The 144,179-nt window shown below is 34.0% G+C and overlaps 1 protein-coding gene across 3 annotated transcripts; it reads left to right on the top strand.

The window, feature by feature from the left end:
* Positions 1-33,857: 33,857 nt before the first annotated feature.
* On the top strand, positions 33,858-131,503 carry Hcrtr2 (hypocretin receptor 2). 3 transcript variants are annotated; one of them, XM_040282829.2, is made up of 9 exons: positions 33,858-34,431; positions 95,322-95,500; positions 100,688-100,931; positions 107,390-107,505; positions 122,088-122,308; positions 124,415-124,536; positions 125,912-126,137; positions 127,990-128,122; positions 128,223-131,503. In XM_040282829.2, exons 1-8 carry the CDS (start codon positions 34,209-34,211, stop codon positions 128,108-128,110), a joined length of 1,452 nt encoding a protein of 483 aa, XP_040138763.1. In that variant the 5' UTR covers positions 33,858-34,208; the 3' UTR covers positions 128,111-128,122; positions 128,223-131,503. The 3 variants fall into 3 exon arrangements, with proteins under 3 accessions (XP_040138763.1, XP_005318602.1, XP_040138762.1); XM_005318545.4 differs by lacking the exon at positions 127,990-128,122; XM_040282828.2 differs by having other exon boundaries at positions 127,990-131,503.
* Positions 131,504-144,179: the final 12,676 nt, after the last annotated feature.

Raw genomic sequence — 144,179 nt, 5'->3', positions numbered from 1 at the left:
TATTCTATTAACAGTTGTCATGGATTACTATGTGAAGAATTCTGAATGTGGTGCTAAGGATGCAAAGAGAAATTAGGCTTTCCCACTTCCACAAAGCTCATAAATGAAACAAGCAATTACAAAAAAGAAGATGTGGCAGGCATGATAATCAAATATTATAATCAAGTTATGAATCTTGGGAGCATAAAGAAAAGAATAATGCCTTAAATCTCTACTCTCAGAAAGATTTTATGTAGACTAGATAAATAACACAACTCACCCATGTGATAGCGGCCAATTTAAAATACATTTAGATCTCTTTTTAATTAATATAATTAACAATCTGAATAATATCTTTGTTTCAGAGAATTTTTTAGCAAAGATATATAAAAGTTAATGACTATAGTGAGGAAGCCTGTTACTATATACATGCATATATATTCATATTTAATTTAATAACAAATAATCATAATAAAAGATCGATCCTGAATGTCTTTATTAAATGCACATATTCTAAATGAAAAAGTGTAAACTAGGTATGGCAAGTAGATTTTAGACTGAACTGACTCCTAAAGACTATCAGAAGTGCAATAGTGATAAAGATTCTAACGATGTCTTAACAAAGTGGAAAAAAATGTCGATATTGATTATTATATGTGCTTTGGCCACAAGAGAGGAGAATATTGACACCCTGTGTTTCCCATCATTGGAATAGGTTGACAGCATAGATATTAAATGATTAGCCTCAAGAACAGGGAAATAGAAGGCTATAGAACATTAAAATTGAATGTTGTTGGCTGAAATAAAAATATGAACAAGTATTTAAAAATGGGCTAGTCCAGTAGGACACCCTTCTTTCAGACTAGAGACAGTTTTTAGGCTTAAAGTAAGAAAGAAATCATTAAGGGTCAATGGAAATGGACCATGGTGCCCTGCTACAGAACAGCTCTATCATTTACCTCTCATTTATATTCATCCTGCAGATGGTAAAGGGAAACATAAAAACAAAATATTTGGAAGTGTTATTGCTTTCTGTTAGGTTGGGATTGATTTCCATGAGTCATTCTTTGGAAGCTGGGGGAGCAAGCAAATAACTTTTTACCTGGATACCTCAAATGCATGATGACCAGAGCTTTTAAGTTACAGGAGACTTTTTAATAAATAATAGGGGACAAAATAATGTTTCATGCAGTTATATTCACACAATCCTTTAAAAACTGGCATATGTAATATTCACAGGTTAACAGACTTGAAATACTGAGTTTCACTGAGAAACAATAGTTTTTGTTTGATAGAATATCAATCTAGACTTAATTACTGATGGACGTAACACATCCATGTTGAATATAAAATCCAATTAATGTCAGTAGGTTTAATGGTAGTACTTTTTTAGAGTCATTCCCCCCGCCCCTTGGCATAATCAATCCAGCTTGACATTGCTGTCTCTTTGCTCCTACATTTTCCATCCCTTCTTTTCTCATGCCTTTTTATGCATACAGAATTGAAGCTGTCAGGCATATTTCTCCCACTTGTTTTCTTTCCATAAGAGTGTGTGTATGTGTGTGTGTGTGTGTGTGTACCTGCATGTATACAGACACAGTGTAAGTTTCTTATAAAATTCAGAAAGCAGATGCATTGAGTTAGAAATAACAAATGCCCAAAGTAAAATTATGATATTCATTTCAAAGCTTTCCTCAATTACAGGATAGTGATCTGAGATTCAGGAATGAATTATTGGATCTGAATTCATGGCTAACATCCATTTTCATGCTAGTATGAATATCTATTGGTGATGATGAGTCATTATATCTTCTAACAAAGAAGGGATATCTATCTGTCAATTCTTTGAAACTCAAACCTGGCTTATTGTATTACAAATAAAACTACCACTTGGCTACTTCAAATATTTCCTTCCTAAATACTATAATAATTTTAGTGGGAGAAGTGGACCCAAATAGCTGTTTTCCCCTTTTAAAAGTCTACTTAATTTTATTCCCTTACCACAGACATAGCAGAAAAGTCAGTGTTTCCTTTATTCAGCAAACAAGAAAATTTCTAGTTTAGTTAATTGGCCTAAGGTCTCTGAGTAAATGTGATTGTTCAAATGAAAATCAAACCCCCTTGAGAATAGGTAATTTCTTACTTTCTTATTTCTTTGATCCTATCACTTTTTATCAATTCCTTATTTCTCTATCAAAATTACAAGAGAAAAAACTATTTTATATTGATAGGTATTCAATGAATTTCACAAGTTGGACAGCAGATATTTTAGAGTAAGATTGATTATACTGCTATTTTTTTTTCTTTTTTTAAATACCCATCCTGTCCTTGTCAGTTCTGTGCAATATTAAGAAACATCATAGCAAGTATTTTATTTATTTTTTTGAGGTTATTGTGAATGGGAGTAGTTTTTCTAATTTCTCTTCCAGAGGATTCATCACTGATATATAGAAATGCATTTGATTTATGTGTGTTGATTTTATATCTTGATACTTTGTGGAATTCACTAATTATAGAAGTTTCCTGGTGGAATTTTTTGGATTCTTTAAGTATAGAATCATGACATTAGAAAATAGTGATAGTTTGTGCTCTTCTTTTCCTATCCATATCTCTTTAATTTTTTTTTTCATCTAATTGTTCTGGTTAGAGTTTCAAGAAGTAGTTGAATAGAAGTAGTGAAAGAGGGCATCCCTGTCTTGTTCCAGTTTTTAAAGGGAATGCTTTCATTTTATCTCCATTTACAATGATGTTGGCCTTGGGTTTAGCAGAGATAGCATTTACAAAGTTGAGGTATGTTCCTACTTTCCCCAGAACAGTAAAGAAGACCTTAGAAAATGGAAAGAACTCCCATGCTCTTGGATAGGTAAAATTAATATTAATATTAAAACATCAATATTAATATATTATTATAATATCAATATAATAATATAAAATTAATATTAATATTAAAATTAATGGCCATACTACCTAAAGTGCTACACAGATGTAATGCAATGCTAGTTAAAATCGCAATGTTATTCTTTATAGAAATAGAAAAAGCAATCATGAAATTCATTTGTAAGAGACCCAGAATACCAAAGCAATCCTTAGCAAGAAGAGTGAAGCAGGAGGTATCACCATAACAGACCTTAAACTATACTACAGAGCTATAGTAACCAAAATGGCATTTTGTTGGCACCAAATTAGACATGTAGACCAAGGATACAGAATAGAAGACACAGAGAAAAACCCACATAAATACAGTTATCTTATAATAAACAAGGGTGCCTAAAACATACAATGGAGAAAAGATAGTCTCTTCAAAAAATGGTGCTGGGAAAACTGGAAATCCATGTGCAACACAATGAAAATAAACCCCCATTGTTCACCATGCACAAAACTCAACACAAAGTGAATCAAGAATGTAGGAATTAGTCTAGAGACCCTGAACCTAATAGAGGAAAAAATAGGCCCAAATCTTCATCATGTCAGATTAGGCTCCAACTTCCTTAACAAGACTTCTAAAGCACAAGACATAAAATCAAGAATTAATAAATGGGATGAATTAAAACTAAAAAGCTCCTTCTCAGCAAAAGAAACAATCAATGAGGTGAACAAGGAGCCTACATTTTGCAAGCAAATTTTTGCCACACAGAAGACAGATAAAGCACTAATCTCCAGGATATATAAAGAATTCAGAAAACTATCACCTCAAAACAACCAACCCAATCAATAATGGCTATGAAGCTGAACAGACACTTCTCAGAATATATACATTTGATCAACAAATATATGAAAAAAATGTTCAACTTCTCTGGTAATTAGAGAAATGCAAATCAAAACTATTCTAAGATTTTATCTCACACCAATCAGAATGGCAGTTATCAAGAATACAGACAAAAATAAATGTTGTCGAGGATGTGGGGAGAAAAGGCACACTCATAAATTGCTGGTGAGACTGCAAATTAGTGCAACCACTATGGAAAGCAGAATAGAGATTCCTTAGAGAATTTGGAATGGAACCACCATTTGACCCTGCTATCCCATTCCTCAGTCTATACCCACAGGACTTAAAATCAGCATACTATAGTAATGCAGCCACATCAATGTTCATAGCAGTTCAATTCACAATAGCCAAATTATGGAAGCAACCTAAATGCCCTTCAATAGATGAATGGATAAAGAAACTGTGGTACATATACATAATGGAATATTAATTAGTATTAAAAGAGAATATAATTATGGCATCTTCAGGTAAATGGATGGTGTCGGAGAATATCATGCTAAGTGAAGTAAGCTAATCCCCCAAAACCAAAGGCAAAATGTTCTCTTTGATAAGTGGATGCTGATCCATAACAGGGAAGGAGGAGACATAGAAAAAATGGTGGAACTTTGAATAGGCAAAGAGGAGGGAGGGTACGGAGGGTGCATGGGGGCAGGAAAAATGGTAGAATGAGATGGACATCATTACATATTGTTTGATGCTACATCGTGTACAACCATATAAATGTAAAGTTGTGCTGCAATTGTGTATAATGAATCAAGATGCCTTCTGCTGTCATATATTCCTAATTAAAATATATTAATAATTTTAAAAACCACCATACCAGAAGTGGGGCTTTCCATATGTAGAAAGTATGTGTTTACAAAATGTATTTAAATCTCTTTGAAGACATTTGCATATTTTGTATTTTAATTAATTTGACAACCAATCTATATATCTCTAGTAGCCACTAATTATCCTGTGGATCATAATTCCACATCCACACAATTTTCTTTCCTCACCTAATTGGAGCCAAATTCACTGCTATCTTCAATGAGGGATGTAAAGGTTCATCAATGTCAGAAATATAACTTATTTTTAATTTTCTGGTCATCACAATATACTTCCTGTAACTAAGAAAGGTAATAGATTGAAATTATATTTTCTCCATCTCATGATAACTTTTTGATTGAAAATGATACCATGTGCCTTTTTGCCCATATACGAGAAATAAGAGAATTGTAAGTTATACCGTGACACACATTTCAGTTTCTGGATATAAATGCATGTATTATGACATTTTAATTCAATTCACATAGTTTTCTGACAAAGTTTATCCAGCAAAACTTAACCAGATTTTACATACATTTTTATAAAAGTTAGGATACTGCATTTTCAATGAAATATCAGTAGGACTTTGACAAACAATCTTATGTTCGTCATTGTTTTATAAAAATCTTTTACATACTTTTCCAGTTGCACTGAGTTGTAAATGACCCAAATTGTATGTTAAGGTATACAATGTGATAATTTGAAGTATATGTACACTGTGAAATGATTATCAGGATAAAATTAACACATCACCTTACATAGTCACCATTTTTGTGTATGGGAAGAGCAATAACACAACAAATTTATTTATTCTCAGCAAATTTCACAAAACAGAATGAAGTATTATTATTAACTCTAGTCATTATTTTGTATATTCAATCCTCAGAACTAATTTGTCTTATAACTGAAAGTTTGATTCTTTTGATCAATATCTCCATCCCCTGCAATCCTCCCCGATCTAGACCCTAATAACCAATGTCTATGGATTCAATATTTTTAACTTCCAAAACATAAATGAAGTCATACAGTATTTGTATTTCTATGTCTAGCTTATTTGACTTAGAATAATGTGTGCTAGCTTCCACCAGCTATTGCAAAGGGCATATTTTTTCTTCTTTATGACTAATAGTCTATTGGGTGTGTATGTGTGTGGGGGGAGTTGTCATAGTTCAGATATGAGTTATTACCCAAAAGCCCATGTTTAAGACAATGTAAGAATGTTCAGAGGTGAAATGTTTAGATTATGAGAGTCATAACCTAATGAATGGATGAATCCATTGATATAGATTAATTGGTGGTAACTAGAGGCATAAGTGAGCCTCACTGGTAGGAAAGAATGTGAAGAATATTCCCAAAGCAATAAGACAGTAGGAAGATGAGGGATTTGTGAAATGGCCACAGAGAAGGAATAGAGAAAACTACTAAGAAAAATTGATTAGTTTTGGTCACTGGTTGAGTTTGAAAGATGGATGCATGCAGGAATAAAAATGGCACTGAGGTCTTATACTGCAATGGCCAAAAAAAAACACTTAAGTGTTTTGTCAAAAATACTAAGAGATAAGATTTTGATTTTAGTTTAGTCATAAAACACATTTTTTCTTCTAAATGCGGTCTTCACAAAACACACACACACACACACACACACACACACACACAAATCTGGGCCCCAAAGCAATAAAGTCTTATAGATCTCTAATCAGTAATAAAGTTAAGATCTTTACTCAGCTGCTATCACTTCAACATGTTTATGATACCAGTTCAACCACTCATTTCTCTTTCCTCCCACCAAATCCTCCATTTTTTAGAGCACCAGTTCCTTCAGCTTCGTTATAATAGCTTGGAGTTTGATTAAAAGAAGAAAATACTAAGTCTAACAGTGCTTAATATATGTAAGTCCGTTGGAACATTTTATATGTTTGAAAGCCTTTATTTTCTAAAAAAACTGTTTATTTGCTATTATTGTACCTACTTGTAGAAAGAAAACAGGCATAGAGAAATTTGATGCTCAAGGTAATTCAGTAAGCGGTGATGCAGGAATTCATTTGGCCTTGAACAGTCCACATTTAACCACTGTTTTGAGTGTCTCTCTAATGACTGCACTGTTTCTTCTTCAGTGGGGAGAGAATTTGCCTGTCAGCTTAAGGAATCACATCACATCCCCTGCCTCTCTGGGTTGGAAGAAGATAAGACATGTTTACTTACCAAGGCCCTAAAAGGTAGGATGTTAATTATATGTCTCTTTCCTTCTTAGTTGTGCTGATTCAATTAACAATGGATACCCAATGATTGCCCCAGCTTTGCTGGCCTTTTTTGCTCTGCTGAACTGGGGAATCCAGACCAAGAGTCCCAGAAGTAATAGAAAGGATGTCGTGCTCTCTTAACACATAGTTAACTTTGTTCTTCACACTATACAGAAACAAATATAAGAAACGTCTTGATTCTCTGAGGCTCAAAGCCAGTAAGAGGAAAAATACATTGGTTAATTTGAAACAGCTGGTTGTCATGGAACCGAACTTGACTCTGGAAAGCCTGATCTAAGAAATCTTGAATTTAATTACTAGATCCACAGTATCATCATAATAATGGGTCAAAACAAATGAACTAAGAACAAAATTCTGTACGCTCACGCACTCTAACTTTAGTATTAATATCTATTTAGTCTGTGGAGATAGAATTTAAGACATTGGGAAGAGAAATTCACTCAATCAGGAAGTCATAATTACAAAGAAATAAAAAAATATGTCACCACCTTAACAGATATAAATTGCAAGGTAATTCAGCTTACACTATGTAATTTGATTTTTATAATCACTTTTTTGAAAACATAGGGATTATTTTAATCACCTCTATTCTAGAAAGGAAGAAATAAAACTCACCAAATAAGTGACTTAAGTTGATGAACCTATTAAGTTGCAAATTATCCATATTTTCTAAACTTAATTCTTGTGTCCCTTAGGATTTCTAATTGGCATTGGCAGCAACAAAATAACTCCCAAATCTCAGTAGTTTATGCCAATAAAGCTCCTTTCTGATTCATGCTTTCAGGGCTGGCAGGATGTCCGACTCCACATGGGGACCCTATCTGATGAATCTTTTTTCTCTTGCAGATACACCATCTGGAAGGTGATGTTTCCTCAGTTGCTGAGTCAGGGGACGAGAGCACCAAAGGGTCTCATTCCAGTAATTGAATGCTTCATCATTTCTGCTCACAAACCATTAGCCAGAGATAGTCACATAGTGGAAAATCTCACCCTTCTTTGAGCCCAGAATGAGAAGAAAATTGGATGTGGGTAATCAGTAGGTGAGTTTTCAGTCATTATGACCATGGATGACTAATAATCAAAGGTATACAAATGAGCCCTAAAAACATTAAGTAATTCTCCACAGCTTGGCTTTCTGAAATTAATTTCTGTTCTGATTACAGAAATGACAGAAGGAATAATAAAAATAAAAATCCTTTAGATTAAATCCAAAACCCATCAAGCCACATTTAAAGTGCCAATGGCCTGAAAGGCAGTCAACAAAACCCTTCCTTATACCCTGGAAATGTCAGCCTATATTGCTGAGATGACTAAAAGGTCTTCTTTAGAGACTGAGCTTTTAGGTGCATCAGAGAGAAGAACTGATGTCCTTGATATGCGAACAGAGAGAAGGAATAAACATAGCAGCAAATTTGCTTATTAATTAACTAATTAAGTATCTACTCTAAGAGTAAGGCATTAAAAAATCCCAAGATTTATCATGATATTTTGGACAGGTAGAAGAATGATTTTTAAAAGATTTTTTTAAAAAATATTTTGTAATTAGAAGTTGTCGACAAGGATAAGAGGGATTATCATTCAGTATTGCCCTGAATTCAGGAAACTGGACAGAGTAGCTAGTTAAATGGCCTTAACAATTTTATATCTTGGAAATCAATGAGACAGAATAATTTAATGGGAAAAGGCTGAGCTACAGAGTCAAGTGTCCTTGATCTGGATCTTGATAAGCCTCAGGCAGATTAACTATGAAACAACACAAATATTAACACATGTTTTAGTGGGTAATCATGAAGAACCAATGGGACAGTTTTTAGTGAAATCATGAAGAACCAATGGGATAGTTTTTAGTGAAAGCACTCTTTAAATAGTAAAGAACCAATATTAAAAAAATAGGGGTTATCATAAATTTTTTGGATTGATACAAAGGAAAAGATGGACCAAATCCTATAACCTATAAGAACCAGGGTATTACCATTAGAAATGTGATCAGATGAACTTCTACTCTTAAGTTTCTTCATTTCCTGTGTCTTTTTGATAGCTTTTATTTTAAATGTGTTATATTCCATTTTTCCTTCCTTGATACAGGTACAAGAAACTTAAAAAGTTATTTTATGTCTAGGAGTTAATCACACTTAGAATTATTTTTCCTAAATGTATTTTCCATGATCAGTGAAAATACCATGTATGAAGAAAAAAAAAGGAAACAAAAAAGATGTTTTAGGTTTTCAATCATGCTGAAAAGGTGGAATGATATATATATATATTTTGGTCCTGAAAGATTTGTCTGTAAACATATTCCAAATGATCCATATGATGCTAATTCATCCATTTTAAGGAAGAAGTAATTTGTGTATCCACCTCCAGCATGTGACATGAGCTCCTTTGTATAAAAGGCTGTGCTTTTGTGAGATTCTATAATTTTAACTGCTAAATTGAACTTGGTCAAATAACTTGTTAAAATAAATGAAGACTAATAGTTGTTGAATTTGTACCTGTATTAGATACGTGGCAAGGGTTGCAAAATAGCATGCTTATGCTACCTGGTATGGAGCTGGACTTTCAGTTGAATTTATTCAGTGGGTTGAGAAACAGGTGTTGAAAAACTCTGTGGGGAGGCAGGGGATGTATCATGGCTGCTTTACGTGAACTAACTCCTTCTGGAATAAAGCTTTCATCTTTTAATTACAGTTAGAGCCAAAATTTTAAGATGAGCCTATGAAAACCACAAATTTAGAAATTTCCTGAAAAGTCAGTGCTTGCAAAAGCAAGCAGTTACTCTCATCTCCACTTAAGAATATTCCCATAAGGATAGACTCACATGAAGAAAAAAAAAAAAAGAAAAGAAAAGAAACCAAAACACCTTACTCTTTTTTTCTTCTCAACTGGACTCATCCACTTATTTGTTTATGCAGCATATATTTGTTGAGAACTACCTTTGCTAGGCATTTTTCTAGGAGCCAGGCATAGGGTAGGGTAAGAAGACAGAATGTATGAGTTCGAAAGATTCTTTACATAACGAGGGTCTCACTGAGTATTTGATAGCAAGCAGAGACCTATCTCAATCAGCCTTACAGAATTAGAAGCACGTATTTGGTGATACAGATTGCATTTGCATCTGGAGGAAGAATTTTCCAGTGACAAACCCAAATGCCCAAGGTAAGAATGTTCTTGGTATGTGTGAGAAAGACGCAAATGTGGCTACCTTGGGATGAGAACATGAAACAAAGAGCCTGGAAGGTAGCTCTTGGAGGGCTTCGTAGGTCAGAATGAGAATTATGGATTCGCTTTTGGGATGGTAGCCATTGGAGATTTTGGAATTAGGGGAAAGAAACAGAGCTGAGCATTGTCCCCACTGAATGCTGGAGACTACAAAGAATTAGTAGGCAAGCAGAGGCCAATTATAAGGTAAGTGCAACAAGTTAGAAGCCCTCCTCCATGCACTAAAGACATTCTATGATTGTTATTTAAGGGGAAAATTAATATCCTAAATGAACTAAAGACTGGAGCTTAAGAAGCCCCATTTTATTTGACTGAACTTTGTGACTAAGTTTGGTTGTTTACTGCTTCTCCAAGAAGTTGATAAATTTCATAATCGTTAAAAATCTCAGTTTTACTTGTCAGTGCAATCCTGACACCTGTTCTTTCCTTCCACGTGTAATGGTGATGGGATCAAAGCTAGAAGGATTACACATCATAATGTGCAATAAAAGTACTGCGTAAACCATAAGCTTCAAATCATCGTGCTGTCCAAATGGGAGGCATGATTATGCCTGATTATTGCTGATCTGGTTTACAGCAAAAAGCTATTTTCTTTAGATTGGTCAAAAAAGAACCAAGCAACATTCCAAACCACAAGAAATCATTCCTGGTACTCCAAGTAAAGCAGGTAGAATCTGAAGATAAATCATTTATTCTTTAGAAAGGGATTTTTGCCTTAAAATTCAGGAAGCATAAAATTGACCAATTTGAAATACTTACAGATGTTGGAGTAACTTTTAAAAAATGTCTCCATAAAATGTCACTGTTATAGTTATGAAAGTAAGCCATAGTGATTTGTTTGACTTCATTGAAGATTACAGTCATATCTCAGGACGTTGACACACCTGTCTATGCCTGGTTACCTTGATCTCCTGTTGGGACAAACCAAAAAGTGAAATAAAATGGTGCTTCTGATTTTGTAGAATTTAATCTAATCCTATCTGAGTGAATAGAAAATCCAACAGGGTACCTCCACTGATGTTCCCAACTTTACTTCTCACTGTTCAGTCTTTTCTTTTCCCCCCTCTCGTTATATTGAAAACACAACAGCCTGTGGTTGACATGACTGGTTAGGGAGATCCAAACTGCTTTTGAAGAGCTTTATCCCATTAAGGGTCCTCTGCTTTGTCATTAACTATTTTTTCCTTAGTTCTCCAAGCTCCTTACTTAGTTGTTGTCAAGGTTTCTTGAAGGTTAGTGCACAACATTTCTTCTTAAGAGCAGATAGAGGTGAGGAAGGCAGGAAAGAGAAAACAACTTTTAAAATTTTTCCCTTTGCTTGATACAGTGGAAGGCACCTACAGTTCCAGCTATTCTGGAAACTAAGGCAGAATGATCCTTGAGCCCAGGATTTTGAGACCAGCATGAACAAGGTAGCAAGGACCTTATTTAAAAAAAAAAAAAAAAAGTTGCTCATCAGATATTTTTGGCTAAATTTTTTAAAAAAACATTATTTATAATCCCAGAATTTATAGATATTTAAATTTTATAAAATTCTTTTAAATATTTATCTTTCAAAACATAGACATACACATACATATACACACTGTGAAAGATCTCCCATTATTTTGTGATGCAGAAACAGAGATGTACAAAGGAAATTTGTTGACATTGAAATAACTTTTCAACTTTAATTTTATTTTCTTCTACAGATTCATAACTGCCTAGGAAAGTTTGTTAGACAGTCTTGTGAATGTATATTCATAAGTTATTTAATATTTTATATACAGGCATATCTTCCTATAAGGAGATTAGGAACTTAGTGGAATGGGGAATTTTAGAAGGTAGCTGTGCCTAGGTTGGAATTCCTGCTCTTTCACCTAATAACTTTTCAATAAGTGCCATTTATCCAAAAATATGTATTGATCACATATCAGGTGACAGATGCTGTGCTAGAAACTTGTACCAGCAATAGCTAAGATTCTCATTTTCTATATGAGAGAACCAGAAAAGAGAAGAAAATGACCTAATTTTATAGAGGAGTCAGAAGGAGAAGGAGGTCCTAAATCCCACTTAAATACTCTCTCCATTGTCATGCTGTGCTCCTATGCCTAATGCATGCACTGTTTTTTATTGGTTTTAAGAACACTACTTTTACAAAATATTATTTATGTTGAGAAACTTTTAATTTCTTTAAAGGAAGTTGTATCTCAAATGGATAAAACTGGTCATAGAAGCTTTGAATCTAGCTGTTGGATGTTTAAGGATCCATAATATCAATTCCCAAAGAAGCATAGTGAACAAATAACCATGGGAAGACAAAATAGGTAGAAAATAACAAATTTTTTAATGAATAACATATTAGTTATGACTCAATTTGCATGAACACATTCAGAATATTGTAACTATGAGATGTTCACAAAGAAATTGATACTAAAGAGAATAAAGGCTACTAAAGTTCATGTAAAATACATGTAAGATTTTTTCCTAATGTAAAGGACACAGAACACCAAGAAATGGAGATTATACTCTAAAATTTATGTCAGTGAAATATTTCACATTAAAATCATAAAAGAAAGGACAGAAAAATCCAATATGGTTAATCAGATAGTAAAATCAAGATATGATAGATGTCTAAAGAGTACATAAAGTAAATTTAATATTGAGATTTATCTTCACATAAATTTAAACAATTTAATAAAGAAAATTAACTAAAGAGTCCTTAACACAAATGACGGCATTTCATAGAGTGCATTTCAATTGAACATTTCATATTTTAAAGTTATGTTAATAGCATGTCTAGTTTCCTTGGATACACACCTGTGTGTTAAGTACTTTTAAACATTAATATGTAAGTACATATAAGTAGTTTACAGAAAATGTTATTTTTCTGTTTTTATAGCATAGTTATACAATTACTTGATTTAATATTTTTAAAACAAAGTATTAGAGATAAAATGCACAACCAAGATATAATAATAATTTAATATTTTCCAGCTGTGTGTATGTTACTAGGTCCATAATTCCGAGTTATTCACAGTATTTCTATTGAAGGAAACGTCTACAACTCAAGTCCATTAAATGTGGTCAACAGATAGAATGAATACCTTGGGGCAAGGAGATGATATTTTTGAAATGCATGTACGTCTATTTACATCACATTTCAAAATTTAGGGATGATAAACAGATGGATAAACAGATGGACAGAGGTAGATTGTGATTGATAGAATGGCTCTTACAGTATACATAAATATTATTTGTAAAAATGACTATTTCTAGATAATTAAAAGCAGTTTTAAACTATTGGACAAATTATGACAATTATAAATATACAGATATTTTTAAGCTACTATAATGTCAGTTTCCAATATTTATAAGCTATCACATTGTTAAATATTATTCTAAGTACCTTGAAAGGTCAGTCCTCAAATTCTCTTGACTTTTTACGTATGTTCTAGATATTTGGCTTTTTAATTTGGAGACTCTGTCACCCTTATTTACAATGTTTTCTAATATTTTTCCCCTAGACATCAGAATAAAATGCTTTCTTCCAATTATTTCAGTATAATGGACCCCACACCCACTATTTGGGTCTTGCTATGAAAAATTTTCATTCCAAATATCTCTCCTTTTCTTGAGGGAGGGCAGAGCAGGAGGTCAAACCTTGCACATCACAAACAAGCATCTGCCACTGAGTTATGTCCCCATCTATTTTTAAGGCAAGTTTAAAAAAATAGTAGTTCTGAAGGAGAGTTTTCCTAAGACCAGAAACTTGCTGACTTACTTAGAAAATGCTTCCTATTTCTTTTTTTAAGTGGTGTCTTATTGGAATTGTGGGTGTGACCCATATAACCTTATAGGATCTAAGCCAAATTAAAAAATGTATTATAATAATAGTTAACATTTGTTTAGAGTTGTTCTTTGGGCCAACTGTTTCCAAACCTTTGACCTTTAGCATTTCATTTAATTCACACAATAATTCTATGGCAAGGGAATAACATTGAGCTTCATTTAATACATGGTGAAACAAGATATACAGGAGAAAATTACCATGTTCAGGATCACTTATGTTCTGTGAGATGACAAAGAATCCAAGTAGCCTAGTGCCAGGATCTTCTTGCCTAAAAGTCACACTCCAATTGTTTAGCAATAAGGATTAAAGCCAAGTTTTAAGATGCATCGAGATAGTCATTATCAGCTTTTTTCCTCATATCTAGGTTTTTGTATTGGTTTTAAGTAATCCTCAGACCATTCACAAAGCAATTAAGTTTGCATATTAGTCATGTGTTACATTTGAGAAAACTGAACCACAACGGACATTTACAGGCACACATTTTATATCAGTTCTCTTACAAAAACAGGCATAAATCACCACACTTTCTTGTCCTGCTTACACCCCACCACAGTTCTTTCTCAAAGTCATTTGCAGAATTATCATCCATGTACCTTTAAAACATTACTGGTCTACAGGATTTAAACTGAAAAATCTTTCTCCAACAATTTCCAAGTGACGTGGATCACTTAGCCTCAACAACAACCTGTATCCTTTCGTGACTTCAAATTTTTTTTTTGTCCAGACTGTGCTTATCTTGTCTGGATTAGAATATATCATTGTCTCTTTAAAAGCTATGCTACAGTCTTCCACAGGGATAGAATGACAGAATTATACTTACCAGTGTTCTTCATATTGCCTTTTCTCCCTCTATCTTGGCCTCACCCTAGCATATTACCACAAAGAAAACTATCTGTATACTTTGTTGTCTCATTCTCCTGTGCCTGATATTTTTCAAGTCATCAAGCCCTATAGACTTTTTCTCCTTGTATTACTGATGTACTTTACCTTCTTGTATTCTGAAATGTAGACTATTGCTACAGATCCTTAATTGGTCTTTTTTTTTTTGTTTTTACATTTTCTTTCAACCTATTCTTTGTTCTACTTCAATATCAGCTGCCCCCTTCTGAAGCAATCAAACAAGCAGTAAACAAACAAAAATGATTTTCCTGATGTTGCTTATATGTCACCGTCTAACAACTCCGCACACCCATGGAAAATGCTGTGGTTTTCTGATGTGGCATATAAAGTTATCTCATAATAATTGTGACCAAACTTTTTTCTCACCTCCTTTATCCTTTTCCTCCCGTAACTACAGTAACCTTCTTTCTCTTGCAATGCCATAATGACACCACACATCTTTTTTGTTGTTGTTTGTTGTTTGCTGAGGACCAAATCTAGTGCCTCAAAAAGTGCTCTATCACTGAGCTTATTATATCCTCAACTTATTTTTTATTTTATTAAAAACTTCTCCCTAATCTCTCAAAACACTCTTTTCATTTACTTAAAACAGAATCATCCTCTATTTTCACTCATCATATAAATCATAAACTCTTCACAGAAGAGTGGCCAGTACTAGGAAAATTATTCACTCTTTTTTTTTTTTTGTCTCATAGCATTTTGTTTTGTATCTACAATTGCTATTAGAAATTCCTAATTAATTAATTAATTAATTTGTACTGGGGATTAAACTCAGAGGCACTGAACCATTGAGCCACATCCCCAGCTCTATTTTGTATTTGATTTAGAGACAGGGTCTCTCTGAGTTGCTTAGGGCTTCGCTAAGTTGCTGAGGCTGGTTTTGAATCCATGATCCTCCTGCCTCAGCCTCCCAAGCCTCCCTACTGGGATTACAGGCATGCACTACTGCACTCTGCTCCAATTTTACTTTTAATTATTTATTTTTCCAACCCTTTATTCAAATTGAACAAGGTATGATATGAGTTGTACAGACTTTGTAAAACCTTCCTCTGTGAAACTGTTTTGTACATAGTAGATATGCAGCAAATATTACCACAGTCATAAATGGTCAAATAGTGGAGAATAGTTATTTGAATGCAATTGGCATATGCTCAATGGTGATCTAGTTTGAATTCCATAAAACCTGAATAAAGTACATTGGCACTAATGCAAAAGTAATAATCTATTCATATGATAGCATTGTTATAAAATTCTTATTACTGTACTGAAAAAGACTTGTGAACATTAATTTTCACAGTACTGATCTATAACAAAACTGACATTTCAAGGTCAAAAATGCTAATTGAGTCTTGGGAAATGCAAGATGCTTTACTGGAATGAAGCTAGAATAATTAACATTGCAGATAAAATACCTTATGTTTGATTAATAAAATCAGAAATCAGTTTAAGGCAAAGGTTAGTGGAAAACACAAAAGCTTTTCTTTTCTCTTTAAGATTACTGTTAAGCCACATTTGATGCCAATAGATTTGCCAAAACTAGTTTCTATATATTATTCTGTTTAGGGGTTTTGTTTAACTTCTCTTTCAGTTGTCAAAGTTTTTAGAACTTCATCATGAATATGAATCTGTTGGGAATCTTGCTAATAATATAGACTCAGATTTAGTAGTTCTGGGTTAGGCCACTGTTTCTGCATTTTTAGTTGCTCCCTGATGAATCCTGTGCTTTTGGTCTGTGCACCACACATTGAATAAAGTGGGTTCAGAGCAATTATTCCTAATTCTGCTGAGTATTATAATAACTAGGGAATCTTTAAACAGACACTAATTTTACTGGCTCACACAGCCACACATTCTGATTTAACTGGTGTGGGATGTTGCTTGAGCATTAGCATTTTTTAAAACTCCCAGATGTTTCTAGTGTACAGAAAACTTAGGAAACTAATTGTTTAGGGGATACTTAAAACTAATATATTACAAACTGTTAATATTTTATTGTGTGCACTTTCCTAGCATTTGGGAAGTTCCAGATTTAATACCCATCACTGAAACAAGGATAAGAAAAAAATATTTTATTTTGCTGATTTTCATTAGTTATATATAAATCAATAAAATATATTCTTATTAGTTACATCTGCAGTTAATCTGTGAATCAGTATTTGTGTAAAAGTATAGAATGTGAGGTTATTGATAAAATGTCACCAAAATCCATATATAATAGATAAAAATAAATATATACTATATTCTGATTTTCTTTTAGTGAATATATAGGGGGAATAAATGCCAGCAAAACAGAGGCTTAGTAAGACTCCCATAAGTTTGCATATACATACATACACTTACATATTTATTAACATATATATATATATATTATATATAATATATATGTATACATGTATCAAGTAATGTGTTAAGTGCTTTACATATAAATTAATAAAATCTTATGATATAGGTACTATTATTATCCCCATTTTTGAGATTGAAACAGGGACACAGATAAGTTATTTACTTTTCCTGGGTGACATAATTAGCTAGAAGCAAAACTAAGATTTTTTAAACCAGGAGTCTTTCAGAGTAAATAGTCTCTATATTATGCTATTTTTTAATAATTCATTTTGAGACTCTGTCTAGTAAGTTTGATACTTTCTCATTTTAACAAAACATCTCTCTGAAATTAGTGCCTAAAAATGATGATACACATTTATGTTGCAATAAGAAAAGAGCTGATTGTATTTTGCATGACTTTGTACCTGATCTGGTGGTAATCAGTTGAGCTTCTGGCAAAGGTGTTTGACTAAAACTATGAGGGTGCTAGAATGAATCTATAGGTCATGAGAATGGCATTGTTAGACATCTTTGTTAGACAGCATTCACTTTTTAATGGAAATAAATCATTAATGTTTCCAACAGTGAGATAACCACAGTTTATAGTATTTTTATTTAAAGTAGCAAAATCCTCTAATATTATAGAACTGATTTAAAATGGCAGCAAATGGTTTGATGTGTAGCTCAGTGGTAGATTGATTACCTAGAATTTACCAGACCCTGAGTTTAATCCCCCACACCACATAAATTTAGCAACAAAAGACAAAATTAACTTAAAATATGAAGGTACTCAAAAGAAAAATCTTTGTTTGGTCGTTTTAATGATTAGTCTTCTTTTATATTTATCCATCTATCAATAATCATTAATTTTGTGAGGAATGCAAAACAAATCACTTTTAAACATAAATACTGACTGAAAGAATCCTGGGAGGCCTGTTCTGGTGAACCATGAAAAATATTCTTAATTTCTGTCTTTCAAAACATTAAATGAAAGCAACCACTGAAGATCATAGAAATTTGCCATATCTTCAACTTCTATAGCACCTGTCTTCAGGAGAAATCATTCTTCCTATACTATTTATTTAAGGCTCTGAAATATCAGTTGTTAATTGACAATTATAGAGGTGGGCATTCTTTGCTTTTCCATGAATTCACTGTCAGGAAGTTTCAGCCTCCCCTGTCCTTCATTCTCTTCTATGATTGCTTACTTCCAACTTGAATGTAATGTTTATTCCAGAAGCAAGTGGCCAGTATAATCTATAGGTTGCTGGTAAAACCACTCTGGGATATCATAAAAAGACAATCCCCTCCTCTTATGAAACTTTATGAATTCTCCTTAATTTATGACACAAAAATCCTGTATCTCTGAGAGGCTTCTAATTGCATGTCTACAGGCTGAAAATATGAAATTATGTTTTGAGCAACTAATAAAAACCTTTAAAAATAAATAAATACATAAATAATTTTTCAAAAAAAAGTTTTTGGATATATTTCAAATAGAACATGCATTTGTTTATTTGAACATTTCAATGGGGATAGATTCCACTGCATTGCATTAAATGCCTGAACACATGTGAGAACTACCAAAGTTTAAGAACCACCACTTAGAGGAATAACTGAATTGCAATGCAATTTTACAAAGTACTTAAATGGTAAGAAAGTAAAATGCTGGTAGATACATTTCTTTTCCCTGCTATTTTATCCTTTAATTGCAAATCTAGATATTTTCATGAAGTAGGGAAAGTTAATATCTTTCAATGAAAAGACTTGCATGGATACATATAACCTTAGGTCAATTGTCTGGTTGATTACTCTAGTGTGATCATAGCCAGAGGACCTCATAGGAAATTTCACTATCAAATCTTTCATTTATTGTCATTTTTTAGGTTTGTAATTCTTCTAAAATTATTATTTGTTTTATTTCAAACAAACACAATCTTCTTTTGTGAGAAAAGTTTTATTTTAATGCTACTTCTTCAAAATTTGTTAGCTCATAATTGTTACTGTATTTAAAAGAAATCAGCAATGCTTGTAATATTTTGGACCAGGATGAACTCCCAACAGACTTTAATATTACACAGCAGGAATTTTCTCTGCGACAGTGCAGATGTGACCACTCATTTTCAAGATCTTATCACAAGTGCAAGTGGACAGAATTATGGGTAAATTGTGAGATGAGCAAACCGCTATTATAATTAAGTTAGCTGTGCTTTCTGTTCTCTTCGTTCTATCAAGCATGAATACAAGAAAGGCCAACTGAGGATATATCAAAACATCTTGGCAAAGGCAAACAGGTTATCATCTAAAAAAACCCAGCAAATTAAAAGTTAAATGTAAGCTTTTTAATGCAGGATTTAAATAGTGTGACAAGTAACATTTATATCCTATACTAACATTCTGAAATCAGTGTTTCAACTATATAAAATTTTTAGATGTATTCCAATAATAAATTATGAATTTAAACATATTTAAGGGGGAATATACCTATCTCCAATTTCTACTTATTCTTAATTCTATCTACATAAAATTTAGAGTCCTATTTTCAGAAACTGTTTAGAATATGTTATTTAAACAAGACAGATGTGTTTGACTTTCAGAACTTCTGATTGGAAATCATTTAGAATATCTGATAAGGTTAAACAACATCAATGTTGCACTTAACTAAACTTAAAATTTGATTAACTTTAAAAAACTGTACATATATAAGGTATTTTACTTGATGAATTTGAATTTAAATATATATCTATTAAACCAACACCACAATCAATGCCATAAGCATATCCATCAACTCCAAAACTTTCCACCTGATCTCTTTATCATTATGATCATTATTCTATGTGGTAAGAACATTTCCAAAAGAGCTACCTTCTTGGCAAAATTTTAAGTATACAATACAATATTGTTTATTTTTTATCAGTGCATTATAATTATTCATATTGGTGGGATTAATTTTGTCATGTATACACAACACATTTCCCAGTATTGTTAATTGTAGGTATTATGCTATAAAGTATATCTTCAGAACTTTTTCTAACTAAAACTTTGTGCCCTTTAACTACACCTCCCATGTTTATCTCCCCCACAACCCAAACTCTCAGCTTCTAGCATCCACAATTCTTTTCTTTGCTTATGAGTCTTCCTCTTTTTGAGTTGCTCATATTAATGCTATTATGTGGTATTTGTCCTTCTGTCTTTTCTGTCTTTCCAACTTATTTCACTTAGCATACTCCAGACTCATTCAGATCCATTCATTATAGCAAATGGCAGCATTTTTGTTTTAAGGCTGAATAATATTCCATTGTATTTACATACCACATTTTCTTTATCTATTCATCTGATGATGGACATCTAGGTTCCTTCAATATCTTGGTTATTGTGAATAATGCTGCAATGAACATAGACTGCAGATGTCTCTGCAAGATCCTCATTGGAATTCCTTTGGATATATAGCCATAATTAGAATTGCTGGATCATAGTTTTATTTCAAATTTTTAATAGTATGGGAGAATTTATACTATTTTCCATAGTATAAATTGTATAATAATAATCACACTGGTTTATATTTCAAAAGATAGTGTACAAAATATTTCTTTTCTCGACAGTCTCACCAACATTTGTTATCTTCTGGGTTTTTATTTGTCAGGTTTTTTGTTTGTTTTTGGTTTTGTTTAGAATAGCTGTCTTAACTGTATGAGGTGATATTTTATTGTGGTTTTGATTTGCATTTTCCTAGTTATTAGTGATATTGAACATCATTTCATATACTTGTTTGTCATTTGGTATCTTCTTGGAAAATTGTGTATTTAGGTCTTTTGTTCATTTTTAAATTAAACTTGTTTTGGGGGGAAGAAAGTTGGAATATTGCCATATATACTTTGAATAATAATTCCTTATCTAAAGTATGGTGTCTCAGTAAGCATTTGTTGTTATAACAAAATACAATAGACTGGATGGATTATAATCAACAGAGATGTGTCTTTCACAGTTCTGGCAGGAAACTTGGCATTAGAATGCCAATATAGGCAATTCTGATGAAGATACTTTTCTGGGTCATATCTTCACATTAAGGAAAGAGTTGGTAAGATAACTCTTTGTGGTCCCTTTCTAAACAAACTAATCAAATTCATGAGGACATCATCCATAAGACCTATTACTTCCAAACGGCCTGTTTTCAATACTATTACTTTAAAGTACAGCATTTTAACAAATTAATTTTGAAGACACATAAATATTTAAATATGGCTTGAAAATATTTTCTTGTATTTCATAGGTTAGTTTTTCATTTTCTTGATTTTTTTCTTTGCTGTTTAGAGTTTTTGTTTTTTGGTGATACTGAAGATTGAATCCAGGGCCTCCTGAATGTTAAGCAAGCACTGTTTCAATAAGCCAGATTCCCAGCCTAATCTTACTTATCTGCTTTTACTCTTGTTACCTGTGCTTTTGGTCTTACATTCCAGAAATCATCTCCAAAGTCAATGCTAAGGTTTTTCTCTGTTTTCTTCTAGAAATTTTATGGTTTCCTATCTTAGACTTAAGTCTGATCCATTTTGAGCTGAATTTTGTGTATGGTTTAAGATTAGGATATAATTTAATTCTTTGCACTTGGAAATCCTGTTTTTCTGACAGTATTTGTCAAAGGGATTCGCATTTCCCCTTGTCTAGTTTTTGCACCCCAGTTAAGGATCAGTTGACTACAAATGCACAAATTTATGTTTGGATTGTCTGTGTTGTCCCGTTGGTGCTTAACTGAAGTGCCATACTGTTTTGATAGTATACCTTTGTATATATTTAAAGTCAAGAACTATGATGCTTCCAGCTTTATTCTTCCAACTCAAAATTTGCTTTAGTTTTTGAGTATCCATTCTAATGGGCTCTAGTGGCTCAATACTAGGAAAGTAAAAAGAAAAATAAATGAACTAAGGCCAAGTTAGCAAGAAAAAAGGTAATAGTAAACATTAAAGAAAAATTTAATGGTATAGAGAACAAAAAAGAAACACTAGAAATATTACAAAGATGAAAGGTTTTTTTTTTTTTGAAATGATAAAATTAACAAACCTATAGCTTGACTAAGAAAAAGAGAAAAGACTAAAATAAATAAAGCCAGGAAAAGAACTCATTGAAATGGATGCGACAAAATTTTAAAAAAAAAATCATAAAATTACTAAAATGAACAATTATATACCAAAAATTAAACAACCTAGAAGTGGGCCAATTCAAAATATTTTAAACATGCTAAATTGAAACAAGAAGAAACATAAATCTTGAAGAAATCAGGAATAAGTAAGGAAATAGAATTAATAACCCCCAAAAAAAATCCCAACAGAGAAAACCCAGTGCAATATGGCTTCGTGGGTTTACTCTACCAAATATTTGAAAAATTAACAACCTTTCTTAAAATTTCAACAGTAGAAGAGGGAACACTTTCAAAGTCATTTTAAAAGGCTAGCATTACCCTGATATTAAAAGAAAAGACACTAGTAGAAAAGAAAACTACAAACCAATACATCTAATGAGTATACATGTAAAAATCCACAATAAGATACTAGCAAATTGGATTCAACAGCACATTTCAAGAATCATATCCAAGATGAAATAGAATTCATCCCTGAGGTGCAAAGAAAGCTCACCATATCAAAATCAATGTGGCACCATATATCAGAAGAGCAAAGAAAAAAAAAAACATTTGATTATCTCAACAAACACATAAAAATATTTGACAACAGTCAATATCATTTCAGGATATAAACTCTGAAAATTTAAGCCTAGAAGGAATTTACTTCAATGCCCTTAAATACACATATTTAAAGTCCACAGCTAAAATCACTCTCAATGGGGAAAAACTGAGGTTTTTCTCTAAGGTCAATAACAATCTTGACATGTCTATCCAATAGTGTATCTGAAGTGCTAGACAGAGCAATTAGGCAAGAGGAAAAAAAAAAGTTAGCCAAATTGGAAAAGAAGAAATAAAACAACCTGTTTACAGATGATAATATCTTATACATAGAAAACTAAAGTCTCCACAAAAAATTGATACAATTAAAAAATAAATTCAATAAACTTGCAGGATACAAAATCAACATGCAGAAATTAGTTGCATTCCTATATAATAAAAACAAACTGAAAAGATAATTAAGAAAACAATCTCATTTACAATAACATCAAAAATAATAAAATCTTTTCTTAAACAAGAATAGACTTTAGCAGAGTATGAAAGACTTGCATACTGATGAAAGAAATTAAAGACACACATAAACAGAAAGACATCCAAGTTCACAGATTGGAAGAACTAATATTGTTAAAATGTGTATACTTCCAAAAAAAAGTCTTCTTATTCAATTTAATTTCTATCAAAATACCAATAATTTTCATGCAAAAAAAAAGGATTTTTACAGAAATAGAAAACACAATCCTAACACTGTATGTTTAAACCAATTAAACCAATCCATGGTTTTACAGTCAGATTATAATGGGTTTCCTTTTATGTTTCTGAATTTGCCTGTAAGATCAAAAGTTGGTCCCTAATTGTGCTTTAAGTATCAACTACCAAAAGCAATTAATGAGTTCTTAGCTATTTACAAGAGCTAAATGTATTTAAGTAATACTTTGTGCTAGCACAGAAAATAGCCAAGGATTTCTAAATCAGCCCCCAATTCATATTCTTACTAGCAATCTAAACAATCAGATAAACTTTGTTTCTGTCTCTCAGGGAAGACATTCAGCCATTACTCATAAATGTTTTTTATAAGTGCATGGTGCTTTATTCCAGAAACAACACTTGTCTGGATTGCCAAGGCCTGGGTGCTATTCATTGAAGAGGTATGCGGGGGTGGTGGTTAGACATTGTCAACATGCACACTGTTGATTCACTCAGGCATTAAAGGAAAAAAAGTTTTTTAAAGAAGTTAATTTCCAAGGTGATAGAAAAAAAGATATATTGATTCATTCTTATTTTAATTTAAACGCATTGATTATATCAGGAAATGTGGATGATTTCTGAAAAATATATGAACAAAGTTTGACTCATCTACATAAATATGTGAGGAATTCCTGGATATGAGTGAAAAAAATGACTAATTTTGTGAGTATTACTATGTCATATAATTAACTGGTTCTTTGAAACTTCCAAGTTGTGTAACCTGGGAAAAGTCACCCAAATTTCACTTGCCATCTTCACTTGGAAAATGCAGGATGATATCAGCACTTTCATTATAGTGCTGTGGACATAAAATAAGTTCATAGGTATCAAGTGCTTGAGCCCTGTGCGCTCAGTATATATAGTATTGAAAATATCAATTATATCATTAAATTTGCATTATTACAAGTGTTATTGTAACACAACTGGAATGGTTGTGACTAATTTCATAGATGCTATAATGGGGAACAAGAAAAATCAAGTATAATAATTTGAGTCAAGGGACAGCTGTTTCTTCTCGTTGTTATTTGCTGCTCTTAGTACTTCCCCCCACACCAATCCTTCTCATAATTTGATATAAATACTGCAATTTAAAGTTGATGAAGCATACATGATAACATTATCTAATCATTAACACAATTTTATGGAGATATTAATCCAGAAATGAAGAATATAAAGTTCTAACTTATTAAGTGACTGTTCCTTACTAAAATATCTAGTGAATAGTAAACTGTAATCAATGCCAGAGAGTCCTTTTATGAAGCTAGTGTTACCCTGATGCCAAAACCAAACAAAGGTATTATAAGAAAGGCAAACTACTGACCAATATCTCTTATGAATATAGATGCAAAATGAATGAAAAAATTACTAGTAAACTGAAGCTATCAGTATACTAAAAAGATTATACAGCAAGGACAAATGGAATTTGTCTCAGGAAGACAAGACTGGTTAAAGTTAAAAAAAAAAAAAAAAAAAAAAAAAAAAAAAAAAAAAAACTAATGTAGTATACCAAAATAAAGGGAGAGAAAAGCACCCAAGATTATTCCATAGAGAAAAATATTGACCAAGTTTAATATCTTTTTACAATAAAAACATTACACAAACCAGGAATAGAAAGAAATTTTCTTGATGTGACAAAGGACATTTACAAAAATCCCATAGCTAACATCATACTTCATGGTGAAAGACTGAAAGCTTTCCCCTAAGGTCAGGACAAGATAAGCAGGCCCACAAATAGCACTCAACACTACACAGGAGTTCAAGCCAATTAGGCATGATAAAGTAGTTAAAAAGGTATCCAGATGAGAAAGGAAGAAGTAAAATTACCTCTGGCAGAGGCCATATTACATTTAAAAAACTAAAGATCACACACACACACACAAACTATTGGAGTTGATAAATGAGTTCTGCACAGTTACACGATGTAAGATCAATACACAAAGACACTTGCATTTCTATATATTAGCAATGAACAATCTGAAAATAAAAATAGCAAAATAACAACATTTAAATAGTATGACAGAATAAAATGATTAATAATTCATTTAATCAAAATTTACACCTGTAGACTCTGAAAAATATATTGTTGAAATTCCCCGAATAAATCAAAAGCTTTCTTATGTTTGTGAATTAAAATATTTAATGTTGTTAAGATAGAAATATGCTGCACGTTGATCTACAAATTCAAAACAATCCTTACAAAGTCTAGAGCTGCCTTTTTTGCAGATATGGACAAACTGATCCTAGAATTCATATGGAATTGAAAGGAATTCTGAATAGCTAAAAAATCTTAAAAAGGAAAACTGAATTTGCAGACATTTGTACTGATCATAAAACATGCAACAAAGACACAATAATTAAAAACATTGTGGTACTGTTATAAAGACAGACAAGGGTCCACAGAATAGAATTTGAAAAGGACAGAAATAAACCCATACATCTTCAGTTAATTCATTTTCAACAGGGGTGCCAAAATCATTAATGGGAAATGCAGAGTTTTTTCCATAAATGGTGTTTGAACATCTTGACAAGGAAGTCAATGAATTTGAAACTCTTTCTCACACCGTATGCAAATATTAACCCAAAATAAGTTAAATACCTAAAGAGTTGAAGCTATAAACTTTTGGAAAGAAACAGACATACATCTTTGTGACTTTATATTAAGTGGGAATTTATTAAAGATGACACCAAAACAAAAAGCAATAGATAACACGTGGAGATATGGACCTCATAAAAATGAAAAACTGATTTATCCCAGAGGATGTTATAAAGGGTGTGAAAATATAACCCATAGAATGGTAGAAAATATTTGAAAATTATTTGTTTGATAAGGAGGGCCAAGTGTTCAGATTATAGAAGAACTCTTAGAACTCAACAATAAAAAGGAAGATGAATAATCTGATTTTTTAAAACAAGTAAGGAATTTGAATAGTTATTTCTCCAACATGGATACACAAATGATAAATAAGCCCATGAAAAGATACAGTATCTTTAGTCAGTAGGGAAGTGAAAATTAAAATCTCAACAAAACACTCCTTCACACTCACTAGGATAATTATAATAAAAGTGGAAAATAACAAGTTTTGAAAGAATGTAGAGAAATTGAAATCCTCATACATTGCTTGTAAAAAAGCATATAACTAAACTACTACAAAGAGCAGTTAATTGAACATAGTTAAACATAGTTATTCCCTGACATAGTAAATCCAATCCTAGATACATTTGCAAGCAAATTGAAAACATAGGTTTGCATAAAACTTGAATATGGATATTCATGTCAATATTATGTATACTAGACAAAAGAGGAAATATCTAAAAAGTTTGTTGAGCTATGAAAAAAGTGTGCTATACCAATGTGATGGAATATTATTCAGCCACAAAACTGAAATATTGATACAAACTAAAACACGGATGAATCCTGAAAATGCTGTGCTAAGAGAAAGACACCTGGCACAAAACCCACCATTGGCTGTATTCCTATTTATAAAAATTCCTCAGAGTAGTTAAGTCCATAGAAGCAGAATGAGAGGAGAAGGGAAAGAGGAGTTATGGGGTTTCTGGAACTAGATAGGTCCGACAGTGGCACAATGTTGTGAATACATACAAACTGTTAAATTATACCCTTCAAAATGTACAAAAGTATACCTTATGTGAATGTTACCTAAACTAGAAAATAAAAAATAAAACAAACATAATCAACAACAGAGGTTCCCAGACAGCATGTGGTCCACAATGCTTCCAAATGCAATTCAATTATTTCATTTGTTTCTGAGTAACAACGTGTCACCTTGATTTTAATATTAGAATTCAATACATGATTCATCTTCACTATAACTATTTGGAATACCCAGCATGTATACTTGTTAAAATAGAATTAAGGTGAATTTCATGGACACAATAAAATGGATTATTTTTAATATGAAAAATTGGAGCATGTGCCTTAATGTTTACCTGCTGAACCTGCTGCTTACCTAACAAGGCCAAATATTATTATTTTTAAGCAAGAGAAGGTCAAGAGAAGGTCAGAGACATGACAAGAAAAAACAATATATATTGAAAGAACATAGAAGTATTTCAAGGTGCAAGTCTCTGGCAGACTCTCCTGGGTCCCAGGGATGGTGCTTGGAAATGCAGGGCTCCTGCTCACAGTCCCACCATCACAGGAGCCCCACCTTCAGATTCCAGAGGTAGCAGGGGTGCTTATTGAAGGGTGCTTCAAATGACTCCCTGGAGGAAGTCTGCACTCCAGGAATGCTTTAAAACACACTCTGTTTCTACTTGCTATTACAATTTTTAAATAATAATAATGTCATTAAAATGAACATTTGTCACAGTGAATAGGAAGAACAAACTTTAAATTACTCCAAGAGAAAAGGAATTAATAGAGTAGCATTTAGAAGAGAAAGATGGCTAAGTCCTTTCAAGGCAGAAAATTCAACAACAGGCAGCAATACAGCAATTTCCTTGGCTTTATGTAAACCAAGGTTACACATTTGTAATGTTTTACAAAATATTTCCCTTTTGAAAAAGGGATTCCTCCCTTCAGTTTAAAGCCTGGTCAAAAAGAAGTGACTGAACAATCGCTTCCTGGAAAGTGCAGTTCTGAATTTGAGGATATAAAGATGAATGAGACAGCATTTAAGACCTTCAGTATATAATGCCCTGAAAAATAAACATTCATACACAAGTGAACATAGAAGAAGATTGATTTGCTTTAGGGGAGACATCATCTTAAAGAGAGTAACAATTTCCCCTACAATTCCATACTCCAATACTAAAGTATAGGGGTATTTAAAATATAAAATGCATGTAATTTTATAAATGTGTTTGGTAAGCATAAAAATCTTTCATTATTATTATTGTTGTTATTATTATATTGGAAATAGTACTTATACTGAAAACCTTTTGGTTCTTTACTGTGGAAACTGAACAGGGTAATGGCAAAAACTGATTTCTGAAATTGGACCTTAACAAGTTTTTCTCAAAAACTCTGCAACTTTCTATTTGTGTGACTTTAAGCAAGTAATTTAATTTCTCTGTGTCTCAAAGTCTTCATCTGCAAACTTGGAATAAAAATTCATAAGATCTACCTCCTGGAGTTATGAAGGTCAATTGAGTTAATAGATGTATTGTCCTTGGCATGGAACTTGGCCTATACAGTGACTTGATGAACATTCACTCTTCTTGTTGTTACAAACAACTCACTTTTTCCCATTTGGCACCCACAACCTCCTTGCATCCCTTCCATAATCTGGTTACCACTACCCATTCTCATTTTGACAATATCATTCAGGTAGCCTTCTCCATCCCACAATGGAAGTATAGATGTCTCTTCCATTTGCATTTTCAGAATTTTTAAGGTGTACTTCTAAGGATATTAGTTTTACTGAATGAAGTTATTTTCCTGTTCCTCTATGCTTTTCATACAATAAAGACTGAAAAACAGGAACAGTGTCTGTATGCTCAACATACAAAGATAGTGGGATATTCATCAATCATGAGGGGAAATCATCAGGCCTGATAATGCAGAATCAGGATGTAGGAAAGAGAAGAGGGAAAATTGCTTGAGATGAGACATAATTAAAAGAGTGTGGGGGAGGAATGACAGACGGAAATGTTTTGTAGCAATTTGCAACAAGTGGCTTTGATGGTTTAAGGCCTAGTCTTTTAAGGCATGCCTTAGTGTGATTCTCCTTGGGATCAGGAGTCTGCTTCTCCCTCTACATTGCTTTCTAGACCTGCTGTAATTTAGGATTTTTTTTCAGAATGATTTAGCTCAAGGTCATCCTGTAAGAAAATGTGGTGTTGGAAGCCTAGAGATGTCAGATAACTTCCTGTGAGAGGAATACAGTTATTTGGGAACACACACTGCCAGTATAGTCGTTACCAAGAGTGCTCAGGCTTGGTTTTGTTTTCATTGCAACAGGGAACAAGGAAGGAAAGTGACTTCTTTCAATTTCCAGGAAGTGAACCTTTGGACACATCTCTGCTCCTTTCCTCAGAGTATAGACTCACAGAAGTAGAGAATAGAGGAATGATTTCCAGAGACTAGAGAGGGCAGAGGGCAGGAGAGGACAAGGAGAGATTGATTAAAAAGTTCCTGTGAGATAAGAGATAGGAGGAATGATTTCCAGGCTTCAAAGCACAGCACAGTGGCCATAGCTCACCAGAATCATTGTACATTTCAAAATAGCTAGAAAATGGGCGGGGTGGGGGCTGTGGCTCAGAGGTAGAGAGCTTGCCCAGCACATGTGAGGCACTGGGTTTATCCTCAGCACCACATAAAATTAATTAATTAATTAGGCATTAAAAAAAAACCCTAGGTTAAAAAAATAGCTAGAAAAGAAGATTCCAAATTCTCTTGCCACAAAGATATGATGAATATTTGAGATGATGAATTTGCTCCTGATTCTGATGTGATCGTTAGATTTATATACATTTATCAAAACTTCACAGTATAATTCATGAATAGGAAAAATTTCCTTGTGTCAATTAAAAATTAAAACTGCAGTCATAAAAATTACAAAGAGAAAACAGAAACAAGCTTCAAGCTTCCTATTACCATGAGGTCAGTCTTCCTTAAGGAAGTATTAATAAGACTCCTGTCTTCTGAAGGATGTCTGTCCAGACCCTTAGACTTGTGACTAAGACCCAACTGCACCCTATCCCCATAATCACAGCCATTCTTCTGACAGTAGGATCATTCTACTAGGTTCTCAGTGGTTATCTCACCTCAGTATTGATATAATGCACTCTCCATGCTTCTGCTAGAGATTGTTCTAAAACTTGACTTTGCTTCACTGCACCTTGCATGTTTTTGCTCCATGTTTTCTCCTGCTGCCAAGTCTTCACAAAGTGCAGTTGCCTCTGATTGAATGCTTCCACTCCTTAACCACTCAGGAACCTCCTCCTTCTCCCTGAGGAGTCAGCCTGAGCAACACTCCTTGTTCATTCTGGATTTCTCCACACTGAATAAGAACTCATTCATGATTTCATTACACTTTGTGCATCTCTCAACCCTAAAGATTTGGATTTATTGGAAAATCATAACATCTCCAATTTACCAGAGGACTAAATTATCATCGAGGCTATACTTATTGATCTTTATGTCCCCAGTTCTTACCTAAACTCCTGGGTATACAGTAGACACTCAGAAATGTTTATTGAAATTGATCTAGAAAGTTATAAGAGATCCTCAAAAAGAATGATATTTCACCAGGAATACGAAAATAAAGTCTGGCATGGTATATGTTACCTGAGATCTCTGAACAACCTAACTACAACCCCTAAGAAAAGAAATTTGGATTTTGGTTGTTTATTCATTCTTCCTTTTTCCCCCTTTTTTATTTTGTTTTTCACTTCACACATGCACCCTCATTTTTAATATATTCAGGTTAGTAGGAGAAATAAAAGTTAGAGGATTTTTTCCCCAGTACTTGAAATTGAACTTTATCACTGACTGATTTTTATTTTGTTTTTAATTTTTAATTTTGTGGCAGGGTCTTCTTTAATTGCCCAAGCTGGCCTTAAACTGTGATCCTCCTGCCTCAGACTCCCGAGTAGCTGGGATTAATGACATGCATCACTGTGCCTGACAGTCACAGGAAACAAGCTATGTAGTTCAACCAAATCATTCAGAATATTTAAGCTACGTAAACAAAAAAGTATTAACATAGAAACTTATCATGTGTAGAAATAATGTTCATAAAACATGAATGTTAAAGCATTATTGATTAAATATTTCAGATTACTTTCTATGTACAAAGAACTGTTTTAAAAATATCTATTCATTTATTTGTCATAACAACTTTAAGAGGAGATCATGGAGCAAATTTAAGTCTCTCTTTAGTGTTTTGGGATAGTGGGTTGACTTCTTTTCCTTATATAATGCAGAAAGATTTTGAGTTAATAATACCTAATAACAACAAATTATTTTAAAATATTTTGAAAGATTAAAGTATTTAAGAAAGAAGCCATTAGTGAAGAGTATTGTAGTATTTATCATCTCTATTGTGCTTACAAAAAGAAAGGGAATAATTGAATATTTGGGAGGAATTTTGTCTGACATTGAAGTATCAACATTAAGTAGAGTACCTGATTAATCATGGATAGATACTGTAATATTTTGTAGGCTCAAGATAAATCCAAGTTTGTCACAACATAAAGCAGATATCAGAATAAAATCTTGAAAATATTCTTATTTCTCCTCATTTGTAACTTTAATAAACAGTGATGATTAATTGCAGTAGGAGATTTCAAAAGAGAAGATTAAACTCTAGATAAGTTGAAATGTCAAAAGTGAAAGCTAATGCCACTGACTACTCAGAAAATAGCAGACTGGGTTCACATGTGGATCATTAATGACAAAAAAATCTGCAGACATTAATGAATACAGATCTAAACTAAAGCTACAACAAGCTTTCCAATTTTTAAAGAAGTCATGAAGTGGAAAATACAAGTATTCAAAAGTCGGAAGAAGACATCATACCACAGCAGAAAACTATCACGATTTTATCAGTGAACAACACGTCTGGAGGAATGGCTAATATCTCTGATAATGACATTAGCATCTAAGAAAGATCTGTTTAAACCTCAGATTAACAAAACCAAATTAATATATGCATATATCAATTGAGTTTTCTGCTTATATGTCACCTCTCCATAGAGGCCTTTTGACGACTCATTTCTAATGTAACCTTTGGGATTCTCCATTTTCCATTACTTCATCCTGTTTGGTTTTCATCATAGCATTTATCCCATCCTACTATTTTCTTTATATATATTTATTGGTTGATTTGTTTCTTCACTAGTTTCACAGCACAATAAAAAACATGCAAATAGCAACCTATTTGATTTATATCACTGAGTGGGATAAAATCATTCGGTGAAAAATAAATGTCCATTTATGCCTTTCTCTTTAAAAATAAATTTAAACAGTACAGATTGAAAAAAAGCAGTATTTCATGTAAAATATAATATATGTACATTATTTAATCACTGGGTCAGAATTTGCTGCTGGTCAATCACTTGATCTTTAGTAAATCACTTAATTTTTTTCAGAAACAGTTTCCTCATTTGTCAAGTACTCCTAATCATAGTCCAACCTCTCAAGAATTTTAAAATAATTTATAGGAAAGAATTTTTAACTATAAGGTACAAAACAAATACGAAAAATTATGACAGATGGTAGAACCAGGGCCAGTTGACCAAAACCTCAGTGTAAACTGTTAGTGTCTCATGATAACTTTAAAAAATAGATACAATGTTGCATCCAAAGAAAAGAATACTTTTTGTACTGGTTGGACTCAAACCAGGTTATTATATTTCCTCCCAGTTGCATATTTTACAAGATACTGGCAATTTTGTACAAGTAGACCAACTACTTCTACAAGTGTGGAAACAGTGAAATTTGAAAAACAGTGAAGAAAATTGAGGGGGCTATGATCATAAGGAACATGGAAAGGAAAGTAGAGGCTGTGATGCTTATTTTGAAAATGTGAATAATTTTAATTAAAAGATTTATTATGTATAGTACCAAGATGCAAATGAGGAGTTGGAGGGAAATTAAAAAGTCAAATAGAGGTTTGACTCTTTTAAGGTCTTACTTGGTGAATGTAAGGAACAGCCTACTAACTAGCGATTTTATAGTGGTGGAGGTAAAGAAATGGGTAATCACACCCAAGGTAAGAAGGGTACTTATCAGCAATGTTTGTATTGGTCATCCTACTGAGACTCTCTTTAATATCCTTTAGTATTGTTACAGTTGTCTGTTGACAACATAAACTATGGTCACATTTATGAAACTTGATATCCTTCAAGGATTCCCTGTTGTATTTTATAGGAAACTTGCTGTTGCCAATACAGATTCCTGCTAAATATGCCCTTCAATTAAAAAAAAAAAATGGTCTCTCTCATCCTCCAGTCTTGAGGAGGAGGGAGATGCCTTAAAGACTCAGCTAGTGCCAATTTGGCAAATGATAAGTGTTAAAATATGTTTTTATGAAATGTTAAAATATTTGCCTTAAATGACTTTTGAATTGTGGGGCTTGAGGACCACAGTGGCTCCTCCTCATTACTTTTATGTTTGCATTACAAAGACAAATCTATCAACACCTCCTGTATTAAACTTGTGATGACCTTTTCCTCCTGTCCCTATACCTACATCTCTATTTGGAGAAAAATGCATGTAAAGAGAGAGAGAGAGAGAGAGAGAGAGAGAGAGAGAGAGAGAGAGAGAGAGAGAGAGAGAGAGAGAGAGAGAGAAGGGTAGAAAACAAGGACATTTAACCCACAGAGAAGCAGGTTAAAATTTCATTACTTTTTTTTTTTTTTTTTCCTATTTCAGCTCAAAGCAGGAGGAGGCTGGAGGCTGAGGACTCAGTGCTGGAATGAGGAGTAATTGAGCTTGTGCTGAGCTGGAGGTAGCTTTCTCCTCCCGGTGTCATTGCTGCAGCCTCCACTCCCGGGTCCCTAGTTCCTCAGCTGCCTCTCTTCCTGGTGTAAAATCGCCTACAAAGACAGCAAAGCCGCCGCAGAAGTTGCCCGGCGTAAGACTACGGAGGTATTGGCTCAGTAACTTTTCACGTCATTTTCTGCTCTGGATCCCCTTCTCGCCTCTCCACGCAGCTTTTCCCACCGCAAATCACCAGTGCTCATGGGGCAGGCGAAGAGGAGCTTGCAGCACTGAGCTGAACCGGACTCGAGCCCGTGATGTCCGGCACCAAATTGGAGGACTCCCTCCCTCGTCGCAACTGGTCATCTGCTTCGGAACTGAATGAAACTCAAGAGCCGTTTTTAAATCCCACCGACTATGACGACGAGGAATTCCTGCGGTACCTGTGGAGGGAATACCTACACCCGAAAGAATATGAGTGGGTCCTGATCGCCGGGTACATCATCGTGTTTGTGGTGGCTCTCATTGGGAACGTCCTGGGTGAGTCTCCTCCCGGGCAGACCTCCAAAGGGCTGTCACCTCCCCCCCCTGCCCCAGGCTGCAAAGACTCTGAAGACCCCTCCCTTCCCTTGGGATGCAAACAAAGAGGTTGCTGCTCTCCGTGAGGTTTTTGATACAAAGAAAAAAAAAATTTAAAAGTTTTCTGATTTTACTAATCAGGACTAAGGGTGATTATTTCTTTTTCTGCAAGGGGAGAAAAGAAACCGTGGATTGTTTTTGTTTTTATTTTTGTTTTCCTCTGAGCATCTAGGTTACAAATACAGGGAGAGGGACAGCGACAGGCATCTCCAGGTAGATTTTGTGGAGTGTAAGGGAATCAGTCATGCTTTTGTGTAACCTGGCTAGGTGTTTTAGGAGCTTTGGGGGCAGATAGAGCTTGCAGAATGCAATGCTTGCGACCCTAGGGAGTAAGCTCTCTTTGGTTGTTGAAGTCACAAAGCATTTTGTGAGCTAGGTAGCATGCCCTCTGGCAAGGAGGCTTAGGCTCCCATCAAGAAATGGTAATGAAAGTGCAGAGAGCAGAGACAGAAGCAAAGCAGGGAAGCACACTCATTCTCCAAAACTGAATTAAACAGGAATCATGCAGGGAGCAAGGAGGAGCATCCAAGAAAAGTACCACGGAGACCTTAATCGTTCATCCATCCATTCACTCATTCATTCATTCATCCATTCAACCAATATGTTGTGTTTTTTTCCTCTCCAGAGGGCGCTTGTTGCCATGTTCATGAAAATATTTGTACGAACTGATTTTTTTTTTTCAAAGATGATGCTAAGCTTAATACTAGACTCCCCCTACTTGTCCCTAGGTAGGTTTGTATGCAAGCACAAATTTTCTTGCTCCCCCCATCACCCTCCCCACTATAATTTATGAGGGATGTGGAGGGGGGTTAGGTGACCTTATGAGGCTGTGGTTATGCAGTTTGTTAGGGCAGGAGGGGAATCTACTTCAAGAAAAGGAGCTTTGAAAGGGAAGGGCGATTTAAAATAAATTGTGAATGGAAGGAGCATGCACTTTAATGAATGGAGGTGGGAGGCTAGGAGGCATTTCAAATGCAGAGGGCAGTGTGGAGGAAGTCTGGGCTGAAAAATCACAGGAGGAGGTGGGGGAGGCTAGGACAAGATACTCTTGATTTTCAGTTATAAAAAGGGGAGAAGGTGAGTGAGGTGAGACGGGGATGGGAGGCTTGGAAGTTAAAAGCAAAAGATCTGTGGCAGCAACAGAGGAAGATAAGGAACTTATCAGGCTTTGAGCACTCACCTGATTTTTACCTTTTCTCCCAAGTGTGTTAGTATGAATAGGAAGCATCCAAAATAGTCTCTCACCAATTCAGCAGGCAGAGTAGCTGACAGTTTGAGACTGAGAAGGATTCTCTGGAGAGTTAGTAGGATATTATTTGATGAGATAAGAACACTCTGAGAACTTTAGTTTGCTCTTTCTTTATAATTTTTGGACAGTTTTGCTTTTGCGATTTTTGTTAAAGGTAAAATAAAGGGGATCATCTTGGGATTCAGACAAAGTGGATAAAAGTATAAATATGCATAGTTAAGGATCTTTTTATAAGGATTTCTTTAATAAAAATGCCTTTATTGCTTTTCTTCTTGTGATCCATCATTAGATTAAAACTATTAATACACATGGCTACCAGCATAGCAACATTTTACTGCATTATGCCAACACTTACTGAAAGGTAGGTAATAAAAAATGAACATATATTGAGTACCTACTGTGTGCCAGAGCCATTCAATTATGCTGTCACTTAAAATGCAAAATAGCCCACATTAGAGGGAAAAACAAGACTTAGAGGTATTAAGTGACTTATTAAAGGTCATGATTGATATTCAGTTCCATTTCTTCTGACCTCAGATTCAGAATTCTCCATTGTTATTCCATGATAGATCTAGAAAGCATATAGAGAATGGATTCTGTATTCCTGATTGTCTGCAAGCCGATTGGATGGGTTTCTTCTTGCCTTCATCTATGTCCTCAGCCAATAAAGTACCACAAGAGGTTAATGGCACTGTCATTCCCTCCACCAAAAACCTGTCTAGGAGGAATGTGATTTCTGTGCAGTACAAAATGACATTTTTTTCCCTGCAGGAATAACTACAAACCATAACTATTTTCCTTACTTATTTTTATTTCAGGCTTAATCTTTGTGATAAAATGAACTCTGCTTTGATGCTATTTCATTTTTTTTTCATTGCACATATGTTGTATTACATGGTCTTCATATCCTAATTGCATAGTTTAGGGATATATGTTTACTAGCCTGAGGAATTTTAATTTCTAAAAGGAAACACCTCTACAGTAAAAGCTACCTGTTTCATAACATCAAGGAAAAGAGCACTGTCCACAGCCCCAAGTGCTGAAAGCCAATTTCATTCAGCTTAAAAAGAAATATTTACTCAAAGCACTTTGCTCTGAAAATACTGACAGCTATTTTCCTCAGGATTGAGTAACGCTGAAACCCTCTGCAGCTGAACTGAAACTCATTCCTTACTGACATATCCCTGAAAGTTGATGAGGTTCAGGTTTGACATTTACACAAATGAGCAGTGTCATTACTCACAGTCAACTTCTTGCTCTTTGATGTCACTGTCAAATATACAAAATGGATTAGATTTAGAAATGCCTTTTTGCCCCTCTGACATAACTAATTTTACAGAGAATACCAGGACAAGAAGTCACATTATTCGTGCAAGATAAAGAGACAATGGGTGGTATGAAGGTGAAATAACAGTGTAGGCAGCAGATGTAAACACTGACCCATTGGGTCCACTCACTATTTGAGCTTTCATGTAACTGCTTGGAAAATATCAATCTTGTTGAACTTACACATATAATGCCACCAGTTAGAAGTCATTTCTCCCACAGTGCCCTTTGGTGAAATGACGTAACAAGATACTCTGTGCAGAATAATGAAGTCTTGGTCACCACCCTCCCTACCACCACCACCACCACCAACACACACACACACACACACACACACACACACACACACACACACACACACAGTCTCTCTCTATCCTTATGTCTACTCTTCATTATCAGATGCTAATTCCAGAGATAGAAAGCTGTTTCTGGAAAAAATGACCAAGTCATTTTATTTACAGAAACAAATTACTGTAAATAGAATGGCATGAAAATTTGTATTTAGGAAAAAGCCATATGTGTGTCTAATTGCAGATTTTTAGGAAGGAGCATAGGTAAAAGCTCTTTGGGGAAGGAGTATTTTTCTGTTAACTGCAAACTGATGACGCATAACCTATTCATAAATTTATCTGGTATGATGATCAAGTACATATACCCAATTATTTAATCAATATATTTGGGGCATTGTTATTTATTTATTTATTTATTTATTTATTTATTTTAGTTTTGTTTTGATTTTTTTGAGGGAGGGACTTGCTGAGCTGCTTAGGTCCTTGCTAAGTTGCTGAGATTGGTTTCAAATTGCTTTCCTCCTGCCTTAGCCTCTCAAGCTGCTGGGATTATAGGTATGGGCCACTGTGCCCAGCTCAATGTTTGGTTTTTAAGATTAATGTGTATGTGAGTGAGGACTCCTGGGGAAACTTGAAGAAATATATTTGATATAAATTTTACCTCTAATTCCTTGAATGGAAATGAGGAGGATAGGGAAAGAGAAAGAGAGAAGAAAGGTTTCTAGTCATTTCAAACATGAAACACCTAGAGAAAATAATCAATATACTGCCTCTCTTTTGTATTCAGATATCCTAACATCCACGTGGTATGCTTCTATATTAGTTATTACTGTCTCCTATATGAAAAATGATAAAAAAAATTCAAGAAATATAGACATTAGTCCAGTGATGTGTTTCTTGTTTCTTGTGTGACCATTAGCAAGTTTTAAATTGTTCAGGTCTATTTTTTTCTAATTAAAAATTAAAATTGATAATGCTTGCCTTATAGAAATTATATCAGAATATAATGTATAGATATCCTCTGTGGATGTATATAGAGGAATACACACACACACACATACACACGTGCACGCACACACACACGCACACACACACTTTCTTTGAAATATAGTAAACACTTGATTTATGTCAATCTCTATCCCTTTTTTCCCACTACCGTAATCTCTCCTCAGTGTGGATTGTAGCCATCTTCTGCCTCTATGGCCAATCTGAATCTCTGCAGCTCTTTATGGCCTCTGCCCTCACCTTTTTCTCAATAATGTAAGTAAGCTGGAGTTGGCGCACTACTCTTCTTTTCCTTCCTAGCTCCATCCATCCACCCTTCTCTTACTGACTGCTCAATATTCCCTTCTGTCTCTCTCTCTCTCTCTGAAGGTCATTCCTAATGACTGGATTATTTTTCTTTTTCTCTCAGTTTAAGTTGCCAGCACCGGGTATCTTTCACTTAAAGTTCATTTGTTGCTGTTGTTGCTATCATTTTATCTATCACTACCAATGTTTTAAATAACATATATACAATATGTTGATTTAATTCAGTTTAAGTACATTGTAAGTTAAAGAATTTATCAGGTAAAAGTTAGGATAATTTGTATATGTGGGGGGTGGGAATCTGTAATAGTGCTGTTTTCTACAGAATTTCTACAGAGTCAGGTTTATGCCCTGAAAGGGGAAGTAGCAGAGGTGACCACTGGCACTCCTAAACCTAGGAGACAGTGCTCTTCTGCTTCTCTTCCTATCCAGTTCAGCAGCATGGATGTCTGTAAACCCATCCTTTCCTACACAAAAAGAAGAGGAGGATGAGGTACACTACTCAAGTTTGCCAAGAATCAGTAGAAATCAGGAATCATGAAGGTAAACGGTGATATAAGCCATTACATTCTAAACCTGTTGTGTGTTTTTAGTAATAGATTTTCAAAAAATGCTTATCTAAATAAGAGTTGAACCAACTCATACATCTGCGTTTTTGCTAAAACCATAGCCATTTAGTTTTAATTGGTAAAAATACATTATGTCTGACTTGAATAGAATCTCAATGATAACTTTTCAAATGGCTGCTTCATAGATAACAGCGACATTTATCATGAGCAGATAATAATGAGAGTAACATGGTACTGATAATTTGAATGTAACAGATTCATTGCATATTTGAAAGTGAAATAATGAAATGAAAAGCATTGTTAAAGGAGGAAAAATATGAAAATCAAATTCATGTGTAATTCTTTAGTTTCTGAAATTTTGTTCTCATTTTAGTAGGGCGCACATACTACATTGCATCATGTATCTGTATGAGTTTTCATTATTTTGTATTTTAATTATATTTGAAAAATCTCATGTGCTGTGGCTATGTTATTATTCCAAAGTTTCTGAATTCTCATCGAACTACTCAAATTTTAGAAATATCCATTGTTGATATTAGTTCACTAGTGAAAGAAGCTCCCTCCACCTTCCTTCCTGTGGAATCTTGATGTTTCCCACACTGAGGGATGCTCTCTTTGTTGATTAATGGCTCACTGGCATCATTCAGGCAGTGACAAGTGAGAGGTAAAACTGAGGGTGTTCAAATCCACTTTTTCTTCTCACTGCAAAAGAAAATAAAGAACTCAATAGAGTTCCATATGTCAAGTCCTATATGCCAGACTTCACTTATATGTGTTTAGTTGGTGCTTCACAGCAAACTTACTGTGAGATTACTAACTTTGTCTTATCAGTGAAAAAAAATGAAATGCAAAGAATAATTTTAACGTATTCCCAAGATCAGTCAGATAGTAAGTAGCAGCACTAAGATTCAAACACCCATTTATCAGATTCCATGTTCCATGCTTGCTTTATTACTTCATTCTTCCTCTTTCTCCAGCTTCTAACCCTAAGTGGAGGCACACAGGAGAAAGGATGGAGAAAGTAACGCTCTGATGTGCCCTCTAGACGATTTACAGTTTTTCTGGCATGTTGCCCTGCTGTTTTTCTGGTAGACTACAGTTCAGCTCTGAGGATGAGCTCATTTGATAAGCTAATCAAGGTCATTCTAGGGTTATTGTACAAGAGAAAAATCTAAGGTAAAATAGTTGCTGCCAAAAATGCTTTTGCTTTTCTGGGGGTGGGGGTGACTCACTGGAAAAAAAAGAAAGACAGCTGTGGCCAGGAATTATTTTGTTATCAAAAGTGCTTTTGTTAGACATAAATGAAGACAAAGACCTAAGCACTTACAACCTCACATAATCTATAGATCTTTTTTTCTTGTGTTTAAAAAAATTATTAAATTGTCTTTAAAAATATTTGCTTAAATAAATCATAAGTTTATATTCCTTTTGTTAAATAGGTCAATCTTTATATCACATAATAGTGTTCCTAGACCAGAATGTTTTTTACATATGTACAAAGAGGTGTCACGTATTACACCATACATGGAAATAAACTTAAGACACTGACTGTAGAAAATCTGAGATGCAATGGAATGAAATGCATGATGTCTATGGACAGTCCATCAAATAGCTGACTATGATGACTATATTTGTTCACTTTGTCTTTGTTCTCAAGGACAGGTGATTTTTTTTTAACCAAATAGATGTGTAGGATAGATATTAAAATTACATTAAATCAGTTGCCAGTGGAATTGTTTTCTCATAAAACTCCCAAAAATGCTTAAAATAAGTGACTACTTTATTTCTAAAATATATTCCTAATATATATTAGAAATTATTATCACTGTGTTTTTACTAGTAATTTACTTTCAACATTGGAAACATAGAAACAATGCTTAATATTTCTATAGTATTCTAACCTTCAGGTGATATTGTTGTGGGTTTTTTTTGGGGGGGTCTCAATTGTTCCTCATAATGACCTTATGAGGTGGACATTTTTATATATATTTATTTTTTAGTTGTAGTTGGACACAATAATTTTATTTTATTTATTTATTACTATATAGTGCTGATGGAGCCCAGGGTCTCTCATATGTGCTAGGCGAGTGCTCTATTACTGAGCCACAACCTCAGGCAATGAAGCTGACATTCTATGAAAACTCAAGTAGTTGAAGTGATTTAAAGTCACAATGAGTGAAAAGCATGAATACACAGAAATGTCAGGTGTTTAGTGTGGGAAATCTTGCTGATTTTCTTGTATTTCAAGAGCACAGGAAAAAGGGAATATAATGACCTTTGTCTGGCCTTCAGTTAGTCCATCTTTGCTACTTAATTTTATTAGTATTCAGGGAATGATTCACATTAATCAAAGTCACTAACTTGTCAAAATAAAATAAACTAATGATGCGAATAATTTAATTTATGGTAAGAAGTAACTTATAATCCCAGGTTTCTCAATGTCCTTTTAGCCATCAGTCTTTTTCTGTACAGAAGCTGTATATCTCCCAGATTCAATGGCAGTTAGGTTGACATGACATGATTGGATTTGACCAAATGATTATCAGCATGAAGGACACATGTGTCACATGTCATATGTGTCACAGATATATGAAGACTATTGGTCTGAAGAGCTAGGCTGTTCCATTGTAGCATTAACCCTGAATTGTCATCAGCTTAATACCACAGAGGTTTATTGCTTGCTCATTTAACATTCAGTGTGAGCTGGAGTCTGTTTCACCTAATAATGCATGTGGAGCATTCTGCATGTTTTATGTACCTCTTCACCACATGAACTCTGGTAACCAGCTTCCAAGAAAACTTTTAGTGATACCCCTTGAAGGCTTTCTGATATTCATACCATTGTTTGTTGCCTTTCCATATTATGTCAGAATTGGTCTAGGTGACAACAGCGTACAGAAAATGTAAGAGGATTTCTTTTCCAAGAATACATTATAAAAGATCATAACATCTGGCTTTAGTGTCCACTCTTCGTCTTGCTCTTAAATATATTCCTCTAAACAAGGTATTGAACTCTTCAGCCAAAGTCATAGAGGTGATGCAGTCTGTTAACAACTTCATGTGTGAGTTTACAAGCAAATTCCACAGTTCAGGTTGAGTCTTGAGATGACTACAAGAGCACTCCCAACCTCATTAATCCCTAGATTGAGAGCAACTTAATGACAGACTGTGAGTCAAAGCATCCAGCTAAGCTTCTCGTAGTTTCTTGACCATTCTCTCAGTGCATTTTTTTGTTGTTTTAAGCTGTTAAATTTTGGAATAAGTTGATGTACAGATTCTAACGTTGTCATTGCAGAGGAGTGAACTGGAATACGTATTGGCTCTTAACTACTTTTTTCCAAAATATAATGTGTCAGTAATGCTCATTAAAAAAAACAAAACAGATGTCAGTCATGCTCATTTCATTTGGCCAAACTCAATCATATTATATCAACCTAACTGGAAGGGAAGCTGGAGGATGTGCAATCTCTGCCACAGAAATCAAAAGAGTTACAAGTATCCTTAATTTTCATAAACTCAGAACAAGGAATCAAGGAATTCCATACCTTATGGTATACCACTAAGATAAACTGATGGATACATCATTCACATTTTGGATCTCTGAAAATAGAAATAACTGATAACATTGAGGGATTTTGTCCTTTTAGCCATCAGTCTTTTTCTGTACAGAAGCTACATATCTCTTAGATTCCTTTGCAGTAAGGTTGATATGACATGATTGGATTTGGCTAGATGATTATCAGTATGACTGACACATAGGTCACATGACCTACATGTCACTGACACATGAAGACCATTGGTCTGAAGAGCCAGGCTGCACCATAGTAGCATTAACCCTGAATTGTCATCAGCCAATTGTGCCAATTACTGTGCTGATCTGAGAATGCTAGATAATAGAATCCAAGGGACCTGCTGTCCAGTTGAAGAGACAATCATGTAAACAGATAATCTCAATATAATGTGTCCCTTGCTGTGATAGAGGGGGGCACAAAATGTAGTGGAAGATATAAGGACACTTAGCTCCATCTGGGGGATTAGAGAATACAGGAAGAAATGACACCTAAACTGAGTTTTAATGGATGCATTCAAATTCCCCAAGTGAAGAAAATTGAGTAAGGATGTTCTAAGCAGAGGAAACAACATGAGCAAAATCAAAAAGGCATGAAATTGCAGGAACTATAAAGAGAATATTAAACAATTGGGTAACTCCAGTGTGAGTAGAGAAGAGGAAAGTCTGGAGATAAGTTTGGACCATGAATAGCCTTGTGTACCATGCTCAAAATAGAGACTTGGACACTGGCTTAAGAGGAAGCCATTAAAGGATTTTAAAGAAAGTGACTTCATTAGTTTGCATTTCCCATGAGAGCTTTCTGAAGAAGATATAGAGAATAAATCCAAATAAAGACAAGTGAAAGTTTTCATACTGAGATTTGTGTCTTATTTTGGCTCCTCTAATTAATCAAGAGAGCTTTAATGACAAAGAAAAAAAAAACACCTGACAGTAGTGGTCATAATATAAATTCCCTAGATAATTATTTCTGGGAGGCCTTCTACATGATTCATAAGGAATAAAGAGAAGAAAAGAGATAGAAAATGGGGAAAGAATAAGAAATACAGAAGGAAAGAAAAAAATGTAAATTTGAAAAGTAATTTATCTATGAAATAATTATCTATAATTTATTTTTTTAATATATGCTTATGAATCTTACATGGCATAGCTTTATTAATACTTTTCAATATTTTATATAGGTTCTCACTAACACATTTTGTAATAACTCTTTGGGTTATTGTGTGTTACTATACTCTTAGCAATTCCTTATTTTGGCCTTTAATTCAAGTTTGGGCCTCACACTGAAAGCTAAAAGATTAAAATATTGAAATCAAATCAATATTTTTTCACACTTTTTTACCAATTAAATTTCAGGGTTTTTTTTCTTCATTACCTACAACTTTCTAGGGGCTGTGGATATGGTTACTTGTAGACTGCTTACTAAGTTTGGGCAACTCCCTGGTTTTGATTCCCAGCACCACAAGAAAAATTTTCATTTGAAAATTGATTTTAATTGATACTTATACCATTTAAATTATAATTTTTTAATTTTTTTATTTTTTTATTGGTTGTTCATAACATTACAAAGCTCTTCACATATCATATTTCATACATTAGATTGAAGTGGGTTATGAACTCCCAATTTTTACCCAAAATGCAGATTGCAGAATCACGTCGGTTACACATCCAAAATTTAAATAATGCTCTATTAGTAACTGTTGTATTCTGCTACCTTTTCTATCACCTACTATCCCCCCTCCCCTTCCCTCACATCGTCTCTCTCTACCCCATCTGCTGTAATTCATTTCTCTCCTTGCCACAGTCTGGCTGGGCACAGAATTATAATTAAAGATGTTTCATTGATCCCAATCAATTCTTAAGGAATTTCAGTGAATTCCTTAAGAATTGGCATGAGAACATGCTTCAAAAGTTTTAAAGATACTTTAAAAACTTTCATTTGCTATTCCTCATTCACAATGAGAAGACAATAGTGATTAAAAGCTGTAGTATCCTTTTCTAGATTCTCAATGGTCTTTTATCCCTACTTAATGACTTTAAAATGAAATTTACAAAGCACATGGTTTGTAACCATGTGAGTACTTGAGCTTACTATATTACTACAAATGAGGTCAGTAAAAACACTGGCAATAATAGTTTATTTCATCAATTTGGAAAGAATTTGATGAGTCATCCACTTTGGTGGACAACTAAAATGCTTACAAATACCATTTTGAAGGAAATCCATCTTTCTGGAAAAGGAAAGATTGTGCTAATCTTTCTGGAACAGGAGTAAAGATGTAGGGCTAAGTGCTTATGCAAGCATATTATTATTATGCGAGACTGAGTCAACTTTTCATTATGAAAAAATAGCTAAAAATATAATAGTTTCAATTATAGTATTTTATACAAAAGTTATCAATGGTGGAAAACCTGGAAGCAAATGTATTTACAAATTTTATAAGCCAATATAGAAAAACATCTTAATGATTAGAATAATTATGTGCATGGGCTTGATTTATTCTTTGGACACAGGAAAGCCTAGAAAGTCATTGTTCTTTGAAGTTATTGGAAAGGATTTTGGTGACTCAGAGATTCCTGAAATATTACTAGATTACTTTACATTACCTTTAGTTTATAAATTTATGTGTTTTTTTCCCCAAGGCATAGTAAAATTTGTGACTGGTCACTGACAGGAAACCAAACCATTTTAGAGAAAAGGGGAAATTAAAAATTTAAGAATTTAAAAATGCAAACACAAAAAATATGTTCACACATCTTACACATAAATACAAATTTGGGAGATTTAATAATATGAATAATATGATTAGTAGGCTCTATTTTTTTAATGCAGGATTAAGAAGCTATTTTTCGAGTATTAAATATGCCAAAAACTGGACTTACATCCTTGATCTTCCCAAAATCAAAGGGAACTATCCACTGTGTAAATGAACTATAGACTTTAGGATAATAGAAAAGTTAAATACACTGGAGATGAATAAGTCCTTGAAGTAACATCCAAAGAAGGAGCATCCCCTGAGTGATTAGTCATTGTAACATCATTTCTTCTCCTCAACAGACTCCATATATTTGTGCTTTAGGGTCTTCTCAGCTGCTACCCACTCTGATGCTCCCATGCTGCCTTCCGTTAATGTGTTACATTTTCACAGAAAGTCTCTGAGACTTCAAAGTCTGCATTGCTACTCCTTCCTGTACAAGAAGAGTGGAAGACACCCCTCACCTATTTTTTTCATCAAAGGACTTATTACTTTTTAAAATTATATTGTTGTTTTGTTTGTTCTTTTTTTTTGCCATCTCCCTTAAGTAAAGGGTATGTTCCTTAAAAGTGGTTTCTTTAATTTCCTCATTTGCAGATATATCCTCAGGGCCTAGAACAGTGCCAGGAATTCAGAATGTTTTAAAACTACCAAATTAATGGCTATACTTCCACTAGGAGAAATATCTTCGATGTAAATATATTTTTAAAATTAGGTATTGTGAGCTTTAAGATTCTGTATACATATTTAAAATAAAATTTCAACGATTTGCATTTATTTGTGATTATTTTGGTTTATATCTTTATTTTTATTTATTTATTTATTGGTCCTGTAGATTGACTTTAGGGACTTATACATATTAGGCCCATGCTCTCTCACTGAGCTATATTTGAGACCCATTTTGGTCTGTTTTTTAAGGACCATGTATGTTAAAATAAGAGTTTTAAGTTATTAAAATAATGATTGTGAGATATGACTTCCAAAATTCCTCAACAGTTCTGTGATCTCTTTGACATTACTTAGTGACTTCAGCACGAAACTACTTGCTTTTCATGGAAAGCAAATCTGATTTATAAACTGTAATAGTATTGCTTTTTGTTTTTTCAAGGAAAGTACACCAAGAGCCTTCCAAATAATGTACTGTATTTCTACAATAATGGAGAAGAACATGTAATGTGTAAAAACTTCTACTTTAACTGTTTGTTTCAAAATAATCCCCAGCCACTTTCATAAAAGTCTAAGGAAACACTTGACCATTAATGTCCTAAATGAGGTAAGAGCTGTGACCAAGTGTCACCACAATTTTATGTGATTCTATGTATTTTTTCAGTAAAAAGAGTTGCATGGGGATCAGGAATGCCCCAAAAGGCTCAGATTAAGGATTCCTCTGTGATTTTCTTACTTTACCAGTGATTTATACAAATTGTTTGACTCTGGCTCTGGACTGTGTAGACAATTGAAAAAAAATAAGTCTGGGAATATAATATAGTTCAGTGTTAGAGCACTTGCCTAGCATGGACAAGGTCCTACATTTTTCTTTTTTGATCCCCAGCACTGTTGAGAAAAATAAATAAAAGAATCATACTTCAGGCAGAGTTCAAGAGCAATGTTGATCAAAGCAATGTTGATCAATGTTGATCAATTTCTTAATAGTGAATAAAGAAAACAATAACCCTCTGACTGGCTCTCAGTTTCCTGAAATATTAATCAAATTATAAATTTTTAAAAATCCAAAGAAGAGAAGGGTGGCATTGAGAATTTTGGCAGACCTTGGAACAATCAAACTAACTTTATCAGTATTTGTTGTTACTGTAAGTGAATGAATTGCAGTAGAATTTACAGAATAAACACATCAACAAAAGTCTTCATCATAGACTGTATTAGTTAATTCTATAATCACAACTGTGATAGTGCTATTATTTACTCCTTTTCCCAGGTAGTGAAATTTTATATTAATTAGAGAGCTGCTATTGTGTTGGCTGTCTGTATAGCTTTATATGTATCAGTTGGCATTATTATTCTTTTATTATTATTATTATTGAATTATAGATATACATGGAAGGTAGGTCCATTTTGAAAAGATAAGACATGGAATTTGATTTCAATCCTGGTTACCTACCCTTTTCCACCACCCTTCCTCCTCTTATTATCCTTCCTCTACTAATCTTCCTTTTGCTCTTCTATTTATTTTTCATTGATACTGTGTATATATACATAAAAGTTAAATTTATAAATGCATGTAACATAATTTTGTTAAATTCATAAAATATTTCCTCCTCTTTCCCATCCCTCCTTTTTCTACCTCAATCTTCAGATTCTACTCCAATAATTTTCCCTATATCTTTATAATATCTGATCCACCAATCTTTTTTCTTTTATTTTGAGCTAACTTACACATTTGAAAGAAAACATTCAATCCTTGATTTTCTGCACCTGGTTTATTTCACTTCCCATGATATTCTCAATTTCCATTCATTAACAAGCAAAAGCTATTATTTCACTTTTCTTTATGGCTGAGCAAAACTCCATTGTGTACATTGTGTATATATACCATATTTTCTTGATCCATTCATCTTTTGGTGGGAAACTGAGCTGATTCCATAATTTTGCTATTGTGAATTGTGCTGCTAGAAACAATGAAAAGGCTGTATCACTATAGTATGCTGAATTTCCTCCATTTGGATAAATATCAGAATGAGATAGCTGGGTCATAGAGTTGTTCCTTTTTTTTTTTTTTTTTTTTTAGGAATCTACATACTGCTTTCCAGAGTGATTGTACTAAATTGCAGTCCCATCAAAATTGTATGAATGTACCTTTTACCCACATCCTTGCCAACATGTATTCTTTGTGTTCTTGAAAATTGCCATTCTGACCAGAATGAGATGAAATCTTAGTGTAGTTTTGAATTCCATTTCCTTGATGGTGAGAGATGTTGAACATTTTTCATATATTTATGAGCCGTTTATGTTTATTCTTGGGAGAAATATCTGCTTAGTTCTTTTGCCCACTTAACTTATTGGGTAATTTACTTTTTGGTGTTTTCAAGTTCTTTATGTATTCTGGACATTAATCCCCTGTCAGAGTAGCAGCTGACAGAGATTTCTCTCCCATTCTTAGGCTCTCTCTCCATGTTCTTAATCATTCCCTTTCCTGTGCTGAAGCTTTTTAATTTGCTGGCATTTCACTTCATTAATTCCTGGTATTATTTCTTCAACTTCTGGGGTCTCATTGAGGAAGTTGTTACAGGAGTAATGGAGGGGTAACATTTTGTTTTCTTCTAGTAGTTACTACAATTTCTAATTCCTAAGTATTTGGTTCATTTTGCTTTGGCTTTTGTGAAGGGTGAGAGAGAGGGATCTAGTTTCATTCTTCTACATAGAGACATTCATTTTTCTCAGCACCTTTTGTTAAAAAGACTATCTTTTCTCCAACATATATTTTTGGCACTTCTGTCACATAACAAATGGCTATAAGTATGTGAGTTTGTCTCTGTGTGAACTGTTCTATTCTTTGGGCTTCAAGACTATTTTGATGTCAATGCCATGCTGTTTGGGTTACAATAGATATATTGTGTAATTTGAGATGAGATATTGTGATGACTCTAGCATTGCTTTTCTTGCTCAGGAATGCTTTGGCTATTCTAGGTCATTTTGTTGTTATTGTTGTTGTTGTTGTTCTTAGATATACATGAAAGTAGAGTGTATTTTGACATATTTATATGGAGTATAACTTATTCTAATTAGAATCCCATTCTTATGGTTGTACATGATATGGAGTTTCACTTATATGAACATAACAAAGTTATGTCTGACTCATCTCACTTTTTTTTATTCCTATCTGATCTTCCTTCCCTTCATTCTCCATTGTTTAATCCACTGAACTTCTCTCTTCCCCTCCCCTCCCTTGTTGTGTGTTAGCATCCATATATCAGAACATTTGACCTTTGGTTTGGGAGGATTGGCTTATTTTGTTTATAATTAGAGTCTCCAGATCCATGCATTAACTGGAAAAAGTTGTAAAGTCATTGTTTTTTGTAGTTGAGTAATATTCCATTGTGTGTATATATCACAATTTCTTTATTCACTCATCTGTTGAAGAGCACCTAGTTTGGTTCCATAGCTTAGCTATTATGAATTGAGCTGCTATAAATATTGATGGGTCTGTGTCACTGTAGTATGTTGATTTTTAAGTCCTTTAAGAATATACTGAGGAGTGGGATAAGTGGGTCAAATGGTGATTCCTCTCCAAGTTTTCTGAGGAACCTTCATACTGCTTCCAGAGTGATTGTGCCAATTTACAGTCCCACAGCAATACATGGGTATACTTTTCCCCTACATCTTCCACATTTATTATTACTTGTATTCTTGATAATTGCTATTCTGACTGTAATGATAGGGAACCTCAGTGTAGTTTTAATTTGCATTTCTCTAGTTGCTAGAGATGTTGAAATTTTTTCATATATTTGTTGACCATTTGTATTTCTTCTTCTGTGAAGTACCTGTTCAGTTCTTTTGCCCACTTATAAAAGCTATATGTATTGAGCCCAAGGCTAACATCATTCTAAATGGAGAAAAATTGAAAGTGTTCCCTCTAAAAACTGGAACAAGACAGGGCTGCCCTCTTTCACCACTCCTTTTCAAATTAGTCCTCAAAAAAAACCCTAGTCAGAGTAATCAGACAGAAAAAAAATTCAAATACAAAAGAAGAGCTCAAACTATTCCTATTTGCTGACAACATGATTTATATTTAGAAGACCCCCAAAAAGATCCACCAGAAAACTTCTAGAACTCATAAATGAATTGAGCAGAATATCAGGATATACAGTAAACACTGATAAATCAATTGTATTCCTATACATTCATGATTAATCAGCTGAAAGAGAAATTAGGAAAACTATCTCATTCACAATAGCCTAAAAAATAAATAAATAAAATATTTGGGAATCAACCTAACAAAAGAGGTCAGAAACCTCTACAATGGTAACTACAGAACTGTAAAGAAAGTAATTGAAAAAGACCTTAGAAGATGGAAAGATCTCCCATGTTCTTGAATAGGCAGAATAAATATTGTCAATAAATATTGGCCATACTACCAAAATATTGTCAATAAATATTGGCCACACTACCAAAAATGCTGTACAAACCTAATGCAATTCCTATAGAATCCCAATAATGCTATTCATAGAAATTTTTAAAAAGCAGTCATGAAATTCATTTGAAAAAGCAAAATGCCCAAAATAGCCAAAGCAATCCTCAGCAAGAAAAGTGAAGCAGTAGGCATCACAATACAAGACTTTAAATAATACTACATATCTATAGTATTCAAAACAGCATGGTATTGAAAGAAAAACAGACATGAAGATCAATGGTACAGAATAAAAGATATATATATATATATATATATATATATATATATATATAGAGAGAGAGAGAGAGAGAGAGAGAGAGAGAGATCTTATACTAGACAAAGCTGCCATAAATATCTATTATTATTCTAATAAATGGTGCTGGGAAAATTGGAAATCTGTATGTAGTAGAATGAAATTTAACCCCTATCTGCACAAAACTCAAAAGGGATTAAGAACCTAGACATTAGATCTGAGACCCTGCACCTATTAAAAGGAAATGTAGGCCCAACTTTTATCATATCAGCTTGAGAACCAACTTCCTCATAATACTTCTAAAGTGCAAGAAGTAAAATCAAGAATCAGTAAATGGAATGGTATCAAACTAAAAAGCTTCTTCACAGCAAAGGAAACAATCAAGAATGTGAAGAGAGGGGGAAAAAATCTTTGCCACCTACTTCTCAACTAGAACATTTATCTCTAGGATATACAAAGGACTCAAAAAACTTAACACCCCACCCCCCCAAAAAAACTCAAACAAATAATACAATCAATAAATGAGAAAAGGAACTGAGCAGGCACTTCACAGAAGAAGAAATACTCTAGGTCTTTTATTCTTTCAAGTGAATTTAAGGACTGTTTTTTTCTAGTTCTGCGAAGAGTATCATTGATATTTTGATGGGAATTGCATTGAATGAATATATTGCTTTTGGTAGTATGACCATTTTGACAATATTAATTCTGCCTATCCAAGAACATGGGGTCTTTCCAATTTTTAGTGTCATCTTCAATTTCTTTCTTCAGTGTTCTATAATTTTCATTTTAGAGATCTTTCACCTCCTTAGTTAGATTAATTCCCAAATACTTTAATTTTTTGAGGTTATTATTAAAGAAATGGTTTGCCTCATTTCTTTCTCAGCAGATTTGCTGTTGGAGTTTAGGAAAGCTATTGATTTATGAGTGTTGATCTTGTATCCTGCTACTTTGCTGAAATCATTTATCAGCTTTCGAAATCTTCTGGTAGAGTTTTTTGCATCTTCTAGTTTTGGATCATGTCATCAGCAAGCAGATATTGTTTGACTTATTCTTTTCCTATTTGTATTCCTTTAATTTTCTTCTCTTGCCTGACTGCTCTGACCAGATTTTTAATAATGAATACAAGTAGTAATAATGGACATCTTTATCTTATTCCTGATTTTAAAAAAAATCTTTCAGTTTTTCTCCATTTAGTATAATGTTGGCTTTGGGTTTGTCATATAAAACTTTTATAATTTTGAATTGAGTTCTTTTTAACACTAGTTTCTCCAATATTTTTAACATGAATGGCTGCTGGATTATATCAAAGGCCTTTTCTGCATCTATTAAGATGATGATATGATTTTTGTTCTTAATTATATTCAAGTGGTGAATTACATTTATTGATTTGCTTATGCTTAACTAACTTTGTATCCCTTGGATGAAACCAATTTGATCATGCGGTACTATCTTCTTGAGGTGTTTTTGAATGTGGTTTGCTAATTTATTACGGCTTTTTACATCTATGTTCATTAGGGATATTGGTGTGTTGTTCTCTTTCCTTGAGGCATCTTTTTTTGTCATTTTGGAGTCAGGGTTATACTGAACTCATAGAATGTATTTAAGAGTGTCTTCTCTCTTTCAATTTCATAAAATAATTTGAGAAAGACTGGTGCTAATTCTTCTATAAGTGTCTGGCAGAACTGAGCTGAAAATCCATCTAATCCTGAGCTTTTCTTTGTTGGAAGACTTTTAATTGCTGTTTCAAATTCGTTATTTGATATTGGTCTGCTTATATTTTCTATATATCATCCTGGTTTATTTTGGACAGGTCATCTGTATATATAAATTTATCAATGTCTTCTAGATTTTCTAATTTATAGAAGTATAAACTTTCAAAATAGTTTCTAATGATCCTCTGAATTTTAGAAGTCTCTGTAGCAATACCTCCTTTTTCATCTCTAATTTTTTATATTTATGTTCTCACTCTCTCTCTCTCTCTCTCTCTCTCTCTCTCTCTCTCTCTCTCTCTCACACACACACACACACACACACACACACACACACACACAAACACACCCTCTCTCTCCCTCCCCCACTTTGGTTAGTTTGACTGAGGGTTTATCTATCTTATTTATCTTTTCAAAGAACCAAATCTTTGTTGCATTGATCCTGTGTATTGTATTTTTATGCTTAATTTCTTAAATTCAACTCTGATCTTAACTGTCTCTCATCTTATACTAATTTTGGAATTAGTTTGTTGTTCCTTTTCTATAGCCTTGAGGTGGATCAAAAGCTTATTTATTTATCAGTTTTACCATTTTTAAACAGTGGAAAATTTAATGCTCTGTTTCCCATTTCCATTCTTCTTTTGATGGTATATCTATGCTAGTCTGTATAACGAGTTAAAAATATAATCTGGGAAATTGTAGGAAAACACAAATTCTCCTGCATATTTTCCAATAAACTCAACTGAAAGTCACTTGAGTTCCCTGATTAATCACCACTGCCTCAGTGATCTATGTATCTCATTGCAGGTAGCTGGTCACAGGTATTAGAAGCAGTGAAGAGTGAGGAATTCAAGAGCAAGGGTCAAGTCAAGCACAGATGTTTTTCATTTTGTAAATAGGACTTAATAATATGGCTCTGATTGCTTAGTTACCTTCAGTAACAATGGATCTATGTGAAAATTGTGGTTTGAAGGTATGCAAACTCCTCTTTCTCATATAAATGGAGGCAAAAGCAACAGAATCACAGAGGGCTCAGTTTTGCTATAACAGTAAAAGAAATGAGGAGAAATAAAACATCTTGATCCAACACATTGACTTTCTTGGGCTTATCCAATTTGGAGCCATTTCCTTTTCTTATTTCATTCAGCAAATATTTATTGAACACCCACAACATGTAATCTGTTCTATTGCATTCTGTGGAGGAAATACAGAAGTGAATGAGATATGGTCCTTACCTACAAGGAATTTCTAATCTTGTGAGGGTGACTAACATGTGAACAATAGGCAATAGGTATAGAGGTATTGAAGAGGCATATGTTAAGTACTAGAACATCAAATTATGAGCTAGATCTGACATGGGGTAAGAAGTATTCCTTCATTGAGGAAGTAACATTTGAGGTTGCATTTGCTGACATGTGAATATAATTTTGAAAAGTTCCAGAGAGTGAAAATAGTTTCCACCAAAGATGATGAAGTATCATATTTATGATAGCTTGAAAATATAGAAATAGTTGTCTATATACCATACCAAAATAATTTCTCTGGAAATTTCAGTAAAACATAGGCTTTTATGTTTATTTTAAGATAGAAATGTAAAGTTCCCATTTTCATTCCAATAAGATTTTCTGAGGAATTTCAAGAAAGAGCAACTTAAGCTTCTTCTGGGGTTTGCATCCCTTCTACAGTCTCCTAATTATGTGGGTGTCTGGCCCAGTCATCTCTGTTGTGTTGTTTTATGGTGAATTGAAATTAACAAAATTTAAAATTTCTGGAGTTGTTTCTAAATAACTTTATTCTAATCTTTCAGAGCTTTCTAAGGAAGACTAGTCTGGGGCAATTAATGGTGGGAATGGGTTGAAGGTATGAGACCAAACACTTAAAAATACAGAAGTTCATTGAGACTCTTCAGGACAGTGATTGATAGGTAAAGTCAGTGATAGAATTGAATATGGGTAAAAATTAAACAAATAGGATGGAAACTCTGGAAATGGAGGTTGGCAATGCCACAGAGGTGGGAAATTAAAAGGAACAAATAGCACCTGATGGTCCATAGAAGTTTTGAGCCAAAGAAATGACAATGATTTCTTATTTGTCTTTTTCTTAACATTGACAGGGAATATGAAAAGAAAATCAAGTATAGTAGAGGCATCACAATGAATTTAGCAAAGACGGGTTGAACTGGAATGACTGCAGGAATATTCCTGTCCAACAGGAAATGGGGCTTGCTCCCCACATCCCTCCCCCATGCCATTCAAAGTTAATTTGCTTCTCTAAGATGTTTGTTTTTTTTCCCTCTGTGATTATACATGTACACTTTATTATTGTATTAGGCAAAAAATATGTTTTATTATTATTATTATTTAGCTGTTGATAGACATTTATTTATTTATGGTACTGAGAATCAAACCCAGTGCTTCACATATGCCAGGCAAGTGTGCTACCACTGAGTCACAGACACAGCCCAACCAATATGCTTTTAATAATACATCTTAAGCACCGCCCCTGCCCCCCAAAAAGAACATCTCAGAAGTCTGGTGTGATATATAGGACTGACTACACAATAGATTTAATAAAGCAAAATCTCGTTCTATATTTTCTAGTTCATGATTTTCCATATAAGAAGGCAGTCTTTCACGATTAAAATGAAATCACTTCCTTTTACTCTGTGTTCCTTGAACCATTAAACAAAGTCCATACACTCATTTCTATACATAATAAATGCAGTTAATTATGTTAGGGAGAGAAATGAAGGATTGGTATTAGAGTTAAAGGCATTTCACCACCACTCAAAAGCATTGTGAAAGTCTCACTCTGATTCAGACCTAGCAATTCTGGTTTATTAAATGAGAGACGTCAGAAGTTGTTGGTCACAGCGTAGATATGAAGATTACATAAACGTTGAAAAACATCAAAACTTCAGCAATAATATGGGAGACATGAAAATACTGGAAGAATAAGGTTACAACAAGGAATAAAACTCTCCTCTAAGGACTTGTCTATACTGATATTAGAGATGCAATTTTCACTGAAATATCTTTAATCCTCTGTGTGGAAAAAAAGGAAGAAAAATAAGATTCTAGAAAGCTTCATCTAATCCACTGCAGACAGATGGTTATCTACCTTTCTTCTTCAGTACTCTGAAGTTTGTAAATATTTGAACCCCAACGTGTAGGTATTACCAAAATATTGTACTAGATTTATAAAACTTGAGATGTATTTAGCTATAGCAGACTAAAGAAGAGACATTTTCATTTCAAAGTAAAAGTAATTTCAGAATTTAAATGTGTAAGCCTATTTTTTGTATACATTGCATAAGTGGTGTTTGTGTGAGCGCGCGTGTATGTAACCTTGTGTATATTCACGTATATTATAAGGCTCTATCAGTGGATTTGTAGTAGATAATCTGGATCCCTTTATGTTTATTTCAAGCTTTTATAATATAAACCTCCTATTTTCATTCCAATAAAAATATTTTGGGTCTTTTTTGGCTTTTATTAAGAAAGCCATTATTTTAAACACTGGGAATATGCATTTTTCTATACATATATCCCAGTTACTGCTTTGTGTTTACTTAACTGTATTGATAAGTGAGATAACTGCTGATTTGTAAAGCATTTTAAACTCATTCTTCATTAAATCTAATTGCCTTCTTCATATGTTACTCTACATACTCAGAATACAACACAGTCATTTGATACATATTATATTTTTAATGTCCATTTGTTGTTCAATATTATGATTAATACTTAAAGTTCATCTTTAGCACTGAGCATTAATACGAGCAAACATGTTCTGTGCTCAGATTTAAGAAGTGCTGATAATGACTGCAGATCACAGAGACCAATTTTTTTCAGAAACTTGAAGACCATTTTCTCAAGAGAAAAAGTCTACATCTTCATGTTCTGCTCAGATCTAATGTGGGTAGTGTGCCACTGTGGAATAGGTATAATTTAAATTTAGATAATAAGAGAACATTCATTCATTCATTCATGAAACAAATATGGAGAGTCTATTAATTGCCAAGCACTCTCCCCTGACCAGGAAGGATCATAGATCACAAATATTTCATCCTTGACCTCAAGGAGTTAGCAGTCTTATTCAAAGGTCAGAAATACAATGTACTAAAGTACAACTCAACATGATGACTACTATTAAAGAAATATGAACAAAGAACTGAGAAGTGGGATCAGATATATGCATATGGGTATGTATATATATATATATATGTATATATATACATATATATATATATACACATATCTAAAATTTATTCAATTGATGACAAGGAAACATTAACACAGGAGATTAGTACATTAATAAATGAATAACAAGAGAAGGCAAAAGGTTTGAAAAGGCAAAAGGTTTTGTAAAAGCAGGACATTAAGAAGCCAAACTTTTGCTACTTTAGAGAATGACAAAATACATTTGTATTTGAGAGTTTTTTCTCCCATCACTCCAATTTGCAAATTATGGGATATATTCACCTTTGGTATGTATAAAATACTATCAGGAACATAGGTTATTTGCAAGTTCTATCTATTTAAAATTCTATTAGGGGAAAATATTTTATGTTGCTAAGTAACCATTCACTTCCTTTAAAAGACCATAATGCTTTACTCTGAATAATAGTAAAAGAACAGAGTTCATTTTAAACATATATTTTAATACTATAGCCAATTATGTTTTAAAAACAACAAATTACATCATCTAGAAATTCTGATAATTTAATGAAATTTTGAAAATAGAATAAAATATTAATATAAGAGTTTAATTTTCTAATAAACATGATAAACATATTCATACAAAAATTTGAGATGTATTTTGGGAGGTTGTGTTCTGTTTGGTTTCACAGTATTCAGCTCCTACAAGGTTGATATTTAATTACGTGTCTGTGTTACTGAGTGGGCTGGAGGTATGGCTCCTGTGGAACATCAAAACAATAGGACATAAGTGACAGCTCTTTATCACTGAATCTGGTACAGCTCATAAGAGCTGTGAACCTCTTGGATTTCTATAATATAAAAAAGAATGACTTTTAAATAAAATTCAATCATATGAAAAGACAAAATTAGATTAAAAGACAAACATGGAGTGATTCATATAAAATATTTTAGAAACTGAAAATATAGAGGCATATTACTTCCTCCTCACACCATGTTTTCCAGTCAAATTAATACCCAAACCACTGTGATAGTGAAAATTTTCAAATCCTTCGCTATCAGAATAAAGGACAGCAAGAGGAAAGAATGAATGAAGAGGAAACTCAGTAACAATGGAGAATAGAAAAAGTGAATAAAGCTATAATGAAACATCAATAGGATATCGACCTTTTTTTAAAAAAAAAGACAGAAACATTACAATATAAAATACCTCTGGGAGAGAAACATCAAAAATAACAAAATTAAAGGGAAAGCATATCAGAATGACTTGAGGTTGACTTGAACTTTTAAACTGCATTTCAAGAGAGGTAACATAAGAAACGTAATACATCATTTTGTCCTAGACAACCCCTAAAGATAAAACCAGAGGAAATCAATTAAAATCAGAGAGAGAGAGAGAGAGAGAGAGAGAGAGAGAGAGAGAGAGAGAGAGAGAGATTGATTTTTTTTCTAGTCATAGAAAAAAGACAGATGATGAATTGAAACACAGTGTCCTGTGTACCTCAACATTAACTAAAATGTCAGTCATTAAAAATGTCACTCTAACATAGGGATCTGTAATTGATGCTCCTTATCTACAACCCCTTTCTTCATATCCCCCATTTGTTTTAGTCAGCTTTTCCATTGTTGGAATCAGAAGTCCCGAAAAGAGCAATTAGAGGAAGAAAGTTTATTTTCGGGTTCATGGTTTCAGAGGTCTCAGGCCATCAATGGCCGACTCCATTCTTCAGGATCTGAAATGAGGCAAAAAATTACTGTATGTGGTGGAAGAAAGCAGCTGGGAACATGGTACCAGGAAGCAGAGCCAGAGAGTTTTTCTTAATAAAGACAAAATATAATCCCCAAAGGCACACCCTCAGGGACCCACCTCCTCCAGCCACACCCTATCTGTTTGTAGTCACTACCCAGTTAATCCCTATCTGGGGTTTACATGCACTGATTAGGGTAAAACTCTCATGACCCAATCATTTCACCTCTACACTTTCTTGCATCATCTCACACAGGAGTTTTGGGGGACACCTCACATCTAAACCATGACACCCTTCTTCTAACAGCACATCCTCTTCCTTTAGGAGACTTTTCATTTGCCATTCAATGTAGATTGATCACAATACTCCAGCTGTTGGGACCAGATACAGATACAGAAATGCCTGGTCATCTCCCATTCAAGGGGCAATTATCCAAGGAAACATTTAGTTTGCTTGTTGGATTTTCAGCTATCTTATTACATACAAATGAATGTTTTCCCAAGATTTTGCCATTTGAACTGACTAAACCTAAGAGATGATTAAGATCTCTTTCCCACACTGAAAACAATCTACGGTTGTCCTTCCTGTATCTGCAGGTGTTGTTTCAAGACCCCCATAGACGCTAGAAACCACAGAGAGATAAATAGTATCAGATATATATGTATATATCATTTATATAGATATGTATAGATAGGAATATACTATTTCTTCCTATACATACATATGTATGATAAAATTTAAAAATTAGGCAGGAGTTTGACAATGATAACTTATCACAGGTCTTGGCAACCTCAGCATAGGATTCCTTTTTCTTTCCTTATTACATCAAGAACTTTCATCTATTTACTTAAAGCAAGCACTGTGTGACTTCTGTTTGGCATATCCCTAATTGCCACATAAGTACTATTGCATCTTGGGGCCATAATTAAGTAATGGTTACTTGACTATGAGTGCTGAGATACCACCACAATTGCTCTGATAACCAAGATAGCTATTAAGTGACCAATGAGTGGGTAATATCTACAACCTGAGTATACTGGACCAAGGGGTAATTCATGTCCCAGGTGGGACAGAGCAGGATGATGTGAGATTACCCCATGCTACTCAGAATGAGACAATTTAAAACTTACAAATTGTGTATTTCTGGAATTTCCCATTCAAAACTTTTTAATGGCAGTTGAATTCAGGTAAGTGAAATCTGAAAACTAAAACACTGGATGAGAGGGAACTATTGTAAAGTAGGTGCATTTTAGACCAACTTACAGACTATAGAGAAAGAGATGGAGAGAAGCCTAATGATATTGTTTGAATTCCTAGATCTAAGAAGACCCCCCAAAAATTCTTCACCTTTTCCCCAGTTGCATGTGCCTTATGTTGTTTAAATTTATTAAATTCAAAGGGTTGTATTTCAAAACACTAAATAAAACAAGATCCAGCCTGTATTTTGTAAGTAGTGAGAAGGAAGGGGATGAGGGAGAAAAAACAAGACTAAAGGGGAAAAAAGAAAGGAGAAGGTAGATAAGAAGCTATCACTCACTACCACTCACTATTCTTTCCTGATGTAGTTTATACTACTTTGAGATTGTTTTCTCTGCTGATGTAGAGATGAGTATAATATATATACTGGTGGCTTGGCTGGTCTTCCATGGATCTCCAACTAAATGAGTCCTGGAACGTGTTACTGTCTCAGTAACCTCTAATCTACCTTCAATCCAATCAAAACTGTAACAATAACACTAAACCCCATCCTACTTATAACCCTAACCACACCCTAACATTAGTTTAACCTACCTTTAAATTTAACCCTGAACCTAACCTTACCCCCCAAACTCTAATGCTAATTTTAATCCTAAAAACCCTGAAAGCAACCCTTTCTCTAAACCTAATCCTAAAATGAACCACAATCCTATCTCTATACCCAACCACAAATCTAATGCCAAATCTCACTCTAACCCTGTCTCTAACCCTAATATTAACATTAATTCCTAAACTACCTCTGATATTAACTCTAATCCTAACTTAATAATCTTAACTTCAAACTAACTTTAATTCTAATTATAACCCCAATTCCAGTCATTTCTTTAAAGGAGATATGTCACAAAGTTGGAGATGTCTCTGTATTTTGTCTTTGAAACTTTAGAAATGACTTAATAAAGATGTCTACAAAGGGCAGGACTGGATAATTTGGAGGATGTAAGCAGTGAGGCTTTTGACTCAGGCAATGTAGGTGGCTTGCTAGGAAAAAAAACTTACAACATTATTTTCTTTCTAATTCATTAATCAGAATTATTGCAATTTGCAAAGTTACATTCTGTCTTTTACTAGATGATCCATCCAGAGTACAAATATACAATTCATGTATTTTGCTGATTTTTCTAACAATGCATTCATTCTATGTATTAAAAAATAGCAATGGGAAGGTAAATACACAATAGAATTATGCATTTAGGGATAATAGTGTTCAACTTTCCTCATGTGAATTTCAAAATAATTGCATTTGTTTTATTTTTAAAAAAATAACAAGTGATGCAATTTGGGGTTAATTTTAAGCTTGAGGGAAAAATATTCTTCACTATAATGGATGATTTGAGAATGATATTATATTAAAATTCAACATTTCTCCCCTGTTTGCATGAATGAAATGAAAAATTCATAAGGGAAGGATTTAATCAGTCAGTCAAAAATCTAAATCCATCAAAACATTATTCACTGCACATTATCAATGTGCTCAGTACCTGAATACATACATTAAAGAAATCTACCTCTTGTGTTCTGACTGTGATTGAGTAAGAATATAGTGAGTAAGGGTTGGTCTAGAGTGTCCCATGGTCTGATCTGGGCTCTGCCACACCCTGTATATGGGAATTTTCCCATACTGTAGATTTCTCCCCCATGGAAGGCAATACATATTGCAGCAATCAAGGTGAAAATGCACATCATTTTAAAATCTTAAAAAAATTTCCTAGATGAATCTAGATTTTTTGACTATATATTTCCTCAATCCTTAAAATGACCTTTTAAATTTTTATTATATACAATCAAATATATATGTACATACTTTTACAGATTAACAGTGAAATTATATATATATATATTATAATCACACACACTATATATGTATATATTACATATATATATATATATATATAGTTACATATAGAGTTCCTTTTTCTTATATATTTCAAAGCACTTTGTTGTGATTTGGAAGATAGGACTCACATGTTTATTTCTGCTAATTATTGCCTTGAAGTCTATTAATTTCCCAGTGAGAATATCTACTGATGTTTCTCTTTTGGCCTTGCTTATAATTTTCCATGATTCTATATTCTTCTTTATAATTTCCTTGATCTTTATCCTTAAAATTTAAAACTACATTCATTGATTTTTTACTATTCATGATGAGATATTGAGTTTAATTTTACCTTAGTTTTAGCAATACATTTTATACAATATTTTGTTACCTATTCTGTAAATGTTATTTTGTACAACAGCTTTTAGCATTTCCTTTGAATTCTTTATAAATGTTTAGCAATTATTTTGTTATTCTTTAATATAATTGGTTCTGATTTCCAAATGCAGTTCATTGATACTTTGTTTCCCACTGTTGTCTTTGATTTTGATTGATGCGTTGATTTTTGTGGATCCAAATGGTCCTTTCCTAACAGATAATGGAATTCACTAGTTTTGCAAGTGAACTTAAGGTTGATTAGACATGAAATTCCTTGTTCATAAAATTTTAAATCTTATTCTATACACATTTGTCCCAAAGTGTTTGCACTTTAGTACAGTCAGAAGATAATTTTAATCAAACCTCGTTCTTTTGCTCTTAGAGAAGCAATCTGTTTTTCTCACTCCATAATCAGTTTTAGTATCTGAAGTTGTATGCATCCATTTCATCTGATTTGAGTCTTACATTTTAAAGATATTTCTATTCTTTGCATAGGGCTGGAATTTCTTCAGTATTACCTGTAATTCTTACACTGTTTTTATTTTATTCTGGTCTGATCTATTTATTCATCTCTGACATAGTTATATTTCATTCTCTCTTTCTTCTGAATTCTGGAATGCTTCCTGCACACTACTGGTTCCAGGGCTTGTCGCCTCTAGTGTCTCTTTTAATTCCTACCCTGAATTGAAAGCCTCTTGGTACTGCTTTATTTTTAATTCACTTACCTTTTATGCTCTGCTTTTATCTTAGCTCATTCATGAATGAGACTATAAGACCCTTTCATTTTTTAGAAACTTAAGCAAAATTCCAATATTTTATCTGTTTCTTAGAATAATGTTTGACTAAACGCTATCTTTGTCTTCAGCCCAGTTCTTTTTTTCTTTAATCATGTATTTTCCCCTTGCCTCATCATTCATTTTTAATTGGAAAGAATGATATGCAGACTAAGCATTTAACTGATTAAGACAGGCAATTCGGGCTGGTATAAGAAAATGCTATAAGACTGGGTGGCTTATGAACAACAGAAATTTATTTATGACTATTCTAGAAGCTGAGAAGTACAAGATTAAATTTGGCATCTTGTGAGAGCCATCTCCTCATTCAGAGAGGGGTCTTCTTAGTGTGTCCTCAAATTACACACTCCTTGAGATCCTGCAACTGAGGGGTGCACCCTATGACCTAATGAAAGTGTCTATCTTCAATTGCTCTCATTTTGAGAATATGTCAACATGAATTTTGGGAATAATATAATTTCAGTGTAGAGCAGTGCCTAACATCAGGATCTGACCTGTGGAATTAATTTACTCAATATAGGATTTGTGAAAAGCATGGCAGGGAAAATGTTGTAGGACAGAAGAAAGTGACATATATGCACACAGACATTCGTCAGTGGCTCAGTTTTTTCTCTCTCTCTCTCTCTCTCTGTGTGTGTGTGTGTGTGTGTGTGTGTGTGTGTGTGTGTGTGAAACCTAGGGTCTTGCACACTCCAGACAAGTACTTCACCAATGAGATATAACCCCAACCTAGCACTACATCCAGCATTACATGACATTTAATTTTACATCAAAGTTGTTAAATATATTTCCAATGCCTTAAAGATGTGAAAAACTCTGATTCAGAGAGAATATTCACAGTTCATTATTGACAGTTTTTTCAATTTTATTGTTATATTAAAATTAGAACCCAAAACAACCACATAATTAGGACTCCCACTCTCTAAATTCAAGCGTGTGCCCTAAACTTTGTTAAAACCCAATTAAAAATAACTATACATGCATGTCTAAAATAAAATTCTCTGAGTACAGGAATTTTTCTTTAGTCTTACACACAAAGTTTCATTTGAAAAGTAACATATGTAATTTAAAGCTCAAGAAATAGTTTAGTTTTTTTTCCTCATTATTGTATATCTTTCATATTAAACAATGATATTCAACATTATAGTCATGGTTTGAGGTTATTGGATTTTTTTATTGTTCATTTTTTATAGTGTGGGCATATTATATATCCAGTTGTGTTAAGAGTATAAGGGAGAGCTGGGCGGAGGCTCAGACAGGAGGATTATGAGTTCAAAACCAGCCTCAGCAACTTAGCGAGGCCCTAAGCAACTTAGGAAACCCTGTCTCTAAGTAAAATACAAAAAAAGGTTGGGGATGTGGCTCAGTGGTTTAGCGCCCCTGGGTTTAAAACCTGATGCAAAAATAAAATAAAATAAAAAGAGTATAAGGGAGAGAGAAATAAAAATACAGAAACAAATCCCAACTCTTTTGGAGCTAATTTCTGTTGAAGGCTGAGGGACAATGAGCACAAACAAGGGTAAAAATATATTCATTATAATTTTACATGAAGTTAGATTCTATGTCAATGGGACAGGCACCTGGTGAAACATGAGTCTACCTTACAAGTGGATAGCCACAGGAATTCTGAGGTGGTGGCATTTGAATAAAGACCTTCAGAAAGAAAGAAGAACTCCAGGCAGCTATTTTAAGGGAGAACATTCCCAACCAAGGAAATAACCAGTGCAGCAGCTCTGGGTCCACAAGGACAGGGAGGAATTAATGGCATGCAGAACACACACAGTTAGGAACCGAACAGCACAACTATGGGAACTTGTGAGCCATTGTAAGGACTTAAGACTTTTTTTCTCCAACTGAGACATGGATCTATTTGAAGAATCTGAGCAAAAATGTGGCCTGATCTAATTTACAGTTCACAGGACTACTCTGATACTGAGTAAAAAATGGAGCAAAAGGTGTGTATCAGATCCTGTGATGACCCTATCTTTATCTGCTCAGTGTTTTACAGGACAGCCTAACTTATCATTGTCAAATCCTATGACTTTTTGCACAAAAATTCTCTCTATACCCTCTCATGAACACCATGAGAGCCTAAACAGCCCACGCGTTCAGCAGACTATTAGACCCAGAGGGCTCACCAGGAGCACCCACAATGATGTGATTCGGGAGAATTTAGTGGATGAATACTCCAGCTCTCACACTCTTCAGATGGATAGCTCTGAGGTATGAGTTCTATGCTGTCACCTAGAAGGGCTTCTCTGATCTATTATTAATTTTCTCTCCCCTTGACCTCACTTCTCGATTTCCAAGCAGGTATTTCTTCCCAAATAAACTACATTTGCTTGATTTTTTTTTTTAACTTGGAATTGGCTTCTATAGGAACCAGAGCTAAGACCAAGGCAATGAATAGAAACGTGGAAGTACTTTGTAGACTATTGCAGTAGTAAAGTAAAGGAAAGAGTCTGGTAGCTTGGACCAAGATGGTAGCAATGAGGATCACGAGAACTATCATGATCTGGACATATTGAAGGTAAAGTTAACATGATTTATTAACAATCAGATTGTGATTGTGATGACAGGGAGAGAGGTCAAGGATGTCTCCCAAAACTATTTTCCTAAGCAAGCAAGTGGAAACTTGAATTTGAGAGAATTCAAATCCAAGAATATAAAAACTATATTTCTAAATATTTGAGTTTGATGAGTTTATTATATATACAAGTGAAAAATACAAACAAAGATCTTAATACGTGAGTGGGGTCTGATAGAGAAATCCAGGTTGGAGATACATACTGGAGAAATGTCAACATGTACTTGATATTTGAAGTAATGAGTTGGTTGAGACCCCTACATATGTGAATACAGGTACAAAAGAGAAAACACCCAACTACTGAGATAAGGAGTATGCCAATAAATGTTACAGAGAGGGTAAAACATGAGAAAAGACTAACAATGGCCAAAGCAGAAAAAAAAAATCTGAGGGAGCTGAGAAATTGAAATGACTCAAGAAAGAGAGAGTAATCAGTTCAATTGCTACTAATAAGTTCAATAAGATGAAGAATGAGAAGAGACCATGGAACTTAACATTTTGGAGATCATCATAACTCTAAGGAGAGGTTTTTGTGTGTGTGTGTGTGTGTAGAAATGGTGGGGGGTAGGTATAAATATAGACAGGACTCTAAGAGAAGGCATAGGGCAAGGGGAGGTAATAGATAATTTTTCAATTATTTCCAGTAGTTTTGCAATTAAAAAATAAATGTGGAGTGTTTGGAAGGCAGAATAGACTCAAGAGTGATTTCTTGAGATTTGTTGTTTTATGGTTATGTATCTTGTGTATTTTTACTTAGGTTTGCACTCTTGTCCTGGCTGCATAACATAATACCTTTACATATTGCTCAGCTAATAAATTTTTGCTAGTCTTTGTTAATCTCACACACTTTTATTATATTAATACTTATATTTATTTATTTTTTTTGGTAACAGGGATTGAATCCAGGGGTGCTTAATCACTTAATCATATCCCCAGCACTTTTTGGTTGTTTGTTTGTTTTTGAGACAGGGTCTCACTAACTTTAAACAAAAAAATGAACCCTAAATTGATGAGACTGACTTTGAACTTGTAATCCTCTGCCTCAGCCTCCCAAGATGCTGGGATTACAGGTTTACACCACTGCACCTATTTTTTAAAATTTTTAATAATCTTTAATAAACAACAATGTGTTTAATAATGTTAACTACCTGTTTGACTTAATAAAGGCATTGTTTCATTTATTGGAAACTAAGGTCTAAATAAATATTTAGGAAGGCTTTGAGAAATATTTAATGAGACTAATAAATAGCAAGTTGTTGGTCAGAGAAATTTTCATATATTTTATTAATGAAAACACAAGTTTTTGCTAACAGTATTTTAAATAAGTATGCACGGAGTTATATAAATTACAAGCTAGATTACTTTGTAAAAAATTGACACACTAAAATTGTGCATGTTTATGGAATACCTATTTGAATTCATAATATTTGAAACACCTTAAAAGGTAAGGAGTAACAATATTTTTAAAAATGTAAAACTGTAAAACAACTTTAAACAAAAAATGAACCCATGATTGATCTTGCACCTTTGAGTTTTCTTCATCCCCTTTGAAAGAAAAGTCTTTGTTCTATTTATCTTTATTTTATTAAACTAGCCAAGATAAAGTACAGGGGAAGTATGCAGATATTCAAACCCAAACTAAAGTTAATGGAAACTGCTTGAGGCAATTAAGAGTTTAATAAGAATCTGATTTCCTTTACAAAAAGTAAGTGCAAGAAGTGTATTGAAAGACAGCATCTACCTACTGGCATTTGAAAAGCCAAATTTGTAAACAATAGTAGCATACCTCAAATAAAGGTCTCATATCCTTAGTTCATCCTAACTGGATCAAAACAATGGAGGCAAAATGAAGATATGACACTCATTAAAATCGCAAGAGATTTTAGATGTATTAATGTTGAGAGAAAATTTTTATCATTTAATTAGAAACTTCCTAATATAATCTGTTCCTTTTGAAAAGATCATATCAGAAAAAAATATTCAAATGACTATTATAGAATAATTTTTGTGATTATTATTATTGACTTACTATTGATTTTAAATAGGTAAACCACAAATATGCACAATTTTAACGTGGTTTTTTTTTTCAGTTTATAAAACCAGCCAGGTGCAGTGGTGCATGCCTGTAATCTTAGCTGCTCCAGAGGCTAAGCAATGGTGAGGTGCTTAGCAACTCAGTAAGATGCTGTCTCTAAATAAAATACAAAATAGGGCTGGGGAGGTGGCTCAGTGATTGAGTGCTGCTAAGTCAATCCCTGGTACCAAAACAAACAAACAAACAAATGAAAAAACACTTGTTGAGAGGACCAGAGACTTCATGATAATTCTGCCTTTACAATTAATTGATGTGTGACCATATAAAATAAGCTTAACCCTTTGGCTTGTTTTACTTTTTTATAAAGTGGAAGGATTGAGATAACTTTCAAATGCATTTTTCCAAAAAGGTAAAGGAGATTTATTTTATATAAGTGCATTCCTAATTTGTAAAATAAAGACATTGAATAATAAAAGCATTTGCTGGGATTCTAAATGGAATATGTAACATGTGAAACAGAATGTTTTCTTTGCCATGAACTCAGTCAAACATAAAAATGGATAGGTTGAAGAATTCATCTTTTCTGCGCACTTAGTAATTAGTGTATCTCTTTTCAATAGTGTTTATAGCAAGTCTGAAATACAGATGTGATTGATTTGTTTTAAACCTTGGCATTTGAGATGAGCATAAACTTTTAATTTGATTATGAGCATACAGGAAACAAGAACCACATTCATACTTTTGTAGGATTGCATTAGGATAAAAGGGTTGAAATAATATGGAGAAATTGAAGTTTACAATAGGGAAGAACTTCTAAGAATTATGGTAAAGTGATAAAACAGATTGAAATAATGATGCAAGCTCCTAAAAAGTCAAATGTTCAAGCAATTCACTGTACAACTTGCCATTACACCATAGATTTTCTTCCTATAGTTTTACGGTTTCTTCTGATAGGAAAATAGCAACAACTCATTTTTTCCTATCTTTTAAGAGGATATATTATCAAAAAACAACATGCAATTATCTAGTGTCACATGTCAAAATATAATCAGAATCCACTAAAAAACCTGCTGTAATGACAGATATTGAAAACAGTTTGTAATATCTGTGATCCTAAAAGAAATTTAGGTGGGGTTTTTTTTGTTCTTTAATGACATTATCATGTGATATGGCTTTATACTTATGTTTGGGTAGGCTTTGAACAAGCATGAATTTCCATCCTAATAAGAACATAGTCAACCTTTTTTAACAAGAACTATTTTTTTTTGTTTAATAAACTAAACAGAATTCCAAGTTTTACCTGCAGAGAAGAACAAATTACTCTTAAATTTGTCTTAATTATGTTTAAATTTAATCATTCACTGACATATATTTTGAGGAATGTTTACCCAGGGTGTCACCCCAGTCATCTATGGATTTCTGCTCTGATTCATATGGATGAAGTTGAACCTCACTCTGAGCTGGTGTCCGTCTTCCCATTTTCTGATGCAATGACATTCAAGACCTCCTTCAGATTAAATCTGTAATGGCATGTAGCCATGATGAGTATTTTAGGTACATTTAGATTGACTCCACTATGAGTTATGTTTTAATCAGCATCAGAATTAGATGCACTACATAAATAAAGAAACATGCATTGAAATGACATTTGCTTAAAAGCATTATTTATTAGAATTCACACAGGGCTGAGCAGAGGACTTGAAATCAAGCACTATTTTGAATTGCATTGTAGTTTAATCACGTCTTCAAGTCCTTAAATCAAGGTCTAGATGTGGATACTGCTGCTGAGGCAGCTCTTAGTAAGGAGATGTGAAGTAATGAAAATATGCACAAATTTACAAATTACTTTTTTTTTTTACTCATAATGTTTCTTTATAGATGTATTTTCTCATTTAACTACTGGATACTACTGTAGGTTACGATAATATAATTTCAAAGTAAACCAGAGTTTTCTAAATCCATTATAGTAGGCACCTCGAGGAAGTTGTAAATAATTATATTCTACCTACTGTACATTATCAGCATGCTTCAGAAAACATGACTGAATCTCTAGGCTATCTGAACACTAGTGAGTTACGGAAGCTTTATCAGGCTACTTAAGTATCACAGAAAAAGGTTAACTGATTAAAAAAATAACTTGGGAAAAAGTTATAGAGAATCTTATTCAACGGAACAGTTCTTCCACAAGATGTCCTTTGATTTCTCTTTCAATATATTACCATTCAGAAAGGAATTCACTGAACATAGCCTCTCTTACATTAATGATATACTGCAAATATAAAGTGGATTATTAGAAATGTGTTAATTTTCAGGCAGGTATAATGAGATAAAATATTTGAAATTACTAAAAACATAATTACTAGCATTACTTTTTAGTTTGTTAATAATGTAATGGAATTTTGGGGATTTTCTTGCCTCAGATTGACACTTTTGGAGCTGGGAATCTGCTCTCTGAATACAAAGAACTGGCTAGCCAGACTGTGTATGGCTGTAATTTTGATCCTTACTGACTATAGCAGGGATGGACATCTGCTCTGGGTTACTCCATTTTTTTTTCTTAAAATTTATACTATGAACTTAGAAGCTGCAGCACTTTTCTGCCATAACTGAGATTAAAATAGGATGGATATTCATACTCCACTGCTGCAGTGGGAAAGTGAGATCAGTCCCCAGAAGAACAAATGAGGAGAATAAAATAAATAATCAAGGACAGGAAAAAGATCAAGACACACAGAGATGGCCTTGATGGTTTTTTATTTCCTGCTTAAAGTCTCTTCTGGTAGACAAATATAGTCCTATCTTGGCTCAATAAAATATGCCAGCATCCTTACAAAGTATTTCTATATCTTTTCATAAGTTAGAGTTGATTTCTTTTACTTGCAACAAAATAAAACTACTGGGTACAACCTAATTTTGTGACCTTCCCCTGTATTTAAAATCTCTTCTGAACATGATTGACATTGACCCTAGTTCAGAAAAGTATATTATCAAGTCGATTAATTCCGTATCACTAGATAATAAGATATATAAAATAAATAAAATTCTTGAAAGCGTAGTAAATTTCAAATCATGAGTGTCCTGGACCCTCTGTTTTAAGTATGTCACATGTATTTTACAAAGCATCAAATGGTATAATTCAAATCACCATTTAAAAATCTATAATTAATACACTTCTTAGCTCTGGAAAAGGCAGTCTGTCTAAATATTGATGGGACAACACAGACTTTTTCATTATTCTTATAATTCTCATCGTACTCAGGTACTCAGTATGTCATTTAGTCAGTGGATTTTTTGCTGTCTATCCCTATTTGTGGGGAATAGATACATTTGATAATGATAAAAGCCTCTCATGATCTGGCCCATCTTTTATGACTTCCTTTCTAACTGTACCTTCGAATGCTATTGGTTTTCTCTTGTATCTCTAAACAGAGCACGTATCTGAACTTGGAGCATTGGCATGCACTGTTCCCAATATGGAATTGCCTGCTTGACCGCTTCAGATTTCCATTTGAACACCATTTCCTCCAGGAGGCTTTCTATCATTCCCAATGTACTGGTAGGATGTGTTCTCCCACAACTTGCTGGACTATATGCCACAGTGATATCTCCCTTTATTATTATTTGTTCAATGGCATCTTTCCAGGTATCCTATGAGCATTATATAAACAAAAGTCATGGCAGTCTTGTCCCCTGTTTTAACACAGGTACTCTCTATAAGTAAGTGCTCAACAACAACAAAAGCATTACATTAAAAGACATGCACACAAGCACACACATACAGAGAAATACATATCTTGATTCATAACCCCAAAATATGCTGAATGCCCAGCATTCACTAATAAATTCCTGGACCAGGATACAAACAAATATTGTGCTTCCTAAGAACCCTATGATGGTTGCAATTTTTTCCTGAGTGCAATACCTGCTGCTGGTATGAACCGAAGAGTTTGGCTCCTTGAAACTCCATTCATTTGGAAATGACTCTAAAGCAGATGCATTTTGATAAATACACAAGTGGTTTCTCTCCTGTCTCCTTACTATAGGAATCCCAATTTCTTTCAGGTTGAAACGTGCCCAGATTCAAGGATAAGACAAGATTATTCTAAAGAAGCCATATCAATCCTCCACCCTTTTCTCAATGTCTGGTTTGGAAGAAGACATGTCAACAAGTTCTAGACAAAGGGATTTAAGGAGAATCCAGTTTGGGAGCCTTAGAGAAATTTTTTTCTCTAATGTAAAGTAAAAGCAATACCAGGTGGAGATCCCTTTAGGACTCTTTCCTCTCTTCCTGGCTTGGATGCAGTTATGAAAGAGTATGGTACCTGAAGTTGAGGAGACATTTTGGAATCACATGATGTAACAGGGAGGATGAGGGGCCATGTGGAAGAGTGGAGAGAGACCCTTTACTTCATAAAATGCTGAACCAACCCTAAGAAAGCATTCATCTTGATTCTTGTTACATAATAAGAACCTTTTTTTCTTTTTATTGGTTGTTCAAAACATTACAAAGCTCTTGACATATCATATTTCATACATTAGATTCAAGTGGGTTCTGAACTCCTATTTTTACCCCAAATACAGATTGCAGAATCACATCGGTTACACATCCACATTTTTACATAATGCCATATTAGTGACTGTTGTATTCTGCTACCTTTCCTATTCTCTACTATCCCCCCTCCCCTCCCCTCCCATCTTCTCTCTCTACCCCATCTACTGTAATTCATTTCTCTCCTTGTTTATTTTCCCATTCCCCTCACAACCTCTTATATGGAATTTTGTATAACAATGAGGGTCTCCTTCCATTTCCATGCAATTTCCCTTTTTTCTCCCTTTCCCTCCCACCTCATGCCTCTGTTTAATGTTAATCTTTTCCTCCTGCTCTTCCTTCCTGCTCTGTTCTTAGTTGCTTTCATTATATCAAAGAAGACATTTGGCATTTGTTTTTTAGGGATTGGCTAGCTTCACTAAGCATAATCTGCTCTAGTGCCATCCATTTCCCTGCAAATTCTATGATTTTGTCATTTTTTTAGTGCTGTGTAATACTCCATGGAGTATAAATGCCACATTTTTTTTATCCATTCATCTATTGAAGGGCATCTGGGTTGGTTCCACAGTCTAGCTATTATGAACTGTGCTTCTATGAACATCGATGTGGCAGTATCCCTGTAGTACGCTCTTTTAAGGTCTTCAGGGAATAGTCTGAGAAGGGCAGAACCTTTTTGTCTTAACCTGTTCTCTACAGATGAATACCTCATGAGTAATGTAATCCTTCTTTGATCTAATAAAAATGCACCTGATCAATAGCCACTTAATTTAAACATCTAACTATCTACACTTCCCAAAGAAAGAAGAGGGTATAAAAGACCTGATTTGTTCAACAGGGAGAGCTTCCTAGGCTATTACATTGGCACTGTAGCTGTGATTCTTGATTTCCATTCTGGTATGTACCAGATAGTGGCAGAGTGACTCTTAAGGGAGAAAAGGAAATTAAAGTATAAGATATAAAAGAGAAGTAGGGTAAGAGAGGGAACATAAGAGAGAAAAATAACAAGACAAGGTCAAATCCTGGATGGGAGTAAGCATTACAGAAAGTAGATGCTTGAGGTTTTGAAAAATAAAAAGGTGCAACAGAATAGAATGAAAAGAGAACACCAAATGACAATAAGTAGCAATCTTAGGGGTGCCTAAAACTCTTAGGGTTTACAAAAAACAAGTTTCAATAAGTGACAATCCACTTTGTGACATCTTAAAATAACCAACATATAGTGTAAATAATTGATATTGAATTATTTGTTATGAATCCTTCCATTTATTAAAATTTGGGGGAGAACTAAAAATTAGAAATCAGTAATATGGAGAAATAAGAAGCCCAAGAATCTCTGTCCATGGAGACACTGATTCAAAAATAATAAATGAATAAACTCCTTGTGTAAGAATTTAAGAGGCCAGTTAAGAGGGCCTTGTACACTTGGTAAATATAGCATTAACTGCATTGAAGTCAGAAGGAAGCTTGGGGCACTTGCTCAGCGGTCACTCCTCCAGGTATAGCAAAGTGACATCTGGAAAAAGAAAATCTCCCAGCCACTGCTCCTCCCTGGGGAAGAAAAGAGAATACTATACATATGACCAATAATATGACATTTCTGGGGAATACACAAGGGAATATCATTGGCCTTGCTTGAATGTAAATGTTAGCAGAAAAGGGAGTCAGTTCTTGGGCTAAGAAAACAAAGACATCAGTGTAAATTAGCATGCATTCATTTTCCATAGTTCCTTGCCCAGCTCAGCACAGAATAAGCAGGAGGAAACTCTCAACTTCTATCTTCTCTTGTGGGGACAAAGAACCTGAGCACAGACCTACAGGTTTTAGAGAGGCTACTGGAGGGACAGTTTCCTACCTCATCTATCTCAGAGTACTTGTGGAACTCAGAACACTGAAGAGGAGTATTTCTAAACCATTGTATGAGGCCATCATTACCCTGATATCAAAATCAAACAGTCACTGCAAGAAAGGAAAACTATAAGCCAATATTTTTGATGAAAATGGATGCAAGATTTCTCAACAAAATAATAGCAAACTGAATTCAATAAAACATTAAAAGGATCATACATCATGGCCAAGTGGAATGCAAGGATGGTTTCACGTAGGCTAATCAATCCATATGATACACTGCGTCAACAGAGTGAAAGGTAAAAATTACATGGTGATCTCTATTGATGTGGATAAAGCACCTGACAAAATTTAACACTCTCATGATGAAACACTCAACAACACTCAATCACACAAGACCTGTACCTCAAAATAATAAAAGCCATAATTGTAGAGTCCACAGCTAACCTCATTTTAAATAGTAAAAACCTGAAAACTCTTCAACTAAGTTAAAGGACCCGGTAAGGGCTCTTGCTCTTGCCACTTCAACCAAATGTACTACTCAAAGTCCCTGCTAGAGAAACCTGACAAGCAAAAAATAAGAGTCACTGAAATCAGGAAAGAAGTAAAAGTGCCTATGTCTGCAGATGACATGACTTTACATGCAAAAAGGCCTAAAAATTACACAAGGAAACTCTTAGAACTAGTACACTCAGCAAAGTTTTCAGAATATAAAATCAACAGAAAAATCTATACAATAATAACAAACTATTTAGAAAACAATTCCCCATCACAATTTTTTATAAAGAATGGTGAGGAATAAAATCAAACAAGAAGGTAAAGGGTTTATATACTAAAATCTATAAAACATTGCTGGAAGACACAAATATATGGAAAGGCATCGTATTCATGAAGTGGAAGACTGAAGGCTGTGAAAAGGCTCAAATTACCCCAAACAATCTGTGGATTACGTGGAACCCTCATCAAAATCCTAATGGCAATTTTTTTATTGTAGTAATTGACTTTAAAAAACCTAAAACTCATATGGAATGACAAAGTGCACGTAATACCAATACAATCTTGAGACCAAAATACAAAGCAAGGGATCTCACAAGTTCTGATTTTAAAACATATCCCAATGCTATAGTAATCAAAACTGTATAGAATGGCAGAAAAACAGATGTACACACACACACACACACACACACACACAGTGGAATATTATTCAGCCTTTAAAAGGAAGAAAACCCTGTCTTTTGCAACAACGTGGTGAACCTGGAAGACATTAGTTTAAGTGGACTGAACCAGATCCAAAAAGAGGAATACTTCGTGATCTCACTCTCATATGAAATTTTAAAAAGTCAAACTCACAATAGAGAATACAATAGTGGTTACAGGCTGAGGAATGTGGGTTATATGGCATTGGGAGAGGCTTTCAAAGGATATGGATTTGCTATTATATCTGTGGAACAGATTCAAGAGAGGTGTTGTACCATGGTGACAGTACTTAACAAAAGCAGACAATGGTTAAAGCAATGCATTGTATTCTTGAAAATTGCTAAGAATAAATTGTACGCATTCTCTCTCCAAAAACAATAAGTATATCAGGTCCTGCATATGTTAACTAGCTCTATTAAACCATTTCACCGTGTATGAGTGCATATACATATAAACACACACATGTGTAGTTCATATGTATATGATTTTATATATATAGTTCAAAACATCATGGTGTACACAATAATTACATAAAATTTTTGCATTAATTAAAAAAATACAAATAATACAATTTTTAATATGGGTGGTGAAATAAAATTAGGAATTAGTGTATGAAATTTTATTCATAGTTTGTATTATTGGCCTATGTTCACAGAAATGTTTCTTTCCATGACAACATTACTCAAGTATCTAATAGAAAGATGACTTCAGGAATGGTGTGTAAGGACATTTTTACCTAACTACTTATGATTTTTATTCCCATCAGTTTTTGGAAAACAAAGTATGTTCTGCTCATGCATGCCCTTTCTTCTGGGAGTTGGATTATCGAATGTTCTAGAATAATGGTGTAGAGCTCTGGTGCCAAGTGGTGTGGGGAAGGCATATGCTTTGCTGCACACAAGGAATGTGTGGGCCAAGTCAATAGCCCCTAATTGATTCTTGAATATTCTACTACAATCTATGTATAAGGCAAATGTGAACACAGAGAGGCACCCCTGATTCTTTTATTCAGCAATGTTCAAGCACATGATAATAGTAATTCCACAGCACAGGCTAATAATTTAAACACATAAAAAACAGTGTTGTAATTAATAAATCATAAATGCATTTCAAAGATTGACTCTGATCAAATTGAGATTGTAATTTAGTATTATCAGCTATTAAATGTCTTTGATACTCTTTGCTTTATATAAGGATTTTCATTCTTAAATGTTTGGTAAGCCCTATTTCATAAGCTTATTACTGACAAGACATTTTCAAAATCTTTTTATTTGGTCCTCACCACAACTCTGTAGGAAAGACAGTTTACGCTGGTTGGGGCATCTTTCCATTTGGGCATCCCTATGCTATGAGAAAGGCAAGAAGTTTAGTAACATCGAGTTGTATAATTTTGGGGAGATTTATAAGAGCAGCTCTCATTAAATGTCACCAGCGAAAATTCCTATCCTAATTTTCTGTGACATGAAAAACATTAATATTTTTAAGATGTTTGTTTTACTAGAGAATTCTGTACTGCATAAAAAATTGTTTCTGTACATCATGCACAATTAGATATTTGACAATTGGCAGTCTTTATCTGTTCTAACTTTTTTCTCTCCCCATAAAAATATCTGTATTATTGCAAGGGTAAGTACAGTATCAGATGCATCTCTGTTTTCTACATGGTACATTATACTCCATTTAAAGTAGATGCTCTTGCTTACGCTTGGTGAGAAGAATAGAGACCACCAAACCTGGAGAGTCAATTTCTATTGCAAACAAATAAAAGAGAAAAAGAAAAGATAAATGGAATTAAAATGAAACTCAGATTTGAGAATATAGAAAAATCTATGTAAGGAAGGTACTGATATCCTGGGACAGACTGATCTGAGAAGACAAATGAAGGTGGGCATAACAATTATTATTTATCCAAATAACTGCTATCTTGGTAGTTAGGAGACAGATTATTTTAGGACCTGATCAGAGTCTGGAAGATGATTCAATAAGTTGGTTTATTTGGCCCTAAAGCATGGAGACAGACAGTGAGGGAGGAGTTAATTAAGACTTGGACAAATGCAGAAGCCTTGGTTGAGGTGCTGAGAGAATTTCCAGGACAGTGATGGGGAATAGAATCTCAACAGAAAGAGCTTGAGGACTCAGAGCCTAGCAGGAATCATGGCGGGACAGAGAACCAATAAGTCAGGCAGAATCCAGGCAGAGAAAAGGTTTGAATTTTGTGTGTCAGAGCTGATCAAAGAAAGTGAAAATGTGGAGAACAGAGAATGTTTAGTTGTAACTTCAAAAGAAAATAAAGAGTTTAATAAGATATCAAAACATTAAAGTTTAGTATGTAATACCATAGAGTTTGACCTCCAAAGCCTGTGAATTCAGTGTGTGATGCTGCTTCACAGCCTCTTTGGCCGGAAATGTAGACTGGAGTGTAAGAATCTCTGCATCTTACAGGCCAGGACTCCTGGTAAGTTTGGGCCATGGAGCTTCTTCAGAGAGCTTGTTGACAAACATTATAAATAAACCCAAAATTTCCAAAAACATGCACTAATATTTTTCAGTCATCAAACAAATAGTCTCTAAGATCTCAACACATTCATTTTGCTTTAGAGTTCTCATTTGACTTTCTATATCAAGTGGAAACAAATTTCTTAGACAATTAGTAAGCTCGCTTCTATTCTTATAACTTTTTAGATTGAACAATTTAATTTTTCTACCTTTTTTTTTTCCTTAAACGTCTTCTCAAGACATTTAAGGAAGGACATTTTCAAGTTACCTCTAATTTTTTATTTGGACAAAATATTTTAATGACAGTAAGCTGAGAACACAGAAATGATTTACTAAAACTCAAATTTTTAGCACTTGTTTTGGATGCAGTCAGAAATAAACTACATATTCACATTCATTTGCCATGCAGGCCTACTGCACAGTTTTGGTCACCGTGCATGTGATGAGGCTGATTTTCATGATGGAGTGTTTAGGCATAGAGTTTTTGCAAACCAAAACCACAATGAGATATCACTGCACACCTACCTATCAGTAATGATATGATTAAAATAAAGAACACAACCCAAAGAATAACAAATGATAGCAAAGAATGTAGAGAAATTAGAACTTTAGTACACTGTTGTAGAAATATAAAATGATGAAGCCATTGTAGAAAATTTTAATTTCTTGAGGAAATTTTTTTTTCCTCAAAAAATCAAAAATACACATATCATATGATCTAGAAAATCTGTTTTAGGGATATGTATCCAAAAGAATTGAAATCAGAATCTCAAAGAGATATCCATACTTCTATTTTTTATTATACCGTTATTTATAAAACAATCTAAATGCCCATGTCTGGATAAATGGATAAAGAAAATATTGTGTGTATTCTCAACTGAATATTACTCAGCCTTGAGAAAAGAAAAAAAATCCTTCTATGTACAACAACATGGATGAACATTATGCTCAGTGAAACAAGGCAGACACTGAAAGACAGGTATTGATTTTATCTTACTTTTAAGTGGAATCTAAAATAATTCAACTCTCATAGAAGCAAAGAATAGAATATTGGTTACCAGAACACAAGGGGAGAAATGTGATTTACTATCCAGTGAGTGTAAGTTTCAATCATACAAAAATGAGTATGTTCTAGGTTTCTTTTCTACCACACTGTACTTATGATTAATGATACTACAATATGTATTTAAAATTCATCTCAAGTGTAGATGCAATGTTATGTGTCCTACCACAATAAAAATAAAATAAAATATATAAAATATAAAATAAAATATAGCAGTACTCACATATGCTGCTTCAAAGAGGTCAGCTGAGTGGGAATAGAACTGGAATTCTTTCAGAGTCCCATGAGGGAAGTAGGGTGTCCTAGGGAGTCAAGTGACAGTAACTGTAGTTCTCTGACTTGGAAGGTGCCAACCCAAACAACACTTGTGCTCCTTAATTATAATTTAGTGGAGACACCATGAGAAGAAGAGTGTATATCTCCTAACAGGATACGGCTGAACCAAGAATATAAATATCTTTATTTTAATCCCACCAAAAACTTATTTGTTCTGTTTTAAATTATGAATTGTAGACCTACATATGATAAGGTACTAAAATTTGCCTATGTGCTTAATAATTCTTTATTTAAAGGGTAGTATGATACCAAACTCTGTAATAATAGTAATGTCAACAGTAAAACAAATAAACAAAATGTTTAATATGACAGGACCCTTAGAGATTTGTTGTGCAAAATATATTTCATGAAACAGCCATAGCCATCTCCTGCCTGAGAAACTTCACTCCTTTCGATACGATACTGTACTTTAAAGTACTTAACAGGAATTTTTTTTTAAAATGAGAAGAAATACAGTTCTCCTGAATTAAACAATTCAAGGATGTATTTTAAAAATACAACAAAACATTTTTTCACTGTGATCTAACCTAGTGAGTGACATGTATTAGTTACTATATAAATTTCCATTTCATGTGCATTAATGCCTGAATACTGAAATACCAGATCAGAAGTATTCAAGCCACAGTACAGTTTATACTTTTCACATAAAAAGTTATCGTATATTCAAAGCTTTCGTGATTGTAAACTTGAAATACTATCTTCAGTAACTATCTTTTGAAAGAATCGATTGAAGAATAAGAATTCAGGTGAAAACTCAAGAAGTGTGCTCAGTCATCTGAATGTTATTATCCAAGGAAACAGTTCAAAATTCCTTTTCCAGTTTGTTTCTAACTAATAAGGCCAAGACCCATTCACCTTATCTCTGCGTGGAGTACTTTACTGGGAACTATGAGACAGTGAGACGGATCAATTCATTTAATCATTTCCATACTTAGCCCAGGTAATTACTATTCCCCATAGCTCCTAGGTCCTGGGGCTCTTGCCACTTTTAGACCAGTGTGTCATTCAAAGATATGGTTTGGGCAAGCACTAGGAAATGGATGCTCTATTTCTAAAAAATATGATACAAATAATACCAAACTCATATTAGTCATCTGCAGACATTTCAGTAATGAAGCAAAAATGAATGAAATTTGTAAATAGCACTCACATATTTATAATGGGCATAGACTTAGATTCTATTAAGGGTACTTTTTAACTTTAAACCACAAATATTTCAATACCGATTTTCATTATTTCTTACGTTATAGTTACAAAAATTGGTATGCATGGGGAGAATCATAGTCTCTCTGGAAAGGAGCAATGATAAAATATCCATATATTATCATACACTAAAGGGCCACCAGCAGGGCAAGGGGACTTGTTGGGGGCAAGAATTAAATTAAGTAAAGAGATGAACAAGTATGAGAGCAGGAGCATTTTCAAGCCAACCCCAAGTCCATCAGCTTCCTGAAGATAGAACACCATGAAGTAACCTGGGCTGGGAATCCTTTGAAGAAGATCACTATGCGAGTCCCGGTGACAGGATGGGGAGGATGATGGAGAATGTGAGCCTTCCAACCTGGACTAGTGGAGGCCATATAAGTTGTTGATTGCTAACCACCATCCTCCAAGAATGATGAGGCTCTGCAGAACTCCATCCTACCTGCCCAGCCTTGTCCCAACCAAATCCCATGTTCTATATAAGTTTCCATTTTTTATATAAATTTTCATTTAATGTGCATGCTCCAAAAATGTTCCCCAGCCTTCTGGTTCCTCAAAGATGCATGGTTTCCCTCTTTGTATCAAAAGCCAGAATCATGACTTCTACTCACTCAGGGCCACCACAAAGAGCCTAGCAAAAATAAAATCCAGAAACAACAAAGCTCCCTGCTTCTTCAGTAGAGAGAAGTATACCACCTCCCCCTCTGTCATTCATTGACCCACATGACAGAAAGCCCACACCTTTCATAGTACAAAAAAAAAAAAAAAAAAAAAAAAAAAACAGTGTTTTCTGACAGGCCCTGCCCTCCAGCAAGAAGGTCTCTCATGAAGCATTTATCCAAGATACAAAAACCTCCTTAACCTCCAATCACAGGCATTAAAGAAATAGCGCCCTGCCTGGGAAGCCGTCAGTGTCAAGCATGGATGAGGGACAAGAAAGAAGAGAGAATGATGGAGATGATGTGCATTAAGAGACTCTTGACCCAGCCATTGTTACTTTCTATGAGCTCCCATATTTTTCCTTTCAAGTCAAATCCCAAGTGCTTTCTCCCATCATTTCACAAGGCCAGCGCATTCTCAAAAACTCAAAGTCCCCCACAGTACCCACCTGTTTCTCAAGGCTGTAGCAATGGACTACCTCTCAGAGCCAAAGGCAAATAATTTCCCTTACTTCTGCCAAACAAACCTTAGCTGTCATTCTCTGGAGATGAAGATAATTCATTAAACAAGAGAGCTACATTTCTTACATTCCTGATCAGAGGCAGCAATTGCTCTTTGAAACATAAACGAGAATGGCACTTTCCTAGCTAGAGACAGCTCTACAAAATGATACCAATTTGTACATCTCTTGAGGTTGAATGAAGTTTGCAACATTCACGTATGTTATCCAGAGGAAAGTCAAATACACTTGTTGGGCACTAGACTCCAAAGGAAAGAAGACTTTGGGTGCATATCAGACATTGATATTTCAAGAAAATTTCACTTCTGCTCATTGATGGGGAAAACTGAGCTTCCAGATGCCAGTGCACTCACACATGCTGCAGGGTATCCATAGCCAGTTGGTCAAACAAGGGAACCATCCTCCTGCCTCTTTTGCCAATATAGAGAGTTCAATCAGCCTTGGCAAGCTGACAAACATTTCAGACTAAATCCGACACCTCCACGTGGATACAAGAGTTTGCACTTTCCTTTAAGTGCAGCGTTTGAAATAAAGACTGCCAAATACCTCACAATTTATTCTTTAATGTTTATAAAGCTCATGCATAATCAAACTGAGTCTTTAAATGTAGTGGTGTACTGTAATAATTCACTTAATAAAAAAGATTTTTGAATACCCATTCCAAAGTACAGTTTACACAGCTACAGAAATAATTTGGGGCAATTTTTAAGATACTTTGAAACAGTAGTAGTTTTGGGTACCACAAAAAAAAACTAATGTTTAGAAATAGCCAAAGCTTTGTCAATTAATGATAATCATCTGTTTTATTACACAAATTTGAAAATGACTGAAATTCATTTTCTCAGCAGCAATATTTTAAGAGGTTTCAAAAAATATGATTTTTGGCTTTCTTAGTGTGCTTTTTAACAAAAAGATAAATGCATGTTGAAATAACTGACTAGCATTAAATTTGTCTTTTGCTTTAAAAAAAATACACATTTGATCATTCTCTTTGTTTTAATGGAGAAAAGAATTAAAAAGAGTAACTCACTTTATTTAATTGAAAAAGGAAAAGTGCCCAGGTTGTTAATTTCTGAATTAAAACTATGGTAGTAACCCATTATTTTTAGGAAAAACAAGCAAGGATTTAAAAAAAATAAATTTCTACTTTATTGTCTTTTCAAATTAGAAATGAATTACTTAAATGTGGCAGATTCAATTGGTATAAAAATGTGTTCAATCCTTGAAAAATGAATGAAAGAAAAGAATGGAGGAAAAAGACTTGCAAAACTGTGAGGTACTAGGCTACTTTTATGATCCTTGCTTGAATAAATGCTCTATCACCCCAGTAGAGTCTCTTTCATCATATATTTTGTTGTTGCTCTAAATTTGACTACACCTCACTATGTATCCTCATGGATGTTCTGTAAGTAAATCAAATTTAACATGTTCAAAATAAAACTCATAATCTCTTCACTTCCATCCTTCCCCTCCCACTGTGATCAATTTCTCCATTTTGGTTAATTGTCCACCATCTTCCATGGAACAGATGTGTCCTAACCCATTTTCCTAAATGCATTTTTGTACACAAAACGCTTCCTTTTTTTTTTATTTCAAATATCTATTCTGACAAAAACATTTGGCCTGAACATATAATTAAAAACTTAACAATACTAATAGTTGCTTCAAAGAGCATCCTGTCTTTGTCAATGTGCAACTATTTACATTAATTTGCATGTAATTCACTTTCATGCCCATTCACTGGGGTATGGATATTACTGAGTCAGATGGGCAATTAATTAATATAATCTTTACATATTCACTTATTAAAATGCATCACACAGTTCCTAATTCCTTGGGAGTTCTCACTGAATCCATGGGATGTGAATTTGAAGCAGCTGTGGCTGTTTATGCCATTGCTCTTGCTGTTTAATGGAGCCAGGTGGACACACTCGTTATGTTTTTTTTTTTTTTCCTTGCTTAGAGTTGAAATTAAAACTCAGTGCAAACTCTAACACCAGGAAGAGTTTGTTGGTGTCTGATTACAGGTCAAGTTTTTACACTGAATATAGATTAGCTTCTTCAGTAAAATTTAAAAAATATTCATTAATAGGAGTCTTACTTATTGTGTGACATAGATCACTTTTAATAAATTATATTGAGTTTTCTCTTTTGAAAAATATGTGATTTAGTTCATATTTATGTCCCAAGCATGGCAAGAGTTCTATGTGAGAGATACAGGAATCTCAATCTTATTCATATCTATATTAAGAGAGAGAATAAATAACTTTCCCAAAGTTAACAGAATATTGAATGTGGAATATAAATTCTGATTTTTACTTCCTAAGTACATGAATTTAACTTTTATGAAACAAAGAGCAGTTTGAAGAGAATAATTTTAATACAAGTGGAATGATGATTGAATGACTAGATTCTTTTCTTTTTTATAGTTATGTTATAAGCATATATGATTAGGGCCTATCAAGAACACCAATAATAATATATGCTGATGACCATGTGGGGGAAAAGGCATACTGATGCATTGTTGGTGTACTGGCAAATTAGTACAACTACTCTGGAAGGCAATATGGAGGTTTCTCAAAAAGCTAGTAGTAGAACTGACCATATGACCCAGATATCCCACTCCTTAGTATTTATCCAAAAAAACTTAAATCAGCATACCATAATGATACAACATTTCAGTTTTACAGCAGCACAATTCATGGTAGCCAAATTACAAAATCAGCTTAGATGCGTGTCAACAGATGAATGGATCAAGAAAATCTGGTATATATACACAATGGAATTTTTGAAAATCAATAAGGCTTTTTTAAAAAAAAATCCATTGCATATTATTATCAAATTTCAATTGACTATCATAATCCTGGACAAGCTTAAAATTAGTAATATTTGAAAGAGGTGCAAATAGTCTTTGTTTTCCATTATTTACTCAGTCTTTGCAACTATATTCAAAGGCAGCACGCCAAACATGATTTTAAATTATTTAGTAAAACTAAACATGTAGTAATTGAGTAGTAGATGTTAGAGTTTGTAAACAAGTCAGGATGGCGCCTGGAAAAATGCCAGAGGGAGTGGTTTGTGAAGTAACGCCAGGGAGCCATTAAGTGTGGAGATTCCTTATTGGTTGACTGATGTATCTAGTTTATGCTAATTAGATAAGCTGTGTGGAATGTATAAATACCTCTGTTGTCCTACAATAAAGGGCTCCCACTCCTGCTGTATCAATCTACACAAGTTGTTCGTTACCCCCTGGTTATTTTGCCCAGCCAGCCAGCCCGGCTGTAGCAAGTAGATCCACTTACATTCGTTAAATATAAATTTCTATAAAATAGAAATCAGTATGATTTGTGGTAGAGATGGAATTTTTATGATTGCAGTGTACCTATACCCTGACAGAGAAGTTTCCTCTTAGTCTTTAGATTAGGTGCAAAGATTTAATGTGGTGTATCTTATTATTTAAAGGTTATTCCGTTATTTTCGGCCTTCATCTGAGACATTTCATCTGAGACTATTTTGGGACCTTATGTGAACAAAATGATATAAGGTGCAAATGCTTTACTTATAGTGAATAGTTTTTCTATTCAGGATTAAATATTTGTGATTAAGTCCCTAATGTCAAAAGTAAAATTTCAGTCATGTAAATGTATTTCTTTATGTAATGTCAATCACTCAGCAATCATTTATTGTGCATCTGCTATATTCAGAAATAGAAAACTTGACTAAAGAAAATAAATGTTTAAAGATTAAATGTATAAAATAATGATAAAAATTTAAGAAAATCTAGACTATGTGAGATAGGAAAAAATATACAAGTGTGCCAAGTACTATAGGAAGAAGGAAGATAAATAACTCGATAAATTTAAAGCATGCTTAGTTTTAATTTAAGCCAAAAAAAATTCTGAAAGAACCAAATACTAAACTAGTCCTCAAATTGTCTGGTGTATATATTTTTAATATTTATTTTTTTTAGTTGTAGATGGACCCAATACCTTTATTTTATTTTTATTTGGTGCTGAGGATCAAACCCAGTACCTCACTCATATTAGGTGAGCTCTCTTTTTCTGAGACACAACCCCAGCCCAAAATAGATCCAAATTTAAACCAAATAACACATGTTAATTCTGAAAGAATCACATCCTAAAGTAGTCCTCAAATTGTCTGATGTATTTTTTAATAATACTTCTGGAAAATAACAAAAGTCCTAGAGAGTAATGGTCTATTCCAATTTCAAATATTCAATTAATATATAAAATATGTTAAACTTAACATAAAAGAGTATCTATTATGAGAAAAGAAGTCCCCTGACAGTACTAAGTGTTGGCAAAAAAAAAAAATGTAGAACAACCAGTACAGTCCTACCTGTTGATAAGAGTAAAAGCTGGTACTGCAACAAGCACTTTGGAAACCTCATTGGCTATTATGTAGTATTGGGAGTCATATTCATATTATATGATAACAATTTTACCCTTAGATTTATAACTAATAGAAATCCACACATAATGTGTATCAAAATACATACACAAGGATGAGTAGTAGCCTGTTTACCATATCCCAAGTTAGAATAAAACAAAATGTTCATGAATCATAGAGCAGATCAATGGTAATCTAATTGTACATTGGAAAACTGTACAGCAATGAAAATGATGAACCTTCAGCTACGCAAGAAAAAACAACATTGATGATCTTGCAAACATAATCATGAGTGAAAGTAGTCAGATACACAATTAAACATGCATTTGATTCCATTTAGATAAAGTTAAAAATAGGTGAAAATTAATCTATGGTGGTATAAATCAGTAATGTAGGTTTTCTCTTGGCCATAGTGGGAATACTAGTAGAGACAAAATACTGGGAATCTTCTGGGTGCAAATCATACAGTATTTCTTGGTCTGGACTGTATTTACAAGGGTATGTTCACTCCATGAAACCAGTGATATATTTATAGTCTGTATGTATTTATACATGTGCCATCCCACAATAAAAACTATCTTAAAACATCATCAACAGGGGGGGGCGGGGGAGCTCATTAGCTATAAGAAAAAATTATGCAAATTGACCTGTTTCAAATAAATGTGCCCTAATTAACTTCTCTCACTCTGTGGCATGTATTTTCATACTCTCTGGATGTACTGTAATTTTAGGCTTGTTTAGTTTGTTGAACATTTTCTTTATATTTAATATTTTTGAGGCAATCTATCCAATATACGCTTATGTACCACAAGTGATAGCAAGGGGAAATTTATTTCTTTATTTTTGTAAAAATTTTTTATAACTTTATCTTATTTATTTACTTTTTATATAGTGCTGAGGATTGAACCCGGTGCCTTACCCATGCTAGGCAAGTACTCTGCCACTGAGTGATAGCCCCAGACCTGGAAATTTATTTTTTATATTTTATATTTAGATATACAATGGACCTAGAATTAATATTTGTATAAGATGTAAAAAAGAAATCAGAGTTGGGGATTGATCTCCAAAAAATCATAGGGAGATCAGTAGAGGAAAGGGATCAAGGGGTGCTAGGTGGGGAGAGATGGGGGAAGTGCTGGAGAGTGATATTGGTTAAATTATATTGTTATATTGTGTGCACATATGAATATGTAACAACAAATCCCATCAATATGAATGAGCAACTAAAATGTATCAATAAAAATTGTGGGGAAAAATAGGAGATGATGATATTTCTGCATTGATTGCTCATTTATGTAATAAATATTATCACAGTGATGGTGCCCCCACAAAAAAGAAATTAGATTTCAGTTTTGCCCTATAGATTCAGTTTACTAATTATTGTTTATAGAAGAGCCACTACATTACTCTTGCTACATTAGTCTAGTCAACAAGGGAGGCATTGGAACCTAAGCTTCCTCTTCAGGAGAGCTCATGTATTTCAGGTTTATCCCTACCAGAGATGGAATTTCAGCTGAAACCTGCTGGATAGGCTTAAACTCAAAGGTTCTATTCTCAGTTTTGGACTACTCAGATTTCTGCTTGACTCAGTTTCTGCTCTGTCTTCTAAGTCATTAACCAGTGCTTGCAAACTGCCAAAGCCTTTGGAATAAAAGAGGTACCAAAGGCTGGAACATCTTTCCTGTTACATTTCCTTCAGGATATTGGCCCTTGAAATTTTTTGCTGCCTTTGTGGCTTTCCCATGTCTTAAAGAAATGTACAATGTTCTGGTTGCTTTAGGTCAGACTTGTCTTCTGCAACAATGTTATCTGCCACTATCAGAAATATAAATTATTTTATAATAGTAAAACATATGTATGCTTCAATTGTTGGAACTTCTGGCATATTTCCCAGTCTGAAATATATATCTGAAACTTCCCAGATATATGGGATGACTTAGGTCCCTTCTTGCTTTCATTCCATTCCTGGTTGATCTTAGTCACTCAACTGGTTTTAATCTCTGTCTCTATTCTGATGAATCTCAAGTATTTACCTTTAAATAAAATATATCCCCTGAAATATAAACCATAAATCTAAATACGAACTGAATTTTTTCACTCAGATAATTCACAATTGCTTCAAACATATGTACACATAATTGAATTACTCATCTTCTATCCCTTCTTTCAAACAAAGCCAGATCCTTCTCCTTCATTTGCTACCTCAGTGAGTATTAGGAACTTCTCCCAGCCATATACTTGCTAATTAGCCTCAGTTCCTTACTCTCATATCTAATCCCTCTCTGAATCCTCATATTTCAACCTCATTATTACATTTTTTTGAATCTTTTCATTTTCTGACTCCATAAAATGTGAGCTCTTTCTAACATCTTGATGATAGTTAGAAATTACGATATGGAAATTGAGAGAGGGCCAAGAACTAGTGTTAAAACTGTCGGTTAAACCTGTGAGTTAGACTCCTAAAGATGAAGGTTGAAGTTTTGAGAGTTAATAACAACTAAGGAAAGAACATGGAAGAAAAAAGACAAGTAGGTTGAAGACTTATATGTGGTGGAAATAGAAAGCATCTCTGCCAAAAGACCCCAAAATAAATTCACACAGTAAGATAAACAAGCATCAAATATCATGGGAAGGATCCATTGCTTGTGTGGGTTAATTGCATTAATGAATGCAAAGTGGTCAAAAATGAGGACTGACCATCTGCCCCCAAAGAGTTCTGAGGGTAGGGCAGGAATTCAGGTGCAATTCTGAGAGGCTGCATTAAGAACAGGGACTTGTAGTGATTTACTTGCAAAGAGTCAAAAGGAATAGGTAACCAGGAAATTGACATTTCCTCAAAAACAAATTCCATTGAGGCAGAATTATAACCATGTACTACATACAACCATTAATTAACTGAGAATGCTCAGACCATGGAGCATTTCACCTTCTTAACCTTCCCTTCAGGACAGCAGTATGGATACCTATTAATAGCCATGCTTTTTGTTCTCAGACAGATCCTGCATAAAAGGTTGAGCCAGCCCTCCCTGTGAGGAATCATGCCACTGGGAAGCCATTGATAAGCCTATTTTCCCACTTTCTTTGCTGTATTCTTTTTCCTCTCTAAAGAATTTGGTTTTGGATTTGATTACTTTAGATTATTATCTCTTGATTATTATCAGTGTTATAGTATTCCTCTATGCATCTCTTCCCTGTATTTTTTGCATGTGTAAAGGTACTGTCTTTCTAAATCTCTTCCCAGGAAAGTTATTAGTTGTGAAATCTTAATTACTCCCCACTCTGCCTCACTGATTTCAATACCACAATGACACTATTAGACTCTATGAGAATCTCTGCCCACTTTCACATAATGGGTGGGTGCTCATGAGATACATTTATCAAATTATAAACTTTTATATTTTCTTGAGCAAATGAAAATCCAAACAGGTCTTAAACATATAATATATTAACTTATTTTAAAGGTTTTTTTTTATGCCAGTTAATAATGAATTTTGGGTGGGTCATTTCAGGACACAGAAATATTTTCTTGGGCCATGCTTCCAAGGCAGAGGGATTCATAGAACACTTCACCAAGATGTGGAGATGGAAAATGGAAGATTCAAAGAGGCATGTTGATCTGGGAAAAGAAGGGAGCAAAGCCAGTGGTAGAAATAAGGATGCCATAATACCAATGCCATAATGGGGTGGCATGAAGATGAGACAAAGGAAAATGCTTTGTGAATGTGAGGGAAGTTCCTTCAACTCTTTCAGGACTTTACTGATGGCGAACCTCTAAGGGACTGAAGTCTGTATCCACAATAATTCTAGATTTCTCCAGTCTATGATCTGTTTCAAGACAGATTATTTTTTTTTAATTTTAAGGAGTTAACTATAGGCTCTCTTCTGAATGTATTCATTTTTTTCTCTTTTTTTCCCCATTCATTCATTTGCACTTAATTTAGAAGACATTGGTAATTTTATCGTTTCTTGATCATTCTTTTTGGTCTATAAAATCCAATTTGAAGAAAATATATTAACTTCCTCATTATAAAGAGTACTTCCATTTATTTAATGCTTAAAACGTCCTTGACAAGACAAGGTAAATGGTTTCAAAGTCTTTCACTGACACTTTGTGGCAAATGGTGGAACTACAGGTTATTTTGGAAAATTTTCTGAAATGACTATTATTTTATATGTGCACAATATAACAAATATCAATAAATTGTTACTTCACCTATTTGTATACCTATGGATAGATATAAATAGATAGGTAAATTAAATAAACAACCAAGAAATTGCAAAATCTTTCATTAGCATGCTTTAGCACATGAATAACTAAACTTCTGTGGGAAAATAAGATGACTGCTTTCCTTGATACTGCATTAATATTTTGAAACTACTGAATTTTGAAATTTTTTATCTTTTACTTTAGATGTTAGTAGATTTAAAATATATACATTCATAAAATTAGCTATTAAGTTCACTCCTGAACATTTCCATTCAGTGTTAAAGATTTTTTAAGGAACATTCTTACCCATTAGAAGAGTGACTATCATCAAAAATATGAAAAATTAAAAAGTGCTGAGATATCTAGAACAAAGCATTGAAAACATGCAGTAATACACTAGTTATATACCATTCACAGTCACATCTCAAAATCATGTTTTATGGAAAATTATTACATGATATTTCAAGGACCAAATAGATGTTTAATAAGATATGCAATCTTAGTCATGCAGTTTATATGTTGTTGATTAATTCAGAATAGCAGTAGACTAATAGTATCACCATAGTTTTAGTTTTTTCTACATTTAACTATTGGTTTTGAAAAATTAACTCTGTCCATATGTGATCTGATAGATTTTAAAAGCCAATTTATTATAAAGTAAATTTACCATAAATGTAGACAATAGTGGCAAAGAACTTTTATAAATTCATATTTTGCTTTCCTGTTTAAATGTCAGTTTAGTCTCTAGTTTTAGGTTAACACAGAAATAGCAAACAGATCAGTTCATTTCTAAAGATTATATTTGTGTGCTCTTTTAAAAATCCCTCTGAATCATAGCCTGTGAAGGTTCTTATGCAGCTTGAGCCACCTCCATCTGTTTGTCATGCAGACAAAAAGCAAGAGCTATACATCATCACATTCTTAAAAAAAAAAAAGACATGATAAGACAAGGAAAAGTAGATTTTTATCTTCTTGGCACATCTGCATTTCAGAAATCTCTATTCAACAAAGTCCTTGTTAAAGGCAGATCTTCATGCAATCTGCATTCTGGTCTTCTATTATCTTCTTTCATCTCTTCATGCTCAACTTCTTTCCCCTGTTCCTGGTTGAGAGCTGCAGGCTTTTAATTGTAGAAACTACAAACAGACCTTAATATTGGTGTATGATGTCATTCACAGAACTGATGTCAAATGTACTATCCCATTCAGGTCTTGGGACTTTCCCAAGTTCACCAGAAGGCAGTGTACAGAGAATGACAAAAAGTAGCTTACTATGTCAAGAGAACATTGAGAAGCAATTGAGTTCTCAGCTCTCAGATTTCATTCAAAAGAAATGGAGAAAGTAAATACTCCTTTCTGTCATTTGGGTTTTCCTTTCCTTTTAAAGACTTTTCATTTGGGAGAATGTGTTGTACCAAAGTACCAAACTATAATTTTATAAAAGTCAATTTAATTAACAGTTATTGCAAAGGGAAGCACTAATTTAGTTGAAAAGGGGATTTAAATCGACTGTGGGCAATGCCAGACAGAAGAAGGATATGAGCAATGACCTATACATAGAATATGTTTGATTAACAGTGAGATATCAAACTTATCCTGGTGGTCTGAATATTATATGGGGAGCATTGCCAGATACAAGGGGAAGACCCCCAATGGTAGAATGGTAACCCGAGAGTTTTATACTTAGTTGAGAAGAAAAGAGACATCCTATCAAAATAATATAATTTTAGTGAATAGCATTATTAGATAAGATACACAGGAATAAAGACAGATATACTGTAGTGGAAAATATTAGGTGGTCTGCACTATTGTAGCTAATGGTTCCATGGATATGACATTGGGTATTTGCAATAGGAAAAGAAAGATTGTGATAGAGCTTGGAGATATTTTGGAGATGTCAAACATTGGCCAGTAGAAAGAAAAAGGAAAGAAATTAAATTTCCAATTTCAGGAAAAGGTGAATTTAATTTTGTACCAATTTGGTATGCTATCAGAAGAAGGAGGTATTCACTTTGTGACTTTTGTACTTGAATGGGTGAGTTAACTAATGAATGTTAGCTTAACAAAAATTTAGGATATTTTCACCTGGAGATGTGTGTGCAGTTTTGAATATGTCATTTAGAAGAAGGTACTCATAATCTGGAATGTGTCATAGATCAGGTGACAATAAGCAAAACTCTGCTTTGTATATGAAAAACTATAATTCCTTTTCCCAGCACAACAAAGCCCTGGGAAGTAAGCATAGCCACAATATATAAATATTCAAATGAACATAATATAAATACGACACCTAAGCTATATTAAAATAGTATATTTGTAATCTAGCATAAAATCTAAATTCAGTTTTTTTCTAATTGTCCCAGTAATGTTCTTTATAGATTTTTCCCCCTTTTTACCTCCTGAAGATTCAAAGGTAAAGACAGCGTAACATTTACACAAGAAAACCAGTTTCTAGTCATTAGATACATATATGATCCAAAGAAGTGTGACTTTACTCTTAAGAAAGCTTATAAGATTTGTAGTGTCTTAACAGAGAGTGACCCAAGAAATCATCCTGCTCCTTGCTGCTTCAGATGGATCTCACCTGGAGACGTGTGTTCAGTTACAGATAGTTCATTCTGAGCCATTACTGATCCTCTGGAGTGTGTTCAGAACAAAAGGACCATGGTGATGTGGGATACAGAGCCCCTCAGGTGCATATAATGATTCTGGAGATCTTTTAAAAGGGTGAAGCAAAGGCTAGGGAATGAAAAAAATCTGGTCTTTAAATATTTGAATACTATTGTAGTTTGAAATCTGCCCCACCCCTCCTTGCTGCCATATAAATGATGAAGTCCCAACTTGATTAGCTCAGAAGATGACCTGATTTGAAAATGGGGTCATTATAGATATAATTTTTGAAGATGAAGTCATATAGGGTGAGCCTTTCCAGCCGATGGTTATTATTCTAAGATGGCCATGTGATGACAGAAACACAGGATGACCCACACCTGATGATCCGAGCAGAGACTTCATTTAGGCAGCTGCCCAAAATGTCAAAATCACCCAAGTAACCAGAAAACCTTAAGAATCTGGGGAGAGGCAAAGACAGATTTCCCTGCGGATTTTGGAGGGAGCATAGCCCTGCTAATACCTTGGTATCTGATTTATGATCTCCAAAACTGTGAGACAATAAATTTTTCTTGCTTTAAGATGCTCCGTTTTTGAAGTAGCCCTAGAAGAGGAATGCAGGTACAAGTTTAATAATTAAGTAAAGTTTATTCCTTGGGTTCTAAGAAAGAATTAAAAATGAGTAAGCAGAAATAAAAGAGAAGCAGGTTTCAATTCAACAAGAAAAAGAACTTGTATGTAAGTATGTAAGAAGGACTGGGAATGTGGCTCAATGGTTGAGTGACCCTGAGTTCAGTCCCCAGCACCTGCCTCCCAAAAAGGAGTATGTAAGGATGACCAAGTTGGGGGGGATGAGATTTAAATAGAAGCTCTTGTGCATATAGTTGTTTTTTTTTTTAAGTTAGGTTATTCTTGTTTCTCATGTTGAAAAGAATGCTTATAGTATTCACTTCATGGCGCTATTACTGTTAAACTAGTTAATAATTTAAAGTACCTTATACAGACATGGCATGCAATAAGTACTAAAGGAGTGTTTGTGGAACATAGACTTCCTTTAATGTTGATTAGATGCTGTGCATTAACAGTCTTCCCATCTCTGCTTTTCCTCATCTCCAAAATATGAAGAGTTGAAAGTCAAACCAGAACTAATTGCATTTTTCAAGGCCTATGTCCTTTTCTAGATCCAAGTTTCCATGATTTAGGCCATATGTTGAACAAATATCAGAAATATGATTTTTTTTTTTGCCAATTTTCTCCTTACAAACTGTGACAACGTGTTTGTCAGTTGCCTAGGGTTTGTGTGTTTCAAGTGTTTATGAGAAATAAATCATGCTACAGCATCATTTTAAAATAATAAAGTATCATTTACCCAGTTAAGGCTCACCTGAGTTTCACGGTATTACTGTGCAGGTGTTAGAGAAAGAGGTGAAATATTCAAAATGAAATCATCAGAAATCTAAGTAGTTTATTAAACTGACATCAACTCGTAGCTGATGGCCAATTTCAGCCTTAGAATCTGATAAAAGCATATCCTACCATATAAGACTCTTAATAAATGGCACATGATAATCAAAAAGAAAATCTTACTCCGTAATGTAAGTTTAACAAAATGTACTTTTATTTCTACCCTCTATAAGGTTACTAATCACTGTATCATTTGGGTGCATGGGTGACATCTCTGACAGGTTAATAATACCCCAGACACAATCACAGCTACTTTCAGTAAAGCAAACCCATCAATAGACAGGGACACCTATATAATTTTGGAGCCAGTGATTTTGTAAACTTTGCACACACCAGACAAGCGGAAGACCAAGAAGAGGGGAACTGGATGTTCTTTTAGGAAAGAGCAACTGAATGAGATAGCACAGCTTTTAAACTGGGGATGTTCTACAAGGCAATGAGGGAGGCCCGCTGTGAGAGTACTGAAAAACAGGTTTGATTTGAGGTTGATGTTTGGAGACCATCAAGAATAAAAAGGAGGGAGGATAGAGTTTCCAAAAGTTATATGTGCTTTGTTACAGCTCCCTCATTTTCATGAAAGAAGGCAGCCTGTGTGGTGAAAAAGCCAGCTTTTCACTTGGAACTAAATCCCAGTCGTAACTGTAGTTTTCTATTTCAAGAGCCATGTGTTCTTAGACAAGTCTCATGAATTCCCTGTGTCTCAGTTACCTCACATTTGCATGTGGGTGACGTCTTCCCTTAGGATTGTTGTGAGGATTAAACAACTTAAGTATATGAGCAGTCCAGCTCAGTATTTGGCAATAGTAGGGGCTGAATAATTGTTGGCTCTTGACTTTTAAAGATAAGACTTTTTCTCTGTTAGAAGTTCCAAATGCAGTTTAACAGATTTGGGTAAAGATCATGGATGTTGCAAACCGTAACAGTTGGTTGAAAACCACTGGCTGCTAATTCATCTTAACTATCAAATATTTTTTGAGGCCCTTCTGCATTGCTGAGTGCTGGCAAAATAGAGGCTAAATAGAAGATTATTCTTTAAGTTCTGATAGCTGCAACTCAAAATCCAGTGGTAAAAAACACAGCCTTATGATTGATCGAAAATTATGTAGCAAGGCAAATGAACAGATTTTTGAGCATGTAACTCAGCATCCACACAGATTGACTAGTTCAGTTTAAAACAGTACAGGTTTCATGACCTTGCCTTTTCAATGTAGGGACTTTAAGAAGTGTTAGCCAGATAGACAGAATTTCCCTATCGACCCCTGCTTCTTTTGCTTGCTTACTGTTCCCTTTCCTTCTTACATTAGTTTGTGTGGCCGTGTGGAAGAACCACCACATGAGGACAGTGACCAACTACTTCATCGTCAACCTCTCTCTGGCTGACGTGCTGGTGACCATCACCTGCCTTCCGGCCACACTGGTTGTCGATATCACAGAGACCTGGTTCTTCGGACAGTCCCTCTGTAAAGTGATCCCTTACTTACAGGTAATTCTTTTATTACATATATTTTCAATTCAAACACAGACACTACCAAAAAAATATATTTTCAATAGTAGCTAGCTATGGCCTTGGGTAAACTAATGAGTAGAGAAAGAATTATACTTTGCTGGGAACTGGCAGACTTAAGGAAGATAATACTTGAGATTTTCTGGAAAAACAAGTTAAGGTCTGAGTACAAAATAGAGACATAAAGCTGTTAAATTATCTTTATAGTGTTACACAAGTATTTGGCTTCTTTGATTTCTAATCTCACCATTTTTAAATAAGGAATTTGAAAAATTAATGATTGAGTTTCTTCCAGTACAAATAATAGGATATCTGTTTTTACAATGGTTTCTTTTCATGTGGAGGAATTAAGAGCCGTGGGGTCAAGCACTACAGTGAACAAGTTTTGGTGTTGTTCTGGGGCTACCTGGTTTGGAAATTGTTTTGCTGTTCACAAATGGCATGCTATCAAGTCAAATACTCAGACTGTTTGCAATTCACTTATTTTACAAGGATGAAATCTTTAATGAGATACATCTCATATGTTGTTGTGACAGTTTGCTAAGATAATTTACATAAATGCCTTCGCAAAGTGATTACCCTCTGATGATCTTGTAAACATAATATGTTCTCAATAAACCTCAGTTATCAACATTGTTATTGCATGTTTTATTAGTCAACAGCAAGGACAGGTTTTCTATATTTAATTGCCATATAAGACCTTAAAAACAAATACTTTAAGAGAGTAATCTTCTAATTCTTCTTGTAGTTCTGAGACCTTTGGGGGAAAAAATTTCCCATGATAGTGGCCACAGCCACACTATTTATACATAGATTCCCTTTTAGAAACTGGACAGTAAGTGAAATGGTGGCTATTCAACCTGTCTTCCATAGTCTTCCTCCACCTTTTGTCTTATTCTCTCCAGTTTTCCAGGCGGGGATAATAATATTTGCAGGAAGAGAAAATAGGCTTCTGGTAACAGAAAGTTGGGGGAGACCACAAATAGCTCATTACTGGAAATTATATTGTTTGGTCTTTTAGAACTGAAATGTTATAAGGGATTTTCAGCTCTATAGTTCTTCAGTGACCTCTTATAAAGAGAAGTGATAATTTTTAAGGTCAGACATCATTTGCAGACTAATGGAAAATGCCCTACAAGTTGTAAGCATCATGCACATATGTTTAACTGTAAGGTTAGTTTGGGTCAGCCTGCTGCAAACCATGAACAGATTATAAAAAATGAACTGTAGCAAAGTTTTTGCAAGAGATAGTAAAAGGAACAACAGACAAATGAGTACCTCTGACAGTATTTGCATGGAGGCACTGGGAAAATTCTAAGGAGCAAAGAATTCCAATATTCAACTGCCTGTGGTACTTCCAGAAAACTTTTATTATTTTTGGAGCCAATAACCATCAGGAGGAAATGATGGGGCTCTTGTAATTTTCAGAATGGCTCTAGTTACCCAGATTCTTCAGCTGACTAAGAGTGTCCTTGTGTCTTCTCTGTGAACCAGAAGCTTTAGTGGGGAATGGAGTGATGAGGAGGGGTGCATCACCTTATAACAGGTGCAGCCCTATTCTGATGCATAACAATACCCTGCTATGGAGCAGGTATTTCAGATGTCCTGTAAGCACTAAAGGACACACAGGAGGAGCAGCAAGGAACCAGTAAGTGATGCAAGCAGGCATTTCTCCTGAATTCACTGACAGTGGTCATCCATACCTCGTGCTTAACTGCAAGTCCTGCAGTTAAAAGATCATCCTCAGTTCTACTTCTGTATAAACAGGGTCCAGTTAGTTGATTCCACAGTTGATTCTCTTCTCTACAAGCCATGGAGGAAACAAATGAGTAGCCACAGAATGGAAATGACTCCGTCTCTCCATTCACTCATTCAACATCACTTCTTAGCAAACAAAGAGTTTCATGCACTGACAAAACTTATGTCTGAATTCTCAATATTTATTGCTTCCTTTCCATAGAAGTTTTCCAAATGTCACAAATAGTGCCAATGGATAATAAGCCTTGAGTAGTTTTCCCCTAGATGTGATATTCTGAAGCTAATGAATTTTATCTCTGAGGTGATATTTGTGTCCTATTTAATATTTAAAAACATTACATAACTTCCAGCCACGTTTTAAGGTTATTTGGTTCCACTTAAGATTTGTAGGGCATTTACTAATTCTCTATGATTTATACGTTCTTTTTCTTCTAAATACAATACAACCTTTAGATTTATGAGTGATGTACTATAACACTTTGGCAAAGACTCAAACAACTTAATAATCTCACAAATGTAATAAAGCTTAACTGAATAATTAAAATGACCCTTTTAGATTTTAATAATTCTATAATTCCAAGACCATTAACATTTAGAGGAATATTGACTGAAAATAATCATGCATTTCACTCAATGACAGGAACAGATGATTATTTTTCAGAGTGAATTTATTTTTTAAAAAACACTGTATAATGGGCTCTGCATAGGAACTGCCAGAAAAAGAACAAAATCCAAGTGAGATGTAGGTGGTACATGTAGGGTGGTAAGATAGGCTTTCTTACTCCTTCAGTTGTTATATTTTACTACCTTCTAATCTATTAGTGCCTATCATCCAAATTTATGATTTGGCAAGATTTCTATTCCTACCTGTCGTGGACCTTTGAGATTCTTTTGGCATACCTTTATGCTAGCATAAAAAAAGGATCCTTTTCTACCAAAGGAAGTCCTCAAGCATTGCCCCCTGCATTGGTGCCTCTAGGATGAGTGACACCAAGAACCTGAAGGCAGAACCTGCTCCCATCATCTCACATTCAACAACATTCATAATTCATACTAGACTCATTTCTCAAATGACTTACTATCAGGATGACACAAGCTAATATCAGCATATAAATGAAAAAGGCACCCAGAAGCAAACTCCTAGAAGTGAAAAGCAGCAACAAAGCTCTCATTTATAATCACTTAAGGTAAGATGAAATTTTATATCCCCTCAAGAAAATCTTGTAAATTGGATGTTAATTGCATATTGGTGTGCCTTATACACCTGCAAATATGGATGTAGCAAGAGTGAATATTAAACCACTGATTGTCAAGGGTGCATTCAATGGATTCTGCTGTGAAGATCACACCAGCATATTCTCTCCCTTCACTATACAAAACAGATGGCGCTGCACCCTGGGTACCTCTTTGGCACTGGACATCAGTCTTTCAAGTTAGCTGGTATGGATTTATTATTAGTATATAATAGTAGTGGTAAATACTAGAAATGACATTCAAGTTTGAAGTATGCTACTTCTATCTCATTCATCCAGGTTGATTAAAATTCATGAATAATAAATTACTAAGCCTTGATGAACACTTTACACTTCTAATTGCTAGAGAGGATAAATATAGCCCTGACCCAGTAGATACGAAAATAAAATCAACTGCAGATCAAGACTGCCATAGTGGATTTCCTGGGTTAGCCATGGAATCAAGAGATTCTAAGTACTTGATTCATTTTTAATAGGTCAAGGGAGGAGTGGAATTTAGAGAGGAGAGAGAGAGAGAGAGAGAGAGAGAGAGAGAGAGAGAGAGAGAGAGAGAGAGAGAGAGTTTTAATTGAAGGCACTCTAACATAGCACAAAAAATTCTCAAGAATCATAAGCCTGTCACTTATGTGACGGTCTGGAGCTCATATTTTTATCTCAACTAACTCTCTCTACAATTCTATTTTGTGTGCTATTATCATCCACATTTTATAGAGGAGAAAACTGAGGAATAAAGAGGTTGAGTAACTTACCCAATACTACCAGATGTGCTTTTTGCCTAGGAAACCTAGTTTTAGAATTGATCCAATTACAACCTTCTGTCTCTCCCAAAGAGATTCAAAAGAATCAGAGTTGATAGAAATCTCATCTTGCTGATTTTTTTCCATTTAACAGATGTACACATACACACATAGCCCAAAGTGTAAAATATTGTGTGACTCAATATTATGTAGTCCACTGATGGAAGAGTAAGAATAGACCAGTCACCCTAACAGTTAACCCAAAGCCCTTTCTTCTCTTCTGCACTGAATCTTAGCCCCCTTTCATTTATTTATACCTGTAGTAAATGCATTAACAATGAGCATCCTTATGTATGAAGCAATTATACCTATCCTTGCTGCAGACTATGCGATCAATACAATTAAGACAGAAAAGAAGAGGAAAATGATTGGATAATATCTATTACTTTACATTGAGGCTTTTCACTATTAATTGAGTAAAAATATTGTTAATTACATAAAGCACTTTAAATGCTGTGCTAGGTTTTCAGGACAGAGTTGTGGAAAAAAAATAATTCTTTCTGCCATAGGGTTTTGTTGAAATGGAGCATACACACAAATGAACAAATTAAATAAGTAATCCATCATATGACTAGTACTAAGAAGAAAATAAGAAGGACCCTCTATTTTTAAGGGTGAATTTTGAGACTAATATCAGGATCAATGTTTCATTCAGTATAGAAGAATCCATTAAACATATTACATTTTGTGTGGAAATAAGATTAAATGCTTATTATTTCCTTAAAGCTCCAAGACAAAGGATCATTTGTGGTGGTAGTATTTAGAAATCTGGTCTGCTGGACTGGGTGAACCTAATCTGATTGTTAAGAGGCAAGTTGTTTATGCTAACAGTAAGCAAACTGTGGTAAGGAGATCCATATATAGAATTCTCTAGTCACATGACCCATGCCTTTATTTGGATGCAACATATTAGATATCAAAGTACAAATATCCTTTATTATTTGAAAATATGAAATGAGGTACCCAGAATTCAAGTATGAAAATTGAATATAATTTCAATCAAATCCTTACATGATGATTTAAAGGAAAGACATGTTATGTTCTTGTCTTTAAGTGAAAGAGAATTTTCCAGTTCTTATCATTCATATATGTTTTATTTCTGCCTATCCAAGGATATGATTTCCTCTGTCAATGGCTAAGTGGGAAAACAGAATCATGATAGTAATCGTCATAGTAATGTTAGTAACAGACTTCTATTTTTTTTCTTCTTTTTTACATAACTTTCCTTAAATATAAATCACTTGCATGAATTGCTTTTTGGCAATCTTGGTTGTGCTACCTTTGTAATATGGTAAATATGCTATAAGCAATGCTTTTGACACTTGATGCTTCTCCTGTACTTTGTTCTCTTCCTCTAGACTGTGTCTGTGTCTGTGTCTGTCCTAACACTGAGCTGCATTGCCTTGGATCGATGGTATGCAATCTGTCACCCTTTGATGTTCAAGAGCACAGCCAAGCGGGCCCGGAATAGCATCGTCATCATCTGGATTGTATCCTGCATCATAATGATTCCTCAGGCCATCGTCATGGAGTGCAGTACCATGCTCCCCGGCTTAGCTAATAAAACCACTCTATTTACAGTATGTGATGAGCGCTGGGGAGGTAAGCACATTATGGCCCATGAGCTGACATTAACATTACACCTGAAAACCAAAAATAGTCATTATAAAGCTGGGCTTATATATCTCACTGGTATTTGTTAATTTGGTTTTGCAAAAGTGTGAAAACCAAGTTGAAACCCAAAACAATTTTACAGAATAATTCCACCTTAGTCCTTTGAAAATGTTATATGCTCTATTTTCCAGTGTCCAAATTTTTCAGAAAGGAAATGAAAGAAGAAGCTTATTCTATAGTCCAAATTTTGTTATTTCATTTTTCTTAAATTCTATTAAAAAGCAGTCAAATAATACAAATAAAAAATATATTCTAGAATAATTAGCATCTTCTAAGATGGTCGAACCTCATGTTGTCTCAAGTTTCAAATCCTCTGATGAACCTCAAATGCAACTGCTGTCTATTTTAAAACCACATCCTGGAAATATGTCCTTGGAACACGACCAGAGGTGACTATGTGGACTTGTATTTTCTGAGTGGTATTATTCCAATTTGCTTTCTCTCTTCTCAACACATCAGTTGATGAGTTTTATCATTGGAATAAATGTTATCTGATCAAGGAGTTATGTTAATTAGGAATCATTTCTGTTTTTCCATCTGACATGTACAATAGCAAAATTTAAATAAGCAGAAGTGCTCCTTTGGTTCAAAACTAGTAAAAATGGGAACATTTTTGTCTATACCTGGTGCTGGCACAATCCTAGATATAACAAACAATGATAGAAAGTAATCCTGCATTTCACATAGCATACAGCAGTAACAAAACTATCACATAAAGGAAGAAAATAATGCGATTTCTTTTGGATAAGTATATTGCCTGTCTCATATTTATGCAACTTAAACATAGTAGAGTGCTTGTTTGTGAGAAAAAGGCACAGTTATGCTTATTAGAAAGATGGGTTAAAAGACAGTGTACCCCAAGGATTGTTTATAGATATGTTGTTTTCAAATGTTTGAATATTTGAATTTCTGATAATTCTGACTTTGGTGCTTTTTTTGAACACAAAAGGGGAAAAATCAGTAATTGAGAAATATGCTTTCATTATATCAATATAAAATTAAAAAGACACTGGGATTATCTTATATTGTCATAAGACTTGCCAAAAACAGCAATTTCATCCAAATTTTATTACCCCAAATATTAAGTAATCTTTTTTAAAATGTAGATTTACACTTCCTTTATAAAATCAGAATTGGTTTGCCATATTTATTTTCTGGATTATCCTCAATCTTACAATTTTTTCCTTTAATAATATAGACCAAAAAATGAATGGAAAGTTCCAATATTGTAGGCGTATTTTATAAATGTCTTGTGTCCCACTTATTTAATGTTCAAACAACATTATGAATATTTAGAGTGTGCCATGAATTTTGCTAGCCTGAAGAGAAATAGACTCTCCCTAATTGAGCATATTCATTATAGTGAGGCTGAAAAGCAAATAAACAAACATTTATAGTGTGATCACTATATTAATCTAATATAGTCAAAGTGTTATGAACACAAATGAGAGAACAAACTTAGTCCTAGCCATTTGGACAAAAGTTTACAGAGGAGTTATGAACATTTCAGCAAAGCATTAAAAATAAGAGGGAATTCTGGAAGAGAAAAAGGGTGTACCAGGAACTAGAAAACCCACCTAATGGGAACCCACCTAATGGGAATTTATCACTTCTGGAACACAGAACAGATAGGCTAAAAAATAAAATTTGAAAAAAGGTATGTTGAGGACAGATTGTGACATTGTGTTTCTTATACAGTTCCTTAACAATATTTGAAAAACAGCTTAAAGTTTGTTGCTCAGAATCTTTTAGGTAATGTATGACTAAATTGAGTGCTAGAGAGATAAAACTATTTGTTCAAGATTATAAAATCACATCTGCATGTAAATCTAAAGCTTCCAACTCAAAATCTGGTATCCTTGAAGATTATGAAGATTATAAATTATGATAAAATACTCAGTTATTATTCAACATGTGTCAGGAGTATCTTCTCTATTTTGGTATTAGTTTCATTACATATTTATGGACTATCACATAAAGTTCTTATGTATTCCTAAGTAATGAAGGAGCATTAATTCCTACTAACAAAAAAAAAGTTATAAAGCTATGAATCCTGTCCATTATTGTTATTGTTATCAATTTACTATTGATATGACAAAATAGGCACATTATTTTTTCTTGCTTTTAAGCAATAAACATAAATACAAAAAGTTCATTTCTCCCTCTGTATTATATTACCTAACTCTTGCGTAGATATTTTCTTTCATAAAAGACATTATTGAATATCTAAAAATATATACTCAGTCTTCAGAGTCACTTAAAAAACTATTTGAAATTTATTTTTAAAGAGTCCAACATTTATTTAAAATGCTTATAAAGGTGAAAATTAAGTGATATTAAATTTAGTTGAACATCCACAATATTGAACTCACTTAATGCTGTAAATTAGCTTTTTAAATATTTAATGTAGTTGCTAATCACTTAATGTTTTTAGAGGAATACAAAATAATTCCAACCAGGTTCTAATCTTATTGTTCTATAGATACATCATTTATTTAAATGATTTTATATTCCATGAGTCCTTTCAAGTAGAATATTTATAGTTCCATGTTCAAGTTAATATGTTAAAATTTGGGATATGTCTGATAGTCAAAACCTAAAAACACCATAGGAAAGTACACTTTATAATGTCACTTTTCTAAATTCAAGTATTTCTAAACGCCCAATACATTTGAACTCAATTTTAAAACTTTTGCTGTAAAATACACTATCTTATTTGAGATTAATTCACAATCTATTTTTTTCTTATCTTTCTGCTAAATTCAACAAATAATACAATTATAAAAGTAAACAGTGATATTTAATTTTCCTACAACCAATATCACAGTGGAGAAAAAGTCAGAAAAACCATGTGGCCAGTTGATTTATCTCTATCAAATTTCTTCTGAGAAAGTCCAGCAAATCCTGTTTTACATGTGGTAAAAAATAACTTGGAATCATGTCTCAATGGAAATATTATACAGAACATATAACTGTTATGAATAAATGATTTCTGAAACAAATAATAGTCATCATGCTAATATTTTGTTTGTTTGCTTTTTAAAAATTGACTGTAAACCACATATTCTGATACACACATGTATACTTAAGTAAATATGAAGTATATTCATACTACTGATTTTAAGGATCTTGGTAAATAGCTCTTCTCTTTGTGTTCACTGCTCCACTGACATCAACTCATACTCCTAAGGTTTAAAAAAATTGTTTCAGAATTATATTCCTACTTTCTTGAAGGCTTGGTTTGTAAATTCATGGTTCCACATGATAAAAATTTATGGAGAAGGAAGTTATTTCTTTTTGCACAGTCAGAAAAATAATCACTTCACTACTCATTTAGCAAATCTTTAATGAACATGTACTGTTAGTCAAACATGGTTCTGAACACTAGGGATTGATGAATAGCTCTTCTCTTGAATATTACAAGTTATTCTTTGATGGTCTGAAAAAAATAGTGGCACTCTTCTATAAGAGTAGCTTATTATTAGGCTTTCAAAGCATTTAAATATGTACATGTGTGTATTAATTGAAACATTTATTAAAAACATTTGTTAGAGGATAAGATAATAAAGCATATTAAAGATTCAGGTACATTAAATGGACCCATGAGCTTTGAAACAATGGTCAAATTTAATAATATGACAGGAATCTTTAATCTCTGATTTCAAAGATGGCTTTAAGAACTTCATTTGTTCCTTATTTGTTAGATATGTATATGTGTGTATAAACATATATGAAACATACCTACCTAAGCAAAAAATTTATTTAGATTGTAGATGCCACCAAGTGAATAGAGACAAAGATTTTTTAATGGTTGTCCATCTTTGAAATGCTGGTTTCTAATTAAAATAGTCCTCCAGGGAAACACATTTTATACAGCTCTACTATAGGTTATATACAAGTGTCATAATGTTTAGAAGACATTGCTTATCATTTTATACAGCTCCATTCTAGGTTATATATAAGTGTCATATAATGTTTAAAAGACATTACTTTATCTACTGCAGAAAGGTTTCAGAGATATTTTCAATGTACAATTTAAATTTTCAGTGGCATATGTGGGTTTCCTATTGGCCTGTACTCTCAGCACAAAATGAGGAATTTAAGACTATCATGTTTCCCCAATTATCTATTATAATCTCCTTATTAAAACAATCTATCCTTGCTGGAAATATAATTTTGCTTGATCAACTGATCTCCATTTCAGTGTTCATTATCATAATATGCATTTACTAGCCAATTACATAATTTTCCAACTATTCATAAGTACACTAAGTTGCAAAATAAGGTTTTGCACTCATCTGTTCAAAACCCAAAACTGTTATCACAGATATTTTTAAAAAGTTAGCTATAAAATCTACTTTCCTTCCCTCAGTCAATTTAGTCTAATGCAGACATCAGGGCTTCACAGGTAAGTAAGCTTCAAAGATAATTTTTTTTGTTTTCTAATGTGGAAAGCTCATGTGACACTTTCTTCAAAACAAATAAAAGTTCAAAGCCACTTAGGTGCCTGAAAAGTGCTGAGGTCACCTTCCAATTCCTTTGAAATTGGCCCACCAAATGCATCTCAGGCTGTAGCACTTCAAAGGGAAATACTATTTGTTATTCCTCCAGTCAGGCTGCTTGAATTCTATCACTTTTTATGTCACTGGCCAGTTTTACAGGATAAACTTGAAAGGAAGTTAGAAACTGATGAGGTAGGTGAGTGCCTTTTGAGCCAGATAGAGCTAAAAATGACAGCTCAAATTGGTCTCTTAGACCTCCTAGCAGCACATGCATCCTGCTGTTCCTTCAGAAGATTACAGTGAAGAAAAAACAGAGAAATAAGATAGTTTTAGAAGAGAGAATACAGAGAATATTCGACTCAAGTTCAACCAACTCAGGACAACAAACTATGGAATAGAGAATGTGGAGAATATTAAATGCATAGTAAGGTTTAAAATATTTTCAGTAAGGATAAAATGGATGATTGCCAAATAAATGTTATCCATTATTATGGTCATCATCAGACTTAATGTTGGAAAATCCTGACAATAAATTTCCCTTATCAGAATTTTGATCACATAATTAATCTTTCATCATTCATATCCTTTCTGAAGTAATAAAGAGAATATTTCATGGAGGGGATAGCACTACCTCTCTGTAATAGTATGGAACTAACCCTTTTGCCGATATCAAGGTCAAAATAAGGCATGTGGTTTTAGAAGGAAATGATAATAACTTTGTTTTGTTAGCATCCACTTACAATTTTATTGAGGTTTTAGGTTTAATATGAATTTATCTGTGTAATATATACTATTTTATTTTACATTACAGTTATAGTAGGTATATCTGTGATATATCCAAATACTAGCGTAGGGAAAACATTTTCTATAGCATTTAAAAAGTCAGTGAGTGATAGGGCAGAGTGCTTGTGCAGAACGTGCATGTCCTTCATTTGATCCCCAGCACCACAAAACAACAACAAAATAAAAGGTCAGTGATAGAAGTATTTTAGAAATGGTATAATGTTAACAGTAAGCCACAATGCCATTAAGTAACTAATTAATCAACTCTTCAGTGAAATGTCTAATTAGTAATAAACATCATTGGTGTATTTAGATTAAGGATAAATTTTTAAAATCACTACAAGCCTAAAGGAACTTATTCCTAAAATGTGAGATGGTTATAATAAAGAAAAATCCCATGCTGGATTAAAAATTAACTTTAAAAAGCTCTAAACTTCTCATTTTCATTGAAAGTGCATGCATATATTCTTCTACACACACACACACACACACACACACACACACAGAGATGTTCTGTTTTAAGAGAAGTTTTGTATGTGTTACAGTAAGTAAACAAAAAAATCATCAAATGTTTATTGTATTTATTTTTCCAAAAATTTTAGACATTTCATTCAAGACAATGGGAAACAACCTCCCAATTTCCCAGGGAATTTATATTCTAGTGAGAAGGAATCAATTGAGCTTATATTCTCTTCCCACTTTATCCAAAGATATCCTTATTAGGCTTTGACCAAGTCAAGTCCCTTTTTGTAAATGGAAACATAACAACCCCAATTAATGTTTAGCACTTAGTGAAATAAAGGCCTTTCAATAAAGGAATATTTGATTTTGGATAGATTATGGTAGCACAAATAAGAAATGCTAATAAGTACATAAAGTGAAATCACAACTTCACATTTGGTATATGTATACATGTATATGTATAAACATACAGTGAGTAAATTTAAGTAAATATTGTCAATTATTTTTATATCTATATGTAATATGCTAATGAAACCATAAAAAGACTAAAGCAGACTCTGAAGGAAAAATGTTGAGAGAATTATCTTAAAAATTCATCAATTTTAACATAAGATTTTATTATTTTAACTTTCATCCCAGGAGAAATTTACCCCAAGATGTATCACATCTGTTTCTTTCTTGTGACATACATGGCACCCCTGTGTCTTATGGTGTTGGCTTATCTGCAAATATTCCGGAAACTCTGGTGCCGACAGGTATGTAATGCCAAATAATTTGCATGTGTTTTCTTTAGGAAGTGCTTAAAATTTAAGAATGCATTGTGCCGCATACCATGCTCAGCAAAGGATCATTTGTTCAAAAATAATGAGGCTTTAGCCATGGAAGTATATGTCTTGACGTTTTTTTAGAGTGATATTTAGGGAATATTTTAAGTCTTGTCTTAAGGAATTTAAATTTATGGCCAAAATTTAACTTCAGTAACTTCAGTGATTGGGTTGATTTTGTTTGGAATAACGTTATTAATTTTGTTCTTTTGAGAAGAAGCAAATAAAAATTTCTTTAAATTTTCCTGAGACTATATCTAGAAGGTAATATTTTAGAATAAGATTTACATTTTAACTAATGGGTTAAATCTCCAACTTCAGAGATCTCATTTTTAGAAGGGTAGAAGAATCAGGTCTCATTTAGATTTTTAAAAACTTTAATAATTCCCAGTTGAGTTATTGCAATCTGTTAGATAATTCCACTGTGTCAGCAAAGGCTTGTATTGCTTCACTCAATTATTCACTCACCAAACATTCATCACGGATCTTTGTCACACTTGTCTTGCAAGAAGCTAAAAGTTTCTTTTATGTCACTGAGTAACACATTGGAAGGGGCAGAGTCAGATGCAGGTTGAAAATCACCTTAATTATATAAGTACAGGGAAACAGAATAAGACATAGTGAAGGGGTATGGAATCCAAGGCCTACAGCATGTAAGTATTGAAGTGTTAAGTTGATGATTTGAATGAAATCACTAACACATACCTGCAGTGGTTTATAAAGGCACAGAAAAAGATTATGGGTCAGCCTTCTATATTTTGTAAGTTGTATCTTAAAATGACACACTTCTTAAAGATGTATTTTTTAAATGTATTTTTGTCCTTATTTAAAATTATTGTCATTATATTGAGTTTATCAGGTTAGTGAAAAGCCATGCTGTTGTTTGGTTTTCTTTGACATATTTTACTGAACTGAAAGAACTTATCAGGACCATCTTAATTTGTTAAAAAGATTTCACAAACCTATTATTTGGTCTTTGGGATTGGGTCTTTATTCATGTCTAATTTGACTCTCATTATTCAAAGCATTTTTTTAAAGATTATATATACTAATTGGAAAAGAGCAATACTTGCATCTTCCAAATATATTGTATGATTTCCAAGTTTTCTTTTTCTCAATTTTTTGCTAAGAAGCCATTTCTTTTATGACCTTTAAGTGCAACCAATAGCAAAGTTTATTAGCACTCCATTCCCCAACCTTTTAAACTAAAAAATCCCAAAATGTGAACCATTGTAAAACATGAGTGGTGATTTTCTTGATCCCAGTGAGTTTCCTCAACTCACTGGGATCAAGAAAATTTTCCACCTACCCATGAAGCCAAGGCCACATATTTTATGGTGTTTTGTTAATGTAGCATCCCACTTTCTGGGACATATAATTGTGTTGGTAAGTTTTCAGTGATTATTATGCTATAAAAAGGTGGATGTGGTTTGCAGCAACAGTTCTGTGTCACTCGTGTTTCATGTCAGTACTGGGGATTTGCCATGGCTGTACTCCCATAGACATGGCATGCTGGGGCTGAGAGAAGGAGCAGAAAGCTGGAAGAAATGAAAATTTCTGCCATGAGGTGGCATATGTTATGCCTCCTTACTTTTCAATAGCCAAGATTTGTCATATGTATAATCTTGACCATGAAGAAGAGAAGCATTCCTTACTAAAGACACAGAAGGTCACAGGGCTATGGGGATCTTTTTGCAAGCTGAGGGGTGGAAAATCTGGAATACTATAGTATAAAGAAGTAAAAATGACAGACCCAAAGGCCAGACAACATGAATTCTACACCCTGACAATGTCACTTAGTAGTTACATAATCTTGTCAATGGCTTAAATTTTTTTTTGTGCCTCACTTTCATCTTTGGAGTGGGGTTGTATAGCATCCACCTCACAGATTGGTTACATACTTTAGACTAATTAAGGACCTAAAGCACAGAGACTGCTCATTAAATAAAATACCTTAATAGTATATGCTGTTATTTGGCTTTTCAACCAATTCTGCTTATATTTCCAAAATAATGTGTTGAATTGTTGAATAGGACTGCCTTTTTTAAATGAACTTCTTTCATAGCACTTGTAAATTACCTTAGATTGACTCTTTTACTGTATTAAATTAAGATAATACACAATAGCCTTCATGTTTGTATCACTACAATTAACAATGCTCAATATATATCTATTGCTCAGTAAATGCTAAAAATATGAGAAGATATGAGAAAGTATTTAGGGTTTAAGTGAAGGGGGACGTGGAAGAATACATTGCCGAGTTAACTCAGAGATGTTTTTAGAAAACCTAGAAAAAATTACTGTGGAAGAAAAAATATTCAGTGAGCACAGAGTAAAGAAGATATTTTTATTTAGATTGAGATGCTAAAACTGTTCAGTGTTAAGTGCATCCCCTTCCACATTTTTACTCATTAGTGCATTATGCATAATAGAAACTCATATTTTCTTATTTATTTATAAATTAACATTCATTTAAAACACCTTAAGGGTGATACATAGACCTGCCTTATTACCATTGTATCCCCATTCCTTATGTGATGCCTCACATAGAAAGTTTTCCAAAACCATTTTTGAATAAATGAATGACTACCAAACCCCAAACAATTTATGTCTTCATAACTTAATTAAGCTTATAGTTCAAAATTGCCTGAACTCTAAAATACTTCAAAATTGTATTAGAGGTTCAGAAATAATCCACATTCTTGTTGATGAACTGTCCTGGTTAGTGCGAACCACATGATTTAGAAGATTGCAGTAAAATGCCTGGGCTGTGAAAGTAAAAACATTTACAAAACAGATTGGAATGGAAAATGGCAAATTCAGCTGAGCTCACTTTAGCAGCCACAATAAAGTAAATTAACCCCAAATGGGTAATTATGTAGAATTCTGCTTGAGCAACTCTCAATTTCCAACTGCTAGTGTCTATAAACAGAGTTGTAAGGCATTATGTGTGCCATAGGCTACATCAAGTGAGCCATCAAATGAAGGCCTGTCCTATTTGTTTAAAATTACGAAGATGGAGGGAATCTGTTATATACTTTTGAATTGGTAAGCATAAGATTATTAGTAAGTGAACTGTATGCCCTTGTTCAACTTTCTCAAGAACTTTAAGCCTCATTAAAAGAATTAGCTATTGCTTTGCTGAAATCAATTACTTACTTTTTTTTTTGACAATATGACTTAGAAAACTCAACAGACTGTTCTCTAAAATCTTCTGTTTAAGAACTTGTTAACGGGGCTGGGGATGTGGCTCAAGCGGTAGCGCGCTCGCCTGGAATGCGTGGGGCCCGGGTTCGATCCTCAGCACCACATACCAACAAAGATGTTGTGTCCGCTGAGAACTAAAAAAAAAAAATAAAGATTAAAAATTCTCTCTCTCTCTCTCTCTCTCTCTCTCTCTCTCTCTCTCTCTCTCTCTCTCTCTCTCTCCCCTCTCAAAAAAAAAAAAAAAAAAAAAAAGAACTTGTTAACTGGGGCTGGGGATGTGGCTCAAGCAGTAGCGCGCCCACCTGACATGCGTACGGCCCGGGTTCGATACTCAGCACCACATACAAAGATGCTGTGCCCGCCGAAAATTTTTAAAAAAATAAATTCTCTCTCTCTCTCTCTCTCTCTCTCTCTCTCTCTCTCTCTCTCTCTCTCTCTCTCTTTAAAAGAAAAAAGAATTTGTTAACTTTGGCTTGCTTGGCCCTGTGTGCATAGTGTCAGCATTATTTCCAGTTCTGATCCTTCAGAGAGTTTAACAACACTTCAATCTTCAAGACTGCATGAACTTTTGTTAATTCATCTCATAAATATTTATTAAGCACATACTGCTTCTGGTACTGCAAGAGGCATTTGGGTTGAACTATAGTGTATTCTTGGGTCTGAGACTATATTTCTACTTTCAGAAGAGTTTGAAAGACCTTCTACTTCCCAGCTCTTTTCTTACCCTCTTATGTCTCTTTTTATTTTTTAATATTCTTCTTGGAGAATTTAAAATTAACACAGTAATGTTAAGTGATAACAAATAAGTCTAGTGTGAGAAGTAGTCAATCACAATTGCAAGGCAGAATTATGGAGGCAGTAATTCAAGTCCACACCAAGAAATAAAGAGCACCAGTAAAGGTGAATACGTAGGTAAATATAAAAATAGTGTACATGTATTTTATGTGTAATTATTTCTTATATCTAAATTAAAAGACACTTGTATAAAATAATAAAGATTCAGTTTATGATGTATAAAGATATAATTGAAAAGAAGGAAGAGGATGAATGTAGCTATATTGGAGCAAACATTTTGTATGTTATTGAAATTAAATTGGCATCAATGCAAATTAAAACCACACTGAGATTTCATCTCACTCCAGTCAGAATGGCAATCATCAAGAATACAAGTAAGAGTAAATGTTGATGAGAATGTGGGGGAAAATGTACACTCATATACTGCTGGTGGGACTGCAAATTGGTGCAACCACACTAGAAAGCACTATGGAGATCCTTCAGAAAACTTGAAATGGAACCACCATTTGACCCAGTTATCCCACTCCTAGTTTTATAATCAAAGGACTTAAAATCAGCATACAACCGTGATTCAGCCACATCAATATTTATAGCAGTTCAACACACAATAGCTCAACTATGGAACCAACCTAGGAAACCTTCAACATATGAATGGATAAAGAAATTTGTTATATATACACATGGAATACTACTCAGCCATAAAGAAAAATGAAATTATGGAATTTGCCAGTAAATGGATGGAATTGGAGACTATCATGCTAAATGAAATAAGCCAATTCCCCAAAGCCTAAGGCCAAATGTTGTCTGTGATATGTGGATGCTATCTCACAATGAGGGAGTTAGGTAGGGAAGAATCAAAGTAACTTGGAAAAATCAAAGTAACAAAGGGGAAAGTAGGGAATGGAGGGCTAATGGGAATAGGAAAGATAGTAGAATGGATCAGACTTTTACTTTCCCATGTGCATATATTATGACCAATGCAATTCTACATCATGTACAATCAGAAGAATAAGAAGTGATACTCCATATATGTATAACATGTCAAAATACATTCTACTATTATGTATAAGTAATTGGAACAAATAAAAAGAATTTTAAAATCCTTCTTTAGGAAGTATATCAGTTAATTAGCTTATTAAGTTCTACTTTGAAAGTAAAATTATCTAATTGTGCTAACCATAAGGTGATCCAATAAATTTGCCAATGAAAGGCTTAAAATAAAACCAGATTGCATATTCTCAATAATTATATTAAATATAAATAGGTGAAATATTCTAATCAAAAGGCATAGAATATTAGAGTAGACAAAACCAACCAACCAACAAACAACTTTCTCTGTCTACAAGAGATACTCCTTATGTTTAAAAATACAAATAGGTAAAAAGTAAAATAGTGGAAAAACAATGTACCATGTAAAAAGGACTCAAAAATGAACTGAAGTGGTTATACTAATATTAGCCAAAATAAGTTTTAAAAAATTACTGGTAAAGAGGAATAATTCATGATGATGAAAGAATCAATTCATCCAGAAGATACAAAAATTATATATACAAATGGACCTAATAACTGAAACTCAAACAGACCAAGCAAAAACTAACAGTTTTGGTGAAATAAATAAGTAGTTCAACAATTACAATTGAACTCCACTCTTCCACTAACTCTAATGAATAGAAAAAGTAGGCAGAAGATCAAAATAGAATTAGAAGATTGGAACAAGAATATCAATCATTAGACTTAACAAATATCTGCCAAATGTCACCAAAAAGAGTAGAATATACATTTGTCCCAGATGCATATAATGCATGTTTCAAGCAAATCATACATACAATAGGGCTTCATAAAACAAGCACTGGTACATGTTAACTGACTAAAATAATAAAAAGTACAAGTTCCTATCACAATAGAATTATATTATAAAATAAACATGAAAAGAAATTTGGGAGCTAAAGATGTAGCTCAATGGTTAGAGCACTTGCTTAGCATATGAAAGGCCCTGGGTTCAATCCCCAGTTCTACCACACATATACACACACACACACACAAAATGGAAAATTTACATATGTAAGAAAATTAAATTTTATACTTTGAAATAACCAATAGTTAAGAGAAGAAATTATACAAGGAAAACAAGTATTTTGAAATCAATGGCAATTAAAACACAATATACCAAATATGTATATAGAGTTTAGTAAAATATGTACTGAGAGGAAAATTTATATCTATAAGCATCTATTGACTTTCTCACTGAATTCTGCCAAACATTTAAATATTAATACAAATACTTCAAATACTTCACAAACTATTGAAAATAGAAGACAAGAGAACTCATTCCTTAAGGTCAAGAGAAAGCATACCCTTCCAAAGAAAAGAAAACTATAGTCTAATTAAATATTAACAGATGCCGCAGTCTGGCTGGGCACAATTCAGGAGCCACTTGTCAAAAGAAACTAACTTTATTTTTAGAACTACAAATGCCAAACAAAACAGCTCCTCAGGAAAAAACTCTCAGAGCCCAACTGCCACCACCGGCTTCCACAAGCCTCTCACCCCCACACCAGCCTCCTCACCTCCCACAATCCTCCTGCTCTTGAGATCGATTGGCTGGGTTGTGTGGGCGGAGCCAAAGAAGTCCCCCAATGAGCAGCTCCGCAGAGGAGCCAATCATCTAGATGTTGCTGAGGCTGCTGTGAGCCAATCATCAGCTGGAAGTCTGAAGGGCAGGGAAACAGCCCAATGAACATCACCACAGAGGAGCCAATCAGCTAGATGTTGCAGGGGCCACTGTGAGACAATCATCAGCTGGCAGCTGGAAGTTTGCTGGCAGCTGGAAGTTTGCTGGGGCCCCTTTGGCTGTGGCTCTCAACATCTCCCCCTCTCTGTTAAAACAACAAGCATGTGGCTTGGGGACGGTGCCTGCCTTAGGTTGTCCAATACTACATATGGTCCTTACCCGTCTTCAGATGAGCTGACCTTAGGGCATCAGCCCCCTGTCTTGGGTTGGTACCATTGTAATTGGATCTTACCCGTCATTGACTACTGGTCCAGTATACAGCCACACCTGTGGAGAGGTCTTTGTCATGACAAGCAGAAGGGAGGAAGATACACCATGCCAATTGACGGTTCTTGTTGGAAAAATTGTACCATTGATGACATCATTAGCAAAAATACACCAACACTACCACAAGTCACTGAACCAACAGATAGTTCACGATGCATACAAGTGAGTCCACAATGCATACAAGTGACACATAGTTTAGGCAAGTTCTGCAAGCAGTTCAGTGATGGCTATTGCAGAAACTGTAGATTAGTTTTATCTTTGTCTTCACTGGCACTGGTGCTGATAACACCAAGGTCGTGGGTTGGATCCCCGTACGGGCCACCAAATGCCACAGTCTGGCTGGGCACAATTCAGGAGCCACTTTTCAAAAGAAACTAACTTTATTTTTAGAACTACAAACGCCAAACAAATCAGCTCCTCAGGAAAAAACCCTCAGAGCCCAACTGCCACCACCGGCTTCCACAAGCCTCTCACCCCCACACCAGCCTCCTCACCTCCCACAATCCTCCTGCTCTTGAGATCGATTGGCTGGGTTGCATGGGCGGAGCCAAAGAAGTCCTCCAATGAGCAGCTCTGCAGAGGAGCCAATCAGCTAGATGTTGCTGGGGCTGCTGTGAGCCAATCATCAGCTGGCAGCTGGAAGTTTGCTGGCAGCTGGAAGTTTGCTAGGGCCCCTTTGGCTGTGGCTCTCAACAAACAGAGATGTCAAGTAGTCACCAAAATATTATCAAACTAAATCCAATAATGTATAAAAGGGGTTGCACATGATGACCAAGTGTGATTTAACCTAAAAATGTAAGGTGGGTCTAATAAATGAAAATCAATCAATGTAATGCATAATATTAATAGGATAAAGGGAAAAACTCACACAATCATTTCAACAGATACAGTAAAAGCATTTCACAAAATACAACTTTCATGATCAGAGCTCTCTAGGCTAAAAAGAAGGTCTTCAATTTGATAAAGAACAAAAAAGGCTGAATATTGGTATGACAGAAATTATCACCAAATTGACTTATGGAGTCAATATAATCCCTATGAATTTCTAGGTGTCTGTTTTTTTCCTTTATAAAATAGACAAGCAATTAATACTAAAAATTAATATGTAAACATAATGAACAGAAAATAGCCAAAATGATCTTTTCTAAGAAAAACAAGTTGGGAAATTTACTTCACAATGTGAAATCCCAAGATAGCACTGTAGTAATCAAGACAATAATATACTACTTACATACAGACAGGCAAGGCAGATAGCTCCATAGAATAGAATTCGCAGTCTACAAGTAAACCTGAATATTTATGGTCAATTTATTTTTGGCAAGGGTTACAACATAACTCACTGAGGGGAATCAGTCTTGTCAGCAAGTGGTGCTAGGACAACTGTATAACCACTCACAAAAAAATGAAGTTGGAATCCCCTCACACCATATAGAAAATTTAACCTAAATAGAATCATAGGTTGAAATGTAAGAGTGACACTAAAATACTTCTAGAAAAAAACATAGGTTTCCACCATGCAGTGGCTCAGGCAAGGAATTCTTAAATATGACTCTAAAACCACAAGCATAAAATGACAAATAAATTAGACATCATCAAAATTAAAACTTTTCTCCTTCAAAGTACATCATTAGAAAATGAAAAGTAAATCCACAGAATGTCAGAAAATATCTGCAAATCATATATCTGTTAAGAGACTGGTCTCTAGAATTTATAAAGAATTCTTATGAATTAACAATAAGGAAAAAAGTGTGCATAAATTTAAATAGGAATTTCTTCTATTCAAAGGTTTTAATACAAGATATATGAATGACTAATAAACCCATGGAAAACTTTTCAACTTTATTAGTTATTAGAGAAATGCAAACCAAACCACAATATCTATGTTTTCATAATCAATGGGACAGCCTCCCAAATTTTAAAGGATAATTTTGGTTGTAAAAATATGGAGAGATCAAATTCTTTGTACATTGCCATTGCGAATGCAAAATAGGTAGCTACTTAGGAAAACATATTGATAGTTCCCAAAAATTTTAAAGAACTACTATATGACCCACCAATTCAATCCTAGGTACGTGGCCAAAAGAACTGAAAACATGTCCCCACAAATACTTATACAACTATGTTCACAGCAGTATAAATCATAGTAGCCAAAAGTGGAAATAACCCAAATGTTCATCAATGAATGACTGGATAAACTAATTGTGGTCTATACTCACCACAGTGTATTATTCAGCTATGAAAAGATATGAAGTTCTGACACAAAACCACAGCATAAGTGATTTTTGAAACATGATACTAAATGAAAGAAGCCAGGTACAAAGATCACATACCATAAAGCTCTTTTCATTTATGTGAAGTATGGAGAGTAGACAAATTTAGTAGACAAATTTATAAAGACAAAATGATTGGTGCTTACCAAGTGTGGCAGAAAGGGACAATGGGGAATGATTACTGATGAGTTTAGAGCTGTGTTTCAGAATGATGAAAATGTTTTGGAATTAGGTAGTGATGGTACTCCTTAAAACCATATGGTATGTTTTATGGTATGTTCAACCTGTTTCTAAAAAAAAAGAAAAGGAAAATTGATTTTTTAAAATAAAAAAATTAAAAAGATGGAGATTTCTCTTTGAAAATTCTGCTAAATATGTAAAAAGGGAAAAAGAGTTAAATGCAATCTGATAGGTCCATGTAATGAAAGAGTATAATTGAGAACTACCCAAGGTTTGTCTATGACTGGAGGCTATATCCCTAGAAGTGCAGGAGGTGAGAGAGCCTAGTCAATGGACAATAAACATTAGTTGTCAGAAAGGAGAAAGGAAGTATATTTCTACAAGGAAGAGCTAGTACCCTGAATGACAGATAAGGTTGGACCAATGGATCTGGAGATGGTCACGGAACCCAAAAAAAGGTTTGGGGTTAGCTGAGAAGATCAGTTATAGCAGTGGCAGTCCATAAGGCTATTGGCTCTTAAAGTGGGTATTTACTGTGAGAATGAAGTTAACAGAGAAAGGGACAACAAAAATTGTTATAATCCTTGATGTTAGAACTTAGCATGTGGATCTTAATTCTAACACAGCAGTGCCAAGTTTTTTATTTTATTTTTTGATTGTTTTTGTTTTTGTTTCTTTTCTTTTCTTTTTTTTTTAATTACAAAAAGTCATAGAGTTTAATGAGAAAAAGTCACTGGGGTGTTGGAACACAATCATCCTCAAATGTTGTTGAGTGTGAGGAAGAAGAAAAAGTCCCACTTTCCCTGCCAAACAGAGAAATGTGTGGTTATTGTTTCATGTAAGACAGCCAGCACCTGTCAAGTGTCTGCTGCACTCTGTGCTGATGAAACGGGTAATGAATCAAGGAATAGGGTAAGGACAAAGGAGACTTGAGACTCCTCCTCCTGGTGCAGGCATTTGTTACATGGTAAGAAAAAGTGTCATCCAAATTCTCAAGACCATTCTAGATACCAATTTCACTCTTTGCTTTTTTTTTTCTTTTTTTTTTTCACTTGTCTTCTTTTTCTAACCCTCAGCAACACTGATTTCTCAGGACCTTTGTTCATGTTTTAAGTTCTATCACTGTAGTGAAACAGCTTTCACTATAGTCACCAATGATTCTTAAAGAATAATTTCCTAAAAATTTTCTTGCTTGATACTTTTACAAAATTAAACAATGGTGTTCACGATTTCACTGTCCATATACTCCCTACCCTGACCCTTCTGTATGTCTTTCTGCATCTCTTTCTGGCCATTGAATGATTCTGTATTTGCTCTCATGACAATTCTTTGCACTTTTTTAGATGTCTCTTTCCCCAGACACCTTCTTAATGTGGTAATTGAAAATGTGAAAATCAGACCAGCCCTCTGAATACACACAATTAATACATACACATAAGCACACACTGTGCTTTTATTATAAGTTTTGAAATCAGATGATATCAGTTCTCCAACTTCGTTCTTTTTTTTTTTTTTAAAGTTTTGTATTACAGGTCCTTTACATTTACACACAAAAAAACCTTAAAGTCTGTGTTTCAATTGCTACAAAAACACAAAAGAGTTTGTGGTTTTGAATGGAATTTTTGCATTAAATATATGGATCAATTTTTGAAAAATTAGCATATTAACAATACTAAATCTTCTAGAACATGAATATCTTCATTAATTAGGTCTTCAAACCACATTTAATAGTTTTCAGTGCACATATTTTGTCTGAATTTTATGTATGAATGAAACGTCTATATTGTAATTTAATTTTCCATTTGTTTATTACCAGTATAGAGATATAACAATTGATTTTGTGTTCTGCATCTTGCTAAATTCATTTATTAGTTCTGGCATGATTGTATCAAGATTTTCTTTGTAAGCAGTGATTTCTTCTCAATAGAATCAATATGTTTGCCTCTTATTTATTTTTCTTGTCTTTTTAAACTGGTCCAAAACTCTTGTACAATGTTGAGTAGAAATAGTATAGGAAAACTTCATTACTAATTCCCAGATTTATAAAAATGTACTTATCTTTCATCATTTAGTAGGATGATAGAAGGTTGAGAAAGTTTCCTTCTATTGGTTACTGAGAGTTTTTAAAATCATGAATGGGAAATTTTCAAATTCCCATGTTGAATTTTTCAAGTGCTTTTATCTATTGAATTTATTATTTCTATACCATTAATATGACAAATTTTATTAACTGATATTTCAAAGTAAAGTCAAAACTACTGATGGAAACATTCCAAGTGAGTAAACTGAATCATCGTATTTACACATTGCTGGTTTGATTTGAAAATATGTTTTTAAGGATTTTGTTTTCTCTATTCATGAGGGATATTTGATTAGTAGTTTTCCTCTATTATCATTTCTTTGATTATCAAGATAAGTGCAACCTCATAAAATTTGCTGCACAGTATTATCTTGTCTATGAATTTTGTAAGGAATCCCCAAACATATATGTTATTTATTCATCAATGAATCTACATAGACTTGCAGATTTTTTCAGCAAGGTTTGTTAAATACTGCACAATCTCAGCTTTGGGTAATCCTTTTTGGGGTACTTTGCCCATTTCATGTAAATTGGCAAACTTACTGGTTGTTCATAAAAGTCCTTATTCCCTTTTTAATGTCTGTAGCATGTTTTCCCTTTTCATGTAGCTTCATTCTGGTCACAAATACTTTTTAAAAGACAGTGTAGTTTCCAAAGTCCATCATTTACATGATACTTCAAATTCATAATGGTGGTAATTCCTCTTTTAGGACATAGTTTCTTGTGAAAGATGATTCTTAATGTTTAAAATAGTGCTATAAAAGTGTTGTGTCTGTGAATGTGCTCTCCACAGTTAAAGATTATGGAGCCATGACCAACATGGCAAGGAAAAGACCTTCCCACAAGAGCAGCCTCTCAAGATTAACCTTTTGTATCTTTTGTATCATTATTACTGTTTCCATGTAACTAAACATGTATTCAAAATTTTACTGACTCCCATCCGATATCACTTTGCACAAGTTTACAAATGAAAAACTTGCATCGCAATAGAAAAAACATGAGTTTTGATGATCTGACTGCAAATTCTGGTTTCACACATTAAAGATAGGGACTTTGATATAATCCTTCTCAGCATCTACATGATCAAAACCTATAAAATGAGATTATAATCTGATTTAGTTATGAGTTAAGAATCACTCACAATTATTCATTGTTCCTGAAGTTCAGTTAATGTCAGTAACTCCTAATTAATTTTATGCCAGTTTTCTCTGGATATTCAATTTCTTTGTTCAGCTTATCAGTGGAGAAAGGTTATGTGTCCTCAAAATAAGTTGCAAGATTGAGCATCATTTCTGTGCTTTGTTTAGGTTATGATCTGAAAAGGGGCATCACTGAATTTTTTTTTAAATGACTGCTGGGACCATAACTGTGCTCCCTGTGGTAGTTTCTCTTCATGGGAACTGTTTCGGATAGTTTCTATAATCATCAGATGCAGATTGTTGGTTCTCTCCTTCAGGGGAACACTCAATAATAGAATCACAAAAGTTTAAATGATCTCTCTGAGATCATTTAGAAAATAGTTCAAGACCATTTAGCAGGCACTTTGGGGGCTTTCATGCTAGAGTTCTGGAACTTTCCAGCATCTATTGCTGCTTCATCTCAATTGCTTAAAAAAAAAAATGCTTAAAGAGTCACAAAAGAGGAAGGACTTCTCAGCTCCTATCTTCCCTTAACCACTGCATGAGAAGACTGAACTCTACCACCACTGTGTGAAAAGGGTAGTCAACATAACAGGACATACAGAGGGAGGAGGAAAATCATTTATTAGATGTTTCCTATTTAAGTTCAGGTTTTCATTAGCATCATGGACTATTCTTCAAGAGAGAAGATGGTCAAAAGGAGCATCTTTTATTTCGGCTGTGTAGACATCAAAGTAAAATTTTGTTCTCAAATTAAAGATTATCTAACAGACTTTGATCTTGTGGTGTAAAAGCAACAGAATCCATCTAACGTTCATTCTGAGAGACCACAGGGACACATTGGTCTGTCCTGGCGTGCAGCACAGAGATAAAAGCAACAGCTGAATAATCTTAATAGAAGTTAGACAGCCGTATGGTGTGCTTGTTGGCACATTTTCCTCTTAAAAAAAATTAGGCATGCTGAATTTTATTGTTTTGCTCACTAAACCCTATCAATCTTCATGAGCTTATAATTAAGAAAATATTATACTTGGCAGGACTCCCTGCTATTATCAAATAACTTTGAAAAGAAATGGAAAAGTACAAGTTTTATAACTGTTCGTTTCAAATTCTAGCTATTTGAAATGTTAATGTAAGACCACAAAGGATTCTCAGTATTTTTGCGTGCGTGCATTTTAAAAGGCTGAACTGAAAAATTGGTTTTAAACAATTCCATTACTAAAAATTGTAAACAACAGAGAATATTTGTCTCCCCCGGCCCCCACCCCAAAGATTTGCTTTGTCCAAATCTGAGAAACACAAAACCTAATAAAAAGCAGTTGATTCTTAAATCCTCTCTCTCCTTCTGACAGCAGATGGCAGTATTGATGCATGAAAAAAAAAATCCCTTCATGTTACTTTTTCCTTTACCTGCTAGGGTTTTCTCTGTAAATTTAGTCAAGGGATTTGAATCTAGAATTCCTTGTGGGATGATATGGTTGCCCTTTTCTTAGCATTCTTTCCCCCCACGTTTTGCTTTTCTTTATATAAGAAGATATATTTTCCATTTGCTGTTCTCGGTATGCCTCGACAAAGTTATTTTTAATTATTATTATTATTTTTTCCCACCAACACCCATTTGGCATTCGACTAAATGAATGCCAAGAATATACTCAACCTAGCAAACGCTCTGGAGAAACAGGTGCTCAAACTTCCCAGACAGCCAGCGTCTGAGACCCTTTCCTGTGTCTTCTAATGACTTCTCCAAAGTGGAACATTCCTAAACCAAGTCCCTTTCCTTTCAGATTCCTGGAACATCATCTGTAGTTCAGAGAAAATGGAAGCCCCTGCATCCGGTTTCACAGCCCCGAGGACCAGGGCAGCCTACCAAGTCCCGGATTAGTGCTGTGGCCGCTGAAATCAAGCAGATCCGAGCCAGAAGGAAAACAGCGAGGATGTTGATGGTGGTGCTTTTGGTGTTTGCAATTTGTTATCTGCCGATTAGCATCCTCAATGTACTAAAGAGGTAAAGGACATCTACTATTTGAAAATAAAGTGACTTGACATTTTAATTAAGAACTTTTGTTGTTGTTGTTGGCAAAACCCAAAATCTCCACTTTCTGCCTTGATAGCTTGTCAGGCCAGATAACTCAGTTATGCTGTTGTTACCAGCAGGTAAGGTGAATATCCTCTGAGAGTACATTGACATGTGCTCTTGTTCATGCAGATTCTCAATTGAATGGCAGACATAAAACAGACCTTTCCTCTAACCTCCTCAAGCTAATTGCTAAGCCTAAGATGCAGAAAAAGTTCTAATGCCAACAAAACAAAACAAAACCAAAAAAAAAAAAAAAAACTCATTTACAGCTTAAGAATTCTTTTTTGATGGAAACAAATGGGTTTTGCAAAACTTTGTTCTCAAAGAGTAGGCAATCATGAAAAAATTCTCTCCAAAGGATAAAAAGAGATAAGCTTTTGTTTGAAGCACTAAACAACAACAAAAAATAATCAAAACAGATATTATGTGCTGAATGTCTAAACTTAGAAGAGAAAATCCCTTTAAATTACTGAAATATTCTCAAGTTGAAGATTAATAAAAATTAGCACAACATTTTTCAATGGCGGAAAGTATAGAATTTGTTATGCTGCAGACATGACTACTATTAAGTTCAGATAATGGGTCAATATGACAGGAAAAGTGGTTGCAAAGTCAGTGGTCTACTCTGAACTTCAGGACCAGTCAACTTTATTGGGAATTAGCAAAAATATTGCAAATAGACAGGTCCCAAGGCTATACTAATTCTGTTTATAATAGACTTCAAACTTAACCTTGAATTGCTGCTTTTCTTTCCTGCTTCAGAGTCAATATCATATTCCTCACAGCTGGGGACTCTGGAGAGCAGCAGCTTTGGCTGGAAACTGACTAAAGGTGGTAGAACCAGCTCCAAAAATTTCTCATTCTCTTTGGCCCTTGTTTTTGATTGCCTAATGGCTTTTTCAATAGAGAAAAAAATAAAAAATAAACTTTTGTTCAATAATATTATTTACTGCCATCCCAACCTTAAAGGTATAAGATTTTGGGTGGTTTTTCCTTGAGCCATATGCTAGATCATGAAAATTGTTTTGCCTTCATATCTTTCCGTAATCACCTCTTTTTATTTTTCTTGCTCAGAGAAATCCCATACAAATTTATTCTGAATTTTTGCTAGATGTTGTGTTCTGTTCTTAAGAATGTTATAAGAAAATATGCAATGGTCATGGGTGAGTTTCTTACTCTCTCCTTTATTACCCAGTCAAAATTCAACAAAAAGTGGATTTACTGCTCTCTTGGTTGTTCATTTGAATTTCCTATATCTCAGCACTTGTACCTTTTCCTTTCATTATTTCCAAATACTTACTTGTCAGTAATATTTATCTTATACTTCTGAGTTAAATATCATCCTATCCAAGGAAAACAAATAGCTTTCTAAGGAAAAAGTCCAAGTTCAATTTAAAATATTTTCAAGCTTTTGAGTGTTTTCTTTCCCACAAAGTTAAAATGTTTTAAAAAGAATCTTGAAAATCGTTCTTCTCTTTACCACATACATTTTCTTAAAATACTTAGCTCTAGGTTTGCCCTGAATATTAAATGCTTTTTTCTTTCTCTCTCACATACAAAAATATCCTAGCATCTTTTCCTTGAAACTTAACTTTTTGCCTGATCAGTCAAATCCAACAAATAAGAAGTATTACTTAAAAGAAGTGCTTTTTAAATCATAATAGTATGTGAATATCAACACGACATTGTACAATTGTATTTAGAAACAAAATGAAATAAGAAGGATATATATTCAATTTCTGTATTTTTTACCATAAAACATTGCATTTGCTGTTTACAGAAAGGAGAGGACCCCCGCCATCCCTCTGATTTTACTCAGTTTTTGATTTACTGATTGAGCCATGGTGTCTCTGTTCAGGTACTGAGGCTATTCTAAAGGGACTCTGCTGTCATGAAATTATCAGTGGTAGATACCTTCTCAGAGGACTAGGGGTTAGGGCTCTACCAAGGGCCCCGCTCACCTTTGAATTGATTATTTAAAATGTGCCTCCCAGAATCACTCTGGATTTTCTGTTTTTGTTTCTTTTCCTACAGAGTATTTGGAATGTTTGCCCACACTGAAGACAGAGAGACTGTATATGCTTGGTTTACATTTTCCCACTGGCTTGTATATGCCAATAGTGCTGCAAACCCCATTATTTACAATTTTCTCAGTGGTAAGTTTTTAACTAATTTTTTTTCTATAAACCACAATTCTGAAAGAAGCTGAGGGATCGATAACCAAAAGTTTGGAACAATCTTGAAGTATGTGAAGAGCTTTGTTGCTACTTGAAACAAATTTTCCTCTGACCTGATTTGCTTGAGTTTCTTCTTTTCTGAGAAGAAACACATTACCTCACTCATCAGGAAAATTATCTAAGTGTTTTTTTTTTTTCTGGTAAATTTAAGAAAAGTGTTGAAATAGGGAGAAAGTGAAATTTGTAAGAAATGAATAACATAGAATCTTGTGTGTCATACTTTAAACTTAATGATTCACAATCATAAAATAATTTTTATCTATTTATTGTTCCTTTTCCAAATTGTGTGGTCTCACTGACCACTAAAACTATTGTTCATAAATTATACATAATGTAAGCAACATGCACATACACACATCTATAAATTATTCACTCTACCTACGTCTATGGAAAAAATATGATTTTAAAAATTATTTTAAATAACTATTGTTTTCTTTCTATTTTACCTGCCTGACTTTTAGAATTGCATTTTCATTGACTACATCTTTGATTGTCTTCTTCTCTAACCTATTAGCTTAATATATGATATTTTTTAGATGTAAAAATAACAATTCATTTTATTGCCAAGTCAAAGTCCTGGTATGGGTTTAAGAATGAGTTAGGGAAAACAACCAATAATTGCTGAAACTTGGGGTATCCTGATGCTTTAACATTCATCTTCTCATGTAAACACTTGGTAACCCAACTGAGGCACAAAGAAAAGAAGTGATGATTTCCAGCTCTTTCATTAGCTCTAATAAAGGTGATTGTTTCATTTCACAACTTTCCAGTTGTCCATCAATAATTTTGATCCAGATTTCTAAAGATTTTCCCCGCTTCTATATTTTCTTCTGATATAAGTTACGAAGCTTATAAATGGTTTAATATATTTTTCTAGATATTTTGTTGAACTTTGGTGTGCCATTAGTATCTCCTTTAGAATGAAATTGAGGGAGTCATTTCTGTACAGTTTGGGCAATGCATAACATGGCTTTCATTATTTTTGAATAAAAATAATGTATCTCTGAGTATGCCTCTATAGATGATCATTTTTATTGTAATTATATACTTCAATACAATTAAATTCATAAATACATAACCTAAAAGGAATGAAACAAAGAGTGAGCATCACATAGAAGAAGTCTCATTGTTACAAGAATCTACCAATAACATTAATTTCCTTTCCCCATTTTTTCCATCTTTGTAAAACATTGCACCTCGTTGGTAGTTTGGCTCAGGGGACTTCCTCAGTTGTACCTTAAGCGGTATTTGTTGAAACGTTTATGCATAATTCCCTTCTATTTCATTCTCCCAGGAAAATTTCGGGAGGAATTTAAAGCTGCATTTTCTTGCTGTTGCCTTGGAGCTCACCATCGCCAGGAGGATCGTCTCACCCGGGGAAGGACAAGCACAGAGAGCAGGAAGTCCCTGACCACCCAGATCAGCAACTTTGATAATGTTTCAAAACTCTCAGAGCAAGTTGTGCTCACCAGCATAAGCACACTCCCAGCAGCCAACGGGGCAGGACCACTGCAAAACTGGTAGAATATTTATTCATATGACAAGGATACCTGAGTCAAACTATTCTTTTTTAAAATATCTGTAAAAGAAATTTTATTACCCTAATGATCTGAAACTAAAATTATTCACTGATTTTTTTTAAAGATAACTTATTGCTCTTTGAAAATAAAAAAAAAAGTGAGTTTAAACTAATCTCAACTTTTGACTTGAACATGTTAGACGTTTAACATTACTGAACTTATTTCAGGCTATTTGACTTTTAGCTTCATGTATTTAAACTTGTGTCAATTAAATGTTTGAACATTTCTAATCCTTTATAATCCCTTGTTATTTTAATCTCACACATTTTCAAATTGGCTGTTAAAAAATCACCAAGTATTATTCAGTGATTTTTCTTTTGGTTACTAAAAGAGATAGCAATTACTAACTCTTGATTAACAACTGCCATATATTAACAACTTCATATTTTTTTAAAAACTCACAAAATACTATCAATACAATGTGACATCTGAAAGAATATATATAAAATAAAATATTACATTAGAAAATTTATAAACTACCTTTCATAATCACATAAAATAAGTACTATTCAACTTTATTTTCCACTAGTTTACCACTCATTGATGGCAATTTTCTCAGGTTTATAACCTTACTGTTACAAATATTTCTTCCCCAACATATGACCAGTAAGACAGTATATTAAAATTTTAAAATTGTAGTAACTCCTAGTATGTCATGATTTCTGTCTCTTAGGAAAAACTTTAACATTTAAAAATAAGATAAAATCAAGGTGACAGGGAATAAGGAAGAGGTGAGTGCCTTCGAGAGAGTTATAGTCTAGGCAGGGAGACACGTTGAAGAGCACAAGAGGACACACAACTCAAGGGATGCTACCTGATGTGGCAGCGCTGTGGCACAACTAAGGAGGATGGTCCTCACCAGAAAATGGGCCATACATTTAATTACACTCTCTATGCCAGTGATTTCCACTGGGCTTGTGCTGAGATTCAGGTAGTTAGGAGAAAAGAGAGCCTTGCTGTCAACTCACACATAAACTAAAGGAGTAGAGCATGTGTAGCATAAACAATAGATCTGCAACTCAAAGCACTGAGTACTTTAGATTTGTTCTTCTTCAAAAATCTTCTGATTCAAATATTCACCTTGAAATTACATTAAAAGTAGAAGAAGGGTTCATGAAACAGTGCTCTTCATCTCATAGTATAGCAGCAAGTCTTCTGATTGTATTAAAACAAGATATGGACACAATTTTTGAGAAAGATTTGGACAGAATATTTTTAGAAGATAATTAATATTTTATTATCTCTTTCTTTTTTGCCCTACTCATCATTTTCAGAGAAAAGTAATGCATCCAGATTTGTTTTATAATCTTTTGAATTTAGGATTCTGTTACCTTGTGCCTTTTCCTACTCAAAGCAAAAACAACCCTTTTATACAGGTTTATGGAATGACATTGCTAAATATCTCCACTATTATCAGTGAAAATAGTGTATTTTGTACATGTGATAATTTTTTGTCTTATGTATGTTGCATGAAAGGAGAGTTGTAATTTTCAGATTGGGATAAAAGTTAGCACTTTAAATAGTTTGAGAAAAAACTCAGATACTTTGGTAACATGCCTTAATAGACAAGTAAAGCTCAGAATAAGAGTGAGTATTTTAAAAACTATTAAACCTAGTTCTTACCATTTAAAGGAGAGAGAGAGAGAGATTTAAGAGTGAATGAGAGGGGGTGGGGAGAGAGAGAGAGAGAGAGAGAGAGAGAGAGAGAGAGAGAGAGAGAGAAAGAAGAAAACTCAGAGAGGTGGCATTTGTATAACTGCTCTGAAATCAGAATTTCTTTGCTCTAAATCAGTGATTCTCAAAGTGTGGTTCCTGAATCAGCATCAGCATCTCCAGGGAACTTACTAAACATGCAAAACCCAAACCTACTGAACCAGAAACCTTGGGGTGGTACCCAGGAATCTATGTGTTAACAAGACCTACAGGTGATTTTCAAGCACCTTAAGATTTGAGAAACACTGCTAAAAATGATACCATTGGCATCAATTTATTAGCCCGTGTGAAATAAAGTCTCTTACTGCACAGGTATCTACAACAGGGACCACCGTCATCACTACTGTCAACTTGGTTGGAGGTCTGAAAGAAGAGGCTGAGTGTCAATGCTGAACCTCACAAGTGTCATCTCACTCAAAGAGATAATGGCTTATAAAATAAGTGCCACTGTGTTATAAGTGCAGTGTGAAAGAAGACCGGTGTCCAGGAACTCATATGCTTATAGTAACCTGAATGACTTGTGTTTTTAACTAAGACTTTCAAATTCTCAGTTTTATTTATTAAAAAATTAAGTTTGGGGAAAGCAGATTATTTTTTAAGAATGATCATTACCTGGAAGGAAAATCATAAAATAAAGCCAGTACTTAAACTCTGGGAAAGGAAATAATGGACCATGTATGTATCTCTCAACATGTGGACCCTGGAACTTCCTAAGAGAGCTGGACTTGTATGGGTACCTTAATAGGACAAATGGTAAAGATACAAGTGTTCATAAGCCCTATGAATGTGATGGAATAAAGGGTCAACTACTTACCTCATTATGTGCTAATGACACAAATGAGAAGATTTGTTATGAAGATTGTGTTCGGCCATTTTATGCTATACAATTGAATATGTATCTCTGTTTTTTTCTGTTACATTTTAAAAACAATGTAGTAAGATGTCATTGTCACTGAAATTTTATTTTCAATAGGGATAATAATTTTACCTAATATAGACTATGTTTGAGTTTTATTATTTCTGCATTACTACAAAACCATGCAAACCTAGATATTTGAGTCATTCATTCTTGACAATAGATTGTAGCCAGTTTGTGAGAAAAATTACTTTCAAATTTCACAAAACATGAAGAATTTCTGGATATTAAATACCTGTCACAAATTGTTGGTAAGTTTATTGCCGTGTTCACCACAATGATATCAAGTTTCACTCCCAGTGTACATTGTTGTAAAGATGATCAAGAAAATCCACATAAAATGTACTCTGTATATGCTTAAATCTGAAACTTCAGAATGGCAAAAACCCCAAAGTTGTTTGATCCAAATTACAAGGAGGGCTATTAGTATTTTGATACTAGTGTAATAATACCATGTTTTGCATTTGGTGTATATCATAATAATAGTCAATTGCTTTTCAAAAATATATGGCTAGTTATTACAATTTAGAAAGCTTTTTATGAAAGTTAATTTCACAACTGATGGCTTTTCTACTTCCTACAAGTCACAAGTCACAACTCAAACAAAAAATAATAATAATTCCAGTAGCTTATGTTCAAATGGTTCTCAAGTTGCATGAAGCAAAATAATAGTATTTTTTAGAGTCATTATATAAACAGGAGAAATATTGCTAATCTGTCAATTTTATTACTTTATTTACCACAGAAAATGAAGTACAAAGGCATGAAAAACACTTACTCAAAGTTCAAAGGGACTTGTCTTCTAGATAACCACTGCTACTAACAGGGGGCAAAAGATGCCCCCTGATTTGCCACGTATTCCTATTCTTTAAATTTTCTTTATAACTTTTGAAGTTTGAAGGTCTTTTAAGTTTTCCATGAAATGTGTTTTTCTAGTTATGGTGTTCCAAGTGTGTAACATCATGTCAATTGTTCAACAATTATACTTTTAAAAGTTATTTATGCCTGAGTGTACTATCTTCATAGGAAATTTCTTGTCAAACCCAAGGTGATTACACATCCACTGCTGTGAAGAGTACTCATGATGCAGTTTTTAAGTAAAAAAAATCATATTGAGAATTCTATAATCACATCATACTGCCCTCTCTATTGTAAGAAAAATTTTGTTGTTGTTGATTAGATAAATTGAATATTCACTCATAATTAGTGTCAAATCTTTGCAGTTAAGGATCAGATTAAGCCCTCTGGTGCAGTACTTAATGACCAAAATATTTTTCCCAATAAGTTTATATAACCAGGGATAATCATGTTATAAAAGATCTTTAATATTGTTTCTAAGAGCCGTATTACAATAAAGGTTAAGATTAATACAGAAATATTTCTTAAAAGTTATATAAAGTTATGTACATAAAGCATTAAATTTTGGAGCTTTCGTTCTGAGTCAGAGGTTCAATGTACTTTTGACTTAGAGAAAACAACTTCATGATTTTCAATTAATTATCATATTATGTAAAGCATCCATTTACATAATCAATTGTTCTAAGCCATTATATGTAAGACTGTTTAAACTCAATGGTGAATTCTGAAAATATATATTTTTCTGCTTTAAAAGATTCTGTTAAATTTCAGAGTCAAGTGCCAAGGATTTTAATGTTCAAGATCCTTTCTTATTCAGCACTTTTAATTTTAACCTTTATCAAAGATAAAGTAGTCAGGCAAGATAAATACTTGACTCCTAGGGAGATGTGATTAGAGTCTAAGGGTATTCCTCAGGAGTACGTGAACTTTTTTATAGTGAAAGATAATCTATTTCAGTGGTGAGAAGGTTTTGCTCTGAGCAATCTATGATCACTGAGTAGGTACCAATCACCTCCCCCTTGAACCAACCCTGAAGAGGGATCAGAGCATCTGCACCTTGATCCAGGCCAATGCCATGAAGGAAAAGTGGGTAACAGAAGGAGTTTCTTAGAGCACCTCTTTGGTCCCATCTTCCTTTCACTGCTTTCTCACTCATTGCCTATAGGGCAGATCCCCAACCTCAGCACTGATGGATCTCTTAGGAGTTTCTCTTGCCTTACTGAGCTCCTGGACCTTCCTTCAGTTCAGCACCATCCAATGACCTCAGGCTCCTTCTCCTTTTTTTCAAATATTCCTTAGTTGTCAATTGACATTTATTTTATGGGTTTATATGTGGTGCTGAGGATCAAACACATGCCAAGCAAGTGCTCTGCAGCCCAGCCCTAGGCTCTATTTCTTAAGAACAATTGGCAAGTAGTAAATTTGGAGGAAAAAAATGAAGCAGAATTCAAGGAAAAGGGAAAAAAAGTGCTTTACAATAGAAACCTTATCAATTTTACTTTTTTTAAAAGGTCAGTTATTTCCTTTCCAGAATATCAGTGATTGCCAGAATAATGTTCATCATGGACTTCTGGATGTATCGGCTCCTTTTCCAATGCCTAGTTAAGTTTGCTGTCTCAAACTGGAAAGGATCCAAGTTTTGAGATTCAAAGCCAAGGTAGATCAGTGGGTATATGTGCTCATGGAGTAGCCTATGGCACCTTCAAAAGCAAAACATGGATTGCATTACCTTTTGTAGATCAAACCCCTAAGTAGTAACAGATAATATTTATTTTTTAAATGTTGATTTTACATAATAAATTCAAAATGAATTTCAAAATGCTAAGGCAATATGTTAATTACTAGGGAAGTATGAAATAACCAAAATGTTTGTGGAACTGGGAAACCCTTGATAGTGCCTGGTAACCTGGCGCTCCATTTCCTACTAAGGTGACACAGAGGATATCTTCAGAAATGGATAATGTTCCCTTTCACAGGACATGGATTTAAAAGATGTAAGTGGAGAACTTTTATCTAATAAGCTGTGTCCAGGTCATACACAATATCCATTATGGAATTGGAAAAAATAACCCACTCATATTAGAGCCTTACTAACACACATATTCAAGCACTGTAAAATGTTTGCAAATGTAAATCTTTGTGTGTGTGTATGTGTGTGTGTGTGTGTGTGTGTGTGTGTGTGTGTGTGTGTGTGCATGGTTCAACACAGGTAGTTGGTCTGCAAATATCTCACAATGTATCTTAATTTTATATGAGTCTTTTAACGATTTCTCTTTTATCTAGTTCACTCTCTTATCTTTTAATCTGGTAACTAGTTCTCCTCACCCTGTTACAAATATCCAGGTTTCATATCTTTGCTGTTCTAGAAAGACTTTCCAACAGATTTTTTTTTCTTTGTATTGATTTTTGTTAAGTTTACTTTTACTGGCTTTCATATGGTTATGGAAATTAGAATAAATGAAAAGGAAAGGTCCATGAATAGTCCATCTACTCTAACATTCCATGCCAATAGTACTTTCGAATCAAATGTCTTTAATAACAAGGTCCATTCTGAAATTCCTTCCCTACCCAGAAAAAAGCAAGACCATAAATGGTACTACACTAATTTGTAGACATTGTGTACTGAAGGCAAATTTTTACTTTTTTTTTCCCTAACGAAGATCATGTTAGTTTGATACAATGCAGAGATCGCTCTTCTATAGCACTGAAAATAAAAGGTCCAAGCCAGGCACAAAGTCCTTGGGAAGTTAGGTGGACCTCAGAATTACCAGCCTTTCTCCTGTGGTACAGATTCCTAACACTTCAGGAAGGAAGACTTCTAGGGCTTCAATTATGTAGCTTTCTTTACCCGTCTCTGGTGTCATGAGCACACATTATTTTTTTCTCCTACTTTAGAAGCAATTCTGAAAATAATTTAATTATTTACAAATGCTCTTTAAGACCACACAAATCTGCAAAACTTGATCTTGCAAAGCCTCTACAACCCTTACTTCTTACTCCCCAGTCTTTGCTTTTAACTAGGTGTGTTTGGAGGCAGGAATAGGTTCATCTCATTTTTCTTTAGTATTTATTTATAATTTTCTCATTTATTCATCTTTTTTACATAGCAAATTATCCATCTGAAATGTATCTGCAGTAGGAACTCTTTACTATGTAAATCCTGTGATTTTATTCCTTTTGTCCAGAGCTGTTATAAATGTAGAATTTACCTCATTCTATTCTGGCATGTTGAAAAGGTGGCAGAACTCCTCCTCATTTAATTATTAAACTAGGTATATTGTATTTAGTTCTCCTCTGGAAGCAACTTTCTACAGATTGGTAAGAATTGACCAAATCAATTAAAATATTTGTATTACAAAACTACCTTTCTCCTGACAACGTATGTATTCTTTCCTGAATCTAGAGTCCACCAATTCTAAAAATTCCACTTTCCTCACCTGAAAATCCACTCTAGGCCTTTAGGATGTATCATCATAAATAAGTTTGTTTGGTTTTACCAACTGATTCTGAAGAATGGGCTTCAAATGCTACCCCAAGGTTGTTACAGTCACATTTATAAAAGGTGCTAACTGTTCCTTACCTTCTTGCCCCTAGATTGTGCTCTTATTATCACGTTGTTTTTTAAACATAGCTAGAATACAGTGAGATGGTGGAGTTCAGAAGGCTGAAAAAGGAAATATGTCCCTTGTTTTGAGAACAGAAGTCTGTTTCAAAAGTTCACAGCACTGTATGTACTCTGGTAAGACACTCTTTCATGCTTATTGTTCATCAACTGCTTACAAGCAGATTAAAAAGAGCCCTGAATGTAACTTGTTCAAGAAACTGAAACCATCTACCATCTGTTAATTGGTTGAAAAGTGATGGTAAGGCCAGCTACTGATGCTTATACTGGTTCTAAAACTTGATACTTTAAGAGCCGTGGTCTGTTAAGATGTTCCTTGAACAAGATTTTCATTGGGATAAAGCATTAATGAGTTCTGCCACCTTCTTTAAGTAACTGCTTTTTGTTGTTGTTGTGTTGTTGTTGTTTAATTCAATACTTAAATCAGATGAATTTAGGATGACTAAATTACAGAGCACAGAATGATAGTTAAGTATTTTATATACGTATAACAGTATCATGTTGTCACCAGGAATATCCAGAATAGATCACTAAAAACAGCTACTACCATCATTACAGAGCTTAATAAAATATGTTAAATAAACATGATTATTTTGCATAGCTATACCCCAATAAGCTCACTAGCCAGGGTTTGTATAATTTAATACCTCCACTCAAGGATTTTGGCCAATGTAAATCCTGGTCACCTATATAGAAGACAATTCATCCAATCATACAATAGCACTGATATTTTTCAGCAGTTCTTAGATGGTAAGTTGTGCTAGTGCCTCTTAAAGTTGGACATTCTGTGAGTGATTTAGTGGGAGTGGATTTTGACTATACTTTGTTTCCAAGTTTGCATTATTGTGACCAGTCTTCCCTGGTAGGGACTACCAATTTTTTTTGCTTCAATATCCCTTGAGATTCTTGTTAAAAATGAAGATTCCCTTGGTTTGGAATGGTACAGAATGGCCTTTAACCACTTATTTATCACCTGGGACTCTAGGGAGGTCCACCATTCACTCATTCATTTTAGAAAGGATTCTGTTATATCTTGGAGAGAGCGTCTCTAGTCTATGGGCCTCTCTGCCCACTTCTGACTCCAGTTGGCTGTGTTCTGTTGCAGCCATTGTCCTTGTTTGGCTTCTTAATGTTTGAAAATGTCAATATAATCCTGTTTTATAAGAACTAAATTATAAGTCCCTATTCTTTTCTAGCAATATAGCTTCGTTCCAGACTTTTGTTACAGTTCACAGATTTTCTCCCAGTTATAGATCTGTAACTAGCAATATTTGATCAAAAAGAATGCTAAGAAAAAACAAAACATTTTCTACCCTTACCAGATGTTGTCACTTTGAACTTACTTATAAATAAGCTTCCTTATGATTTTTCAGAAACTAACTGGAAGTAATGAAAAGAACCTAGAGAATTTACTTTTGCATATCAAAACCAATAACTGGAAACAATATCTTTGGAGAATTTTCTGTGGTAGATCAAGGAATCTTTCTTTTTTGTTTTCCCTGTCTTTCCATCTACTTCAAAACCTATTCTTATATTAACCTCAGGAGAAACTGGTTTCTCCTGATACAGTGTGTGTGTGTGTGTGTGTGTGTGTGTGTGTGTGTGTGTGTGTACTTTTACAGGATGTTAGCATTCTGGTCCAAAGATGAGTCCTAAAAGTACATTACTCCATTTACCTAAAATTGTGACTGACCTTGCTCATGGCATTCCAAAGTCCTAAAATGAAAGAGTTTGTAAGGAAAATTTGGGGGGGACTAAGCCCCGAGAGTACTTGTATTTTTCTTGTTTTCATCTTAATACCATTGTACAATATCTTGTTGTTGTTGTTGTTGTTGTTTTTCCAAATTGTGCTCACTTTTCAAATTGCCTGTTGGAAAGATTAGGTCTGTAACCTACTCATTCCCACCTTTGCAAATATATACCATGTCCTAGGCAACACTGTATGTGCTAATCTCCATCTAGTCTCACTTTATTTTCCTACTTTTCCTTCCCTATTTGTCTTCATTTCCTATCATTTTAATTTTTAAAATTGTATTTGGCACTAAAATGATTCTTGGAACAAATAAATATAAATAAAGTCTGTTAGAAAGCACAAAAACCAAGAGTACTTGGAAAAATTTAAAGACATGAATGGCAAGCAAAAAGGAAAGCTAGCTTCAGATATAGTTACATATACACAATGTTTCTTTTCAATATCACTAAACTGTATCACAAGTGAACTGGAGCTATAAAAATACAGGTTAGATACAAATGCAGATTTTAAACCCCAATCTCCCAAAACATGGCCTATAAGAGATTGTTCTTACTACAGATTTCCAATGAAGACTTGGTTAAATTATTCTGCCCAGGTCAGGCCACAACCAAAGAGTAAACATCCCTACATTACATATCTTGAGACCTCCCTAGATGGAATTAAGAAACTTCTGTGCCATCAAGTGTCACATTAACAGTAAACATTCACAGACTGAACCAATAAATGAGAGGTCCACTGCCTCGGATTGTGCTTTATTTTACTTACTTTTGAAAAGTGTTAGGAACAATGTGAGACATTGCTAGTAAAGAAAACAAAAACTGAATGTTTACGATTTATGTGAACACTGTACTTAGAAGTGATATACAGATCAAAGAACGAAATGCCTACCCACATTAAGCTAATGCTTTTGTTGGGAAGAAATTAAACAAAATTTAAAAATCATTTTTTAGGTGTCAGAGATTAGACAGGATAAAATGTCTGGCTCCGCGTAGAGAAAGGTGACATTGAAAAGAGTTGCTGGAATGTAAAGGCAGACATGAAGAAGGCCATTCTGTACAGAAGGGACAGCTCCATATTCAGACAGGATGTAGAGCAGCACCCCCATCATATCATTTAAAGGAAAATGGGGCCCTGGCAGGAACTGGTATGGGATGGACGGGAAGGGGTAGATAGTAAAACACTTTTTACAATGTTCAAGGAAATGTGAAACTTGTGTTACATAATGAGGAGCAATGTAAGAATTTTGTTCAGAACAGTAACCAGGTTAGCTTGTGTTCTACAAAGTATATTAATAGCCCTATAGTGATGAATTCGAGAGCTGGAGGGTTGTAAGTTTAGATCTCAAATTGGCTTTCATAAAAGTATTCATTCTCAAGGAACATAATTTGGATGTATACCAAGGCAGTGGCAATGGGGGCTGGAAAGTCAACAAAAAGATTTAACATCTAGATGAAGATTTGGGGAATAAGAGAGATCACATTAATGTTTAATTCTATTTACAATGGATCCTAGCCATCACCTACTTTAACAGTGGTGTGGTTCCAGTAGCTCAGACTAGGAGGTACTTTAAATACATTTGCAGTTTGTCCTCCCCTTGTTAACATGGTTTTATTCTCTGTGTGTGGATGGGGAGGCTGAGTTGTGACCATGCATGCAAGTTCACTCCCTGAGGTGTCTCCTTCCTCTTTTCTGCCAAGGGATGTACCCCACCCCCTCCTTCTGGCATATGCTGCCTCAGGCACCCACCCAGCCATTGCTGCCAATCTGCTAATCTTACAGCCAAGAATCTGCCACCACCTGGCCCACAGCCTACTCTGCTAGCTAGCTGCTCCCTGGCTAATGGTGGCCTTCCTATATGAGTGTGGGCTGTGAGGGTCTGTTTCTCTCTCTCTCTCTCTCTCTCTCTCTCTCTCTCTCTCTCTCTCTCTCTCTTTTTCATTGAGTGTATAAGTGTATGTCTACTTTAAACAGAAGGAATGCAAGACACATTTTCTTTTCTCATGTTATACACATCCAGAGGTGTCTCATATGAAAACCTGTCCTAGGTCCAAGTCTTAGAAGCTCTTTAGTAGTGCAGTTTACACTTGGATTGCTCTTTCTCAGGGGGCCACCCTGTAATCCTTGAGCCCTTTCTGGAGACTGTGTCTAGGCAGGAAAATAAGTCAGTGGTTTGTGGGTGCCAAATCCAGAATGTGTCAAACCAAAGGGTGACATTTTGGGGAGATTTGGTGAATCAAAGAGAATGCCTCCCAAGAAAATACTTTAAAAACTATTTAAACTTGAAGTGGCAAAATGAGAATTCAGAACAGGAAAATAAAGGTGACAAGAAATGAGCTGAGTAGCAAATCTTAACATAAACATTCACATATGCGCATACAATTACAATGTCAAATCAAAACTGATCATCTATTAGATAGGGTTAGTTTTAGATACAGTTTCACAGAAGTTCAAGTGAGTGGCTCAAAGCCAAAGTCTCCTTGTCTTTCACTTACTTGCACTTCAGAGCAGGCAGGGCAGGGGAGGATGACATGCGGAGTGCACAGTCTTCAGGACACCAGGCTCCCATATTTTCTCTGTATCTTTCAAGAAGGTTTTCATGCTCCAGGTTGCCCTGCAGGAAAGGTGGCTGTTAACACTGCGTTTATTATGCCCGAACCATAGCAAAGAGAAGAGAAAGAACGAACAGAAAGACAAATGGCATCTGTGACATTAGCCTTTCCCCTTCTCAGGAACTTTCCTGGAAACCCTGATTAACCATTTTTATTTTCAGAGAGGACAGGATATGAAGTGCTTTAACTGGGCTCAGTGATGTTTCAGACTAGGGAAAAATAGTAACATAGATAGCGGAGAGGAAATCAGCAGTCTGTTCTGCACTAATGCTGAAATTTATGAAAGTGTATAAAATGCGTATTGAGAACCTTGAGAGGGCTGGGGCTGGGGCTCAGCGGTAAAGGTCTATCAACAACTTAAAAAATATTTTTAAAAAAATATTTTTTTTTGATAAAAATCTTTTTTTAATTTTTTTTTATTGTTGGTTGTTCAAAACATTACATAGTTCTTGATATATCATATTTCACACTTTGATTCAAGTGGGTTATGAACTCCTTGACAACAAGGAGTGACACTTAAGGAAAAACTTCTTTGGAGACTGGGACTAAAAATCTTAAATGATTTAAGATAAAAATCTGAAAGTTTATAATGAGTTGGGGTATTGGGTTGAAAACTGTCATTACAAAATGACTTAGAAAGTGTAAAAGGAACTATATTTTATAGTAAAAATGAGTGAATTGAATCCTACTCAACCAAATTCTGGTCATACATTGTTTATAAGTGTATTTAAGGCTGAGAATGTAGACTAAAAAATTGGTAGAGCACTTGTCTAGCATGCATGTGGCCCTGAATTTCCATCTCCCTAGTACTATCTATCTATCTATCTATCTGTCTATATATATATATATATATATTCATCTAAAATGATAAGGAAAATTTTAAAGAAAAACCATGAACAAGATAGTCCAGGCAAGTGCAAGTTAAAATAAAGTTAATATATTAATATTAGGCAAAGTAAAATATAAGGTGATAATATGACAAAGAGAAACATTGCATAGGGATAAATACAACCCAAATCCATGGTCATGGTCACAAACTTTTATGAACTTGAAATAATATTAACAAAATACTGACAATATAAAAATTTAAAAAAACTTGATCACATGCCAACTATCTATTCATATATGTATCATACTAGCATTAATGTATTTGTCACACAAAGTAACATCAAACTAAAATAATGTATTGATATCACACATATGCATACAATACTTTGTTGTCTATACATAAGAACATGATTATCTTCTTAAGATGTCAGAATATTTATAAAACTTGGTAATGTTTTTTAATCACTCAGAAAACTTTAATAAAGGCAGGAAGGTATAGATATTGCAAACCAATTTAATAATTTAATACCCACTGGTCATAAATTGAGTCAATATTAATAGTGGTTGTGAACTTAAACCCTTAAGTTAGCTTAGTTTTATGATCTTGAAAAGTTACTATTCTTTCTCTAGTTCATTATAATATAAAGATTAAAATGGTATAATATAGTATATTATAAATATAATATATAATTATAATATAACATCTTAGAGCTCTTTTGAGTATTGAATTACTCACCACATATACAGTACTTAGAAACCTTGTTGGTATATACTACGTACAAATAATATTAATATGGATATATGTTAGCCTAAAAAGTTAAGACACATGCTCTTAAGTAGTACTTGATTTAAAATGAAGTAAAAGGTAAGATGGATTTAATTTTAAAATAATGTAAAAATAGGGGGCGAGACATGTAATACAGTGGCAGAGCATATGTTTAGCATGGGTTTGATTTCCATGACCAAAATTTAAAAAGAGAATATTTTGACATATTTAGTTATATATGATATTAGTGTATATTTTTAGCATATTCATTAAAACATGGAGTACATCTTATTCTAATTAGGATCCAGTCATGTGGTTGTACATAATATGGAGATTCACTGTGGTATATTCATATATATACACATAGGAAAGTTATGTCAGATCCATTCCAATGTCATTCCTATTCCTGTCCCCCTTCCTTTCCCTGCATTATGCTTTGTCTAGTCCACTGAACTTCTATTCTCCCCTGTCCCCATTGGATGTTAGCATCTGCACATTACAGAGAATCTTCAATCTTTGGTTTGAGGGGACTGGCTTATTTCACTTAGCATAATAGCTTTAGATCCATCCATTTGCCAGAAAGTCATAAAGTCATTCTTTTCTAGCTGAGTAGTATTCCATTATATATCACAATTTTTTGATCCATTCATCTGTTGACGGGCACCTAGGTTGGTTCCATAATTTAGCTATTGTGAACTGAGCTTCTATAAATATGGATATGGCTATCTCAATGTAGAATGCTGATTTTAAGTCCTTTGGGTTTAAACCTAAGAGTAGGATAACTGGGTCAAGTGATGGTTCCATTCCAAATTTTCTGAGAGATCTCCATAATGCTCTCCAGTGTGGCACCAATTTGCAGGCCCACCAGCAATGTTTGAGTGTACATTTCCCCCATATCCTCATCAACATTTACTGTTACTTGTATTCTTGATAATTGCCATTCGGACTAGAGTGAGATGAAATCTCTGTGCAGTTTGCATTTCTCTAATAGCTAGATATGTGGAACATTTTTTTCATATATTTGTTGACCAATCGTATTTCTTCTGTGAAGTACTCATTGAGTTTCTTTGCCCATTTATTAATTGGGTTATTTGTGGGTTTTGTTATTTTTTTTTTGATGTTAAGTTTTTTCAGTTCTTTATATATCCTGGTGGTTAATGCTCTTTCTGAGGTGCAGGTGGCAAAATATGTCTCTCCCATTCTGAAGGCTTTCTTTTCACATTTTTGATTGTTTCTTTTTCTATAAATAGCCTTTTAGTTTGATACCATACCATTTGTTAGAATAAGATGTACTTCAAGTTTGTATAAATATGTCAAAATATACTATACTGTCCTGTATAACTAAAAAGAACAAGTTTTAAAAAGTACAAATAACCAATATATACATTAAAAATGCTCAAAAAATATTTAGCAATCAGGACATGCAGATCAAAACTATATTGAGATTTCATCTGACCCCTGTAATAATGGCTATTATTGAGAATACTATAAAAGAACAAATGCTGGTGAGGATGTTGTAAGGGCCAGTGAAGGAACCCTTATACACTCTTGGTGGGAATGTAAATTAATAGAGCCACTACAGAGATTTGTCACGAAACTGAAAATAGAACTAGTACATTCTTTCTTTATACCTGAAAAAAATCAAAGTCACCATACTATAGAATATCTGCATACCCATATTTATCATAGCACTATACATAATGATCAAGTTACGGAATCACTCTAGGTGGCCATCAGTAGATAAGGAAAACTTGACATATAAACACAATGAAATATTTTTTGGCTATGATAAAAAACAAAATCATATCATTTTTGGAAAAATGGATGGAACTGGAGATCAGAATGACACGCATCCCATGTTTATTCTCAAATCTAGGGAAAAAAATATAGAAGGGGACTGTTAGGGAAGGGGAAAGGAACCGAGAAAGGGTGAGGGGGAACAGAGGGATGTAGGGTAGATGGATACTATCAAAATATATTACATGCATTGTGAAATTGTCACAATGAATACTATTGCTTTGTATAATTAATATACACTGACAACTACGATAAAAAGAAAGTACTAATGTTTATTTAGAAAAAGAATAAAGAGATAAAGAGAAGACTTCAGAGAAGTCGTCTTCTTCTTCTAAGAAACCAATAGATGGAAAACTGCTATATCTATAAAGAAAAATGAAGTATTATATGTTCATATTCTTTTTAATAATAAACATAACTGAACAAAAATATTGAATTTTGGAAATTAAATACTGTGGAGATTAAATTTAAAAAAATATGATAAATTTCTTTTTGCAGTGGACCAAATTTTCTGTTAGTAGAAAAGAATTGTAAAAGAATTGTATTTCAGATAAATGGTAAATATTTATAACTGTCAACCAGGGGAATGAGCAATATTTCTTAGTATTTGTGACAGTACTGCTGGGCAGTGTCAAAAACTCTAGTTGAGAGTAAGAAACTAAAATGAGGAGAATGAAAATAAATCCAACAATGCAGTAATGTAATTTTCTCCAATATGATACAGTAATTCAGAAGCAGACATAATTAAATTTAGTGACTGAAATATTTAGTGTATTTAAAGATCACAAGAGAGGGCATCTGGAGGTAATGAAGAATGTGAAAAAGTGCCTAGCCATAGGGTCAAATTGGGAGGCAAGGAAATGAAACCAGGAAAGTGATAAGAGAATAAGAAAATCATGCAGGACTGGAAATTATGTCAAAATATAAGGGCATGATACAAGGGAGAAATATGAGTCAAAGAAGAAGGTAATTGATGCTTGTAAGTTATGGCAGATGTTCTTCTCATAGATACCCTCAGCATTATATACACCATCCCACAAGCTATTTACAACATAGTGTTGATACTCTTCCATCAGGAATTGGGATCTGAGGCAAAACTAAGTAATTTCCTCAACCAATAGTTTGCAATGGTTTACATAACATGATTTTGAAGGCTAACTAACAAAATCCATTGCAATGGTTTGAATGTGTCCCCCAGTTGTTCTATTTTTGGAAGCCCAACACAGGTTGGCAATGTTGGGAGGTAGTAGAACTTTCAAGAGGTAGAACACAGTGGGAAGTTCTCAGATCATTAGAGAAGTACACTCAGAAGAGATTGTGGAAGCCTGGCCTCTCTGGCTTCCTATTTGGGAATGTTCCCTCTAGAATTTTCTCCCACGGTGATGCCATCTGCCATTAGGTCTCCACCAGTGGCCAACCAAGAAGGCCATTTGATCTTGGACTTTCAGCTTCCAAAACTATAGTTGAATGAACTTTTCTTCATAAAATTATTCATTACAGTAACAGTAAAACTAACTACTGCTTAAAAAAAAAGCCTTCCATCAGACTCTTGACACATATTACACAGATCTCTAATCTGACATATAAGAAGCTCAGTTTTCTTGAAGCAACTAAGATGGGTAGACTATGTAGAGAAATTACATAGAGATAGAGATTGTGTCCAAGAAGTACTAGTGGTTCAAAGTTTCCCTATTCAGCCAAAGTAATGAAGAAGCTTTGAAACTCATTCCTCTGAAATAATGGTCTGACTACAAAAATTAGAAATAACTCTGCAAGGGAGAAAATGAACTAGAATGGTAACCTTTGGCAGGAGCTTAAATTTTAGAGACAAATGAGATGTAACAAATAGTCGAAGTACACATTATGGTGTAACTCAAAAACTCATTTGGTTTTTCTTTGCAGCCAGAAAAGTCATTTAAGTATAGAACAAATATAATCTGTGTCTGCAGTAGCATCTCTGTTGACCCGATATCCCTCTCCAGCCCCAATTCTCTGCTTCTCTTTACAGAAAATTCCCTTGAAAAAGGAAACGCTTATTATCAGAACTTTCATTTAATCCCAAATCCAATCCATCTATGTATTTGTGGCCCAAATCCCACAAATATTTTCATATTATGGCCTTCTTCACATTGCCAAATCAATATCCTGTCCTCACTAGTTAATTATTCCTTTCTCTGAAACATTTCCTTCACTGGACATCTAGGATGCTCTGTTCTCATGGATTTCCTGTCACCTCATTGGCCATTTCTTTCTGTCTCTCCTTCATCTTTCTGTTCTCATATTTTACAGTGCCCCAGTGCACTGAGTTGTCTTATACTTGGGTTTCCTGCTTTCATTTTAATTTGGGGTAGTCTTTTCTCCACACAGCAACATCTATGACAGTATAAAAAAAAGTGTCAGCCAGAGATAGGAATGTAGCTCAGTGGCACAGCACTGGCCTAACATATGTGAGGTTTAATCCCCAGCACTGGGGGAAAAATTAGCCAATTCTGTTACTACTCTAGGAATCCTAATTTCATATAATTAAAAAAAAGGCCCTAGTAAATGCTTAAAAAAAAAAACACGCCACATTATTTGGACCAGAACCTCTCTGACCTCATGTCCTGCTTCTCTTCCCTTTGTCCATCTGTCCTAGTCACAGTGGCCCAATAGCTGCTCTGAGAACATGCCACATGCATACCTAATATCAAGACATCAAGATGTTGACATAACTCTCTCCTCATCTGAAATCTCTTCTGAGTTATTCTGTGTTATGCATGCACTTTCTTCCCCTACTTATCCTCTAGAATATGATCATTTTTTCTCCCATGATTCTCCTCTCTCCTGTCTTATGTCTTATTCAACTTACAACTTTCTAATGTAGATGGCATTTATTTTTATTTGTTTATTCTTATCTTCCCCAACTAGAATATATACTGCCAAGGAGGAGATATGTCTTTATTATTATCTAGCTCTAAGATAAGAGCTGTATTGGGAATATAATAGGGGCTCAATAACTATTTGTTGAATAAATAAGTGAATAGTAGACTGAATAAAGTTTAAAACATCTCTACAATCATATACTAGATAGAATAAACACACTAATTCTGTTATCTACACATGGACATGGAAATGTGTTTG

Source organism: Ictidomys tridecemlineatus, chromosome 8, assembly GCF_052094955.1.
Source record: "Ictidomys tridecemlineatus isolate mIctTri1 chromosome 8, mIctTri1.hap1, whole genome shotgun sequence".
Taxonomy (NCBI): Eukaryota; Metazoa; Chordata; class Mammalia; order Rodentia; family Sciuridae; genus Ictidomys; species Ictidomys tridecemlineatus.
This window is presented reverse-complemented; position numbering and strand designations above follow the sequence as displayed.

What these genes read in the sequence shown, in the direction of transcription:
- Hcrtr2 (XM_040282829.2), top strand. Translation starts at nt 34,209, where the DNA reads ATGTCCGGCACCAAATTGGAGGACTCCCTCCCTCGTCGCAACTGGTCA. An exon ending in GGAAACTCTGGTGCCGACAG is followed by an intron (nt 107,506 to 122,087) that starts GTATGTAATGCC and finishes CTTTCCTTTCAG; the next exon opens with ATTCCTGGAACATCATCTGT. An exon ending in GCAGGACCACTGCAAAACTG is followed by an intron (nt 126,138 to 127,989) that starts GTAGAATATTTA and finishes GCTCTAAATCAG; the next exon opens with TGATTCTCAAAGTGTGGTTC.